Source organism: Balaenoptera acutorostrata, chromosome 18, assembly GCF_949987535.1.
Source record: "Balaenoptera acutorostrata chromosome 18, mBalAcu1.1, whole genome shotgun sequence".
NCBI lineage: Eukaryota > Metazoa > Chordata > Mammalia > Artiodactyla > Balaenopteridae > Balaenoptera > Balaenoptera acutorostrata.
Window position 1 is genome coordinate 37,094,384 of NC_080081.1, and position 144,179 is coordinate 37,238,562.

At 33.8% G+C, this 144,179-nt stretch overlaps 1 pseudogene; it reads left to right on the plus strand.

Moving 5' to 3' along the window:
* Positions 1 to 115,101: 115,101 nt before the first annotated feature.
* Positions 115,102 to 117,794, plus strand: LOC103020255 (DNA endonuclease RBBP8-like; annotated as a pseudogene).
* Positions 117,795 to 144,179: the final 26,385 nt, after the last annotated feature.

Consider the following 144,179-nt stretch of genomic DNA (forward strand, 5'->3'; position numbering starts at 1 on the left):
GGTTTGTCAGAAAAAATGTTAGAAATAGCAAAATCAGTACTAATGCCACCTCCACTTCAGTAAACATTGCAATTCTTAAATAAATGTCCCTGATTCTCTAAACCAAAAAATCACAAGAAAACATAGAAAATGTATTAATAGATTTTAACTTTCCTGACTCTATAATACATAGGCATGCTAAGGAATGTTGAACAGAATTTAAATGAAAATCCAATACATTCATTTCCTAAGACTAGAATGGTTATTCCCCAAATATGATAAATAGACATAAATATCACTTACAGCACACTAGTTTCATAAATCTATTTATAGGACATTTGCTGACAGAGAAAGGAGTTAGTTAAATGGAGAATACAAGTTATATTATGCTCAAGTACATATCATATTTTAGACCTGATATGCAAACATCAGAATTAGTAGGGACTTTGGCAGATCAGAAACACTAAAGTGATTCAGTTGCATTGAGTTTACTTTTAATGCAATACCTATGCAGAATACAGGTTAGAAAACACATTTTGCCTGTAAACTACTAATTTGCAAACTTCTGTTAAGAGACAGAAGTACTGCCCTGAAATATGACATTCTAACTCTTAGCCCTTAATCTACCGCTCTTGGCTTGTATCATTTAGCCCCACTATGACAGTTACTTTATCTGTAAAATTAGCAGGATTGAGCAGGAAATATAATACACCGAATGTGAGAAGGTGAGTGAAAGGTGTTTTATTTCATTATACACCCAAAAAAGCAATAATGAAGAGACTGTAGTCCTGAAAGGAAAGATTTGTATGTAATAGAAGAAAAGAATATAATGCTTAGTTATTTTTAGTCATTTTGCACTTCTTAAGGCTAACTTACTTTGACATTGAAGGAAATTAGTGTCAAATTCTAAATCAGCCTTTAAAAGTTTAAATCCAACCTGACATTTGGACAGAATGCTAGTATTAGCTGAAGGGTATACCTTGTGTAGTCATTTTCATTTTGAATATTTATTTGTAATATATCACATTCAAAAAATCCTTGGGGGAAAAAGGATATTTGGTACATTAATGTTATATACAGGTGCCAACTGGAGTTTGGGGAAAACAACTTTTACAAATGAAATTGCCTAAATTCCCTCCCTTTATTGTTTTAATACATGTTGTTATGTATGTCCTATTGACCACAGATTCAAATGTTATATAAAATGATTTGACTAAGCCATCTAATAAATAATTAGGGTTTGCTAAATTTAAAAGAAAACAATGAATTTATTATTTAACTATTTTAGTTTAGATTTCCAAATGTTTATGTAATGACTTAGAATGATATTAAATATTGCTCTCCATTGTATTCATTCCAAATTTTCTACAAACGTTTTCTGTGTGCCATGGAAATTTGGTGAATTCATTGCTGAATAATTTACTTTGCCCCCATATGCTACCTTGTTTTTACTACAAACTTAACACCTGTAGAATGGAGACTTACTTTAAAAAACGACTTTAAATCTCATTGTCAATGTCTGGTGTATTTTTAGTAGACGGGAAAGTTTATGGACTTGGAACTCTCATTGGATTTGTGTCAAACCTGTATTCTGTGCTTTTCCTTCAGTGTTTACCATATTTTGAGAAAATTATTTGTGTAATCCTTTGTTAAATATTATCTCTGGTACAATGGTAGTTCCTGGAGAATACAGTACATGCTATTAATACTTTTTACTATAGAATCTACTTATGATTAAAATAATATCTCAGACATCGTCTTTTTTCAGTAAATATTTGTAGAAGGAATGCACAAATGAGTGAATAAATGATTAATTGAATAGATTAATGAATGAATGAATGAATCAGATTCCCTTTATATTTGGAACTCAATTTACAAATGTTGCTCCAAGTCTGGTAGATAACTTTCCAGGCACACAGATTCTGACGTAACAATGTGTAGGAATTCATTCGGGGGACTTCGGGAGTTTTGCTTTTGACTTTGAATTGTAAAAACAGTGAAGTTTAGGTGAGCTCATTCAATAAAGCACAGCTTGCCAGTGTGATTTATTTAGATCATTCATTGGATCCTAATTCCCAATGCTTTAGTTGGTATATATTGACTATTACAAATCTTCTCCCTCTTTATTCTGTTTAGAATAACATCCAGGGTCACAAAAGGAACCATTATGGGGTGAACTTTTGTGAAATCCTATGACCAACTGGTAATTTCTCTCAGGTGCTCAACTTGGATTTGGTTTGTTGATTAGATAACCATTGATCATGGTTATATATTTCAGTGCTGCTGAATGTAGGTTCCAACGTAATGCTATAGTTGACTACATCAATGAATAAAGAGAAATGGGGTCTTTAAGTGTAGGAGTAATCTTTCTGCATTGGAGGAGAGGAAAAAAAAATGATGGAAGTGTGGCAAACAGTGGCTAAACAGAGAGAGTAAACAGTCAGTTCTGGAAATACCCTGACTCTAGGAATCATGTTTGTTCAGACTCAAGGAAAACAACAATGAGAAGTAAAAGTGCCTCACAGGGTATGTTTGCAACAGACAGAGTTTGGGACTTTCGAAAGGAAATATCAGAAATTTGAGGAAGAATGCAATCATCCTAAAGACTCTTTCGTCTCTTAGAAAAGTCCATTTTTTTCTTAAAGGAAGAAATATTTAAATACAGCAAGTAGTACTGGTCCTTAATATCTTAGAGAGGAAATAAGTGAATATGTCAAAATGTTACATTGGACAGATGTAAAAAGCACAATAGGAAATAAAATGCAATATGACAGGGATTCCAGTCAAGTTATCCTACTGCACGGAAAGAGAGGTGAACCTTTGATCACAATAGAAGAGGTAAAAGCTATTCACAGCTTGAAAAAGTAAAAGTCTGAGAACGAAAGAGATTTGAGAAAGAACAAACATTGGAGAAGAGAGGCTAAAGAAACATCAAAAAAAAACCCATCAATTTTAGTTCAACAATCTCTTTGAGGACATATTCTAATTCCAAGAAATAAAGAAACATGTGGGATCCATTCCTGGAATGCAGGAGAGTGATGGAGTCTCTCTTCTAACACTGAGAATTCTCATTCAGTTCACCATTGAAGTACCAGAAGCACAGGAGTCACAAAATAAATTAAAAGGTAGAAAGGTCCAGACAATTTCTCATGAATAAAAGTCTTTCAGATGATACAGTCTAAAGGGGAATGACATCTTCCACAGGCAATGTGAAGACAGTACCCCAATTAATCACTTGATGGAAGAGTTCTATCAATCGAAATTTTTACTCACAAATTTTGGATTCTAAATTGTGCCACAAAGAAGCAACTTTTTAGTAATTAGGAATCCCAAAATGCTTTTATTATTTTTGTCTGTGTATATTTCTCTATTCCCTTCCCCCGAACAATTCAATTTCTCCTGTGATCTGTGATGGACAAATGTAAGCAATCACTTCTCATATGGAGATACAAATCTAAGAATTACTGTGGAGGTTTGAAAAAGCACAAACTATCTACTTCAAGTATTAACCATCAACCAGACATATGTGTCTTAGTCTATTAGGGCTGCTGTAACAAAATATGGTGAACTGGGTGGCTTGTAAACAACAAAAATTAGTTTGCATGGTTTTGGAGGCTGCAAGTCTGGTACCAAGGTGCCAGCATGGTTGCATTATGGTGAGGGCTCTCTTCCGTGTTGCAGACTACAGTATTCTCGTTTCTCGAGAGAGCTCTCGGGTCCTTTTAATAAACGCACTAATCCCATTTATGAAGATTCCACCCTCATGACCTGATTACCTCCCAAAGGCCTTACTTACTAATACCATCACATTGGGGGTTAGGATCTTAACATATGAATTTGGGGGGAACACAAACATTCAATTCATCACATTCCTCCCATATGGAATAAACTATGTTGGGATAAGGTGTGTGTATGTGTGTATTTAAATAGCTACAGAAGTAATTTCTATGTAAACTTCTGACTTTTTACCTTCAAACTGTATTTTCATATATATTGTTTTTACACTTTTCAACTTTGCATCAGAAATACGATTTTCTAAGAAAATTAGTGTCTGGATCATAAAAGGATATAGCTGTTTGCATTTGTCTCTAAAGAATTGATTGTACTTTCTAAATATCCTGGAAGTTGAACTAGTGTTAAAATGCTCTCATGTGTCTTACTGACCAGCTGGAACATCAGAAAGGTGGGGACAAAGGACTAACTGAAGTTAGACTAATCAAATTTGCAGATGCTAAATGAAGAAATGAACCTGATTATGGTAGTGGATGAGTCAAGCAACTACAGCTGGGGGAAAGAATCTAAGTTCTCCTTAGGCACATGACTGTGGCATTATAGGTAGGACTAAGTTGAATAAAGAAATGACAGTGGAAAATATATTTTTGGAAATAAATGTGTTTAAAAGGGAGAAGACATTTTATTTAGGAGACATCAATTCCTCTGTAGGAATATAAGATATACTTAGAAGTGAGTGTTGGTGTTTACTGCTGAACATTATTTAATTGCTGACAAGACATCATAGTAGAAGCTTTCAAAATTTACTTCCATATAATAGATATGACAGATGAACTTACATTTTATATTCTTTTTAATAGTTATGACAATTGGGCTATTGTGTATGTGTGTGTGTGTGTGTGTATTTTGCACTTACTAAGAATGAGTTGCATTAGTCCTGTGGCTATTTATGCTAATTTTGGCATGTGTTAATTTATTTATGGGATTTAATCAAATAATATGCAATATGATGACTCATGAATGCAGGGAAAATAGATTTATTTTGTTCTAGATGCACTAAGTTGAATACTTTAGAGAAACTCCCTAAAGGCAAACAATTAAAAAGAAATCACTGTCAAATTGGTTTTGACAAAGAACTTAAAAGATTCAGGGGTAGAGTGAGAGTAAAATATATACATGGATTTTCATATTCAGACTGATATTTCTATTATTTTTAATATCTCTCCCTTTTTAAAATGAATAGGGAACTGAAAAGATACATATTATAAAAGAGGTGTATAAGACAATTTTTTAATTAGACCATTACCATTCATGAATTTTCTTTTGTCTAAGTGAAAATATTCAAAATAATGTGTATTATCTTGATTTCTCTCTAAGTCAACAAATTTGCTCAATTAATTCATCAAATTACACCAATCAAATCAGAGATGATGGATTCTATTCTCTCCTGAATTTGCTGACTTTCAGGTCTCAATGTCAAGGCTGTCTGATCACCTATGCTGGACAATATAGGCAGCTATGATTCCATATGAAAAATAGCATACAGAATACATTATTGATGAGATAAATAAGTGTTATCCTCAAGATAATTAATTTCACACTCTAAATAACTGGTTTTCTGGAGGCAATGTTAAAGAGGCATTCAGATCAATATGATGCACTGCTTCTCTCATTGGTTGCAAATGATCAATAGAAACCATTGCAAAGAGCAGCAAAGTGGCCTCACCACAGTACTTGCAGAAATTCTCTGATCCTCTGTTAATCTCTCACTCAAGATACAAAGTAATGTCCCTAATTCACAACAGGTTTGGAAACACCATAAGAAACCGGAGGAAGGGCTGAAATGACAGCCTCTAGGATATGATATCTATGTATGGCCTCCTACTCTTTCTCCAAAGAGAAGTGTGCATCTGGCAGCTCATGTCTTAAGACATTGATAACATGCATTTTATAATAAAGCTTAAATTTCAGCATGCATTAGGATGTCTCCTTCTTTTCTCTCCTTCAAATTCATGGAGTGGATGTGTACTAAAAAACACTTGTATATTGGAGGGTTTGGTAAATTAAAATTTCTACATTCTAATCACAGTAGCACTAAGATCACTTAAGAATTGTCCCTTGTTGTAGTTCAGGCTTACTTCTTCCTCTCCTCAAAGGCAGTCAGTTTGGGGTTAAATTTTATCATTTTATCTGAAAAACTTTCTAATATATGATGACTATGAAGAATTTGAAAAGGTCATCATTAAAAAGTTTTGATCAGGAAATATGTATAGCCCTTTAATTATAGAATTTGGTATAAAGTTATACTTATGGAAGCAAGCCTGTTTCTTATCAAAAGTTTTGATAAAGCTTTTGCATCAACAGTTAATATCTTCCCTAATACTTTGCTTTAATTTTTAAAACTTCATAATATGAAGTATCAAAATATAATTGCTTAAAAAAATCAAGCTTCACATAAATGCCTTCAAATCCTTTCCAGAGTACCTCCCTTTTCTATATCACACTATAACATTTTGTGTATAATGTTGTTAAATTGGTTAGGGGGCCCTGCCCTTAGGGGAATGTATATCCAAGTTCCTCATCCTGTGGAGAGGTTCTGATATAGAAGAAGAATTCATAAAGATTCCAGAATGGAAGGTTGGAGCTTTTCTTTGGAGTAGTAGAAGGTATTCATTCCCTCTGACTCTCTATTATTATTGTTTTCTAGCTTTTCAGTCATTTTCTCCCCTTGCTCTTGGTATGGTTAATAGGGGCATATAAATATCCCTCAGCTAGGAAATATACCAACTCATATATTTGTAAAGCCAAATGAGCCCCAGAACGTTTATAACATGTATTTACCACTCAAGTTATTTTTTTTTCTTCATTTGAAAAAAGCAGTGATATTGTTACTGCAATTAGTGCTCCACTAAAAGCCATTAAAAATGCACAAAAACAGGTGATTCATTTCATTTCTTGTATCAAGGCATTAAAAATTCAGACTCAAATTTGGTTAATTTAATTTCTACATGGTAAAAGAATGCAGAGATTTTTAAGGAAAATCCTTACTTTTGGTCATTTTGTTATTGTTGTTATTTTATTTTGTTTAATTTTTTTTGCTTTGCCTAGAATACTCCCACAGTATCCATCAAGGAGCCAAGTGGTGATTTGATACTCATGGAGCTGCCTGGAAATTTGGAGTCAGGGTGCTGACCTCACTTTCTTAGGAGACCAGGTATAAATTTGTGAATACCCATGTTTTTGGTTAGTCCAAGCTCATATGCTCACCAGATAACAGGCCAATAAACAGACAAGTTGTTGGGGCAAGGAATAACAACTTTATTTGGAAAGGAGTAGACTTAGAAGATGATGGACTAGTGTCCCAAAGAACCATATTACCTGAGTTAGAAATCCAGCTTCTTTTATACTCAAAGAGGAGTGGGTGTGGCTGGTTGTTGCAAACTTCTTGGTGTCAGGCCACAATGTTCCTGTAAAACTCTAACAAGACAAATGTTATTCTCTGTTCTGCAACTTTTTATCTCTTTATGAATGGAAAAGTGTTATACCTTTAAAGGTTAGAGCTTTGAGAATGGGTTATCCTACATATTTCAGGCTATAGGCAACATTCTTAACTTGTAGCAAGAGCAATAGAATACAAAGGTTAAAGTAAAAGAAACAGATCCAAGATGGAGTCAGATTTGTTCTTCCCTATTACAATTTCAATTGTGGTTTTAGCTCTGACCTTAGGCCTTTTAAGGAAAATTTTCTTTTTTTTCTCCAGTGACAATAAGCACAACATGAAGAGATCATTAATTAACAGTCTTGCCCTACTAACTAACTTGCTCTACTAACTTTAAAAATGGCATTATGTTCTGGAGATTTGATTATTTTTAAAGGATAGCATAATCTTTACAAATTGCCTCATGGTTTTATTTTTCCTGATATTTTCCTAGTTATTCAAGACTCCAAATAAAGATATCTAAAACTATATTTCCTTGTCTCACCACCAGCCACAGCATTTTGGATACTGCAGTGAATTTAAATTTCCCAAAGTTTCATTCACATGTGCTGATGATCAGTCACTTGGACTACTGGTCAGCATCTGTCATTGCCTCCTCTTCTGCTACTGTCAGGCATTATTTTATGGAACCACTGAGTCGTGGTTGCTATGGAGACTTCCTCCACCATTCCAAAGACATATAGTATGCCATGTATTTCAACCAATAAAAAGCCATCACACTTAACTGGTACAAATATGTTTCTTCCAATTGTGGAGCAAATTTACCAAGCTGCCCAGTTTTGGGTTTTCAGTTGTTTGTCAAAACTTCTGTGATTATTTTCATTTATATAAACAGGTATTCTTCCAAGATAGCATCTTGTTCTTGAAATCCTGGCAGGAATCTGAAAGATCTAGCGTATGAGTGATGTCTAATATATGTAAGGCTACAATTACAAGTGCCCTTTCTCTCCCATTGTTGACATCCTTGCACCAAGTATATGTTCAACCTTCTCTTCCATTAGGAAGAAATACTTATCAAGAGATTTGTAAGTCCCTCACACACTCAGGTCTTTAGTGGATTCACTACAAGAATTGTCTGGGTGAGTCTGGATATATTTGATTTACAAGATATACCAATTTGAATCTCTGTCTCTGGAAATCCCACTGCACTCTCAATTCTGTTATAAGAGTGCTAATTTTGTGTGCTAATTTATTATTTAATATTTTAGGTTAATTATTATTTAAACAGTAAATTCATTTTGAAATATATGTAGTTGTAAAAGAAATTTCAGTTAAAATAAATTTCATTGAAAACTGCAGAAAGTAACCTTGTAAGAGATTTAAAGGAATTTGTTGTCCTTTTGGTGGTGTGTTTAACTCCTATTCATTTTCCAGTTGGTTATGTGTACACATAAAGAGAGGTTACCACACATTTTTGAAGTTGTTTGTTATTAGGTTCAAGAATTTCTAAGCTTCTATATAGAAAGTAAAGTACTATTCTCTGCAAAGCTGCAAATCTCTTATGTATGAATTGTACTCATTTTATATTTGGAACAGATGCTGATGTCATTGGGAGCTACCTGACAGAAATTAGTGCAGGAGCCTCAAAATATGCCCTTGTTGATATATTAATAGGATGGGAGAGCTGTCTTCAACAATGCTCTGATTCTTTGAATTATATGTAGAGCTCTAAGTCATAAGCATTTAAAATCCTCTTCTATTATAATGAATTGTTTCATTATTCACTTTCATTTTGTTTCAGTACAATTCATATTCCCATTAGTTGAATATACTTGAGAAGTTATCATCTGGGGATACAAGAATGAATGAGTAATCTTTGAAGGGTAAGAAATCTGGACAAGGATACTATCCCATGTTTAAAATAATGTATTGTCACAATTTTACACATACAATGGAGAAGTGTCATAATTCTTGAACTCCCAATCCTCCTCCAAAGAAGAAAGAATTAGAAGTTCTTTAAGAGACTTTTAGGAAATAGGTTACATAAAATTAGCATTCATGTTAGAGTGGCTAAGAACATTTACATTATATTATCAAATATTGTCTACCACAAAAATTGTTTATCTCTTCTGACGTATTTAAGATTTTTATGCATACTTGATATATTTATATGCAGGATTGGTATTATCCATGTGCAAAATATAAAGTGTCAAAAAGGGTATAATTTTTATAGGCCCAGGAAAATCTCTACCGAAAAAAGCACACACCAATAAAAAACATAGGCAAAAGAAAGAAAAAAGGAAATGTGGGCAAAAGGAAGATAAGGCAATACTACCATTGGCCAGGGTCCCTCTGAAAGCCTTGACATTTCTTTAATAGAAAAAGACATCAACAAATTGTATGATGTAACTAAAATTAACAATTACAATTTATCACTCTTCTAAGTGAGTTAGTACACTGTTGGAAATGACTGAGGATTAAATGGAGAGCAAGTTCTGATTATAGTATGAGAAGTCTTGGGTAAGGAAGGACACCATAATTCAGCTTCCTGATGGATCAGAGAGTCTGGTACCCAAGGAGAAATGAAATATACTCTATAGTTGTAAACCAAAGATATGTTTGCTCAACTTACATAATGTCTGATCATTCTTGATCATGTAATATTAATAAGTTTATTTTGAGTTTTCTTATTAGTTTTACTACTTTTGTAGGAAACCAAGGTGTATATAAATTCAGAATATCAGACCAGTGAAATCTGTTTAAAAAATGTGTTTGCCATTATATTTTATACAAGATATTGGGCATTTGTGTTTATTGCTGACATCTGTTTTTATAGTTAGGAAATGAATAAATGTATGAACTTTCAAATGTATCAATATATTTTGATTGTATTGTTTTCTTTTAGTTCGGCCTTGTTACTGTCACTAATATACAAATTGTTACATCTGGAGTAAGTTTTGAAATCTATATTATCTAGAAATCTGTTTATACACAAAATTAATTCCAGTCATATTAAAAGAATAGGGATATTAAAAACAATATTTAAATATAAATAATAAAATGCAGGGAAAACTAAGAAGAAGTATCATCATTCATAAATACTTTTTGGAACCTACAGACGTTAGAAAAACTATCACTAAGTGTACTAAATCCAGAAGGTGGCACTCTTGTACCGTATTATGCAAACTTCTTGGTATTTCTCTTTCTCTGCATACATACACACATTTAAATGTATGTATTTGTATTTACAAGTATAAACACTTATAAACGCATAAAACTGTATGCATTTATATAGTGAGTACTTGTTCACATGGCAACATTATAATAAGATTTTTACATTTGTCAATTTAATATTTTGCGGGCTATATGAAGTTAAAAATATATTTCAGTAATTAATTTGGAACATTTTCTTAGATATCAAGTATTGGTTTTGTTATATAGTTAGCATATGAATGCACTATTGTATAATTATTTTTATACTAATTATACAATACAGTATTAAAGCAAATAATTTTGTTATAGACAATTCATATTCAAAATTAAAAGAAAATCACATCCATGTACACCAATTGTTTCACATTTTCAGTTTGCAATGGAGTACAAACGTAACAGGTAAGTTACAGAGTTAATTGCCATGATTTAAATTCATTGTTTAATTTACTCAACTGTAAAGTTAAACATACGTAATAAAATTCAATTCTAGATCAAGGAAAAAGCAATGTGGGAATGGCAACTACACAGGACTTTAATAACCAGATAACTGATTCCTATTTAACTCACTAAGAAATGATACTTCCAGCAAATGTATAACATTACACACAAATAAAGCCTGAGGGAGAAAAACATAAAATAGCTACAGACAAATGTGTGGTGTGAAAAATAAAGACTGAAGGAAAAAACACAAACTAAAATTCAAAAGGAAGTGTAAGAATGTAAATGAAATATTAAAAGTCATCCTAAAGATGTGAAAACATTTTATTTGTGACAAAGCAAAATCTATTTTTTTCTAAGTTGTACAGCCTCGTTCATTCATTTATCAATTTTCTTTGTCATTTTCTTTTTATTTATATGAGAACATGATACAATGGATAGAGAATGGGGCTTTAACGCAAAACCTGGCTTGATGCAAGCTCTCTCCTGCTTCCAGCTAGTGAGGTGACCTTGAGCAAGTGACTTAACCTGTCTGAGAAACCTGCAGCCCTGCAGAGAAATAAGGGCAGTGTTACTTAGTGTTCAAAGCTGTTGTGACTGATTGATACTTAATAAAAGTTACCTTCTTTTATGTTTTCAAGTTTTGTTCTTGAGGGATGGTTTACAGTGCTAGGTAGGAAATTCAGAAACAAGTTCACATTGTTGCTTTTTTGATGCCTTTTCACACCTGATTACAACAAAGGAATCTTTCCCAAGTGCCTCATGTTTAATTTTTCTGAAGAAAACATGTAAATTCATGTGCTTAGTGTAAAATTCCATTTTTGAAATACTTGATTTTCATGAAAAGTAGGAGCATTTTTCTTTGTATGCAAAAATGATTAAATCATGTTATTTTTCTTCTTGCTAGGTTGCTAAAGAAATCTGACATAATTTACATTTGTATTCCCATGAAAAGTATTTCAAATTGGGTTGACAATATGTTTTATGGCTTGATTACCTTCCTAGAAGTTTTATGGTTGCATTTGTGGTTTATTTTTTGTAAGATAAAAATGTATGCTCAAACTGCTATAAATGAGTGTAAGTGATACCTTTCAAAAGCTGAATTAGATGTAAATCCCCCCAAACTACAAAGTGGTAGGTATCATTGTTCTAGATAGGTTTCCAGTATAGTTGATTAGCCTAATAAATAGCAACATTTAATTGCTCAGAACAAAAACCTGATGAAAGAAATAATGGTAATGGTGAAAAGAACTGTGAGTCAGAGGGACTGACAATATGAGACAACGCTAAACTTCCAGTTCCTAAAACTTCCCTGAGAAGGGAAGGAAAAATTTAAACATAATACCTTGTTCTGTTAATGTAGCATAGATATTTTAAAGTATTTTCAAATAAATTAAGTTGTATTCATCTGAAGTTTAATGGTAACTCTAAATTTAGCAATTATTTCAAGCAGAATTGCATGAGAATTATATACATCTGAGCTGGCAATTTTTTGCTATTTTATATATATATATATATATATATATATATATATATATATATATATATATATATACACATATATATAACATGCTATTATGAAGCAATTCAAAATCAAGATTTGGAATAATACTTGATGGTACAGAATCAATATTATTTTTGATAATATTTCAGCCACCATTTCACAACTACTTATTAAGCATCCTCACAGACTGGGCCCCCTACTGAGCTCTGGGTTTGGTGTCTTGCATGTAGGTGACACTCAGGATGTGAAGGACAAGATCATCCCCCTTAGGATGACCCTCCTTTCTGCATTCAGAATAAAGAGGCATATAATTCCATCCATAGAATCAACATATTGGTGGAGTGAATTTAGATGATTTTAATATTTTTATTTGTAAATATTCCAATGTCTCAACAATAGGCATATATTATTTGATAAATAGAGGAAAATAAACATAAGTACACACACATACACACTACACACAAATACACACAGAGAAAAGAGCATGGCTATTTTACCTGCAGCTATAGGTTCATCAGAAGTCAGATAACAAGTGAGGAAAGGAAATAATCCTCCTACATCAACTATAGGCTATATCATCAAAAACCACAAAAACATCAAAGAAGTAGATACAACCCCAAATACAAAATGGTTCTAATGATATTAGTCTGATGTTAGCAAAAAAATTAAATCCAGTGACCCTGGTACTCATGCAGTGTTATTGCTTTTGATTTGACTCCTCCCTCTTCTTGATAACTTTCTCTCCTCTCTGAATCAGCACCGATAAACTCTTTAATCTACTCACTTCCTTCTCCATTAAAACTCCTGCTATATCAGGATTTAAAAAAAAATATTTTGATTTCTATTTTGAATAAATATATAGTCAATGTCACACTTTCCAATAAATAATGTCATATATGCAACATTTATTTAGCAAAGGATTTTAGTATAAGAACAATAGCGCACAAATGAGCACAAAGCAGTACATATTTTACTTTATGTTGTTATGTTATATTCTTTAAAATTAATTTACAAATGTTATTATACCTATTTAGTGTGATGGCTATTTGTTAGGTTTATTCCTTTTTTCCCCTTAGACATCTTATTTTTTTAATTTTTTTTTTCTATTTTAGATTGTGTCTACCATATTACTTACAAAATGTCACAAGTAACTTAGAAATATTTTCACACAATTTCTAATGCAATTTTCATACTTAAGTTTTAAAACAATTACTTAGAAGCAATTTTTGATGTGCTCTAAGTGTTAGAATGTCATACGCAGGCCCATCTGATTCAGAGATTAAAACAAAATCAGTGAATCACAGATCCAGAACTTTAGATCTGTATTTGGAAATTGCTTGGTATTTTTAAACATTTTATTGAGGTATGATTTACTTGTTAAAAACTTTATATATTTAAAGTATTCAACTCAGTGGGTTTGGAGATAAGTACACTCTCGTGAAACCATCACTACCATCAAGGCCATAGACATATCCATTACCTCCCAAAGTTTCCTCCCACTGCCTTTATTATTTGTGTGTATGTGGTAAGAACACATAGGATCTAGCCTCTTAGAAAATTTTAAATACACAATACAATTTTCTTAGCTACAGGCACTATGCTGTATATTAGATCTTCGGAACTTAATTATCTCGCATAAGTCAAATTTTATACCCTTTGACCATCACCTACTCCTTACTTCATTCTCCCAGCCCCTGGAAATCACCATTCTACGCTGTGCTTTTACTCTTTTGACTATTTTAGATTCCACATGTTAGTGTCATCATGTAATATTTTTCTTTCCATGTTTGGCTTATTTCATTGAGCATAATGTCCTCTAGGTCCAGCCATGTTATCACAAATGGCAGGATTTCCTTTATTTTGTAAGACTGAATAATAATTCTATTGTATGTATATACCACATATTCTTTTTTAAAGATTACAGTGATTTTATTTAATTCTTTGTAGTACTTCTTTGTTTTTTCTAAATTTTCCATAGTGAGCATGTATTACTTTTTTATTGAATTATAGTTGGTTTACTATCTTGCGTTAGTTTCAGGTGTACAGCAAAGTAATTCAGTTACACATATATATTTTTTTCTGATTCTTTTCCACTATAGGTTAGTACAAGATACTGAATATAGTTCCCTGTGCTCTACAGTAAGTACTTGTTGTTTATCTAATTTATAAATAGTGGTGTGTATCTGTTAATTGCAAACTCCTAATGTATCCCCTCCCAACTTTCCCCTATAGTAACCATAAATTTGTTTTCTATGTTTGTCAGTATGCTTCTATTTTGTAAATAAGTTCATTTGCATTACTTTTTAGATTCCATGTATAAGTGATATCATATATTTGTCTTTGGCTTACTTCACTCAGTATGATAATCTCTAAGTCCATTCATGTTGTTGCAAATGGCAATATTTCATTCTTTTCTATGGCCGAGTAATAGTCCATTTTATATATACTACATCTTCTTTATCCATTCATCTGTTCATGGACACTTAGGTTGCTTCCGTGTCTTGGCCATTACAAATAGTGCTGCTATGAGCATTAGGGTGCATGTATCTTTTCAAATTACAGTTTTTGTCTTTCCAGATGTAGAGCATGTATCAATTTAATTACTAAAGAAAATAATTATTTAAAGTACATTCTATAGCATGGCACTCAAGGTCTTGGAAATAATTCCGTTCCAGCTACTCTCTTATATCCCTCACTGTTTCCTAAACACATCAAGCATGTCCACACTTCCCTGCTTTTTATCTTAATGTTTCTACTGCTTGGAAGCCCTCACAAGAACTTGTAATATATCACAATTTCTTTATCCATTCATCCTTCAGAGGATATTAAGGCTGTTTCCATATCTTGGCTATTCTAAACAGTAATGTAAGGAAATTGTATAGTATTTCCATTCAGACATGATTTCAATTGCCTTTCTGATCTGAATGATGGTTAATAATAGTAAACTGTTGAAATACTACTCATGTGATGTCCTAAAAACCACATCTTCTCACTTAGAAAGGAAATGGTTCATAATAATTCTTCAATCAGATGTCGCTGCCAATTGTACTGGCACATTACATAATCAATAAATGCTTTTTACCATTACTATTATCTATTATTATTGTTATTATTATTATTACTCACATATTGAGTATAGACTCTGGATGAGGATCTGCTGGTACTGGTAGATGAACGTTCATGATCCTAAGGGAAATTAGTAGCTCATATTGACCAAACACTTTGTATGTGTAAAGTGCTTTTACTAATTATAACAATAAATCCTCAGAGCTTCTCTATGAAATAGGTGCTATTTGTATCTCCATTTCAGAGAATGTAAAGTTTAGACCCAGTAATCTGTCCAAGGTCAAGAGAACACCTGGATGAGCCAGGGTTAAACTACTTGACCTTTACCATAAAGCTAAATTCTTAATTGTCACATACTCCAGGCAACAGAGAATGATAGGAAACTGAGTCGCTGAGCTGAAGGACATTATAGATTATCTGGTTCTATTCATTTTACATACAGAGAAAATAGAGCACAATGAATTTGTGCCTTCTCTGTAGTCACAAATTCAAAGGCAAAATCTAGTCTCTTTATTCAGAGTTTTATATTTGGTATGACTTCTAAAATAGCCTTGTGCCAATTTGGAAACGGGATCCCATCCCTTCTCTTCCTGTCAGTACTTATCCACAACTTATCTACTTAGTGTATCATGAAAGACTATTTTTTTTTTGGAAAAAACATTTAACCACAATTCAAGAGTTTTTTCCCCAAAATCTCTAAGTCTGATATTTGTGGGGCCTTGAATACATTTCTCTCTGTGACAATGAGTTCTTCATTTGTGTAAAATAAAAGAGTTGAATATGATGAACTACATATTTAATAATGAACTACATTATTTAAAAACCTCTTAAAAACCATGGCATATACTGCTATTTTTCATTCTCCTAATTGTACTATTGGGTATTGTTGAGCCGTCAGTTACCATTGAAAATAATATTTTACACCTGTATAACTGAAGAACTCTTTCAAATTAACACATTTCTTCCTTATAAGTAATCTGCAAATGTGTTATTTTAAAAATTCCCTGTACAGTGAGAAAGCAGAAATTCAAGAGGTTAATTTCAACACTACCCATTTACTAAGTAGTAAAATGGAAATTCAACCACAGTTCTTTGGATTCAACTTTCATTAGTCTGCTAAGTTTACTGGTCTTCAGAATAAAGCACAGTTTTACAACCTATGATGTGACTAAATGAAAAGTCAGAGGCATGAAACATGAACATAATTGAAAAGAGAAGAATCTGCAATAAGTATGGGAAGGAAATTAAAAGTAAAATAACTACTGATGGAAGGACTTGAAATTGCTTGGAAAACAGGGAAGTTAGCATTTCCTCATTGATCTTGGGATATTTGGACACAGATTAAAAGGACAAATGACGGACTTCAGAATTTGGAAAGTTATCGGTGAAGTGTAGTCATTAGAGTGTTTTAGCATTATTCTCTTCAAGGTTATTAATTCACCTTTTAACATAACTTTAATGCTTTCTCTTCATTTGTCAGTTATTAGCTTTTGCCCTACGTTGGATTTTAATTACATTCACTTTCTTTGTCATTAGATGTGATGTGCTGGGTCATTCTGCCACTTCAAAAATCAGTTGATGAGACAGCTGATGTATCAACTTCAATAAAATTCAGTGATGATTTTGCGTGAAATTATCCTTGTGTTGTTACTTCAGTACAAAACGTTTTATAGTTTCTCTCATCATGCCTTAATATTTAGGATATAAAATTCAATATGTGTATGTGAAAGGGAGAATGTATAGAGTATATTTTCACAGTCATAATGTCACTCTGCTAAGACAGTTTATTATGATGAGTATTACTGAAGAAAAATATATATATATCTTTGCATTGTTACTAAAAGCTATTGAGAAACCCTCTTAATCCTAAAGAGTTAGTGATAGAAAATGTAAAACAAAGACAATCTGTACTCTCATAATTTTTAGTGAAGGTTTTGAATATTTATTTAGTTATGAGTTAGGTCGTTTCATATGTATATCTAATAATAGCACTTAGGGATTTATTCTTTATGATTCTAATGCATTTTATGAATAGAAGGCTGAATGGATGGATATTTTCAGTATAGCACTAACATACATGCAAGTGTTGTAAAATGTAGGATAATGTAACATAAGAGTTGAAGTGTATTCTCCCATGTCACTCACCACATATAGGAAAAAGATGGCACAGTGGTCCTAGAAGACAGTAGTGAGGGTCTTGAACCAGAATATCTGAATTCAGTTTCAAACTCTTGTACAATGTTTGAATCAGAGTGAATTGGTTGAATTCCTTCTCTGTGTCTTAGTTTCCTAATCCGCAGAATAGGGATTTTTTTTTTGCAGATTAGGGGATATTTTATGGACCAAATACATACATTAATTTTCACACGTAGGTAAATTGCTTACAATAATTTCTGGCAAAAGGTAATCTCCCCCTGTATGTTATCTTTGTTGTGATTATTATTACATAGCAACCCTTTTATTTTTTAACCTATTTTTCCTGACTGGATTGCATGCATAAATAATGAGCCAAGCTTGATTCTGTTTCTTGAAACACTTATCCTGATTTTATCTCTTCCTCCTACCTCTACCCTACCTGGGGATGTTCTTGGAATGCATGTGGAGCAACCCTTTTGAGATCAATGACAGTTTCTGTCTCTCATAATCTGTAAGAGGCACCAAAGGACCACTAAGATCCAACAATATGCCTTTTATAGCGCTTTAAGTAGCAAAGTCTTGCGAGGAGCATGGTATGTGAATATTTTAATTCAGTTTCTGCTGGTATGTATTCACAGACACCAAAGTAGACATAAAAAAATGGTTTTAAATTTACAACCTCCATTTTCTTTTTGGGTGGTTCTTTCTCAGGATTAGTAAGGTCTGTTGGTTCTCTTAGAATGGGGGATGGGTTCTCAGCAGGAGTCAGTCCTCTGTCTTGTACCTGGATATTGATACTTGGAAAGTCATTGATGAGCATTTTAAGAGTATTTAATTCCTTTTTGGCTCTGGGTCAGCTCTTCAAATGACCATGAATTTACACTGAGCCAGAAGTGCTGAAGAAAGCTTCATTACTCTGGATAAAGTGCAAGCGCCATCATTCATTTTTTAATTTAGGCTGTGCTTCAAGTGTTGGAGGTTGTAATCAATTACATTAACACATGATGCAATTTGACTCATTTGAGCAATTTCAATCAGGGTTTCATCCTCATCATAGTGCTGAGACTGCTGTATTGAAAGTAAATAATGACCTTTTGATTGCAACAACGGATGTTGTCTTTCATGATTTTGTTGGACCTTTTGGCAGCATTTGATGCAGTTAATCATGACATTTTATTGGTTGTTTGTATATTTTAGTAAGATTTTCTTAAATAAAAGTAAAACCAATTCAAAGTGTTATCTCAGTGATCTATTTAAATGTCTGTTTAGTAAGGTCATTTGATCTCTACTGTAGGATCCTACAAGACTGAGAGTGACTTTTTTTCTGCTTTTCTATTTATATATTATACAAATTCACTTTTTTATAGACAAATTTCTGGAAGTTTTTTGACATTATAAGGTGACTTGGACAGTTTTTAACATCTCAGTTTGAAAAATTAGGAAGTGTGTTTGTTCCCTACATACGTAGTGACGTTGCCCAATTGTTATACTCCATTACCGGTGTAATCATTTATAAAACTCTAGCTTCTAATTCTGTTATCTATAGCAGACGTAAGCTTACACAGCATATACACACACTTACATAGGTCCAAACAAAATGTTAATAGGCTAAGAAATGTAAAACAAGTAGCTTTCTCTAAATCAAACCATTTTCAGAGTAGTCCAAAGGTGAAAGTGACCCAGCTAACAGTAAGGTAGTTCTTGACGTTATCTAAGACTTTACCTGAAGAGCCTAATTGTATTGATGCTAGCGTTGCAAATATGCAGAAGGCAACTGGAAACTGCTTGATATCATTGTTTAGCTAAAAGGCACAGCTAAAATACTGTTCTCTTTGTACTTTGTAATTCCCATGATGAGAAGCTGGAAATTTAAATGAATATTGGAAGCTCAAAAACTGTCAAATATAGAAGTACCGTTCTGGGAAAAAAAAAAAAAAAAAAGGTCAGCACTAGGCTTACAGATGATTTTCTCACTTTACTGGAGAAATGTCTGCAGGGAAAAAAAAACAAAAAAAAAAAACAAAAAACCCAAGGAACATAGCCTGGTCAAATCTCCTGGTAAACAGTCTGTGAGAAACATTTTGCAAGTGTATTAAGGTATTTACTAGTAGAAGAGCCCTTATCTATGGAGGGGTCTTAGCAGGATGCACCTATTTGAATTGCTTAATATAAACACACTTAGAATGTACAGATTTATGAACATGGCTCCCTGGTAGAAATCCTGTATGCTATACAAATATCAGAGTATAAAATGGAGATTTCTCATGACTGAAACAGTTTTTTTTTTTTTTTTTTTTTTTTTTTTTTTGGTGTAATTGATGTAGCTTCAAACATTATTTAGAGACTTCATATGTTACTCTGGACCAGAATATACTCTTATGTAGCAAAAAAAAGATGTAACAGCTGCAGTGGCAATCCTAGACTTCTCTCTGCTTATACACCGTGATTACTTCTATCCTTGAAATTTTTCTGAAAGCTCAATCTCTGATTGTGCGTCTGATTTGACAATGCAGCTCTTTGTGTTATTGCAGAATTGTTTAAGTAATTATGTTTTTACTTATTTTGTACACCTTTTCTAAAAATAAATGGTGTGTATATTTCATAAGAACATGAAATTAGATATTGAACGTGATTCATGGGGAATTATTTTAAATTGGATTTTAAATGAGTTTGGAATTTTAGGCTAACAGGGATCCTTATATTAGTTGGTTCTTTTAATTAGAGTAGCAGTAATATAAAATACTACAGACACTAACATATTACATACTACACCAAGCATTAGTTTATCTTTTGATAAGTAATTCTGGATATTTACTAGGAATAATAATTTTTAGAACATATTTTCCCTTACATTTATTCTAAACAAATCTCTTTCTGACAGTAATTTCTTTTCATTTATTATTTACAATATCCTTTTGCCCAAACATCAAACATTTTACTCCCTGGTTTTCTGCCACTTCAATTCCCTAAACCTGAACATTGTTTAAGTCAACCTTCTGCCTTTCCCAATCTTAATTCTGAATAGAATTAAACAAATCACATGACCATTATCTCTAAACTCTTAAGGATTCTCAATTTTATACAGCAGCCCTTCTAAACTCTCTCCATTCTTAATACTCTCCATGATACTCAAATCTCTCACTTCATAGACTCCTTCTCATATAACACAGTCTTGCCTCCTAATTAACAAATTAACAAATTTAATGAGATGCATACTTTGCCGGTATTTTAAGCTTTTGATCTAAAAAATTGTCTGAATTGTAATACCACCTTCCTCTTAACCTTCCATTTCAGATGATTATTTTTGTTTGTTTTCCTGGAGGAGGGTAACTTCCCCATTTTTTATGTCAACTTACATCTTGCTGCCTATTTGGGCCTTATTCCGTTAGTTGTTCTTTCTTCAGTTTTATTGTCATTTATTATTTTTTTAATCCCTCTTATTCTTCTTTCTGTCTTGGCCATGCCTCTCCATTTTAACTGAAATTTTAAAAGAAGAAATGCACATAAGTAAAGAATCTAATCATAAAAACTGCCATACTATCATAATCTATCTTGTGTAGTTAGTGAAGTATTTCCCTTCTCTAAAGAGTACAAGCTCTTAAAAGAGTAATCTACAGTTTATCTCCAATTTCATATATATTCTTTTGGCATTTTGCCTACCATTTCACTTACAGGGTTCTCCCCAAGGTTACCAAAGACACCTTAGTTTCCAATTTCAATAGTTGTTGTTGTTGCTTTTTACTATCTGATTACTGTGGAGTAAATGAAAATTGTTGATCAGTCATCTTTCATCTTGCAAATGGGATGAAACTATTGGTCTTTCCTCTAACTTCTCTAATGCTTATTGTCAGTGTTCTTTTTGGCTCTTCATCTTAGGCTGGCTCCTTAAAATTTAGTGCTTCCTGGATTCCTTCACTGACCTGCTCTCATTCTATTCATTTATATTTACATAAATTTATTTTATGTAAATTTGATTTATTTAAAATAAATTTATATTTATTTATTTTAAGCATTCTCATGGCTTTTGCCAGTGCCTAAATGTCCATAATCCTTAAATCCCTCTTTCCTGCTACTGCTTTGTCCTGAAATACAGACCAAAATTTCTAAATACATGTTGACTGTCTGCACTTTGATTAATTTAACTTGTCCAAACCCTTGCTCTTCAGTTTTTTTTTTTTTGCCCTCAAAACATACCCTAGAAGGTATCATTCACTCAGGTATACAAGCAGAGACCCAGAAATAACCTGGAGCAGAGATTCTCACTGTGGTGTGCCTGATATTGTTCATCTCTGCCCATGTTGTCATATGATTTCCTCTGCTAAGTTATTTATCCCAATGTGCTATAAAATAGAATTACTTTTTGTGCTTCATGATGTAAGAAAAGCATAGACTCCTTACATATTCTAATTTCTGATAACTTAAGAAATCATTAAATTTGGTCAAATCAGTATCTGAAATGCCTCTCAAAACTACTTATTTCCTATAACCCCTCCCCCCATTCTTTTGTTTAGAAAATTTTCTTTTTTTTTTTTTTTAACATCTTTATTGGAATATAATTGCTTCACAATGGTGTGTTAGTTTCTGCTTTATAACAAAGTGAATCAGCTATACATATACATATATCCCCATATCTCCTCCCTCTTGTGTCTCCCTCCCGCCCTCCCTATCCCACCCCTCTGGTGGTCATGAAGCACAGAGTTGATCTCCCTGTGCTATGCAGCTGCTTCCCACTAGCTATCTATTTTACATTTGGTAGTATATATAAGTTCATGCCACTCTCTCACTTCGTCCCAGCTTACCCTTTCCCCTCCCCGTGTCCTCAAGTCCATTCTCTATGTCTGTGTCTTTATTTCTGTCATGCCCCTAGGTTCTTTATAACCTTTTTTTTTTTTTAGATTCCATATATATGTGTTAGCATGCTCTATTTACTTTTCTCTTTCTGACTTACTTCACTCTGTATGACAGACTCTAGGTCCATCCACCTCACAACAAAAAACTCAATTTCATTTCTTTTTATGGCTGAGTAATATTCCATTGTATATATGTGCCACATCTTCTTTATCCATTCATCTGCTGATGGACACTTAGGTTGTTTCCATGTCCTGGCTATTGTAAAAAAGATCTGCAATAAACATTGTGCTGCATGACTTTTTTGAATTATGGTTTTCTCAGGGCATATGCCCAGGAGTGAGATTGCTGAGTTCTATTTTTAGTTTTTTAAGGAACCTCCATACTGCTCTGCATAGTGGCTGTATCAATTTACATTCTCACCAACAGCACAAGAGGGTTCCCTTTTCTCCACGCCCTCTCCAGCGTTTATTGTTTGTAGTTTTTTGATGATGGTCATTCTGACTGGTGTGAGGTGATACATCACTGTACTTTTGATTTGCATTTCTCTAATGATTAGTGATGTTCAACATTCTTTCATGAGTTTGTTGGCAATCTGTATATCTTCTTTGAAGAAATATCTATTTAGGTCTTCTGCCCATTTTTGGATTGGGTTGTTTGTTTTTTTGATATTGCTCTGCATGAGCTGCTTGTAAATTTTGGAGATTAATCCTTTGTCAGTTGCTTCATCTGCAAATATTTTCTCCCATTCTAAGGGTTGTCTTTTCATCTTGTTTAAGGTTTCCTTTGCTGTGCAAAACGTTTTGGTTTTAAGTTTTATTAGGTCCCATTTGCTTATTTTAGTCTTTATTTCCATTTCTCTAAGAAGTGAGTCAAAAAGGATCTTGCTGTGATTTATGTCATAGAGTGTTCTGCCTATGTTTTCCTCTAAGAGTTTTATAGTGTCTGGCTTTACATTTATGTCTTTAATCCATTTTTAGTTTATTTTTGTGTATGGTGTTAGGGAGTGTTCTAATTTCATTCTTTTACATGTAGCTGTCCAGTTTTCTAAGCACCACTTATTGAAAAGGCTCTCTTTTCTCCACTGTATATTCTTGCTTCTTTTGTCAAAAATAAGGTGACCATGTGTTCATGGGTTTAACTCTGGGCTTTCTATCCTGTTCCATTGATCTATATTTCTCTTTTTGTGCCTGTACCATACTGCCTTGGTTACGGTAGCTTTGTAGTATAGTTTGAAGTCAGGGAGTCTGATTCCTCCAGCTCTGCTTTTCATTCTCAAGATTGCTTTGGATATTCAGGGTCTTTTGTGTTTCCACACAAATTGTGAAAATTTTTGTTCTAGTTCTGGGAAAAATGCCATTGGTCGTTTGATAGGGATTGCATTGAACCTGTAGATTGCTTTGGATAGTATAGTCATTTTCACGATGTTGATTCTTCCAGTCCAAGAACATGGTATATCTCTCCATCTTTTTGTATCATCTTTAATTATTTTCATTAGTGTCTTATAGTTTTTTGCATACAGGTCTTTTGCCTGCTTAGGTAGGTTTATTCCTAGGTATTTTATTCTTTTGGTTGCAATGGTAAATGCGAGTGTTTCCTTAATTTCTCTTTCAGATTTTTCATCATTAGTTTATAGGAATGCAAGAGATTACAGTGCATTAATGTTGTATCCTACTACTTTACCAAATTCATTAATTAGCTCTAGTAGTTTTCTGGTACAGTCTTTAGGATTCTCTATGTATAGTATCATGTCATCTGCAAACATGGACAGCTTTACTTCTTCTTTTCTGATTTGGATTCCTTTTATTTCTTTTTCTTCTCTGATTGCTGTGGCTAAAACTTCCAAAACTACTTTGAATAATAGTGATGAGAGTGGGCAACCTTGTCTTGTTCCTGATCTTAGTGGAAATGGTTTCAGTTTTTCACCATTAAGGACGATGTTGGCTCTGTGTTTGTCATGTACAGCCTTTATTATATTGAGTTAAGTTCCCTGTATGCCTACTTTCTGGAGCGTTTTTGCCATAAATGGGTGCTGAATTTTGTCATAAGCTTTTTCTGCATCTATTGAAATGATCCTATCATTTTTCTCCTTCAATTTGTTAGTATGGTGTATCACACTGATTGATTTGCAGAGATTGAGGAATCCTTGCATTCCTGGGATAAACTCCACTTGATCATGGTGTATGATCCTTTTAATGAGCTGTTGGATTCTGTTTGCTAGTATTTTGTTGAGGATTTTTGCATCTATGTTCATCAGTGATATTGGCCAGTAGTTTTCTTTCTTTGTGACATCTTTGTCTAGTTTTGGTATCAGGGTGATGGTGGCCTCATAGAATGAGTTTGGGAGTGTTCCTCCCTCTGTTATTTTTTGGAAGAGTTTGAGCAGGATAGTTGTTAGCTCTTCTCTAAATGTTTGATAGAATTCGCCTGTGAAGCCACCTGGTCCTGGGCTTTTGTTTGTTGGAAGATTTTTAATGACAGTCTCAATTTCAATGCCTGTGATTGGTCTGTTTATATTTTCTATTTCTTCCTGGTTCAGTCTCAGGTTAGGCTTTTCTAAGAATTTGTCCATTTTTTCCAGGTTTTCCATTTTAATGGCATATTGTTGCTTGTAGTAATCTGTCATGATCCTTTGTATTTCTGCAGTGTCAGTTGTTACTTCTCCTTTTTCATTTCTAGTTCTATTGATTTGAGTCTTCTCCCTTTTCTTCTTGATGAGTCTGGCTAATGGTTTATCAATTTTGTTTATCTTCTCAAAGAGCCAGCTTTTAGTTTTATAGAACTTTGCTACTGTTTCCTTCATTACTTTTTTTTTTTTTTTTATTTCTGATCTGATCTTTATGATTTCTTTCCTTCTGCTAACTTTGGGGGTTTTTTGTTCTTCTTTCTCTAATTGCTTTAGGTGTAAGGTTAGGTTGTTTATTTAAGATGTTTCTTCTTTCTTGAGGTAGAATTGTGTTGCTGTAAACTTCCATATATAGAACTGTTTTTGCTGCATCCCATAGGTTTTGGGTCATCTTGTTTTCTTTGTCATTTGTTTCTAGGTATGTTTTGATTTCCTCTTTGATTTCTTCGGTGATCTCTTGGTTATTTAGTAGTGTATTGTTTAGCCTCCATGTGTTTGTACTTTTTACAGATTATTTCCTGTAATTGATATCTAGTCTCATAGCATTGTGGTCAGAAAAGATACGTGATACGATTTGAATTTTCTTAAATTTACCAAGGCTTGATTTGTGACCCAAGATATGATCTCTCCTGGATAATGTTCCATGAGCACTTGAGAAGAATGTGTATTCTGTTGTTTTTGCATGGAATGTCCTATAAATATCAATTAAGTCCATCTTGCCTAATGTATCATTTAAAGCTTGTGTTTCCTTATTTATTTTCATTTTTGGAATATCTGTCCATTGGTGAAAGTGGGGTGTTAAAGTACCCTACTATGATTGTGTTGCTGTCGATTTCCCCTTTTATGGCTGCTAGTATTTGCCTTATGTATTGAGGTGCTCCTATGTTGGTTGCATATATATTTATAATTGTTATATCTTCTTCTTGGATTGATCCCTTGATCATTATGTAGTGTCCTTTTTTGTCTTTTGTAATAGTCTTTATTTTTAAGTCTATTTTGTCTGATATGGGAATTGCTACTCCAGCTTTCTTTTGATTTCCAGTTGCATGGAATATCTTCTTCCATCCCCTAACTCTCAGTCTGTGTCCCTAGGGCTGAAGTGTGTCTCTTGTAGACAGCATACATACAGTTCATTTTTTTGTATCCTTTCAGCCAGTCTATGTCTTTTGGTTGGAGCATTTAATCCATTTACATTTAAGGAATTATCAATATGTATGCTCCTATTATCATTTTCTTAATTATTTTGGGTTTGTTATTGTAGGTCTTTTCCTTCTCCTGTGTTTCCTGCCTAGAAAAGTTCCTTTAGCATTTGTTGTAAAGCTGATTTGTTGGTGCTGAATTCTCTTAGATTTGCTTGTCTATAAATGTTTTAACTTCTCCATCAAATCTGAATGAGATCCTTGCTGGGTAGAGTAATCTTAGTTGTAGGTTTTTCCCTTTCCTCACTTTAAATATGTCATGCCACTCCCTTCTGGCTTGCAGAGTTTCTGCTGAAAGATCAGCTGTTAACCTTATGGGGATTCCTTTGTATGTTATTTGTTGTTTTTCCCTTGCTGCTTTTTTTTTTTTTAATAATTAATTAGTTAATTAATTTATTTTTGGCTGTGTTGGGTCTTCATTTCTGTGCGAGGGCTTTCTCTAGTTGCAGCAAGCAAGGGCCACTCTTCATCGCAGTGCGCAGGCCTCTCACTATCGCGGCCTCTCTTGTTGCAGAGCACAGGCTCCAGATGCGCAGGCTCAGTAGTTGTGGCTCACGGGCTTAGTTGCTCCGCGGCATGTGGGATCTTCCCAGACCAGGGCTCGAACCCGTGTCCCCTGCATTGGCAGGCGGATTCTCAACCACTGCGCCACCCGGGAAGCCCCCCCCTTGCTGCTTTTAATATCTTTTCTGTACATTTAATTTTTGATAGTTTGATTAATATGTGTCTTGGCATGTTTCTCCTTGGATTTATCCTGTACCAGACTCTCTGTGCATCCTGAACTTGACTGAGTATTTCCTACTCATATTAGGGAAGTTTTCAACTGTAATCTCTTCAAATATTTTCTCAGTCCCTTTTTTTTCCTCTTCTTCTTCTGCGCCCCTTTTAATTTGAATGTTGGGGTGTTTAATGTTGTCCCAGAAGTCTCTGAGACTATCTTCAATTCTTTTCATTCTTTTTTCTTTATTCTGCTCTGCAGTAGTTATTTCCACTATTTTGTCTTCCATATCACTTATCCGTTCTTCTGCCTCAGTTATACTGCTATTGATTTCTCTTAGCGAATATTTAATTTCATTTATTTTGTTGTTAATCATTGTTTGTTTGCTCTTTAGTTCTTCTAGGTCCTTGTTAAACGTTTCTTGTATTTTCTGCATTCTATTTCCAAGATTTTGGATCATCTTTACTATCATTACTCTGAATTCTTTTTCAGGTAGACTGCCTATTTCCTCTTCACTTGTTTGGCCTGGTGGGTTTTTACCTTGCTCCTTCACCTGTGTGTGTTTCTCTCTCTTCTCATTTTGCTTAACTTACTGCGTTTGGGTCTCCTTTTCACAGGCTGCAAGTTCGTAGTTCCTGTTGTTTTTGGTGTCTGCCTCCAGTGGGTATGGTTTTCTCAGTGGGTTGTGTAGGGTACCTGGTGGAGGGGACTGGTGCTTATGTTCTAGTGAATGCAGCTGGATTTTGTCTTTCTGGTGGGCAGGTCCACATCCGGTGGTATGTTTCAGGGTGTATGTGACCTTATTATGATTTTAGGCAGCCTCTCAGCTATGGGTGGGGTTGTGTTCCTGTCTTCCTAGTTGTTTGGCATAGTGTGTCCAGCACTGTAGCATGCTGTCATTGAATGGAGCTGGGTCTTAGCATTGAGATGGAGATCTCTGTGAGAGCTTTTGCCATTTGATATTATATGCAGCCAGGAGGTCTCTGGTGGACCAATGTCCTGAACTCGGCTCTCACACCTCAGAGGCATAAGCCTGACACCTGGCCGGAGCACCAAGACACTGTCAGCCACATGGCTCAGAAGGAAAGAGAGAAAAAAAGAAAGAAAGAAGGAATAAAATAAAATAAAATAAAGTTATTAAAATTAAAAATAAAAAATAATTATTAAAAATAAAAAAAGAAAGAAAGAAAAGAGCAACCAAACCAAAAAACAAATCCACCAATGATAACAAACACTGAAAACTATACAGCCAAAAAAAATAAAAAATAAACAGAACAGACAGACAGAACCCTAGGACAAATGGTAAAAGCAAAGCTATACAGACAAAATCACACAAAAAAGCGTACACATACACACTCACAAACGGAGAAAAAGGAAAAAATATATATATATATTGCTGCTCCCAAAGTCCACCGCCTCAATTTTGGGATGATTTGTTGTCTATTCAGGATTTCCACAGATGCAGGATACATCCACTGCTTCTGAGGCTGCTGGGATTGATTTCCCTTTCTTTTCTTTGTTTGCACAGCTCCTGGGGTTCAGCTTTGGATTTGGCCCCACCTCTGTGTGTAGGTTGCTGAGGGCATCTGTTCTTCACTCAGACAGGACAGGGTTAAAGTAGCAGCTGATTAGGGGGCTCTGTCTCACTCAGCTGGGGAGGGTGATGGAGGGGTATGGAATGTGGGGCGAGCCTGCAGTGGCAGAGGCCAGCGTGACATTGCAACAACCTGAGCCACGTTGTGTGATCTCCCGGGGAAGGTGTCCCTGGATCACGGGACCCTGGCAGTGGCGGGCTGCACATCCTCCCAGGAGGGGATGTGTGGATAGTGACCTGTGCTTGCACACAGGCTTCTTGGTAGCTGCAGCAGTTGCTTTAGCATTTCATGCCTGTCTCTGTTGTCCATGCTCATATCCACAGCTCACGCCCATACCTGGAACTTGTTTACATGGTGCTCTGTATCCTCTCTCTTTGGGCACCCCGAAACAATGGTCTCTTGTCTCTTAGGCAGGTCCAGACTTTTTCTCAGACTCCTTCCCCACTAGCTGTGGTGCGCTAGCCCCCTTCAGGCTGTGTTTACACAACCAACCCCAGTCCTCTCCCTGGGATCTGATCTCTGAAGCCCGAGCCTTAGCTCCCAGCCCCCACCCGTCCCTGCTGGCCAGTGAGCAGACAAGCCTCTTGGGCTGGTGAGTGCTGGTTGGCACTGATCCTCTGTGTGGGAATCTCTCTGCTTTGTCCTCTGCACCCCTGTTGCTGTGCTCTCCTCCGTGTCTCCGAAGATCCCCCCCTAGCCACCCCCTGTCTCTGCCAGTGAAGGGACTTCCTAGTGTGTGGAAATTTTCCCTCCTTCACAGCTCCCTCCCCGAGGTGCAGATTCCATCCCTATTCTTCTGTTTCTGCTTTTTTTTTCTTTTTCCTTTTGCCCTACCCAGGTACATGGGGAGTTTCTTGTCTTTTGGGAAGTCTGAGGTCTTCTGCCAGCGTTCAGCAGGTGTTCTATAGGAGTTGTTCTACATGTAGATGTATTTCTGATGTATCTGTGGGGAGGAAGGTGATCTCCATGTCCTACTCTTCTGCTATCTTGAAGGTTTCCCAGTTAAGAACCTTTTCATTTCTACCCTGGGTTACAGCCAGAGCCATTTAATTAGGCTTCATGAATCTAGTGTATTTCCAAACCCAATTGAATCTTCATAGTCCTTCCAGAGAGCCCTTGAAACCTAGCATTCCATTTCTTTATTTAAAAGTATCCCAAAGGGGGCTTCCCTGGTGGCACAGTGGTTGGGAGTCTGCCTGCTAATGCAGGGGACACGGGCCCGAGCCCTGGTCTGGGAGGATCCCACATGCCGCGGAGCAACTGGGCCCGTGAGCCACAACTACTGAGCCTGCACGTCTGGAGCCTGTGCTCTGCAACGGGAGAGGCCATGATGGTGAGAGGCCCGCGCACCACGATGAAGAGTGACCCCCACTTGCCACAGCTAGAGAAAGCCCTCGCACAGAAACAAAGACCCAACACAGCCGTAAAATAATAAATAAAATAAATAAAGGGAAAAAGATGGTTCAATTTAAAAAAATAAAAAGTATCCCAGGGGCTTCCCTGGTGGCGCAGTGGTTGAGAATCTGCCTGCTAATGCAGGGGACACGGGTTCGAGCCCTGGTCTGGGAAGATCCCACATGCCACGGAGCAGCTGGGCCCGTGAGCCACAACTACTGAGCCTGCGCGTCTAGAGCCTGTGCCCCGCAATGGGAGAGGCCGCGATAAAAGGCCCGCACACCGCGATGAAGAGCGGTCCCCGCACCGCGATGAAGAGTGGCCCCCACTTGCCGCAACTAGAGAAAGCCCTCGCACGAACCGAAGACCCAACACAGCCAAAAATAAATAAATAAATAAATAAAGTAGCTATAAAATGAAAAAAAAAAAAAAAAACCAGAAAACTTAAAAAAGAAAAAAAAAAAAAAAAGTATCCCAAAGATTGTCATCAAATTTTAAATACCAAACCATTTGGCCAGATATGAAAAACCTTCATTTTATTGACACCTGGCTGTAACTACAGCCTGACCTTAATATCCAAATATTCTGTCAATCCTTCGTCCAATAACTCTTCTCTTCAAGGACTCTTTCACTTATTTCCCCAAACTGGGAGGTGGACCATAACATTGTTGTATGACGCCTATTATAATAATACACTGTAATATCCCTTTATATTTGCCTATGATCCAAACAGAAAGTGGTCCTCCCCAAAACTGTGAACCTGTATGAATAAGTACAAGAGCATAGAGATGATCTTTTATTTGTAAATTATGTAAATGTTTAAATATTTAGACCATTTGTTTTAGAGTGCCAGTTTCTTTTTTTTTTTTTTTTTAGATGGCCAGTTTCTTTTCTGCCACTTGGCTATGTCATCAGCTATGGCAATTCATTCTCCTACCAACCATGCCAGTTTGTGTTCATTTCCCCTAATATCTGTCAACTTGCATTTTCTATTTTGTTTGTTTTTGCTTTACAAATTGCTCTAGAAATTACCAGATTCCTAACCAAACATAAACATAACTGGGAAAGTAAGATTTAAGTTTAGACTTTGAGATGCTTTTCTCAAAAATAATCAAAATCAGTAGAGCTTATATTAGAGAATTCATCTAGGAAGAGGAAGAACATGGATATGGCATGGAAAAATGAGTTGTCTTTGGGGAAAAAAGTAAAGAAGAAAGGTATTTCAGTTAGAAAGAACAGAATATAGAAACATATACAGAACAAGAGTTAAAATGAGATTCATTTAAAAAGTATTTAAAATGACAAGTCAAAATATACCACAGCTTGTCACTTTATTTTTTCTAATCTCATTTTAATTCTTGTTTTGTGTGTTTCTATATTCTGTTTCTCTTATCTGAAATGCTTTTTTTCTTTATTTCTGCCCAAAGACTACTAATTTCCTGTAGTATATTTGATTGCTTATCAAATAGAAATAGAAAGTTCATTTATTTTCATATACCAATTTCTATCACAAATTGTCTAGTTTTATTTTCTTTATATGCAGAATTAATACACTCACTATTCCAAGACCCATTGTTAAAATCCTTTTTCTTCCAGTTCCAATATATCTTAGACTTAAATCCTTCATATCATTTAATTTTAGTCCCATAAAATAAAATTATTTGTTAATTTCTCACATGATAGTGAACTTAAATCCAAGTTCAGCTAATTTTTTCTTGCTATTAAAAATAGCAAATATTCATTATAGGAAATCAGAAAAATGTAAACAATAATAATCACATATAATTTCTTCACCTTAACATATTTCTTGCTAGAGATTAAAGGATTTCTTTTCAGCTTTTCTAAATAATTTTTGAAATCAATAGATTAGATCAATAGATTAAATATTTTAGAGAAAATTAGAGCAAAACCATATTTGTTTAATTTTATAAACAGTCAATCTTAAGGTATAAAATCAGGTGGAAAATGGAGGTAACTCCATTTGTATTTGTGTGATAAATAAGTGATGTAACTCACCTTCTGGAAATTTTCAATAAGAGAAAGCAAAATAACTTTCTCAAGTCTGTTAAAGATTTGCCATTTTAAAGATCTTAGCAATTAAAATTATCTTTATAAAACTTTACTAATATTTTACTGTGTTCTAATTATATTTTAAAACATTGAAGGAGTTAGACCATATAAAATATAAATAACTTTAAATAAAATGTGAACCAGTACTTATATAATGTCACTTCATTTTATTTTGAAATAAAAATGTATTAATCCTAAAAGAATTCCTAAATTTATATCTATTGAAAGTATCATATTCAAATTATGATTAAATTAGTATTTGTAACAGAAACAGTTGTTCAGGCTTAAAGATAAGAATTTACCAGTGACCTTTTGACATTTTAACTACTTAATTCTCTAAATATTTTGTATGTGAACTGAATCATTCTCTACACATGCATAGCATCAGAATTTATTTGGTTCACTGTTTTCAATTTTGAGTGTTTTGAAAAACTCTGGGTTTGTGTTTGCTTTTATCATCTCATGCCATCTTGGGCAAGTATTTCAACTTTTTGAGATCTAGTATACTCGTCTATAAAATGGAAACATTGTTCCATTAATGTAATAATCAAATCAGTTAAAGAGTATAAAGCTCTCTCACCAGAGTAACACATATTAAGAATAGAAGTGTATTAAATGTAAATCTCTTCTTTCTAAACCATTCATTACAATCATACTATATCAAACCCTAAAAGAAATAACTAGGAAGTGTTAAGGCTTTATTAGAGGTGGAGTCTCTAGGAGCAAATATTGAATGGGCTGGAGATAGCTAAACACCAGTGACGGGTCTAGGTTCATAATGTTATAATAATAATGTTCATATTGATGGTAGTGAGTCGGAAAGACCACCAAATCTGAAAGGACTTTTGGCATAGATCATATTCTGGGAAGACATTAAAGCTAAAGAGATAACAGCACATTTTGCATAATTGATTATCTCACCACAAAGAGCAAGTAGTGTCTGTGGCTCCCTTATACTGATGGACTAACATCACGTGAAGGTATTAGATAATCCAAGTTAAAGGATCCTGGGAGGCTGCAAAAAACCCTACTGAAGCTCTGCTATTAAGCGTATTATTACTACCTTTTCAACACTGTAATTATGTTTTCTTCTTCTTTTGTGACCTTTTTTTTTTTTTTTTTTCTGTCTTCTTCACTGGAGTTCTTTCCTCAACTTGATTCAAAAGTGAAGAAGATTTTTTTTTTCCTACCTTTAATAAGTCTCCTGTATTTATGTTGCTGCAAAATTATATAAATCTACACTGTCTTCAAATGAACACTGTTATACCATTTTTGTTGTTTAGAATTGAACACTGAAGTGATTTGTTTTTTATATCACCATATTCAATAATTTAAAAAATTTTAAAAAGCATTGAACACTGAAGTGATTTATTTTTTATTTCACCATATTCAATAATTTAAAAAAAATTTAAAAAGCACTTTACAGAAAAAGCTGTAATTCTTTCAAGAAGATATTGTTTTTAGTACTTTCATAAAAATAGCTAGTTTGTGTAGAATATATTTATAGTAAGATCAAAATTAAACATTTTTATTTAAATATGCCCAGTTAGTTTTACTGTATTTTATGTCGCAAAATGTAACATTTTGTGCCTTGTTTCACAAGCAGAGAATTTAAAATATGTGTTTGCTAATAGCGAGTCAATGCCATATGACCAAATGCATTAACTGGTCTTCAAATTATATCTTCAAATAAATAAGGCATAAACAAATATGTATTGATAATAAAATGTCCTTAGTGAATTATATTCTACAGAAAGTGTATCCATTTTACTTGTTGTGTTTCATGCATGACAAATTCAGAAGTACTAAAGAAATTCATTTTAATACTTAAATACTTTTTAAAAACAAAAACAATAAGCACACACAGAGTCAGAGTAGTACTGCTAAAATTATTTGGAAGACTTAGTTTTAAGGTTAACTTATGACATAGGAATTCTACATTTCTTTTGAAAAATTATGCTAATGATGGGATCCCAAAGTGCCATTTGTCCACAGACTGTTTCTCACTCAACATAGGTCAATAAAATTTCATGTTAATCTTACCTAAGGAAAATTATATATTATTTATAACTCAGAAATATGTTAAATAATGTTTTAAAGTAAGCTATTTTCTACATATTAGAAAACAAGTATGTATCTTTATTATTCACATCTGTGGGGTTTTCTGCCATCACAAAATTCCCTAGAAGATGTCAATGCAAGCCTGTAAGAAATTACATTCTAAATGGAAAAACTAAGCTAAATCATGAAAGTCTTTTAGGACATAGAGGGTACAGTTGTAATCTCAATAGCAAATGACGATTCCAATGAATGTCTGCAGAGAAACTTTGTGAAGTCAAGACAAAATTTTAAAAGTTAATTTTTAAAAGTTAGTCACACATTAAAAGATAGATTGGCAAAAATTATAACTGAAAAATACACTGTACATAAAGATTGTTAAAATAAATCCTAAATAATTCTCCTTCTAAGTATACCAGTGACTTTAAAATGGTTAAAATAAGAGAATTGCTAGGAAAACTATTTGAAAAATAGATGATTGAAGATAAATTCTATTTCTGAAAGTAAATAAAACAATTTTAATTTTCTTCTGAGTGCGTGTATATATATATATATTTATTTATTTATTTATTTTTCAAGAAACTGAAGCTTTTTTTTACAACAGAGAGAGACCTGGTGGCCCGATCTGGCAACTTATACAGCCATGTACTGACCTCATAGGGCCATTTCTATATGCTCTGGTCTAAGGGGGGTTTTATATATGTTCAGTACTTGTTCTCCCTGCTCTTCAAAAATCTTTTCTAGATCACATTAGCTTATTTATCAAATCATGAGTTATTTACGGCAGAAGGAATGCAACTGTAGAGTATTTTTTCCTATGAAGAAAACCATACTCTAAACTTAATAGCTGATGACAAAGTTAGAACTAGAAGATAGCCTGAAATATAAGCAGGAGAAAGAAATATTAGAAAAATATATATTTGTCTTAGCTATGCAATTTAGAAAAAGTTCCAAATAGGCTTGTAAATATCTGAATAAAACAAGAATATGTATATATGTATATATATATATCTATATATATATATACACATATATAGGTATATATATACACACATATATGTATATATATATATCTGGAAGGCAGCCAGTTGTAACACATTTTCTCAAATAGAACTACAGTATATACTATGTTTGAGAAATGGGGGCATGCAATGTGTTATTTACTGTCTTTTGTAAATGGTTTAGTTTACATATTGTATGTGTATGTATGTATAACAAACATTTTAATAAAACAAAATTTTTACTCAATAATTCATATTTAAAATCATATGTAAAATTCCTGGTTAAGTGTGAGATTGATTTACATTTCTGAGTCACAGATATCATAGGACTATCAAGATGTACTCACATAGTGTAAAGCAGTTGATGAACATTCGAAAATCCTTCTCATAGCAGTTTGTAGTAAATGTGATTAAATATTGCTGAAACAAAAATCATCAACATAGGAGGACATTTGGTCAGTGCAGAATGTGTAAATATTTTGATTATTGATTAATACTGTTAGAAAATTTATAAAATCACAAAGCATGAAGAATCACACTTGAAAATATAGTTGAGTTTATGTCAGTAAAATTCATCTGAAAATACACATTTTCCAATCTCCCATTTATTTCATTGTTAAAGAGGATCTTAGTTAATGGTTTAAATCTCTGAGTCTACTATGTTTGCTCTATCCTCAGAAATTCAGAGCTACTATCACATACGGAACAACACCCACATTTACTGAATGTAGTAACAAATGATTCTGTCCTCATCTATCATTAGATTCATTTGAAGACTTTATTATTAGATGCTTCTCACCTATTTTTTTATTTAAAATAAAAAATCTGAGAGCATAATTTATTGATTTCAATGACATATTTAAAATATATCAATTTTTTATTTTAGCATATTTTATTCACTAATTTTAACATTTTTATACTTGAATTTGAGAACAATTACTTTATTTGATAGAAATTTGGTGTTTCTTACAATGTCTGTTGATTTGAAGTAAGGCTGAACACGTAGAAGCTGAATTTTAGAGTCAAGTATTCTTTCACCTATGTCCATCTCCTAAATTCTGAGACAATATGATCTTCCAAACTCTCATTTGAGAAACACCTTTTTGGTATTAGATACATGAAACGAAAAACACACTGAATTAAGGTTTTTGAACATTGGTCTGCAAGACCAGATAATGTATGATCAATAGACACATTCCAATAAAACCTGGTTTAATTGAGCATAATTCTCAGTGAACAATATGTTCATAAAAAGCAATAAATATGTTCATAAATAATAACATAACTACATATTCTCAAAGCAGTTCACAGTATTCCTTGATATTATTTCAAACACACTACAATTTGTTACCATCACATCCTTATCTTTAGGAATCCATCCAAATAAATAATTTAAAAAGAATCAAAATTGGGAAGTACCACATTTAATGAAAAAATACAAAACTAATTAAATAGTGATGCCTCTATAATAGTTTACTTATGGGGCACTGTTGTGAGGTCATTTCCCTCTTTTCCTTTTCCTTCATCTTGTTCTTGAGCAGATTTTGGTATCAATTATACATTTATTAATTTATTAATATACCTGCTCCCATAAAATAATTTCAGACAATTTATATTAAAAAGGATATAACACAACCAAATATATTTTTAAAAAGGACAGTTGATACTTACTGAGCTTTTATTTTTCTTCAGGTGATGTATACGTATTATTTTATTTAATTACCAAAACAGTATTAAAAAAGAAATGTTCATATTCCTCCATTTTAGAGAAAAGGAAAGGAGTCATACTTGGTACGAAACTTGTCAGTCATGAAGTTTCAAAGGCCATTCACATTCAAATTCATAATTCTATAAGGTGAATCCCATGCTCTTATCATTGCATCATAGCTCATCCAAAAGAATAAAGGTAAAAATCAAATAATAAAGAGCTAAGGAGAGGAGCCCATTAATTATAAAGTGCAACATTTAGGTCTCAACATCTGAGAATCTTAAACTAGTATCTACCAGAATTGGTTACATAGCTATAGCTTTAGATTATTTTGTAGTTCTAATTATTATACATCTTCCTTTTGAATATTTACATTCTCAGCTAAGCTTTTAATAGGAGCAGCTTTTACACAATTAAGTTGAAATCTTTGGCAAAAATCTACCCAAGAAGTATTTTGTTGATATTGGCTAAAAAAGATTTATGTCTTCTGAATAACAAGTACATGGACAATATAAGTGTGGTTTTATTGAAAGGGGAGTGCACTTGAACTATATTTCTGGTCTTAAAGGAGAGTGCCAGAGATCCATATGCTTAGGAATAGCAGCAATGTGAATCTGACCTTTTCATTTTAAGCAGAGGACAAATAAGCTTCAATAGGTTAACATAGTGTGTCATGAGACCTTATCATGGAAACCCCCAAGGGTTGTATGGTGATGATGCTTTAGTATGTTTCCTTCTCTATTTGATGTTAAAGAGATAAGAAATAGAGTTTCAAAGAGCTACATGAAAGTGATGTAAGATGTTCAATCCCAAGGTTATGAAAAATGATCTTATAAAGAAAATCAAAGGTGCTCTATTTGTAACAGAGACTATTTCAGAACCTCTAAAATGTTTCTTTAGAATCAGAAGAAGATATATGTATAATGAAATATATATGGAATATCAGTTACACGTAAAATCTAATTACATAAAACATCATTGCAATGAAGGCTTGTAAAAGATTTAAAACTTTTTAAGTATACAGTGTTTCACAGTTTTCAAAGAAAATTTCCTATACAGCAGTCATTTCAAAATAAAATCACTTGTAAGTACTTTAAAAACAATAAAATCAGTCAAAGGGGGGGGAAAAGTTTGAGTACTTTTTAGGTTGGTTGATATTTATGTTTTTAATACCTCCTTACTGATACTATGTTTGAGATTCAGAAAGTATAACTTGCTTAAAATCATAAGGATATAAGTTGTCACTCATTGAATCCTGAGTCTCCAGTTCAACCTCTCCAAAGTCTACTATGGTTAATCATGAAAAGAACCAACATTTGTAAGTTTAAATCCTGTTTTTTTAATATATATATTCACTGATTTAATGTTAATAATAGACTACTTTTGACAGATATTATTATTATCCCTACTTTACAAAAAAGGAAACCAAAAACTCGAAGAAGTTGAACACCATGCTAAAAACTATTTAACAGAATTATTTTTGAAATCCAGATCTTTTAACTTGAGATCATATATATTTACTTCTACTTTGCCAGATTCCTGGACTCTATTCAATAACCAAATTGCTCTGTTAATTCCAGCACAATAAAGCAAGTTGTTGGTTCCTTTAAATTTCTTGTATTAAATTTGATATGAACAGCACCATGGGAATTAAGAATTTTAAAATTACACCAAACTCTTTGAGTAATTAAATATATTTTTTAAATGATAGGAAACAAAACAACTTTCTCCACTCACTGACAAGATTAAGTGCTCAGCCCTTCCTTCATTGTTCTCACCTCCACACATTTCACAGATGAGTGTGATCTGCTTTTCCCTCTACTAATCCAATAAAAGTGTTCTTGTTTAGGTCACTAACAGTCTCTTAATTGCCCATTACAATGATCTACTCTCACTTTTTACCTATATGACTTCTCTAGAGCATTCTCAATGTTGTTCACAATCTACTTTTTTAAATTCTCTTTTTTTCTTTGTTTTTGACTCAGCCCCTCCTTTCTTCTAATTTTAGAATAGATCTTTTTCAAACTTGTTATATGGTTACTCTTACTCTGCATCTCTAATCAATCAGCTTTTTGAGCTGCCATGTCAAACCTTCATTCACTCAATGGATGTTTCTCCTGGATGTTGTGCAAGAAACTCAGATCTGTACAGAATCCAACTCAAAATCTGCCCGTAAAGATCTACTTCTGATACTGCAACTCAATTAAAAATAATACTGACCTCATAGAAACACCTTTTATACATCTCTCTGTACTGAGTCATCTTTCACTCCTTCTACTCATTCACTCTACTCCATCCAAATAATAGCCTATGCCTGGAATGTTCTTTCCAGAGAGCTGCATGACTTCCTCCCTCAAATTCAGGTCCCACTAAGGCCTTCCATGTAAAATTCTTACTACTTTTTTGCCCCATCTCCTTTCTTGCCTAATTTCCTTCATAGTTCTTATCAATTTTCATACTACATTTATTTTCCATATTTGCTGCATGCTATCTCCCCAAAGAAATTAAGCAACATATGATCAAGGATTTTTCAGTTTTGTCTGTTGCTCTAGACATAGAATATAGCACTTTGATTGGTACAAGAAACTCAGTGTTGTATAAATTAGTGAAATATTATATGACTCTTTTTCACATATTTTCCACATAAAGAACTAGATATTGTTTATTATATAATTTGCCAACAATACCCTATTCCAGGCTTATGGCAATCATTGTTTATTCTCAGGCAATGACCTTGTCTAAGTTCTGTGATTGACTCTTCACTATTTTTCCTTATACTCAGCATCAGAGTTACACCAGTACCATCTTTCTAAAATGTATACCTGGTCCTTTTAATTTCACATAATAAAAGCATTTACCAAAGGGTAAAGTTTAAATCTGTTATCATTTTACATCAAGTTCTTCACAGTCTTAGTCTAATACACACCTACATCTCTTCACACTCTCCTGAATTCTTTCCAGTGTAACCATACAAAATGAATTATTGTTACTTGATCATACTCTTCTTTTTCATATGTCTCTGTCATTGCTCAGAGTTTTTCCGTACAGCAAAGTTAACTACTACTCTTATCCAACAAGCAAATTTCCTTTCTAGCCCTCAAAGGCCATCTCTTTTATGAAATCTTCTCTGACCCCTTCAGGCATAATTATTATATATTCTTCTCTGCTTAAATTGCACTTCATACTGTCATTATTAGAATCATCATAATGTGCTTGTGTAATTTCCTGGCTGTGCTATAATATTAATGGGGGATACTCAGTTGCTTATAGAAAGAGCAGGAAAGTTGTAAGGTGCAGAAATCTAAAATTACATACATTACTGAGGTAGGACACACCAGGAAAGACTAAAACAAGGTAAAGTATAGGAAACACGTGTCTGACAAGCTAGTATGCTGTCTAAATGCAATAGTTATGCAACTGAGGTCTGGACAAACATCCCAGTTAATGGACAAAATAAAGTGATAAAATTTCCCAGTAGGTTCAGGAGATATCAGGAAAGAGATACTTGCAAAGTTTAATTAATGTATTAACTAAACAATTTTAAAAATATAGAGCATGTACTTTTTGCTAGGACCTCTGCTAAATTCTGGAGCGACAAAGAATAGTAAGAAACACAGCCTTTCTACAAAGACTAGAACTGGACTGCTAGGTTCTAATCTGACAAGTAGCAAGAGTGATATCACAAAAACAACAGAATACGAGTCCTTAGCTGTTTAATTATCTTCTAATTCACCCCTGGATTACTTCTAAGAACAAACACACTGTGGGGAGTTATCAAGGACTCCTGTAATGAAGAAAAGGATGGAAATGTCAGGAAGACGTCCAAACCTGTCTCATTCCCCTCTAGGCTGTTTTAGAAACAATGTCTTACGTATCTTTGTATTCTCAGGATTTAGAGCAAGTGTTAGTACATATTAAGTGCACACTAAATACTTACTTGGTGAAATGATTAAGCAGAATTAGACCCACAATTACTGTGTTTGGTCGAATTTTACTACAGGGACACAATGGTGGGCTATCAATCACTATAATAAATGGTGTAAACAGAAAGTATCCTAAAGTATTTATAAAATGGAAAACTCAGAAAATAAAATACCTAAACCTAATAAAATACCTAATATTCATTTTTCTTGGCCTTCTGGGATGAATCCTAAAACTTAATTTTGACTCTATTATTTCCTAATGAGAAAAATCCCAGCCAAGGAAGAAAAAAATAGGATGTGCAAATATAAATCTGAGAATAATATATGTAAGGTAATTAATTAATTATACTTTAATCACAAGATTTATTTTGAAATCTATGTTTTAATTTCACATAATAAAAGCATTTACCAGGGGTAAAGTTTAAATCTGTTATCATTTTACATCAAGTTCTTCACAGTCTTCATCTAATACACACCTCCATCTCTCCCTTTTTTCGGGGAAAAAAGGTGATAGTATTTACACAATTAAAAGGTGGTATACACTTAATAATAGGAGTGGGTGGTATTAAACAATGTATTTTAATGTACTGTGATTATGATGGGAAACTAAAAATAATTTTCAGCAAAATTTGGACTTTGAAGAGAGATTCCATTATTTATGAAAAAAATTTTGGTCTTTAATATTGACAACAATATTGTACTACAATTATGTAATGTGATAAATATTGCTATAATGGCAATTATATTGCAATATATAAATGTACCAAGGTAACATTGTACACCTTAAAATTACACAATGTTCAATGCAATTGTTTAATTCTCAATATTAAGGTATGAGTTTTCAAAGTTCAGCTTTTAAATATTAGTTTATCAATTGTATTTAAATATAGTCACTCTCTTACAGAGCTAAATTTGCCCCTTTATTTCCTATTTTATAGGAGTAGATTTTCTCTGTACTTGTGTGTCCTTACATTCTCTCCCTCCATCTGATTTCTCTTTCTATGACTTATGGATTGTGTATTATATATTATATTCTAGGTTATATGCTCTACTTCTGTGAGTAACTTTAAGCTTTAATCATATGGTTAGACATATCTTGCTTTGGCTGCTTAGTGTCAATACGTAAAAATTTTATGCCATAACAGTGATGTAAGTCACATTATATTCTAACTCTAAGAAAAATACTAGTATATCTGGATAGCTTACATGATAAAACATGGCAATGGGATTGCAGGAGATGGAGGAGGTGAAATAAGTGAGATCAAGGAGAGAGGAAGGAGCGGGGGGGAAAGGAGTTAATGGAAATGAGAGGGGGTGGGAAGAAGGGACTAGGCAAAGGAAGAGGAGGGGGAAAGCTAGGTAAAGAAACAGTGGTGAAAATAAAGACCCTTTCCACTACTGGTCCGTGGAAGTTTTAGATCAGCGTGGAGAGGGCGGTGAATATATATTTGTGGAGACTTTAGAATGTACTGGAAAATCTATGGAATGTACCAGAGTTATTGGCAGGATGGCAGGAGGGGAGTGGCAAAAGTCTTATAAAGTTTTCTTTAAGGCAGTGGAGACAAAGAGTAAATAAAGCCTATTATATATATATATGCATTATACTTCCCCAGCCTAGTTTAGCACATTCCACAAACATTACATGTCACCAAAGAGGACTTTACAATATGAATAAGAAATAGAAATTTGATCAGAAGAAATACATGCTGTATGTCATGATTTTGAAAGACCAGCTGTCACAGGACAATGTGTGGTAATACATTTTTTTCACGGAGGATTAGGAGTATGTTTAGTTAATACATTCTGGGCAGTTCTCTCTTTAAAAATAGCAAGCGTGTATTAATTTTTAAAAAGCAGTGCAATATTAAGCCCCTAAAATTATAAACAGGAATAATGCCATGGTCTATAAGCAGGAAATGCATTTTTGTAAATTTGTACTCACCAGGCCAAAGATGAGAATATAATTGGCAGGAATAAGATGGACAGAAGCAACAAAAATACACAAATAAAAGTGTTTTTCCTTTTTAAATCAAATATTATTGACTCTATATCCTTGTTTTTAATCTGAGATTCAAGTGACCAAAACATTTTAAAGATGAATTTGCCACGGCCCCAGAAGAAAGAAGAGTGTAAGAAGAGGCATGTGCCAATTGGAGATCTGGGTACGGATACCTTAATCAGCTTCCAGAAACAAGGTTAACCCTTAGGCTATGGTAAGTGCCCTTATCTCTCTGGTCCTTAATATTTATACATAAGGTATAACATGCAAATTAAAACTTCAGAAATATAAAATTGTACAGACTCATTATAAACACTTGGGAACATTTAAACAAGAAAAAAACATTCAATTCTATAACCAGCGGATACTCATTTCAAAAACGGTGGTGTGATATAAATAAGTGATAGAAAAAATAAATAAATGGTGGAGAATACACAAACCTCCCATACATAAGAATTCGAAAATAATTTATGTAAAAATTCTGCTCTCAAGGAAAAGGAGCATAAGTACCCCCGCCAAAGTGTGAGCAAGGCAGAATGTCTTCCTTCCAAAGTTCACAGTATGGAAAGGGAGAAAAAAGAGAATGACTTTACAGTAGAGAAACCTGACAACTACTCTCTCAGCCAGGTGATCAAGGTCACCATCAACAGAGATGTCATGACGACAGTATGTATCCTTGACATGGGATGCGAATTGGCACTTTACCTCTGTAGTCTACTTCTCAAAAAAAACCACATAAACTCAACTTAATCACAACATAAGCATCAGACAAATTCCAATTAAGGCATAGTCTACAAAAACCCTGAGTAATACCCCTCAAAACTGTTAAGGTTATGAAAAACAAGTAAAGTCTAAGAAACAGTCACAGCTTAGAGAAGGCAGAAGAGCCGTGATAACTAAATGCCATTTGGTATCTCAGACGGAATCCCGCAGCAGCTATTTTTTTTTAAAGTAAAAAGAAAGGGAATCTGAATGAAATATGGACTTTATGTAATAACAAGGTGTTGATATTGTTGACAAGTATATCATACTAATGTAAGAAGTTAATTATTAGGAAAACTGGGTATGGAGTATATAGGAACTATCTGTACTATCTTCACAACTTTTCTGTAAAGCTAAATCTATTTTAAAATTTAAAAATTTATTTTAAAATTTCTTACAGTTCTCTTTCACTCGTCTAACATTTTTCAATTTTTACTTAACATCATATTCGCATAATGTTCAAATATCATTAAACCACAACATTTTTCAGATCTGCATTTATTTTCATGTTATGGATGCATCATATGTTATCTGTTTACTGATTTATATTGTTGGTCATTCTGATTGCTCCTATAATTTTCCTTTTTTTAAATAAATAATCCTTTGGTGAATATTGTATACATGAATTGTTCTGACTTCTGGTTTTTCTTTGTGTGTTTGGGTTTTGATTTTAATTTCTGTAGTTTTTTAAATCAATAGATCTGAATTAGGTTTTTGATTTATATGTTATAGTTGGTTTTTAAAATTTTACATTTCAGGGTACTGAATTACAATTTTTAAGACTGATACAGCTGAAGCTTAAGATAGCTTAAACTAAAAATAGCCCCGTTTAGATTTTTTTACCTCAACCCACATTCACATAAATTAATCATTCTTTAACATGAGAAACTTGATAAAGAGAAGAGTCAATTTATTGACAGGGCAGTAAAACCAGCTACTTACCCTTCTTTTCTCCCACCCTTCTCCCATCCTTCAGGATTGGATCTTCTCTCAGTCTAGAATTTTCCACCATGTGTTTGTTACTAGGCACTGGTTGGTGACACTGACTCCTCTGGAATGTTCACACATGGGAAATGGGTTGAGTCTCAGGATATCATCACCTATTTATGATATTTGTTTCATTCTTTGAGCAGGGCCTATACTTCCCTAATGCTCCATCAGAAGCAGACTATGGTTTATTTATTCATTATCCTTGAGAGTGAGACAACATTTGTCTTATTTTCTGCTAAAACTCCCTTTATAAAAATGTAGGAGAAATATTTATATATGCTTCATCTTCCTTCTTCTATTTTTATTTTTTTCTATTTGCATGCACAGCAATGAGGATTAGTATCTGAGATGAAAAGGAAAGCATATTTCTGTCAAACAGAGAAGAAGAATGTTTAGTAATATTCCAGGTTAAAAAAATATATCTATACTAGATGTAAAATTTATGGTCAAGCTATTCTGACCAGCAAAATCATTTTGATGTCACTCTATGTTACACATTAACCATCTAAACTTCAACACATTTACCACAAATTTAAATTAATTTACTATATAAGCAAATAATGACAAAAAGTTTTTATAGGATATATCTATTCAAAGATTGAAATCTGTTCTTATTTCCTCCTCTCTCCAGTTAGATAATAATCAGCAGACCATTAAGAAAAAAGTTATATTGTTCTAGTAAGTCAGGGATCTTGATGCAGCTAACAATAACATCCTTAAAGAATAATCCTATAAATGAATATTATTAGAAAAAATAATCTAAATTATTTGTCAGGTATTTATTGCATGCTAAATATTTTAATGGAATAACAAATGTATGTGTCCGAACTCCAACAATGAAGCCAACTTAGAATTTTCTAAAAGAAAATATGCTTTTTTTTTTTTGGCTGGATTTTAAAAAAAATTGTGTTCTTTTAACATTTCTGAATGTTTCTTAAAAAAAAAAAAAAAAAGGAAGAAATAAAGAATGGTCTCCAGAATGTGTTGGTCATTTTTATTGTATCACTTGTCAGAGAACAGAATAAAATCACTTCAAACTATTCATTTCCATCAGAGAAAATGAAATGCCTCCAATAAACAGCATCTTCAGAATGTTGTCAGGTTTGAGAGCAAACAATAGGCAAAGTGAAATCAAAAAGCAGTGTAGAGTGAACACAGTAATTTATTCAAGTAATTAGAAAGAAAATTGTGTTCAACTGAGTACCATAATTGTTTTGAGGTCAGTAACTAAAATTTATAATTAAACACATTATTTAGTACATGAATAATCATGCCTTCACTTTTCTGTCTTTGGGTATCAGAGAAATGTTAAGTGAAGTTAAAGCAAATTATGAAACAAAAAATTTTTTAAGCTTGGATATCAAACTTACTTAAAATTCCTTAAAATTAGTGGGAGTTTGACATTCAGATTTTATAACCTAACAGTATTTATTCACCAAATACGTTGCATTGACATATTTAAACTATTTGCTGAAGGCAATTTGTCTTACATACACATTCTTTTTTGCTAATTTGGTATCCCTCTTATGTTTTCTATTTCTCATGCTATTTCTACAATAAAATGATATAAATCCTGGCTTTGCCTGTGCTCTCTCAGTCTGAACTCTATACAATTTTTTTTTAAACTGAAAAATATGTGAAATAGAGTTAGTAGATTATATTCCATTCACTATATTTAAAGTAGGCACCACTAACCTATTGATGTTATAGCAAACTGTCTTACCAATATAAACCAATTAATATAGATAATTCATTATAGAATCACAGTAAACTTGTAGCCTAATGTTTTTCACACTCTTAGCTTCCATATGAAAGGGTCATCTTTAACCTACACCCTTTTATGCTTAGCTAATTCTAAAGCTCCTTTTGTGGATTTAAAGGATATCAGTCTTAGAAGACCAAATGGAATTGAGGTTACCTCTGATACATGGATACAAGGTATCTGAAAGTTTCTCTAATTCTCTAATTCTATAGGATTGGTAACAGATCTCTCCTCTTATAATAAAAGGAAGATACTAAGGAAATTCAAAGTGTGACTTATAAAAAGCAGTACTCTTTATAAGTTGATGTACAACTTAAAAAATTATCTCACTTCTTCTTTCTTTCAATAGATATCTATTAAGTGGCAATAAGTATAGCATTGATAAGCTTTGTCCTGCTTTCAAAGAGTATAAAGTCTTATGCAAAAGACTGATAAGAAAACTAGCAATGAGTCTGAATTAAACATTGCTGGGATCCCAGCTTCTGAACAAGGCTTGGCACTTTATAAGCATTCAATACATGTTGAATTAATTCAATATATATTTTTTCACTTACTTGTTCATCTATTATATTACCTTCCTCTTCAGTCATGAAGTTGATTCAAATATCAACAATATGCAATCGCTTTTTTCAAGGCACTTAGAGCTCATCAATATCCAGTGATCAGCAAAACAATATGATAAACACCAGGTTGGAAAGTTTGCAGAGATTTAATGAGGTTCCATTTTTATCATATTGTTTTGAGCAATAGCTCTGTGACATGGAGGTAGGTTATATGCTGAAAACAACTTGATACATGAATTTGAAACTCACCATTCAGTGGTATAGCTTTAGGCATCTCTTGCATAGAATAGTTGCAGTCCCAAGATGGGAAGAGATTTCTCTGAAGAGCATTCAAGTGTGGGAAATACTTATAGCTCAGGCAGAACACAGAGGAAAATATGAGAAGAAACTACAAACACAGAAGTGCCAGCAGAGTATTTTGTTTGAGGCAACAGAAATTCACAAAAGCAAGAGATTGAGCCACAGTCTCAAAAGCTGTAATAATATACTCACTGTGATGAACAAAACATAAACAGAATTAAGTCACTGGTGAACTCTTTCCTAAAGTCGTTTCAGTGTAAAGTGGGTGCGCGTATTAAATCAGACTGGGGGAAAGGAAAAACACAGTGAGAAAATAAATATGAGCTTGGGAAAATGTTCAACAAGCACATTTGAATGGAAATAGAGGAGAGTGTAACTAAATGGTATCTTGGGTCAAAAGTTATTTTTTAAGGTGCTTATGTGTAGATAAGAACCAGAAGAGGAGGGAAAGATTAATGTGATTCCATGGGCAGCAGATAATCAATGAAGTCCTTGAGGAGAGTGAGAGTGTGAGATGTAGAACAGGTGTTAATCTTAGCCAAGGAGAGGGACAAGTGTTTCCTAGGAATTAGCTAAAAAGGTGAGTGCTTTACTTCCTGAATGACTTTATTTTTGTTTGCTTGTCTTTGGCATAGTGGGCAAGGATAACTGTTGGGATGGAGGGGGAAGAGCCAGATGTATTAGAAGGCTATAGGAATGAGATAAAGCTTAGAAATAAGTGAAGGTCAAACTGCCATATAGTGAGAGACACTTGCATATGAAATGGTGAAAAAAATATTTTTATTAGAATAAATATGCATATATTTTATTCGTGATCTATAAAGTACTCATTTCAATATTGTGAATTGTTATCTCTTGCTGTGCCTGTTCTGTGTCTTGGCTCCCAGTGTTCTCCAACTTCCTTAGCACCTAGAGAATTCCCTGGGAATCTGGGTGTGGGCTGGGGATGGGATGCAGGAGGAGGAATCTCATTGCTGTGCCTCAGGAGCACAGGCTCCTCTTGCCAAATCCTGGCAGCAGCCAGGATGTGATTTCAGGCAGAAAGAAGCTGCAGCAGGAGGAGTTGGCATCCCTTCTTATCCAGTGCTTGTAGCAGCCTCCTAGGTGCTGATAAATTTCTTCCATTTTGTTCTTGGCTCCCATCTAACAACGTTGCAACTGATTCTCTCACTAAATTCCTCTCTATATGAAAGCTCTAGAGTGTTTTCCATTCCAGAATGACCCTGATTGATACAATTGCCAAGAAATAAATTAGAATTTTAGAAAACTTGTTGTCTGAATGCAGTGCAAACCAAAGGCAATTGTATATACGTATATTCAAATTCCAAATTCTAAGTCAGTTTAACTGAACCAAATGTAAATAGCAGACACCTCACCTTATGAACTAAGCCATCAGATTGCATCAGAATTGCAGAAAGGCATTATAAAAAGATTTGTATAATGTTTAATGAGTCAGGCAAAATAATATACTATCCATATTTAATAAAAGGTCAACTGCATTTTTGAATGTAGTATTTTCTCTTAAATTGTGATTGCTGGTTAATCTGTTTATCACCTTGTATTAGCATTTTTATAATGATCTTACTTCTTTCCTAAAATGTAATATTTCTAAGTTTAGCTCACTTCAAATTTTATTTTCTTGGGATTCAGATTAATGAGCATATTTTTCTTTCCTTTTTTTAAAAATTAACACATCATCTCACATATTTACCTTTTTTGTGTGTGAGAGAACATTTAAGTTCTACTCTCTAAGCAAATTTCAATTATATAATATAGTGTTAGCAATCATAGTCTCCATGTGATACATTAGATCATAGAACTTACTCATCTAATAATTGAAAGTTTGTACCCTTTTACCAACCTCTCCCTGTTTCCACTACCCTACAGCCCCAGGGAATCACTTTCGTATTCTCTGTTGCTAAGAGTTTGATTTTTTTGTCGATTCCACATATGTAACACAATGCAGTATTTGTCTTCCTTTCACTTACCATAATGCCTTCAAGGTCCATTCATGTTGTCACAAATGACAGGATTTCCTTCTTCTCAAAGACTGAATAATATTCCACCGTATATGTATATATATATATAAACATACATATATTTGTATATGTATCACATTTTCTTTATCCATTTATCAGTTAATAGACACTTTGTTTCTACACCTTGGTTATCATGAATAATGCTGCTATGTGAGTAATACATGTGAGTCATGAGTACAGATATCACTTAGAGATAATTATCAAGTGTCCTGTGAATATATACCCAGAAGTGGAATTGCTGGATCATATGGTAGTTCTATTTTTAATTTTTTTGAGGAAACTCCATACTGTTTTCCATAGTGATTGTACCAGTTTACATTCCCACCAAGAGTGTACAAGGGTTCCCTTCTCTCCACAAGCTTGCCAACGCTTGTTATCTCGTCATTTTGATCATAGCCATTCTAACAGGTATGAAGTGATAACTCATTGTGGTTTTAACATATATTTCCTTGATGATTTGTGATTTTAAGTACCATTTCATGTAACTGTTGTCCATTTGGATGTTTTCTTTAGAAAAGTGACTGTTCAGATCCTTTGCCAGTTTTTAAATTAGGTTATTTGTGTTTTGTTTTTGAGTTATATGAGTTTCTTATATATTTTGGATATTAATCCCTTATAGGATATGTAAGTTACAAATATTTTCTCCCATTTTATAGGTTGCTTTTTCATTTTGTTGATAGTTTCCCTTGTTGTGCAGAAGCTTTTTAATTTGATGTAGTACCACTTGGTTTTTTTGTTGTTGTTTGTTTGTTTGTTTTTGTTGCCATTGCTTTGAGTGTCAAATCAAAAATATTATTGCCAAGACCAATGTTAGGAGCTTGCTGCCCATGTTTTTTCTTCTAGAAGTTTTACAGTTTCGGGTCTTAAATTTAAGTCTTTATTCCATTTTGAGTTAATTTTTGTTTATAGTGTAAGATAAAAGTCCAGTTACATTTTTTTGGCACGTGGCTGTCCAGTTTTCCAACACTATTTCTTGAAGAGATTGTCTTTTCCTCATTATATATGCTTGGCTCCTCTGCTGTAAATTAATTGGCCATATATGTGGGTTTATTTCTGAACTCTGTATTCTGTGCCATTGATTTTATGTCTGTTTTTATACCAATACCATACATTCTGATTACTATAGCTTTGTAGTATGATTTTAAATAAGGAAGTGTAATGCTTCCAGCTTTGTTCTTCTTTTCAAGATTGCTTTGACTATTCAGAGGGCCTTTGTGGGTCCATACAGTTTTGAATATTTTCCTTTAAAGACATTACTATGCCTACTAATAGATTAGCCATAAAATATGTTTGACTATTTAAAACATTGTTTCTGAGAATCTGATCACAGGTATAATTTTCCATATGGGCCTGGTAAATTCCTCTAGAGAAAACTCTATTCTGTTGTTTCAAACTGAACTTGTCACCCAGCTATCTTGTAAAAACAATGCTATTAGCCATCTATTGCTAGATAATAAACTACCCCAAACAAATATTTACTATATCACATAGTTTCTAAAGTTCAGGAATCTAGGATTGGCTTACCTAGGTGGTCCTGGCTCAGGGTCTCTCATGAAGTATCCATTAAGTTGTGGGTACAGGTTCTTGCTCTGAATTTGTTCAGGCTGGAGATTCCTCTTCCAACCTCACTCACTTGGCTATTGATGAGAGGTTTCAATTCCATGCCTGTCTATGAGCCTCTCCATACAGCTTCTTATGACATGGCTTCAATTTTTCTGAGAGATGCAAGACAGAGAGAGAGAGTATGTGTTGAAGAAGCCATGCTTTTTTACAGTTACAGATTCTCCAAAGCGAAAAAGTGTAGTTTTTTTTTTTTTTTTTTTTTTAAATAACTGTTGAAGAAAAAGCTGAAGAGCTGAAGAGTAGTTAAAGAAGTACAAGCAGATTTTATTCAGGATTACTACAACAGGGAAAAAGAGACTTCAGTATAGACTGGGTTCAATTTAATACACAGCATGGGCAAGTAGGAATTTATAGCCAAGAGACAGAATGGGGTCATTGAATGAAAAATTGCTGAAAAAACATCAGGGGTACAGGGGTTCTGGTCAAACCGACGTAACAGGATTCTGGGTGAAGACAGGCCAGGGTGATCAGACATCACCTGGGAGATGGTGGAAGATGAAGATCAGATATCCAAGATGATCAGGTATGGAGGGTAGGGTTCTTTATAAACTGACATAGCAGGGTTCTTGCTAAAACTGAATTTTACAAGGAAGTACACAGATTGGCCTAAGAGAAGTTTCAGGAGCCTCACTAAAGTTTGGTCAAGCAAAGAACCTTTGTCATACCTAATCTTGAACTCACATTCCATCACTTCTGCCATATGTTATTGGTCCACACAGACCAACCCTCATATAATGTGGGAAATGGTTGCAAAAGATGGTAAATACCAGGACGTGGGGATCATTGTGAGGCATCTTAGAGGCTGCCTAGCACATGCTCCTTACTTATCAACAGCCCAATGAGCATACAGTGATTTGGGAGAATGAGAATTAGTTAAATATGTACTTTTGGAAACAAATTTTAAAATTCAATATAAGTTGCCTACCACCATAACATCACTTTTGCTTATGAAAAGCAGAGTATGTATGCATTAAAAATTCTTCTAAACAGTGATAAATACTTTTAAAAGTAGAGAGGAATATTTCAAATTTTGTAACAAGAAAGATCATAAAATGAAGGACTTCAGGATTATGACAGATTTTAGACAAAAATCACTAGTAGCATGTGTTTAAGTTCAAAATTTTCTTTTGATAGCTGTAACATTGTATATTTAGAAGTTCATTTAATTTAATAAAATCCAAAATATATTTTCAAATAAATGACATCTAGTATATAATATTATAAACATTTTTATTCAATGTATAAAACCAATGAACACAAAAGATGAATCATCTTTATATGGGGGGGATTTTTCTGTTCGTTTTGGGTTTCTTAGAAATGGGATTCAAATAAAAGTTGAACAGAGATGTCATTTGTAATTAATCTTCCTGTAAGAAACACAGGCTTTCTTTATTTCTCCAATGGTTATGTAAAGCATTCATATTTATTTTTCTACATTTTTTTTCCTATACAGAAAACTAAAAATTTAACTCATTTTCTTTCAACCTTTCTTTTTTTTTAAAATAAATGTCTTTCAGGCTCTAAGTTTATGTCAAATCCTACTTTACCATCAAAACACAAGTTTTTTTGTTGTTGCTGTTCAATGAATTCTGTTGAGAATACATCTTTTCACAGAGGAGATAGTTAAGATAAATTTATGTGTTTTTTTATGGTTTATTTCAAAGTTAATTTGAAATAAGTTAATATCTGATTTGAAGGAGAGGGAGGGAAGAGCATTTGCATGCGAAGTGAAAAGTGTGAAGGGGCATTAAACAAACAGAACCCAAGAGGGAAACTGGAGCTTCTATTGTTCTCTGACCCTCTATGGACCTGCAAAATAACAGTGTGTTGGGGAAGCCAGTACGTTTTTTTTCCTAGCCCAGGAGTTGGAGAAGGGGACTATGGACCAACAGCTACCCCGCAGTTGGAAAATGCTTGCCCAGGATTCAGAAACCTGAAGCTTGAGTTGCTGAGACCTGGTGAGACAGTAGTAGATCGGTGACAGCATAAATGCTCTGTAATAGTAGCTGGTGCTTTGTGCCCAGTTTCTAAGCATAAAAAGGATATGGCTACTGCTTCTTAGTTGCTTGACTACTGCCCTGCAAATTGTGTGCAAAATATTTCCTGTGGCTGAAACTAACTTAGAACTATATGCCCTTTTGGGAAATTTAGTTGTACTTTAGCTAAATTGATATACTACAATCCACTAAGGTTTATCTACCATCAATCTGGCATCCATATACACCATTTAACCATGCTTAAATTCAAATTAAGGCAATAGCATGATGCAATCTTTCTTGCACAATTGAAAACATATCAGAGTATACCCTCAAAAAATAATGTACCATTTCTTTATCTTTATAGAAGTTTATTCTTGCTGATTCACATTCCCCTTTTAATAACCTCAAAGTATTTACTGAAATACACAATTCACTACTGTTAAGATACATTGTTAGATGGTGTGGGATTGAGAGATGGGAGAAAAAAGTTGCAAAATATATTTACAAATAAACTCATATGAAAATAAGGAATAAATTACTAATTACCATTTTGAGTCCTTGATTCTGGAACTAGTGTGGCCATAGCTGGTATTTATGACTACTTTCTTTTACTACCCATTTCATAATTTCTTTGGCAAAAAGAAAAAAAAAAAAAGCTTTTCAGATGCTCATGCTTCTTTGCCTGGTAGAGTGACTCAGACTTTGAATCTGTGGATATTTCAAGTGCAAGTAACTTAAAGACTACACTTTGAGAGTACCTGATTGATGAATTTCTTCCATGGTACCCAGTAAGTCAGGCTTGTAAACCCAGGGAGTGCACTACCTTCTGAGAGAACCCAGTTCTTTCTTGTAAAAGAACAAGAATATACCATATTTTTTTCAATTCAAATGGCATTTTCACATAAATAACTAAACTATTGCCTAATTCAGATAAAGTATATTGTTCATTTGTATATTCCATGACATGTAGAAAGTATAGCACAACCTTGGCATTTCTTTTATATTCCTACCGATTTGGGAGATAAATCCCCATGCAAATTGTCATCTACACTTAGAGTATAAGTAAGGGCAAGGGAAGATCTGTTATCCCACATTGCCAAGTAGATGTTACTTGATATCTTAAAATTTCACTTCTAATTACCAGTCTCCTTTCAAGAGTCAAATTTATGCCTCACAAAATTATAAACTCAATGTCATGGTTGTTTTCAAATAGTTGAAACTGAATTTGGCATAATGTACTCACTAAGTAAACAAATTGTCAACCAAAAAAAAATGCACGAGTTTGCAAATAAGAAAAGAATTTACTTGGGGCCTTAAGCATTGCAATTCCATAGACACAGATTCTGGTAAAGTCAAAAGAGTGTTGCAGGGAAAAGAAAGAGTCAGGGGCTTATAAAGACAAAGAGTCAAGAGGTTGTTAAAAAGTTGGCTGGCAAGAATTTTGGTTGACTTTGACACAGTCAGAAAATATTTGTCCTTAAGGAATCAGGAGCTATTTTAGGGTAGGGGTCTGATAAGTAGAGAAGGTGTCATGAGTTTCTGGCAGATGTTCTGGATGACTTCATCAGCTCACAAGGTTGGGTTCCATCCAGGCCAAGAGAGGTGTACGTTACACTTCCTCAATGGCCTCTCAGCTCCATCTTACAGAGCTCTCTTAGCAATACTGAATCCATTCTGATTTTCCTTTCACAAAATCTATGTCTTAAGTGCTAAAGAAGTTAAAGGAGGAAGGAAGTCACAGAGGCTGAGGGATTCAGGATAGGCATTTTTCTCCAACAAATAGATGAAACAACTCTATTATTTCTGACAAGTGCTGCTAGTATTAAGAAGACTGCTCTCTATCAAAAATTTGCCTTTGTTGGTAATCTGCATTTCTCTTCTGGTACTCTCTAAGATTTTCTCTTTATCCTTGAAGTTTCATAGTTATTATGGGATGTTTGGCATAAACATATTTTTAAATGTATTGTTCTTGGTATTCAGCCTGTGCTTTTTTGTCCTGAGGAGTCTCTGGGAAATCTAAGTAATGACTTACTTAACTCTACCATCGTTTCTTATAGTTTTCAAAATTATTAACATATGTTTGGATCTGTCAATATAGTTTAAAAATCTGTAAACAAAAGCGCATTTTTTTCTGTCCTCTTTTGCCCCGGGAAATAGTCTGTTGAAGTGCAATATTTTTTGTGCCTTTTAACTTGTAAGAACCAAACACTGACCATCATCATCAGCCTCAAAATCCAAAGCAGAGCAGCCTGGTCACCTTGCTCTAAGTGTTATTTTGAGCTTCTTTTTAATTTTCTAGTCAAAAGAGATAATTACCTTGTTTTTCAGATATTCTACAACTTTTCTTTCTACTCTTATGTTTTCTTTATTATTGCTACATTTTGGGAACAGAGAGAATGCACCAGAGAGTGATCTTATTCTGCCATCTGAGCCAGAAGTCCATTAAATCATCTTCAAATCCTGCATTTATTCGTTTCTTCCCTTTAAAATAGATGTTTCTTATTTTTTGCATTTCTCATTTTTCTTTTTCTTTTCCATTTTTCTTTCCTTTAAATGTCTCTCATTAAAATATAAACCTTCACTGACATATTTTAAGCTTACATTTATGCATATTTCCCATTCTGGTGCATTTCCTATATATTTATGTGGTATAACCCTATACATGTTATTGTTGTGATTAGTATGTATTATGTTTTATGATATCTCTGATGATGCATAGTTCTATTTGCTTAGAGTAGAAATGAGAGTTGAGAGTGTTTGAGAAAAAATATACAAGTTTTAAATGTTTAAGGTAACAAACATGCTGTATGAAATGTAGCACAAAGAACAGTGCAAATCATAAATATTAAAAAGAGCACAGCATCCCATGTCAAATCCTAACCATATCCTCTCTGAGGAGTCAAACCCAGAGTAAAAAAAAAAATTAAAAATCAAAGAAAATTCTGTTTGAACAATTTACTAGCTAATGACAGAATTGTATAAACATAAATTTGAAAAGAGTCAAAAATAGAGTGAAGAAGTGGAGCAAACAGAGAAACCTGTGAAAAATTAATTCCCAGAACTAGAATGTTCAAACACGATAATAGTATTAGGCAAGCAAAGAGAAATGTGTGTCATCCTGGACAAGAAAAGAAATATGCAAATGTAATCTTCACTCAGGAGTCTGCATATTAACAAGCTCAGCCTAGCAACTAATCAGTCTCTAATATCCCAATGCCTTGTCTCCTGCTATGGTAGTAATGACCTACATCAAGATGTTTTACTGAGATATACATATGTAAATAGAAACATTTTGGGCAATTGTTTTAGGACACAAAGTTTTTTTAAAAGACATAAAAGCACTAAATAATGGCTAGGAAGGGGTCTGGTTTCTAATCTTTTCTGCTTTCCCTTGAGAAATTAACAATTTCTCTCTCTAACCTTCTGCCTTTCTTTCTCCCACATAAATAAGAGAAAAAACAAGACTGTGATGTCTTCTCTAGGAGATTTACCTGTCCGCAGGGAGAAGTGTAAAAGTTAATAAACAAAAACCTCAGCTAAAATAGCCTGAAGGCAAGAGGGGGGAAATCTCTTGCCCTACAATGAAAGCAGATCCCAACGGAAGAAGGAAGACCTCCTCTCTTTGCCTGGCAAGAGCTCAGCCAATGAGAGACTGTCACAACTCAGCCAATGAAAAGCCACTATACTTCAAACTCTCAATTCCTCCAAGGGACTTTTTGTTTACTATAGCCCTCCCAACTTCCTTTCCCTTCTTCTTCTCTTACTGTGAAAGGACTTGTTGTGGCACGCTGTGGTAGCAGACCTCAAATTGCAATTATTTGCTGATCTCGGGTAAAGCCATTTGTTGCTGGAGAAATAACCAGCATTCTACTTGTTTAAGGTCAACGAAGTAAAAGCAAAAAAACAAGAATATGTTAGTCACAAATCATGCCAACCCAGATGGAAGGTAAAAAATACCACTTTTTCTATATAAACTAGTAAAACATGTACTCTAAATTTCCATGGAAAAAATAAATGATGTGAAGACTAAATTACTTAAGTTGACAAGGTTGTATTGAGTACCTAATTTGTGCCAAATACTTAGGATAAATTAATGTGCAAAACAAACACAGATGACTGTCTTTGGAGAGTTTACATTTTGGTAGAAGACAATTTAACAGTAAGCAAAATGACTATGTGTTAAGTACATGGTATATTAGAAGATGGTAAGGGCTATGAAAAAATAAACAAGTAGAACAGGGAAGGCCTATTGGCAATGCTTTACTGAGAAGATGGCATTTGACCAACTATTTGAAAAGAAGAGGGAGTTGGATACAAGGATGCCTGAGTGGTAAGGGTTCCAGGCAGACAAAAACTGTTTTAAAGACCTGAATTCAATCTTAAGTGTTCTTGCTACAAAAAAAAAAAAAAAAAAAAGAGATAGTAATTATACAATGTGATGAAGGTGTTAGTTAATCTTAAAGTGGCAATTATTTTGCAATTTATAGATGTATCAAACCAAACCAATATGTACGTTTTAAACTTACACAACATTGTATTTCAATTATACCTCAGTAAAGCTGGGAAAATTACATTTAACAATATGATGAAATAAAAATGTTAGTGGGAAATGAAATCTGAAATATAATGTGGTTGATATCATTTGGGTAGTGTTTCTCCATCTCTACAATATTGGACTGGATAACTCCTTGTTGCAGGGAGTCTGTCCTGTGCATTGTAAGATATTTAGCATGTTCCTGGACTCTACCCACTAGTGCCAGCAGAACCCCTTACCAATGGAATGATAATCAAGTTTGTCTCCAGACGTTGGTAAATGTCACTTGGGGGTAAAATAACCCGCACTTGAGAATCCACTGAGACAGAGCCTTGTAGACCATTGTAAAAATACCGTAAAGACTCTTTCTTTTATTCATAGTAAAATGGAGAACTACTGGAGGATTTTGAGCTCAAGGCTAATGTGTTAAAAGATCATCCTGGCTACTGCCTTGAAAATAGGTTATAGGGCAGCAAGAGAAATGTGGGGATACAGTTAGGAGGCTAGTGCAATGGTCCAGGCAAGGGATCAGGGCAATGCCCACCAAGTTCTCAGCAGTGGAGTGGTGAGCATGGGAGGAGCCAACGTGATTTCCTAATAGTTGGATTTGGGTTATAGAGAAATTGAGAAGTCAAGACTGACACCAATGCTTTTGACCTGAGCAATTGGAAGGGTAGAAATAACATCAAATATGATAGGCAAATAATAAAATTAAAAAGTACTATTGGGACATTTTAATATTTCAACTATTTTTTTTTCATAAACTTGAGTCAGCACTACATAAGTCTAAGGCTAGGATTTTAAGATATTGCAAACATGCTGTCATTTGGAACCACAATAAATATCCCTCTTTACTCTTTTATTTACTTGAAACCCACATCTTCATTGTTCTGCATAATGAAAATAATATATGCCAATATCCTTAACAAAATGAAAGTACCGCCTTTTACATAATTTTCTTCATATTAATTTCTTTATTTCAACTCTTCATAATAAACAGTTTTCACTAATAAAAATAGCATTTCTTTTAAAACTAAAAGTAAAGTTTGAGTAAATTGGACATATGTAGAAAATCAGCCAAGCAAACCTCTTAGTGGAATCAGAAAAACTTCTATAAAAACCACTATAAATACCATTTAACCAAGCTTTGCCATTTATGAGGCTTAGAGAAAAATACTCCTTGTGGAGTCCACATTACATACTTCCTCTTTCTAGTAAAAATTTCTCTCAAATAATACCTTTCTATTCTTGTCTGCTTTTCACTGTACAGATGAACATATTTGCAGGCAGGAATAGAGACACAGACGTAGAGAATGGACGGGTAGACATAGAGGGGGAAGGGAAGGGTGGGATGAATTGGGAAATTAGGATTGACATATGTACACTACCATGTGTAAAACAGATAGCTAGTGGGAAACTGTTGTATAGCACAGGGACCTCAGCTCCGTGGTGACCTAGATGGGTGGGATGGGGAGGTGGGAGGGAGATCCAAGAGAGAGGGTATATATGTATACATATAGCTGATTCACTTGGTTGTACAGCAGAAACTAACACAACATTGTAAAGCAATTATACTCCAATTAAAAAAAAAAAAGAGCATTATGCTTAGAATCTTGTTTTCTCACTTGTTATTTACTAACTCAGCAGTTTGTGAAAGATTATTAGGTTATATGTAAACGAGAAAAGGAGCCTGTTAGATAAATTTTGAAGCACTATATTTAAAGTCAGATTTCATAAGACTTCTGTATCTCAGAGCTTCTTAAAGCCTTATATGTGTTGATGCATATCAGGAACCACCTGGTAAGTTATGTGTATTATAACTTTTCTCAAACCAGTTTGAATACTGATGTATATTTTTTCTTTTTAATGTATGTACAACATTTTATGGGTTTTTCTAAAGAATATACTTTGAAAAAACTACTTTAATACACCAAAATGTACTGTAAATTCCAACTTAGGAAATTGAAATCTTCATGTTTTCATACTATTGATATTTGTCCTTTTGAGAAAAATAATCATTTTGCTTCTTAAAATCCTTACTCTTTGCTCCTGGGTACTCTACTTCCACTCTTCCTCATTTAACCATATTTTCTTAAGTCAATCTTCTGCATACTTAATCCTTAAATATAGGAATTTTTGTAAAATTCAATTTCCAGCACCTTTTTAAAATTCTCTACATAATATATTTTTTCATTCTCACCAGTACACTTATTTTCTCTATATGCCTGGTTTCTAAGTCTACAGTTTTATTCTGACTTCTTGATCTTTTGACTTTAATAAATTTTGGCCTGTTTGTCTGATATCGCCATCTCTATAAGCAAAATGCAACATCCCAAATTGTGTTTTTTTCTAATCCTTTTCCAAATCTTACCTTCTACTGTCTCTATTATCAGTCATCAAAATACTTTGTCTCCCAAACTAAAAATAACAGATATGGTTTTATTTTCTCTTTTTGTTCACATATAATATTCAACTGGACTCCAAATTTTGCTGGTTTTTAGTGTTCCTTGAAATGTTTATTTTTAGTGCAATCATATTGCTGTCCTACTTCCCGTAAACATCCTTTACATGACTGTTAACAGGCTTTCAACTAGATTTTCTGCTTCAGGCTTTTTCTGAATAAATCCTTCTAGTGATGTCATGTCACGTGCATTACCCAATGTTATGTGCTGAATTCTGCACATGCTTTTCTCTAAATCTCTCCTTGTTGAAAGTGATCCAGTAATTTTATAATCACCACTTCCTTTCATGAATTCTTTTTTTATCTTTCCATTCAAAATAAATCATTTTCTTCTTGAGCCATCCAAAATTCTTTGTATTTCTACTGAGAAGAAATTTCTACTGCTGTGCTCCTCACTCTACCCCTTGTAGGAAAACTAGCTTTTCACATTTCTGTCTGTCCTTTTAGACTGTAAGCAATATGGTGCTATGTAAAATACTTGGATTTGGGGATAATACATGCACTCTCTGTGTGACTTTGGGAATATAAAACTTTTTGAGCCTTTGTTTCTTCATTTTTAAAAGGATAATTTTCCCCTTAATTTAAATGACATAACATAGAACAGAATTTATAACAGAGTGCTACAGTCCACTATATTTAAATTTCATGAACATTCCCAGTCTCCTTTACACATACTCCTCAGAATCTTTACAGACACCAGCCACATACTAGGTCCTTAATAAGTATTGTTGAACAAAAGAATGCAGCTACATTTTACTTCCATGAAAATGGAGATCAATATTTATTCCATATGACTGGTGTTGTTCTTTTCAGCACAGTGTCCTATGAAGAACAGACAGTAATTGTCTGTTAAGTCAGAAATAAAATTTTTGACAACAAAAGTATCACATTCAGTTGACTTTTCTAATCACTTCTTTCAATATAACTTTCCTTTTTTATATAAAATCATTTTTAAGAAGTCTCTTCATAACTCTAAGGCCAGATAAAAATCATTAGCATTTATTGACCTTTTGCAGTAGTAATTTAATCTTTGGGGGAACAAAGTTGATTAATCACAGCTTGACATATTGAAATTTGGCATAATTCTTTCCCAAAAGTGCTTATAGGGCAGGAAGTTATAGGGCATTCAGTGTAATAACTAAGGCATATATTACAAATAAAATGTGCTCAGAAAATCTTCCAGAAATGTAAGGTTACCCATTTTGGTAAATTCTTTCAATCTGGAATAGTCCTGCAAGTGTATGAGGAATTGAGCACATGCTTTAATCTTATACCTTCATCCAGACAATCCAGGAAAATTATGGTTAATAATTTAAAAGAAAGAAGAAGGGTGAATATATAATAATGATGAAAATTCAAAAGACATTATCTTTAAGTGAGATATTTTTAAAATATGGCCAACACTGAGGATATTCTCATTGAACAAACATTCAGTATCATCTCCTAACAAGCAGACTATGGAACACTAAAAACTGTACATTTCTGATTCCATTAGATAATCCTGTAAGTTTCCATCAATAAGATGTACTCATGGTAAACTTAAATTTTGAACTGAGACAAATGGGGAGATAGAGACAGTATTGGAGGTTGCAGATTTTTCCAGAAGTTGTAAATTTCTTGGAGCTTCCCAAATCACAGAAAAGTTTCTTATTTTAGCAGAAAGGCCACAGGTCTGGAACTGGTATTTGTAGCAGGAATCTCCTAATTTGGTAGGATGATTCTTAATTCTACACTTTCTGAATATGACAGGGAGGAGTTTCTAAAGAAAGTCATTTCAGTACGGTGGCTTTAGAAGTCAAAAGTTCAGTCTGGACTAAGTTTCTTCAAAAACTCAAATGATTCATTAAATTATTTAACACTATGTGATAAATCTCCCTTTCTTATGCTAGCTGAAGAGGATTTTGTTCTCAGCTGTATTCTGACCAATAGAAAATTGTGTCAGGGATTTCTTTAACAACACTCAGACTATGGAAATCTGGGTTTCATAATTTAAACAGCTAGGTTGGAAGAGATTCAAGCATGTGTTCACTGTGGATATAGGATAATGGCTATTCCTATTATACAGTGACAAAACAATTAAGTCATTATCTTTAGCAGTGAAAATGAAATTCCTATTGAAGGCCAGGGATTTGGCAGATATGGCAGCTGCTGTGATAAAACCTTATGGTGAAAATAAAGCTTATCTCAGAGGTTGTTAAATTATATTCCTTTCCGAGTTTCACCTGGTCACTCATTTGAAAGTTAGCTGGTAAACAGTGGGACCCTTTGATGTGCAACAGTACATTTGCTTAGAATCAAATAACACTAAATATCACAATCCTCTCAAAGCCTTTGGGCCTGCCTTGTCAGTGTAAGATGCCTCTCTGCCTTTGTGTTTGAAGGTTGTCCTTGACTATCTCATAATAACCTTATTTAAGGTCAAAGCTTCCCAGAATCTCCAAGGGATATTAGTTTTCCTTATCTCCCAATTCCATCATTTCTTATTGCCTCCAAACTTCAAACTGCAACTTGGTGAGCAAGAAAATATTTGATGAGAAAAATTTAACATAGTAAATAACGCAAGATTTTAAATGCATGGTAATTTGAGAGAAATGAACAGATTATGAATTATATATACTAGTTTATGTATCTGAGAATGGTTTCATCTCTTTACTTGATTAGTAGATTGAAGCAAGAATCAAATGCAGTCTATGATTGCTGGTATTGTGATGCTTGCAATTCCTTATCATGATAAAATAAAAGGAAACTCCAAAACTTAAGAAGATACAAATGTTACAAAAATTAATGATGTGTGACTTAAGTTACTATTCCATAATTATTTACCCAGTGGGCTAAGGAACTGTTTAATTCTCAAAAGACTCTGAGGAATATATCATATACATATATGATCAGTATCATTTTAAACACTGCAATAGTTGTTCTCTAGGACAGGAATAAATATGGAAGATGTTTGAAATTAGTAACTTGATTTCCATGGAGATGATGGAATCCTCAAATGTCAGAGGTGAAGCAACCTGACCTAACATCTATAGGAAAGGCAGACACGCTTACCATAATAGGTAAGATTAAAACTGGGATCGTTGTCATGTTACCAAGCAGGAGCCTATGAGGACTTCCCCCAACTCCATATCCTCCACCTGCCTCTTGTCTATAGAAAAACTTTAGCCTCCTAGACCTTCCCCAAGTTCCAAAGAATATATTTAATCAGAGAAGTGAGAAAATGCAGAAAGAAAGAAAAACAGTCAAGCAAGACAAAATAATAATGGTTTAGCTATTAAACAAAGTCAAGGATTTTGTTCCTCCTTAAGGGTTATAGATAATATTCTGAGCCATGTCCTTTGAGCTGTTTTGCAGATGCTAAACCCCCACCAGGTTGGAAAAGTTAACTGTTTGCTACCCACAAGCACGTAGACCTCAGACCGGTTGGAACCATAAGGTTGATGGTATTGACTCCCTATTACCCCACCACCAACCTATTAGAAGAACGTCCATGAGCTGAGCACACACCCCACAACCCGCACACCTCACTTTGTCTTTAAAAACCTTTCCCTGAAAGCCTTTGGGGAGTTTGGACCTTTTAAGCACCAGCTGCCTGGTCTCCTTGCTTGGTGCCCTGCAATAAATGCTGCACTTTCCTTTACCACAACATGGTATTAGTAGATTGGCTTTACTGCACAGGAGTGAGAGGACCCAAGTTTGCTTCAGTAACAGTCTCACTGGAATATTGGTGGTGACCAATTCTCTAATTGCTAATGACCATTCTCTAATTGCTGTTCAAAGGAAAGAAATAAATGACCAGCCATCTAAAACAATACTTTTTTGCGTAATCAAAATATGAATCTAAGTCTAATTAAATGTAGAACAGACATGCATCATTGCAATGGAGAGTTATAAATTTTCATCCAATTCCCAGAACCAGTTAAGTTCAGAAAGGCAGTGTCACTTGCTTGAAGGAAAGACAAGCAGGCAGGGATTTAAACTTAAATGTAAGATCTTATGTTAATATTTTAATTATGTACCGTAAGTCTTTCTCTTAGCCTTCTATCCAAAAAAAGACTTGGCCGTTTACCTATGTAAATGTTCATTCAGGAGATAAACATTTCCAGTTATTTTACTGATTACTAGAGACTGTTTCTGAACTACTAGTAAACCTTTGTGGTCCAGAAGTGATCTGGTCAAAATGGATTTTGGAACTGAATCAACCTCACCGTGGGTTTTCTATATTCATCAACCTAGCCAATAAGTACTTTCCCAGATCCTGAATATATAAAAATAGATATACTCAGCAGTTAGCAGAAATATGGCCTTGGCTCCTTGACCTTCAAAGTAAGAGTAATTATTGTAGGATGGGAGAAGTATAACCTCTAGAGCCAAATTTCCTCAGCAAAATAGCAAAGCGATAGCAATACTACTTTACTGAGTGAAGTGCATAAATAAGTGTTACTATTAAACTCTTAAAAGGTATAGATAACATATTCACATTTAACATCTGATTGGTCTGTACAGGAGACAGATGTGTCTTGCAAAACCATAGTGGAGAAAATTAATGTATCCCCTGGAAAGAAACCATCCATCTGCTAAAGGCTTTTTCTCATTCTTTAAGAGAAAACACCAGATGCAATTTGATTCAATCTTTCAGGAAACAGCAGTATACGCTCATTTTCCTACCATCTCTATTACATCGACTCTCCTGTTAAAGGTTCTAATTAACCCACAGGGACCCTGATCATTTCACTACCCCATAACGCAGCATATTGGTCTATGACATTTATAACACCGAGATCTGGTAGGAAGAATGAAGCAGGAGCCCTGAATGACTTGATGATATACATGCCTCCTGGAGGCTTAGAGATAAGCCTCATGAAAATTCAGGAGTCTCCCTCCTGAGTGAAGTTTCCAGGAGTCACGCCATGTGTGGAGGAGTGATGTCAGGCTAGTCCTTCCAAAGTGAAATACAGGCTGTAGCTCCATTCGTCCACTCCTACTAAAAGAGAAACACAATATTGTTGGGATTTTTTTTTCTTTTTTTGTACTTTGGAAACAAGATATACCATAGATAGTGTACTGTTCTGACCCATTTTACTGAGTAAATTGAAGGACTATTGGCTTTTATAAGAACCCAAAGCAAGAAGATGCACCCCGCCTTGTCAAAGATTCACTTCAACAGTCACAGTCACTAGTCATCAGGACATTATGAACAAAGTTAGAAGGCAAGCTGTAAACATCACAAGTATTTTTGAGACTGCAAGGCAAACACACACGCAAAACACTCAGAATACAACTTAAATACTCTGTGTTTGTTTTGGAAAATAAATTGAAAATTTATTGTTGCAAATTTAGAAATGTATATATAGTGAAAATAAAATAGAGAAGTGATACCTAATGTTTATCAGTGTAAACTTCATAGATTTGAAGTGATAAATATTGGTAACAATTGAGAAATAAAAAGATTAAATAAAGAGAGGACTATAGTAGCTCAAAAATACTGTAGAGACTACCCACAAAACTTTAAAATACTTGTTTAGAGATTGGTACGCAATACTTACTTCTACATGTGGATTGATTTGGAATGCTTATTGGTACTTGTATATATCAACAACATTTTTAAAGTTTCACTCTCCTCTCACTTTACCTCTGTGCTTAACTCAGCCCAGCTACGTGTGCAAAATGCACTCATCACCACCGGGAAGGACAAGATTTTTCTTTGGTTTCTCTATTGTCTTTGAGAGACAATTCAGAGGTGGATTTTTATACGCAGATAGTGGTGAACCATAAATTATGTCACGTACGAGTCAATCATCATTATTTTCATATGAAGACAGGGAAATTTACTAATACAAGCTTTGGGCAGAGGTGATAACTTTTTTTTTTTTTTTTTTTTAACTCAGGCAGAGAGTAAGCATCTAGCTATCCGGATTATGAGTCACCACAATACTGACTTTTGAAATGGGCTCTCTCTGCCAGATTGCTCAACTTATCTTTCAGAAAAGACTTTCTCTTAGATCATTCTTTCATCTTTGGGTTTCACTATATTCCATATATTCTTGTCACACTTATTCTTATCCTGCCATACGAATCTTTTTCACTTTATTTATTCACAATAATCTGTGATGGCAAGTGTAGCCCCAAAAGAGTGGATTGCTCAGTTTCACTGAAGTCATATCATTAAGGAAAGATAATTCTGCCTTACAGAAAGGTAGGGGCGTTTCATTCTTCCTAGGAAAATGGTCCAGGCAGCAATTCCTGGATACAAAGTTAGGGAGATACTTCCTTCTATGCAGGGAATTCAGTTCTTTCTATGAGATACACCCAGAGTATTACTTCTAATCTACCAAGGCAAAGAAAACAATTTTTTTTCTTCACAATTAGATATTTTGGTGTTGTTTTAGAAAATCTGGACAGAATTTTCCTAACCTTAAGGAAAACATTTCTTTAGAAATTAAAGTGATATAGATTTTTCTGACATAATCTGGTAGTAATTTGAGAAGCAGTTTTTGAAGATTGAAATGTCTGTTTTTATAAATAAGACATTATTTACATGAACTGAAATCTTTTTTTTTTTTAATTTGGATTGAGAACATAAATCAGTGGTATAAGAATTGTGTTGGATCTTGTATCAGATAAATGGCAAGTGAGGGAGGACAAGAGACTTTCTCCAGATAGTTCTTGTGGCAACCACAAAGTGCTTTTGTCCAGAGATGAAGGCCAACTGGTTACAGTTATCTATGAGTGCAGTGGAAAATAATTTGAAACAACAATGGTACAGAACATGCTGCATATTGTTGAAATAGACTGTTTCTTAAAAAATATTTGTTAAAGCTACTCAAAATTGTGGGAAATAAAGGAACATGTTAATGACGTAAAACATTTTGTAAAATAGAGACATGTGAATTATATATTTTATAAAACAGAAGCACAATATTGAAATACATTGTCTTTCTCTTTTTGATATAAAACAAAACTAAACCAAAACCAAAAACATGAAGGAATCATGATGCTTTAATTCAGACATCTCAGGTTATCAAATATATCTATGTGTATGCATATGTGTCTGTAGCCTTATATGTATGCACATATACATGTATGTGTTTATAAACAGACACATACCTATATACAGATACACACACACATGCAAGTGCTTGATCATTTTGTTTCGATATACTGACTAATGTGGCTGCTTAGACATTAGAATTTTGCTAAATCAATTGATTACATATTTTTCTTGTCATGGTTTCTAGGTACTGATATTTTGAGACAGGTTTTTCTTCCATCATGAGAGGATTCATTGTATCTTGGTTTTAAATAGTTAATGTTTTAAAAAAAATAGTTAATGTTAACTTGTATAATTTTATTTCAGACAATGCATTAATCAAATCCTTTTGGAGAGAGGTGCTAATTAGTCTTTAACTTTGAGCAGAGCATGTATGAAATGCCCATGAAGGGATGATTAACAGGTCTTTGAGACATATAACTTTTGGTACTAATAGCTTTGGCTGGCCCAATGGAAAGATCCTTTTAGAGTTTCTCCATTTGGGCTGGAGAGAACCATTGGCTACCAAGAGAAAGGCTTGATCCCGAGTTAAGCAATTCAGTGACTCATTTGGGAAATGGATGCTTCACGTTACTGGAACTCTTGGTTTTATAAATTTGAAGGTTCTATATTCCAGAGAAGAAACACTTCTATCATGAGACATCTAGCAAGAGTCTCATTTAATCAGAGGTACTACTATTTCCTAGGCCTTTCAAAAACTTCGTGTCAGTGGTCCAGCAGGCAGAAAGGGAACTCGTCATCTTGTCCAGGAAAAATGAAGCTGATTATCAAGAGTAGGTAGAGGGTTAGGTTGGAATGCATTTGACGTCCAGGCAGGCCATTTTGATGCTTTTTGGCAATTCTTGACTAATTTTGATGTTTAATGGATAAATCCAGTAGTACTGACCTAAGATCATGTGATTCATATTTCAGCTTTCTTAGAGAGGAGGGTAGGTCATGCCATCAGGTATACCACCAAGACCATCAGAAGTTCTGGCTGAGCATAAAGGGAATCTAAAATAAATAGTGAAGGTGTTGTCAACCCCAGGTTCATGTGCCCAACACACAATGAGGCCAAAAAAACTAAAACAAGAAATGGGGGATGTGGAAAGGCTTTTGTACTTGGGAGGGGCCCTCAGGGTCTTGCTTGGTTTCAATCATCCCTTTTCTTTGATAGTCCTCAATCTTGAGGAAAACAGGCATTGGACAAGAAAAGGAATAATGTTTTGGGTAGAGAAGTTAATCATAAAGTTGGCAGAGGAACTTGGTTTTAGGGGAACTCGGTTTCATAGGGGAATTTTGAGTATCAATTGTTGTCCCAAGATCAGCTGCAATGTCAGGGTCTCTAGTTTAGCATCTAACCTGTCTCTTTTACATTTTGCTCAAAAAATGGGCCATCAGAATGCTGAACGAACTGTCCTAGGAACCTAAGTTAAGAATAGATCTGAATAGTATAAGACGTGGAAAGTGGAGGATGCTATGACATCCTTATTACTCCTGCTACTGAGAGTAAAGCCAGAACATTGCTCTCAGCTATCAAGTCTCTTTTGGACGTTTTCCGTAATGAAAACTACATCATACCTCTTTTCTTGAGCAGCTTGAATTCAATTAATCAGCACAGGGTGTAAAGAGCCAGCCCCCTCACCCAAATTGGAATAAGTCTGAAGGAAACTCCCCATTGGGCCAGCCACATTAATATTGACTATGCACTACAGCTCTGCCCAATCCTGCTTCTTTACTGTCTCTTTCACAGATGTATACATCTAATAAATCTCTGGGGGGCTAATTTCCATCTCATTGTCTGCTTCCTTAGCAACCCAACTTAAAGCACTTATAAGAAATTCATTATGTGCCCAACAAAATTCTAAATATTTTACATATGTAAATTGATTTAATAGAAATACATATATAAGCATGCTATTTAATAGATATCATCTAGATAAGAATATAGACATGTATAAACCAGATGATCAGGTCATTAACATGAGTAAAATTTTTTGAAACTATCAGAAAGGAAACTATCCTATAAAATATGACTGTAGGCAATCTATTTCCAAAGTTACTATGGATATTCATTATCATACACTTTAGTCATGTGGTATAATGAAACTTCTTTTTGATTCTTTTGCCAGGAATTCAGTTTGATTAAAAAAAAAAAAAAATGAAAAACAGAGTACCAAGTAATATATTCTAAAGACTCACTAGCCCTTTCCATTATTTGCTCTTAATTATAGTTGCTAATGCTTACTCCTCAATTTCCATCAAGGGAAATATTGTTTTAAATAAATGAATACTTTTTAATGAAGTGTTAATTTATACTAATATGAAAGTGAAAATAAACTATGACAGAAACTCATTAAGGATTCTTCTAGGGGGATAAAGAAACTGTAGAAGCTAACAGTTTTATTTTAAAATCAAATCCACTCAATTTAGAAGGAGTTTAGAAAAATTACTTTGTTTCAGTAGCAAGTTTCCCAGAATAGAGTGTCCCAATTTACAATTTTCTTTTGTTATGCCAGCAAGTAGAGAAAACTGCCATGGTTAATAAAATGCATGAGCCTTAGATAAAGATCACTACTTTGCTACTTAACCTTTTCTTCCGTCTTCAAGGTGATGTAGAATGGTTAGTTTTACTTAGGAAATTGTAGGCAAAAATAGCTTTTGTGCATGGAAAATATATCTGACTATTATGATTTTTATTCCTTTGGCTTTACAATAATTTATGTCTTATTCTATATATTTTTTCTTCCAAAATAAATGAACCATTCTTTTAAAAATTTCTCCCTAAAAAAGAAGTAATAGTGTAGAGCTAGGTAGATGATTTAACAGAGACTTAAGTGAACAACATAATTTGTTAGTCAGAAAGCAACATCAGGAAGTTCTCTTATCAATTTGCTTGAATTTTTACTATATAAAAGTATTCTGGGGCTTCCCTGGTGGCGCAGTGGTTGAGAATCTGCCTGCCAATGCAGGGGACACGGGCTCGATCCCTGGTCTGGGAAGATCCCACATGCCGCGGAGCGACTAAGCCCGTGAGCCACAACTGCTGAGCCTGCGCGTCTGGAGCCTATTCTCCGCAACAGGAGAGGCCTCGATAGTGAGAGGCCCGCGCACCGCGATGAAGAGTGGCCCCCGCTTGCCGCAACTAGAGAAAGCCCTCGCACAGAAAAACGAAGACCCAACACAGCCAAAAATAAATGAATAAACTCCAATCTCTTTAAAAAAAAAAAAAGAAATTTAAAAGTATTCTGAAAGCTCTCTTCTTTATAGTATGAAGAACCAAAAAGAAAAAAAGCATGTGAAGCCTGCTATTATATAGTTGAAGCACATGCAATTATATATAAGCATGTATGAACATTTCCTATTGATGACTGACCTACAAATGAATAGAATTTTCTTGACTTTAAGTAAATGTTATCCCCCCAGGAAGGAAATTTCTTTGGACAAGAGACAGTAATAATCCTGTCACCAAAAATCAACTTAAAAGTGGAAACCCAGAAGAAGCTGTAGGGAACAGTAGAGTTTATTGTTCCATTGTTTACTCAACAGACTCTTAGCCCAATATTTTACACAGTAAGCAATTTGAAAATAGCAAATATTTACACCTTTAAAATGATTATTTTCTACATTGTATTATTTATTTATATCTTATTTACTCCTCAGTGAATGGAATTTAAAAATACACTTTTTACACTATTGAAACTTAATAAGCATTTCTGCTTAATCCAATAAAATAATTCCTTAATTTGAAAAAGCTATTATCACATATTAGCATACCCATAAATTTATTTAAGCACAGTTTGTAAAACCTTATTATCTTTTTACAAATGTATAGAATATTTAAATTCTACAAGCATATACAAATAACCAATGTTGAGCATTGACAGGCAAAAATGACCTCAGATAATAGTTTCATAAATTGATAAACATTCAGGGGTTGTAGGTATTGCTCCAATTAAATAATGATAATATTCATATAAAATTACAACTAGAAAAGCAATCAATTTGTTATCAGATATTCTTTAGTTCAGATATATACAATGTACCCATAGGAGAACTGAGAAATTGAATTGGATATTATTATAAATAAGTATTTGATCAATTTTAAGATCATATTTCCGAGTCTGAAGATTACATATATTCAACACTTTCTAAATTATGCTTGGTCCTAAGAGATATTAGGTCAGAGACTGAAAGCATCAAGTAATACTACAATCCATACCAAAAAGTTTAAAACAACAACAAACTTTTAGTATTGTTCCTTAAATGATTATATGATTACTTATGGAAATTTTGGGTATGTAAAAGTGATCAAAACAAAATATTATAAAAGAAATATTATGTGAAAAATTATTTATTACATATTTGTTTCATCATAGGATGTAGAAAGCACTATACCATTATTCTAAAAACTAAGAAGCTGGAGAAAAAATGGAATAAAATACAATTTCTTGTTGCAAACATACACGAGAAAATGCAAGTCATCTATTACTGAATAATATAAAATAAAAATGTGAGATCTTAGGCATGTATCTTACTAACAGTAAATGACCAGTACGTATTTGATTAATTTGAATGGTAATAATACAAGTATTCTGAGACTTCAGGAGACTGCTTGTTTTTAAATGGGCTATTTTGGCTATGTAGAACACAAGGCCTGAGTGTTTACTATTTGATGGCAGTTGTTTATTGTCTTGATGATAATTTGTTTTTTATCTCATAGAGCAGCATATTCAATGGTTATATTTATTGTCTCATAGAGCAACACGTTGAATGGATAGATAGTATACAAAGGATGGCAGACCAAGAAATGGACACTGAAAGGAGACAGTATCAACAGATAACATATGCTGACATAAACCAGCATGAAATGGAATACCAGATCTGAGGAATATAATTAGAAAGATTTGCTAAGGCTAATTGTAGAGGACTCTGGATATTAGAAGAGATATATTTGTAATAGCAGCTGTTTTATTAAGTAGTTACTATGTGTTTTAACATTTATTTCTACAAAAACTGTATAGAGTAAGCCCTAGAATTTCCTTTATATTATAAACAATAAAATTAAGATTAAATTAAAAGAATTAACTTGATCCAGGTCACACAGCTACCAAGTGCTGTAAATAAAATCTATGCCCAAGAAATCTGATAACAAACCTTCTATTCTTAATCATACAGTACATGCCAAGTGCAATGAATTAACTTATCTTGAATCTTTGTTTTGTTATTAATTTTAGACAGAATATCTCCAACTATTCTACAGGCAAATTATCTTGGGAATTGGTTTTAAATACATATTATCTACAATTTACAAAAATCCATCTATTTTTAGTTCATAATATCTATAAGTTACAACAATCCATCTGTTGTTATTGTTCACAATAAATTTGAAATTTTAAAACTACTTAGAGTCTATTAATAAAATACTTGCATTTTTCTATTAGTGATTAATGGTCTAATTATAATTTCCCTATTAGACAAGTTACATTAATTATATCATAAAAGGATATATACATATATATTTATAATTTGTTTCATTAAAGTACTATTTATTATATGATATTTATTATTTAAAGAATCAAATTAACTGACCAATTATATTTTACAGAATTCAGTTTTCTATATAGAAGTTAGTCAAATTAAGTGTATTTAATTCCTTATATTCCCATTTTTCACAGATTTCTGGATTACAGATGTATATTAGTTGTAAAAATGCCATTTATTGTATATATCCTAGAGTGAAAGCAGAAAGTTCATTTTCAACATAATCCAGTCTTAAACCCTTTCCCTTCCCAGACATAATTCTGCAACCAATTTGGTATGTGTCATTCTAGAAATATTTGTGTGCATCTACAAGTATTCATGCATGCATTTATATATATACAAGAAGAGTTTTTTTATGTAAATGGGGGCATATTAGATAGATTTTTCAATTTTAATTTCTTTCAACAAATTTACTGTAATTAGATAAACAGAAATTTTTAAAGAATATTTCCATATTATACATTAAAATGTTATTTAACTATTTATTACTGATAATTTAGCTTGCAACCATATGCATAAAATATTTGCATATGTGACATTAAAAATATAAACATTTTTGGCAAATGTGTATACAATTTAACTTCTAGTAGCTATTGTAATCAAAATTTCCCTCAAGGTAAATGAATTACACTGTCATCAATCACCATGGCACACCTGTGTGTCATCAAATATTAAAATTGTACCAATATGATCTCTCATTATTTAAAAAATAAACAAATAAAAAAGGCAAGTAATGATTTTAGAAAATATTATAACATATACAACTGACTACAAAATAATATCAAGAATATATAAAGATCTTGAATCAGCTAAGAACACTCAAATAACCCAGTTGTAAAAGAGGTTGATTATATGAAAATGCAATTCTGAAAAGAATAAATACAAACACCAATTAATACATGAAAAGGCACTCATATTGCAAGAAACTGGAAAACTGGAAATGTGTAAAAGTTGTATGTGTGTGTTTGTGTGTATGTGTGTGTGTATGTCTTACCTTGCTTAGTGTGCTTTTCCCGTTTACCAAACAAAGGGTTTGTTGTCTCTGTTATGGTGTGTTCTCCCATCGTTTAATGACTTGTTAACCACTTTTAACAAAAACGGCATAAAATATTGATTAAAACATGCAAGAAATAGTCTAGAAATTCTGCAAAAATTCGAGGGGGGATATAAAAGTGGGCTGTTACACATATATTTTAGGGTATCTTGAGTGTCCTTCCAATAAATGAGTGAGGAGATAGGAAATTGGCATGTGCACTTGTATCTTCAGAAATTTGTCCATCAATTATATAAACAAAATCAAGAATAAATTGTGACTATAATCTTATCAATCAGAAAAATTAAAGATTCAAAAGTAACAATAATTGAAATAAACTTTTAGAAAAGTTATGAAAATTCTTAATTTATTTTATTGGTATTTTCACAGTTACGTTCTTGTTGGTAATAAAAATGTTTCTTCTATTGCATGATCTACTTGGTAAGTGGGTGTATATAGAAAATAAACTGATTTTTCTATATTAACTTTGAAAAATTCAATATGCTATCTAATAGTTTACCAACTGATTTTCATAATACAAGATAATAATGATTATTAATCTTCCTTGCAGATTTAACCTTTAACCTCTCTTTTTACGTTACTTTGTAATATTGTTGAGTCACTGCAAAAACAGGTTTAGAATAGTTATATTCATCTGGTATTGCGTTTTTAAGCTTGTTTCTGATCTTTAATTTGACATGTACCTATAATATATACCTATAATTTAAATACATATCCATTTATCTATTTTATCAAATGATATTCTGCTGTCTATGAAGATTATATTTTCCTATTGATATTGATATTTTGAAATCTATAGATTTTCTATGATTGAACCATGAAATAAAGCCTTATTTGCTCTGCTGCTTAGTTCTTTGAAAGTTCTCCTGTCTTCTACTTTATAATACTTTATTTAAGATATTTGCTTCAGTATTCATAAGTGAGATTGTTCTGTACTTTTAGGTTTTGGCATCAATATCATACTGACTCTGTTCAAGGAATTTCAAAGCTCCTGTTTTTTTTGCTGGGCTCTGGAATAGTTTAAATAACATTGGGCATTATCTATTCCTTGAAGTTTTCAAAGAATTGGCTTTGGAGCTTGATGCTTTTTGGGAAAAGTCATTCTCTGACAACATTTTCAATTGCCTACAGAGTAATTGGTCTGTCTGGATTGTTCATCTCTTTACTACTTACCAATATATTAATTAGAAAAAATAAAACAATTCAGTAAATTGGGCTTATTCTATAATACCTTACTATTTATTTAGAAAAGAGTAATAAAAAAATCCTACTCACAAACATAAAAATGGATAACATCTAAGAATAAACTTAAGAAAGTGTAGTACGTATATAAAAAAACTTATAAAAATTAATAAGAAAGAAATATGTACTTAAATGAGAAGGTATACAGTTTATTTTCTGGATGGAAATACTCAAAGATGTTAATTATTCCAAAAATAACCCAATTCAACCTTAAAAGAATTTACAATATTACAAGATTACTTTAAAGTATATTAGAAAGAGAATATGTGCAGGAATAACCAATGCTGTGTTAGGAAAGAGCAATGGGAAGAACTTGCCCGATACAATATCAAAATGAAACCGAGTTCCCCTAAAACAGAGTTCCTCTGCCGAGTTTATGATTAACCTCTCTGTCCAAAGTATTATTCCCTTTCTTCTCCAACATGTGTTCCCCTCAAGATTGATGAATATCAAAAAAAAGGGAGGATTGAAACTGCATACAAGCTCCTGTGTCTCTGTCCTTTGCAGTCTCCTAGGCCTCCCCTGAGTCTCAAAAGGCTGGCCCTAGAGTTAATGATTAGGAAATATGAAGATATAGAAACAAAATGTGAAGATGTAGAAAAAAGAATAGCTGTTGGGCAGGGAAACTGCTAACAATTTAGACTATACACTGGCTAAACAGCAGAATCACCAAACTCCCAGTTCCCTGAAAGATATAGATAAAGGTCTGACACACATTCCTAAGTTGTTTTCATAGGAAGTAGACACCCACCAGATGAAAACTGATGACCGCTAGCACATAGACCCCAGATCGGTTGAAAGGATGCTCAAAACTTCACCTTGATGCCTACCAATATGAGAATTGTGTAGGAGCTGCTCAGGCACCCTGCAGCCCCCTCCATCACACTGCCTTTAAAAGCTCTTTGCCTGCACCAAGATGTTAAGATAGTTTTTAAGAACTAGTCCACCATCTTCTAGGTTAGCTGGCTTTCTCAAATAAAGTTACCACGTTGTCACTTGACTTATTGGCCTGTCATGCAGTGAGTAGCCAAAACTGAGTTTGTTAATAAAAATATACTCTATGGCAATATTAACTAAAATAATGTTAGATTAAAAGAGGAATCATCTCATAGCACAGTGACACAGAATGTTATTTAGAAACAGGCATATTTTATGATTAAGATAATATTTTTAACCAGTGGATACTGGACATTCTGCTCATTAAAGAATACTTACTTAAAATATGAATATATTAGAAAAATAGATGTATAACATATCTTTCAGAGATGAATAACAATATTATATTAAAAGGGGGTTAAATAACTACAGAAATATACTATTTATTTTTATAATAAATTAATTAATAACTACTGTAGAATAGGCACCAGCCAACAAAGCTTTGACACTTACCAATCAGATGGAAGGAACAGAGAATTAGGCACAGCCATAGCCACTAGAGAAGATACATAATAGGGAAGAACAAATCTGACTCTATATTGGGTCTATTTCTTGTATCTTAACTTTTATATTCTATTGCTTTTGTTACAAGATAATCACCAAAGGGACGTTGCCTATAACTTAAAGTATACATAATGGCTCATCTCCTGGAACCCTTCCTCTCATGATTGAGCACCAAGCTAAAATACCTTTGTTTAGCTCACAGGAAACATCCTGACCAGCCCACCTGTTAATGGCAGGAGGAAAGAAGAATTTACCACATCCCTCTGAGTCTGGCCAGAACCAGGGGATATTTGCAACAACTTATCTTCTTTTACACTTTATTTTCTCACTTCCTCCTCTTTGTTCTATAAAAGAAACCAGCATCCAAACCTGGGCAAGATGGTTCTTTGGGACACTAGTCCATCATCTTCTCCATCTGCTGGTTTTCTGAATAAAGTCACTATTCCTTTTCCTGACAACTCGTCTCTCAATTTATTGGCCTATCATGGGGCAAGCAGTACAAGCTTGAACTTGGTAGCAGATATACAGTCAGTTAATAACAATTCTGGTTCCTGTATTGTTCACTGGCTAAATACTAGCCCTGAATTTTATCACACATAAGTTTGTGTTGTGTTATATTTTCTGGACTATCTGTGTTCAATTTTGTATCAGACTTATTTCTGCATAATAATGAATTTATATTTTTAAATTAAGTTCTGGATTCTGGAAAAATTTAAGTAAAAACATTCTATCACATGGTTTAATAAAATTCCACATTTCTTAAATCTTGGTGGGTGTATTATTTAGCTCATTTCCCAGTAAATATCTATTTTATTAGTTTTTCAATAAGTGGTTATGGACTTCTTCAGGTTAGGGTGTTGAAATTTGCAGATTTTCATTTCCATCCTAATGCTACATAAATATTAATTAAGCTGCAAAATAACAGCTTCTTAGAAACAGAAATAAAGTAACATCCAGAGGAATAAACCTTTCTTAGGAGAAAATAGATTATGTATGCTTGCATTGCTGACTTACAGTGGGAAGAGTCAAAAACCCAATGGTGACAGAGGACATTTGTTGGAGTAAGAGCAAGATTTCTCAATTTAAAAGAGCAGTATCAGCTAGTGTGAGAGATTAGAATCCCAACAAGTCCCTGATCTGGAGTGAACCCAAAATTCTTTGACAATTCTTTTCCATACGAACTTTACCAAGCACATAGAGCTGAAGAATGGAGAAGTGTAGGAGTGTGGACAGACAGTTAAGGTTATCTGAATAATAGAAGTGTTGATGAGGGATATTTTATACATTATCAAGAAAACAAGCAGGATGAACTTTAAAATTGTTTTATTCTCCATCCTTAACATTAGCAGTTATAATATTTTCATACTGTAGTTACAATTTCCATTAATTTTTGATATTATCTAAATCAATGTTTTAATATTATACATAATTAGTTATCAGCATCTTGTTAGGTAACAAAAGTAGCATCTTTATATATAATGGTTAAAAAAAGTTAAATATAAATTATTAGCTTAAAGTACAAATTACTATATAATGTTAAATTGCAAATTAAAAAAATATAATCTGGAAAATATATAATCTGGAATATATCCTAATGAAAAGCATAATTATACATTACAGATACTAGAATTATTATTTCTTACATCAAAAGTTATTTATAAAATATTTAAAGAAAATTTGTGAAAACCATATTAATATACTCATATTAACTTTATTGCTTTTCATGTACTTGTTCTGTAATAAGAGATTATGTTTTTTTAACTGTATTTTAAGATTTGTTGAGCAAAAAGAATACATGTGTCATGAAAGATAGTAACAATTTACACTATTGTTTTATGGACTGAATTTAATTAATACAATTACAGTTAGTTATGCTTGGATTATAAATGTTAAAATATGTATACTACTGTGCTGGTGACTGAAATTATTAGATTGTATCCATCTACACATTATTTCATATTTATACACTTTTTCAGTGATTTTTGATGAGGCATGTCTTCCATATTGACAAAGGTTTTTTGTGAATTATCTTCAGACTACACCAAAATGCTGGTGAAAGTGAAGGATAAGAACTGCAAATTTCTTTCTTAACAGCTCGATTATTCTGTTTTATTACTTTATTCATTATTATTTATTTTTATACATATTCTTATAAGATTATTTATATATTTAAAATTTTATATATTTAAAATTATAATCCAATTATTATACTTAGTAAATATTTTGACTAAGTTTTGACATATTAATTTTAAGACAAGTTTATGATAATACATAGATATCATGAACTATTTGGGGGAATGCATTTTAAAAATGTAAATTTTATTTACACAACAATATATTATTTACTCTTATAATCCCTGGAAATCATGACTCTGCTTTTTATCTCTGTATTTTGTTACATCAAATTATTGTACAAATGGGGTCATGTAGTATGCAATGTTTCAAGACTTTTTTTTTCACTCTGCATAGTTCCCTTCATATCCATCTAAGTTGTTGCATAAAATACTATAATTTAGAAAGTGTGTATTGACACAGGATAGATAAATTGATCGATAGAATAGAAATATATGGTTTCAGATACAAACTTGCACCTGTATAATCACTTGATACTTGACAATGGAATCAATGAAATTCAGTGAAAAGGAAAATATTCTTAATCAATCTTGGTAGGGAAACTGAATATCTACCTGGCTAAACGTTAACCTTACTTTCTACTTCACACTATACATAAATTTAATTTGAAATGAATTATCAATATAAATATAAGGTTTAAAACTGTAAAGCTTTTAGAGTAAAGCCATAGAAAAAGGTTTCATGATTCAGGTTTGGGTGGAGATTTCTTGGGCATATTTCAAAACTCATAAAAGTTAGACATTATAAAATTTAAAAAGTATAGTTGACCCTTCATATTCATGTGTTCCACATCTGTGGATTCAACCAATTGTGGATCAAAAATACTAAAAAATAAAATTTTCAGAAAGTGTCAAAAGGCAGAATTTGAATTTGCCAAGCATCACCAACTATTTACATAGCATTTACATTGTATTTACAAGTATTTACATACCATTTACATTGTATTAAGTATCAAAAGTAATCTAGAGATGATTCAAAGTATACAGGAGGATGTATTTAGGTTACATACAAATACTATGCCATTTTATATCAGGCTCTTGAGCATCTATTATGAAACCAAACTTGAGTCTTCTCACCAGCATGCAGCGAAGTCAATCTACTGACACTGGGTTGTGGTGAATGAAAGTGCAGTGTGTATTGCAGACACCAAGCAAGGAGTATGGGCAGCTAATGCTCAAAAGCCCCAGACTCCCTGATGGATTTCAGAGAAGTGTTTTTAAAGGCAAGGTGAAGGAGAGCATTGCAGGGTGTGTAATCAGCTCCTTCACAATTCTCTGGTTGATAGAGAGGAAAAAAGTTACTGTATCAATCCTCAGGCTCCAATGAGCCTGGGGGCTATGTGTTCATGGTCATCATGCAGTTAACTTCTTCTATCTGGTGGTGGTTTTAATATCTGTAAAACAACTCAGGAATGTGCATCAGACACTTTTATCTACATCTTTCAGAAAGGAGCTAAAGATTCTGCTATAGGGCTAATTGATTGTTCAAATTATTAGCAGTTCTCCTGGCTCAACTGTTATTTTTTTGTTGCTACATGTTCACATTCTTTCAATCTTTAATTCTTGAGCAAGTCTTCTGTGATTTAGGGGAGGCCTGAGAGACTAAAAATTTTCTATGAACAAGAGGCAGGTGGAGGGCATGGGGTGGGGGTGGGAGTTCTTTCCCAGGAAAGCCCAATAGAATCCTTCTTGGTAACACATCTGTGGATTTTGTTATCTTTGTGGGGGTCTTGAAACAAATCCCCCACAGATACTGAGGGGCAACTGTACTGTTCATGAAAGATATCATTAAGAAAACTAAAAGGCAAATCAAATAGTGGAAGAAAATAAATAATATATTTATCTGTCAAAAGCCTCATAATTTAGAATATTTAAAGAACTCCTATGAATTGACAAGAAAAATTCAGATAATCTAGTTTAAAAATGGTGAAAGCCTTCAATATGCATTTCCCTAAAGTAGCTCAACATTATTAATTAACAGCAATATTAAAGTATAAATTTAAGTCACATTGCATTAATATTGCACCCTGTCAGAATAACTAGAATGCAAAAGACTGATAAAACTAAAACCGAATGAGTAAATATGGAGTAACTGAATTGCTCATACATTTTTAGTGGGAGCATAAGCTACAAAGAATGCAATGAAAATTTTTTGTCAGTCTTCAATAAATTTGAGCATATGACTAATCTGAGCCAGCAGTTCCACTCCTAAGATATGCATGCAAGATATGAGAACATATGCTTAACACAGGCACACAAAATCTTCAGGATTATTCATAGCAGTTTTATTTATAATACCTCCAAACTGGAAACAGTCCCAATGTTCACCATTGGGAGAACAGATAAACAAATTGTAAATTAATTCTATTGAACGCTATGCAGAAATAAAGTGATGCATGAAACTACATGGATTTAAGTTAATGGCAATAACTTGAGTCAAAGAAACTACACACAGGAGATTAATGCTTATATTACATGCTTACATTTATATGAAGTTGTAGAAGAAGCAAAACAAATTTATTTTAATATAATTCAGAGGAGTGGTTACGAAGGCGAGTGGAAGAAATGAATGTCAAGGAATACAATGGAACTCCCTGAGTGGATGGAAATATCTCTCTGTTTTGATCTGGGTGGAGTTTACCCAGGTATTGGCATACATTTAATATTCACCAAGCTGCACACTTAAGAATATGCATTTTACCTTGTGTAAATTGCATTTAACATACAAAAAAAAAAAAACCCAGCCTCCTGTCTGAGAGGTCTCATAGAGATGAGAGGTGGAAAAGAAAAGAAGGAAATCAGCAATAAGATCACACTTCAAGACACATGGGATTTGGTATTATCTACCTTGAGCTACAAAAATAAAGAGGATGTATGCTTCTAGAACAGAGAACGTGACTGATTTTATAAGAGAAATTTAAGGCTGCTTAAGCTTATTCTATCACCCCCATTTCTTCCCAACATACCCTCAACAAATAGCTTTCTGCTCCCAAAGGAGTATAATAACTGTGGAGGAGTTAACATAAACTTTGTTATACTGTGCTGTGCTCTATTATGTAAAGATGCTATCAATGAGCAAAGTGTCACAAGAAAGGGATATGTACGAATATCAGAAAAATACATCCAGGAAACTGGAAAACTACCAAGAAATTATTCTATAGATACTTAAAGAAATTAATGACAAGATGGTTTGTTTAAAAAAAATCATGAAAATGGAGGCACCAAGCAAATAGAAACAAGGGAAAAAATATATATTAATGCAGTTTTATGGAGTTATAGCCATTTTGAAGTCTCCATAAGAAGCAAACATACAGCTGAAAGCCTTGCTAGGGAAATTGAAGTCAAACTTGAAGGAAATACAAAAGTAAATGAAAATAAAATGAAATAAAATCAAATAAACTATCAAAGAATACAGATATGAAATAAATGCAAAGGAGGATCACCACATGCATAACACTAGTTCATTCTTCCATTCAACATGTTTTGTGTAGTACTTCTGTAATTTGCCGCTTGTATGTGTTTATCCAGGGTCCCTGAAAAGTACCAAGACAGGATTGAGTGCAAGGATTTTATTAGAGGGCATGCCCACTGAAGAGAAAGTGAGAAAGGAGGCAAGAAGGAGGGAAGAGCAGTCAGACTGCAGTGTAAGTCTGATCCCAGAAAGGAAGAAGAGCACATTTGGATGGATGTGTAGTCTAAGAAAGGTTTGGCAAGGAAGTCAGAGTCTTCCAGTAAAAGTCAGCTGAGAGAGGAGTCCTGTGTCTCCCAGAAGCAGACCTGCCTTAATCATGCCTCCCCACCTCCGTAATTAGCTGGAAGCAGCGAGTGGGAAGCATAGTCTTTGCATGAACAATGGACAGATTGTGCAGAGCTTCTGCTGGGGACATTGATCATGGTACTTCCTATAAGTGGAATACTGAAAGGTGAATTCTCACAGCTGTCATCCTGGGGTTCATCTATAAAGGATACATGTTTATTATGGAGCACTAATTCACCAACCCCCTTCTTTCCTTTGGAGAACTTGGCCCCTAATCATACCACATTTATCTTCTCATTGTTTCAACCATTCCTCTGATAGCTGAGTCATCACCAAATGTGATTAGTTTAAGAAAAAGCATATGATGCAAGCCTATTAATGTGCTCCTTATGTTAAATGATACATCTTAAAACTATTTTCATGTTAGTGCTTACATATGTAACCATCAATTTTAATAGTTGTGTAGTATTCTATTGGATACATTTTCCAAAATGCATTTAATTTTGAATTAATAAGCATTGTTTGCTTCTAGCTATTTACTACTAACACACTCAGTCGAACACACACACACACACAGACACTGCTGTGAATTTAAAGGAAAAATCTAAGAATTGCTGAATACAAGTGGCCATACAACTTTATTTTTAATATCTCCAAATTTAAAACAAGGATAGTGAAAAGATATTTTCTCATGTATAACAAGTCTAATTTATTTAAATAAACTAGTAATACTTTAAATTACCTTTGATATTTAGCTAATAATTACCAAAAGGTAATTATCTTTTTATATTTTTATACCCTAAAATAATTTATTGAGTTTGAATATATATACATTTCAGCTTTTTTTCTCATAAAGTTGACATGTAATTGACACCAGGCATTTAATACACATTAAAACACTTTTTGAAATGATTATGCTTAATATGTCCATAGAATATTTGTCATAGAAAAGTTGCACAAAATCAATTAAACCAGTAAAATTCTTGTTGAAATACATACATGTCATTTATTATATTTAAGTAGTAGATTGATTTATCAGCATATATAAGTTAAGAGGAATACAGAAACATCTCAGCTTACTATGAGAATGGAGTTAAGTTTGTATTTGCACTTTCAAGTTTGACATGGTGAAATAGATTTGGATACATTTTCCACTGGGCGTTGAGTCCTATTTAGCTTCAGTCCTCACAAAGCTTTTACAAATTATTTGATAAGTTTTTTAAGACTCACAAAAAATACATCTGTTTTTTCTAACTCTAGGTTATAATAAACTCAGATATAAATCTACCATTTAGAGTATAAATTATAAATTAGTTTCTCCATGTCTACTTAAAGGGCATTTTAAATGTGTTTAACAAAACATGGATAAAAATATTTTGATGTACATTTCATAAATTTTCCTAATTTTCAAAAATATCAAAACCAAGACTTAGGACAAATTCAAAGGATATCTCATATCAAAATGTCATTGAAATGTTGCCATATATAGCAGATTATATTGCAAAACATTCATGAACTGGTACATAAATTATGTAAAATTAGAATCCATAACTGTAAGGTGTACACTTATTTATTATTTTCAAGATGTGTTTAAAATTTATAGTCACAAAAATGCAGTATAAAAGAACTATGTATATGCTGAATTTTTTTGAGAATCTAAAACTAGAAAAAATAACATTTTAGAATTTAAATTTAAATATTCTGTGTGAGGTATTAAGTACTGCTCTTTATTAAGATAAAGATATCAATCAAATTCAAGGGAAATGTTTTCTGATGAAGATTTCTTTAAATGCTATGGGATGCATGATAAAAGACTCAAGATTATTTGAAATCCATTTAAAATTGCTTGATTACTGCATTTTGGGTGGTTTTGGCTCACTGTATTCAAGATTCGGTAATGGTTTTTGAAGGCAAAGGTAAAGCTAGGAAACGTTTTATTCTATGACAAAAGAAAAAGCATAGGGAGACAATACTGAAAGCATTTTTTATATTTTGAAAGGATCTTTCCTTGTTTATGTGTGTATTTATTTTTTAATGGATATCCTTTTTAGGTACTCAGAATCTGAAAATTCTTCTAATCATTAGCCCCTATGTCATTGAACATTTTCATCACTGTCCTCTTCCTGGTTTATTTCTATATCAGTTCATTTTAAACTTGATTTTCCACTTCCATTTATTTTCTTCACATGGACAATTATTTTAATGTGTTCATGAGGACACTTGCTATTGTGTTCTTTTAAAATATATTTTTTGATTTATATGAAAATGTGTTTATGTTTATGTCTTTTCCATGGCTTCTAACCAGTAATATGGAATTACATGATATTGTCAAAGAGGAAGAAATTTTCTCTACACTTCTAGGTTCTTCTGACTAGTCTAAGAATTAAATTGGAATGAGACAAATTAACAGGAGAAAATGTTTATTTACATGTATTACATGGAAGAGACCCAGGAAAACTAAATAACTTGAAAAAATGGCCAAAATACTTACCTTAAATACTATCTTCAGCTAAAAACAAAAGAGTTGGGGCTAGTGGTTTAGGACTTCAAGGGGAAGAAGGCAATTCACATGGAAATGGAAAAGCAAATGTTTGATAAGTAAATGTTAGCTGGGCCATGAAGAGACAATGAGACACAGAGTGGGCTCTGATCTCTAGGCCTCCACCACACCTAGCCCATATTCTTTGCAAATATCTCTGGTGATAGCCTTATTCTTGGAATATGTCCTCTATCTAAAACCTTTTAGGCAGTTAAAGGGAAGATGAAAGTTTTTTTCCTGAGTTTTTGGGCCTTGATAGTTTGCAGCTTGAAAAAATCTGCATGCCAAAGACACATTTTGGGGTGACAAATTTGTTTCCCTACATTATATATCTATATATGTTCTTCCCACTGATGGTTACTCAGTTTTGTTGGTATCATATATAGTTGGGGTTTAATAGACATATTTATGTGGATGATAATTATTGCTGGAGGCAGACATGTTATTGTCGTGTGAGGAGGTCCTAGATATTTCTAAGTATCATTCAGATCTCGCTGGTCATTCTCCTGTAGAAATCTTCCCACTGTCCAGTCTCATCTGGCATCATGACACAAATGAGTGGGAGGTATTGAAAGATGACTGTGACCTATGTCACTCAGCCCCACATGATCTGAAAACTACAGAGCCAGAAAATTGTACACAGATTTTTTTTTTTTCTCCAGTCATTAGATATATAAAATCCTAGGAAGAATATATGGTTTTTATTGATTCCTATTCAAAGTGAAAGTTCTCCTTTGTCAGAAACATATTTGGTAGTACAGTGTATATTCACCAAATTTTCTTTTATAATATGAATCATGGTAAATAGACTATATCATTATTTGGAGAGGGCAGGAATATAAACAAATAGTATGTCTGTATGTGAAATCTCATGTATATGCATCTCAATGTATCAAATAAAATTTAGCATAGCTGGCACAATTTGTTCTGACAAAGTCACCAGTTCCAAATTAAGTGTCATGTGAGATTGCTACTGACACAGAAAAACTGCCTGAAGATAAAAATGTTTGGTGATGAAACATCTATCCATATTCATTAATAAATAAATGCATGCTATGAAAGAGTAGTTTGATTATGCAGATATGTGGAAATATGTAGGCAAATGCAGTATAGGGAGATTTTAAAACACATTTGATATATATGTATTTTTTAAAGACTATTTGTGAATTTTTAAATAAATTAAAGGTCATGCTAAAATACAAATATGATGGTAAATGTCTTAGGGAAGTAAAAATGTAAACTGAAAGAAAATGTGGTATTTTTCAGCACTCTAAAATTTGTGATTATTTTGATTTCTGTGCTCATTCAAAATAATTTCTTTTCTCATATGTATTTTTTTTCTTAAAAAGAAACCCATAAGTTGCAAATGCCTCAAGCCTCATAAAATCTGGATCTCCACCTCAAAATATATTTCTTTAAAAATTGCACTGTTGAATTACTCTAATATGTCATTTAGAAATTTATCATCTTGCTCTTATATACTAAATAGGCAACTAATAGGTTGTTTTTCCATTTGGGATAGGCTTAACTGAGTAAATAGAGATTAATCTTGCCTCTAAAAACAGAAAGAGCCACTTGTTTTGTTGTATATATTCAGGAACAACTAAAATAAGAAAGGAATAATATATTGCTCAAAAGTTTGATACTATTCCCTGGTTAAACAATTTCAGTTTATTGTTATTAAAAGACTATTTCCTACCATTTAATTTTAATAGTTATTTTCAATTTCTCTATTTCTTCTTATTCTGATTTTGTATGTTTCTAAGAATTTAACCATTTAATCTAGATTTTCAAAAATATTAGTGAAAGTGGTTCAAAACATTTTAACACATATAGTTTAACATTTTATCATATAAAATTATGTCTTTTTATTTCTGTACTTTTACATAGGTAATATCCATATAATACATAAAATGTATAATTGATAATATCATTAGTGTTGTCAGAGTGCTGTTTTATTTCCAAATAACTCAAATTTATTATTTTTTATTTGTTTTTATTTTTCTCAAGATTATTGATTTTGTCTTTTATATTTAATGTTAATATTTCCATTTCTCCTGTGGATTACTCTATTGCTTTATTCCTTTTTCAGTTAAATTCTGAACATTTAAAAAAAAAACGTTTTTCTTAGTAAAAAAAGTAAAGCTAATCAGTATTTTTTTGCCTTAGCTGGGTTACACCAGTCTTGCTTTGTAGGTTAGTATTAATCAACTCTAAGCTTTTCTTAATTTACTTTATAACTTTGTAAAAGGAAAATGAAAATGGAGTTGGTATTGCTAAGATAGCTCTCCATAATATATCTGGGAGGCCGTTGAGGAAGTGACTTTGTTACCAAGGTTGTTGTCCCAGAATCTTACCCCTTTCTTGAATGGAAAGCAATTACTCTTATCTAAGTTTCAGGAGGAAGCCGAAAAGAGAAAAAACAAGAACTGGTTAAAATAAACTAGGCTCAAGATGATGGAAGATTTAACTTCCAGTAGAACTTTAGCCTCATTATACACTCATTGTAATACATTAGCATGCTAAATGACATACCCACCAGTACCATGATAGTTAAAAATTGCCATGATTTATGGGCCCAAATGACACCCTTATTCTGGGATAAGTCATGAATATTCTTCCCACTTTTTCCAATTACCTCACTTTTACCTTCCTCCTATATATTGTGTGTCTCCATCCCAATTGGGCTGAGAAGTTGATTTGCAAACTAGTTTCCTCCTTCTCCATTCTTGGCTATTGAATAAAACTTGTGCTGTTCCAGTCTTAGCATTTGTTTTGTTATTGACTGCATGAATCTGATCAGAAAAAGAACCTCCCTAGCTAGGACCCCAGTTGACCAATTCTGTAAAGCTTATGCATGTTTCAGCTCAGATGGAATCTGAACTTTGACCACTTCTTGTCCTAATGTAAGCATCCAGAACAACTGCCTAATAGTCTAGAAACTCAAGATACTTACCAAACCCTTACCCTAAAATAATTTGTGATGGCCTATCCCTTTAGGACAAATATTTCCTTTCTTGGAGCAGGATTCATCATAATTCTTGAGCAACATTGTGCCTTTTGCCTTTATTAGTCACTGGCTCTCTTCCATGGAACACTTTCAGTTTTACAGAATCTGTGTCTCCCAAATTTCAATACATAAGACACCCCCCCAATAAAGTTCTTTGTTCTTTGCAGCCTCGTTACTGATTATTGTTCAACAATTTTACCATTTCCTCTTTTTTTAGCCCCAATATTACTTAAAACTGTACACTTTAATTTTCAAAATATGGAACATTTTCAAGTATACCTTTGTTGTTAACCTATTATTACAATTCATTATTCTGAGATAACATAGTTTAAGCAAATGATAGAGATTACTTGAAAATTTTTGAGGTCCCTTTCATACCCTAATATATCCTCAATATGTTCTGTTTGTATAAAAGTATTCTTTATGCTGTAAGGGCAAAAGAAAATTAAAAATAGAAGTTTAATTCTTCCTGTAGAAAATAAGGAAAGAAATTCCTCTTCCCTCCTTTTTTGTTAGAGCTCATTTAGAAAATGTATAATTCTAAGTACTTTCTCCTCTCTTTGAAATGTATATAAATCCTTTTGAAAACTATACAGGCCTTTTGTCAGCTTTAAGACCCAGGAATGCCTTCCTCAGGAACCATCTTATTGAAATGTAAACTTCAAGGAATATAGCACCCAGATCTTTCCCTGTCTGTTGGTGGGTAGGAGCCTTTCTTGGGAACATAATTCTAAGTTGCAAAACTACTTCCTGCCATAAACAAATGAGAAGTTTATTTCTTCTCTGGATAAAGCTAATTAACTAATACAAGTGGTCACCCAAGTTACCAGGTGAATTTTGGATGAACTATGTGTGAGAAATGGTGCTGTCAAGTTCTGTTACTTGAGAACTAGTTATTGTTTATCTGGAAACATGTCTGTGATGGGTTGTACATGCCTGGTTATATGAAAGGGTGAGATTTCTTTCTGACTTTGCAAACTCTGAGAGGATTTCCTGTGATATGCATCGCATTGTGGTTTAATGGTTATTTAATAATGAGTGTTTTCTTTCTCTCCTACCTTTGTGAAGAGGATTTCTGGTTTGGGAAGAGAATTTGCTTTTAGTTATATTTCTCCAAAATGCTTTAGAAGAAAATATTCTCTCCTGGACGTTTATTTTTAATTTATGATATTATCTATCTAGCTTTAAAATTTATATTTATGTTGTTTAGGTTTTTAATATCAAAGCTTATTTTTCATCAGTGGACCTATTACTTTCTGAGTTGGATAAATCAAAATATTCTGCTACAAATACTAATGTATGTATTGTAGGGAAGGAAACATTTTCTTTTACCTTCTAGGTTCTTTTGTCTGGTCTATTAATTAACTTGACATAAGACAGATTAACAGGAGAAAAAAAAAAAAACAAATTTAATTACACACATACAGGAGTCCCATATGAATATGAGACCCAAGGGCAATTTGGGCAGTTGAAGCTTATATGCCACCCTGAGCTGAAGAATGGGATAGGGGCCTGGGGCTTCAAAGGGTAGAAGGGTAATTCAGAGGAAAATAAGAAGAGCAGATGTTTCATAATTAGATGTCTGCCCGGTCATGCAGATAGGTCATTCAGATGAAAGTTATCTTTGGTAATAATTCTCTCTCTTAGTCAGGCCTCTTATCTAAATTCTTTTAGGCAATTGAGGGGGAGGTAAAAAGCTCTTCCTGAGTCTTTTGGACCTCCATTATGTTCAGATCAAAATAATCCACATATCGAAATGACACATCTTGGGGATACTCATTCTGAACCCCTTCATTATTTAAATTTGTCATTTGTTGCATTTATGTTTCAATGCTATTTTTTTATATATACTTATGTATAATGGTTAGATATTCTTTCTCTATTCTTTTTTATCATATATGACTATTTTCTATCTTTTTCTTCCTTAAATTATATATTCATGTATATATATAATTATATATACATATATGATGTTAATATTTATTCCTAAGAAACTTTTTAGTTCACAAATATCTCATATTTTCAATAAAGTTATTTTGACTATTAAGGTTTATTCCTGATTTGTTCATTGTTTTAAACTTACTGTTTACAAAGAACATATTCTGCATGTTGTATAATGCCATTTGAGGTTATGACTTGTGAACTCAATGCATTTATATTAATTTAACATCTATTTTATTAGGAGTTATAGTTTTAATTTTATTATTTTTATTTTAATTCTACTATACTATCTTTTTTCTTTGATATTTCTATTTTCATCTTTCTTGCTTTCTGCCATATTGAGTTATCTTCTGCATGTTTAAAATATATGCATAAAATATTTGTTATAAAATACAATTCTTAAATTAAGACCCATGTCATAATTTCCAACTGATCTCCATGTCACCGAACTCAGGTTCGACTGCTCACCTCTCTAAAGCCAACACTAGAGAGGCCAGTGTTGGTAGAAAAGAAACATTGCTTTATTCAGGGTGCCAGCAACCTGGGAGAAGGTGGGCTTGTGTCCCAAACCAAATCAGAAGATTCTGCTTGCCCATGACAGTTTTCAAAGGGAAAAAGGGGAAAGAATCTCAGTGAGTCGTCAAGGCAGGAAGTCAAGCTCTACAGCATTTTCCACTGTGTGCAGGCTGGCTGACTCCTCAGGATCTTTCTTCACATGTTTTCTCATCCACATGATCTGCCTCCCGGATTGCTGAGGGGACTGCTGGGGGTGCAGAGCTGATCATTCTTTACTTACTTCTTCATTTCTACTTCTTTTAATCTAGGGAAAGAATCAAAACTTTAGACAGGACATTCTGTACATTCAGTAGAGTGTAGGTCAGGAGTTACGTTAAATGTTACCTAGTGATCTCATTATTATAATTAAGGTTTAAGAGGAACAGAAATAGACACACAGGAAAGGGGCAAAAGAGCTGCTTACATTCATATCTCATTTGTAATCATATATATCTTCTCCAGAAGAAAGAATATTCTATCAAACTCCTATCTCTTGTCCTCTTCTTTACTTTCTAGCAAACTTATGTTAACATAGATTATACTTTATATCGTTTTATATGATGTAGTATTTTTAGAGATATGCATTCTCATTTTTATGGTTTCAATGTGGAACTTTGTATAGCACAACAATGTTAATATAGCTTTGAAAATATTTATATAAGTGAAAAAATATGGCAGGAGATGTAATTCTAATTTCTAATTATTTTCTTTTAAAGACAAATTATTATAGCTTTTTAAAAATAATTTTCTTTTTCAATTTAAAAAGCTGAATCTAATCAGACCTTTTCCTTTTTTGCATGACCATTTATTTTCCCCTGGAAAATCCAGAAGTTTATTTTTTTTTATTATAATGCATGGTTTAAATTTCTATTTTAACATTCCTGGAGCAGGTTTTTATTTATCTTTCATTTGGAACTTTATACATATGGAAATTATGGAACATTATACATATGTACATGTTGCTATTTTCTTAAATATATTTAACAACTTTATTTTTAGTATATTTGCTCAAACAGTTTCAATTTGGAGAGCATATACTGTTGATTATTTGCATGTTTTTTATTTCAAGGTATTTTATTATTTTGGCCTTGAAGTGCATATTCTAGTGGAGGTATTAACTGCTCTTTTTTTTTTTTTAACATATTTATTGGAGTATAATTGCTTTACAGTGGTGTGTTAGTTTCTGCTTTATAACAAAGTGAATCAGTTATACATATACATATGTCCCCATATCTCTTCTTTCTTGCATCTCCTCCCTCCCACCCTCCCTACCCTACCCCTCTAGGTGGTCACAAAGCACAAAGCTGATCTCTCTGTGCTATGCGGCTGCTTCCCACTAGCTATATATTTTACGTTTGGTAGTGTATATATGTCCATGCCACTCTCTTTGTCCCAGCTTAACCTTCCCCCTCCCCGTATCCTCAAGTTCATTCTCTAGTAGGTCTGTGTCTTTATTCCCATCTTGCCCTTAGGCTCTTCATGAACATTTTTTTTTTTTCTGGTTTTTTTTCTTTTTCTTTTTTTTTTTTTTTTTAGATTCCATGTATATGTGTTAGCATACGGTATTCGTTTTTCTCTTTCAGACTTACTTCACTCTGTATGACAGACTCTGCGTCCATCCACCTCACTACAAATAACCCAATTTCGTTTCTTTTTATGGCTGAGTAGTATTCCATTGTATATATGTGCCACATCTTCTTTATCCATTCATCTGTTGGTGGACACTTAGGTTGATTCCATGTCCTGGCTATTGTAAATAGAGCTGCAATGAATATTTTGGTACATGACTATTTTTGAGTTATGGTTTTCTCAGGGTATATGTCCAATAGTAGGATTGCTGGGTCGTATGGTAGTTCTATTTTTAGTTTTTAAGGAACCTCCATACTGTTCTCCATAGTGGCTGTATCAATTTACATTCCCACTGACACTGCAAGAGGGTTCCCTCTTCTCCACACCCTCTCCAGCATTTATTGTTTGTAGATTTTTTGGTGATGGCCATTCTGACTGGTGTGAGATGATACCTCATTGTAGTTTTGATTAGCATTTCTCTAATGATTAATGATGTTGAGCATTCTTTCATATGTTTGTTGGAAATCTGTATATCTTCTTTGGAGAAATGTCTATTTAGGTCTCCTGCCCATTTTTGGATTGGATTGTTTGTTTTTTTGATAGTGAGCTGCATGAGCTGCTTGTAAATTTTGGAGATTAATCCTTTGTCAGTTGCTTCATTTGCAAATATTTTCTCCCATTCTGAGGGTTGTCTTTTCGTCTTGTTTAAGGTTTCCTTTGCTGTGCAAAAGCTTTTAAGTTTCATTAGGTACCATTTGATTATTTCTGTTTTCATTTCCATTTCTCTAGGAGGTGGGTCAAAAAGGATCTTGCTGTGATTTATGTCATAGGGTGTTCTGCCTATGTTTTCCTCTAAGAGTTTAATAGTGTCTGGCCTTACATTTAGGTCTTTAATCCATTTTGAGTTTATTTTGGTGTATGGTGTTAGGGAGTGTTCTAATTTCATTCTTTTACATGTAGCTGTCCAGTTGTCCCAGCACCACTATTGAAGAGGCTGTCTTTTCTCCACTGTATATTCTTGCCTCCTTTATCAAAGATAAGGTGACCATATGTGTGTGGGTTTATCTCTGTGCTTTCTATCCTGTTCCATTGACCTATATCTCTGTTTTGGTGCCAATACCATACTGTCTTGATTACTGTACTTTGTAGTATAGTTTGAAGTCAGGGAGCGCGACTCCTCCAGCTCCATTTTTCTTTCTCAAGATTGTTTTGGCTATTCGGGGTCTTTGGTGTTTCCATACAAATTGTGAAATCTCTTGTTCTACTTCTGTGAAAAATGCCAGTGGTAGTTTGATAGGGATTGCATTGAATCTGTATAATGCTTTGGGTAGTATAGTCATTTTAACAATATTGATTCTTCCAATTCAAGAACATGGTATATCTCTCCATGTATTTGTAACATCTTTAATTTTTTCATCAGTGTCTTATAATTTTCTTCATACAGGTCTTTTGTCACCTTAGGTAGGTTTATTTCTAGATATTTTATTATTTTTGTTGCAATGGTAAATGGGAGAGTTTTCTTAATTTCACTTTCCGATTTTTCATCATTAGTGTATAGGAATGCAAGAAATTTCTGTGCATTAATGTTGTATCCTGCTACTTTCCCAAGTTCATTGATTAGCTCTAGGAGTTTTCTGGTATCATCTTTAGGATTCCCTATGTATAGTATCATGTCATCTGCAAACAGTGACAGCTTTACTTCTTTTCTGATTTGGATTCCTTTTATTTATTTTCCTTCTCTGATTGCTGCTGCTAAAACTTCCAAAGCTATGTTGTATAATAGTGGTGAGAGTGGCAACCTTGTCTTGTTCCTGATCTTAGTGGAAATGGTTTCAGTTTTTCACCATTGAGGATGATGTTGGCTGTGGGTTTGTCATATATGGCCTTTATTATGTTGAGGAAAGTTCCCTCTATGCTTACTTTCTGCAAGGCTTTTATCATAAATGGGTGTTGAATTTTGTCAAAAGCTTTCTCTGCATCTATTGAGATTATCATATTGTTTTTCTCCTTCAGTTTGTTAATATGGTGGATCACATTGATTGATTTGTGTATATTGAAGAATCCTTGCATTCCTGGGGTATACCCCACTTGATCATGGTGTATGATCCTTTTAATTAGCTGTTGGATTCTGTTTCCTAGTATTTCGTTGAGGATTTTTGCATCTATGTTCGTCAGTGATATTGGCCTGTAGTTTTCTTTCTTTGTGACATCTTTGTCTGGTTTTGGTATCAGGGTGATGGTGGCCTCGTAGAATGAATTTGGGAGTGTTCCTCCCTCTGCTATACTTTGAAAGATTTTGAGAAGGATACATGCTATCTCTTCTCTAAATGTTTGATAGAATTCACCTGTGAAGCCATCTGGTCCTGGGTTTTTGTTTGTTGGAAGATCTTTAATAACAGTTTCAATTTCATTGCTTGTGATTGTTCTGTTCATATTTTCTATTTCTTCCTGGTTCAGTCTCAGAACGTTGTGCATTTCTAAGAATTTGTCCATTTCTTACAGGTTGTCCATTTTATTGGCATAGAGTTGCTTGTAGTAATCTCTTATGATCCTTTGTATTACTGCAGTGTCAGTTGTTACTTCTCCATTTTTATTTCTAATTCTATTGATTTGAGTCTTCTCCATTTTTTTTCTTCATGAGTCTGGCTAATGGTTTATCAATTTTTTTTATCTTCTCAAAGAACCAGAGTTTAGTTTTATTGATCTTTGCTATCATTTCCTTCATTTCTTTTTCATTTATTTCTTATCTGATCCTTATGATTTCTTTCCTTCTGCTAACTTTGTGGTTTTCCTGTTCTTCTTTCTCTAATTGCTTTAGGTGTAAGGTTAGGTTGTTTATTTGAGATGTTTCTTCTTTCTTGAGGTAGGATTGTATTGCTTTAAACTTCCATATTAGAACTGCTTTTGCTGCATCCCATAGGTTTTGGGTCATCGTGTTTTCATTGGCATTTGTTTGTAGGTATTTTTTGATTTCCTCTTTGATTTCTTCAGTGATCTCTTGGTTATTAACTAGTGTATTGCTGACCCTCCATGTGTTTGTATTTTTTACAGATTTTTTCCTGTAATTGATATCTAGTCTCATAACGTTGGGGTTGGAAAAGAAACTTGATATGATTTAAATTTTCTTAAATTTACCAAGGCTTGATTTGTGACCCAAGGTATGATCTCTACTGGAGAATGTTCCACGAGCACTTGAGAAGAATGTGTATTCTGTTGTTTTTGCATGGAATGTCCTATAAATATCAATTAAGTCCATCTTGTTTAATGTATTATTTAAAGCTTGTGTTTCCTTATTTATTTTCATTTTGGATGATCTGTCCATTGGTGAAAGTGGGGTGTTAAAATCCCCTACTTTGATTGTGTTACTGTCGATTTCCCCTTTTATGGCTGTTACCATTTGCCTTATGTATTGAGGTGTTCCTATATTGGGTGCGTAAATATTTACAATTGTTATATCTTCTTCTTGGATCCATCCCTTGATCATTATGTAGTGTCCTTCTTTGTCTCTTGTAATAGTCTTTGTTTTAAAGTCTATTTTATCTGATATGCGAATTGCTACTCCAGCTTTCTTTTGATTTCCATTTGCATGGAATATCTTTTTCCATCCCCTCCCTTTCAGTCTATATGTGTCCCTAGGTCTGAAGTGGGTCTCTTGTAGTCAGCATATATACAGGTCCTGTTTTTGTATCCATTCAGACAGTCTATGTCTTTTGGTTGGAGCAGTTAATCCATTTACATTTAAGGCAATTATCGATATGTATGTTCCTCTTACCATTTGCTTAATTGTTTTGGGTTTGTTATTGTAGGTGTTTTCCTTCTGCTGTGTTTCCAGCCTAGAGAAGTTCCTTTAGCATTTGTTGTAAAGCTGGTTTGGTGGTGCTGAACTCTCTCAGCTTTTGCTTGTCTGTAAAGGTTTTAATTTCTCCATCAAATCTGAATGAGATCCTTGCTGGGTAGAGTAACCTTGGTTGTAGGTTTTTCTCCTTCATCACTTTAAATATGTCTTGCAACTCCCTTCTGGCTTGCAGAGTTTCTGCTGAAAGATCAGCTGTTAACCTTATGGGCATTCCCTTGTGTGTTATTTGTTGTTTTTCCCTTGCTGCTTTTAATATGTTTTCTTTGTATTTAATTTTGATAATTTGATTAATATGTGTCTTGGCATGTTTCTCCTTGGATTTATCGTGTATGGTACTCTCTGTGGTACCTGGACTTGATTAACTATCTCTTTTCCCATATTAGGGAAGTTTTGAACTATAATCTCTTCAAATATTTTCTCAGTCCCTTTCTTTTTCTCTTCTTCTTCTGGGACCCCTATGATTCGAATGTTGGTGTGTTTACTGTTGTCCAAGTGGTCTCTGGGACTGTCCTCAATTCTTTTCATTCTTTTTTTTTTTATTCTTCTCTGCAGTAGTTATTTCCACTATTTTAACTTTCAGTTCACTTATCCATTCTTCTGTCTCAGTTATTCTGATATTGATACCTTCTAGAGAATTTTTAATTTCATTGATTGTGTTGTACCTCTCTGTTTTTTTTTTTTTTTTTTTCTCTTTAGTTCTTCTAGGTCCTTGTTAAAAGTTTCTTCTATTTTATCCATTCTATTTCCAAGATTTTGGATCATCTTTACTATCATTATTCTGCATTCTTTTTCAGGTAGACTGCCTATTTCCTCTTCACTTGTTAGGTCTGGTGGGTTTTTGCCTTGCTCCTTCATCTGCTGTGTGTTTTTCTGTCTTCTCATTTTCTTAACTTACTGTATTTGGGATCTCCTTTTTGCAGGCTGCAGGTTCATAGTTCCCCTTATTTTTGGTGTCTGTCCCCAGTGTCTAAACGTGGTTCAGTGGGTTGTGTAGGCTTCCAGGTGGAGGGGACTAGTGCCTGTGTTCTAGTGCATGAGGTTGGATCTTATCTGTCTGGTGAGTAGGTCCACGTCTCGTGGTGTGTTTTGGGGCCTCTTTGGCTTTATTATGATTTTAGGCAGCCTCTCTGCTAATGAATGGGCTTGTGTTCCTGTCTTGCTAGTTGTTTGGCATAGGGTGTCCAGCACTGTAGCTTGCTGGTCATTGAGTGGAGCTGGGTCTTGGCGTTGAGATGGAGATCTCTGGGAGATTTTTGCCGTTTGATATTACGTGCAGCTGGGTGGTCTCTTGTGGACCTGTGTCCCAAACTTGGCTCTCCCACCTCATAGGCACAGCCCTGATGCCTGGCTGGAGCACCAAGAGCCTGTCATCCTCATGGCTCAGAATAAAAGGGAGAAAAAAGAGAAAGAATGAAAGAATAAGATAAAATAAAATTTAAAAGTTATTAAAATAAAAATAATTATTAAGCAATTTTTTTAATTAATAAAAAATAAAAGAAAGAAAGAAGAGAGCAACCAAACCAAAAAACAAATCCACCAATGATAACAAGCACTAAAAACTATACTAAAAAATAAATAAATAAATAAATAATGGACAGACCGAATCCTAGGATAAATGGTAAAAACAAAACTATACAGACAAAATCATACACAGAAGCATACACATACACACTCACAAAAGAGAAAAAGTGAAAAATATGTATATATCGTTGCTCCCAAAGTCCACCTCCTCAATTGGGGATGATTCATTTTCTATTCAGGTATTCCACAGATGCAGGGTACATCAAGTTGATTGTGGAGATTTAATTCGCTGCTCCTGAGGCTGCTGAGAGAGATTGCCCTTTCTTGTCTTTGTTCGCACAGCTCCCGGGGTTCAGCTTTGGATTTGGACCCGCCTCTGCATGTAGGTTGCCTGAGGGCGTCTGTTCTTCGCTCAGACAAGGACGGGTTTAAAGGAGCAGCTGATTCGGGGGTTCTGCCTCACTCAGGCCTGGGGGAGGGAGGGTTATGGAGTGCAGGGCGAGACTGCAGCACCAGAGGCCACCATGACATTGCACCAGCATGAGATGCGTTGTGTGTTCTCCCAGGGAAGTTGTCCCTGGATTATGGGTCCCTGGCAGTGGTGGGCTGCACAGGCTCCTGGGAGGGGAGGTGCGGATAGTGACCTTTGCTTGCACACAGGCTTCTTGGTGGCTGCAGCAGCAGCCTTAGCATCTCATGCCCATCTCTGGGGTCCGCTCTGATACCCGTCGCTCACACCCATCTCTGGAGTTCCTTAAAGCAGTGCTCTTAATCCTCTCTCCTCGTGCACCAGGAAATAAAGAGGCAAGAAAAATTCTCTTGTCTCTTAGGCAACTCCAGACTTTTTCCCAGACTATCTCCTGGCTAGCTGTGGTGCACTAGTCCCTTTCAGGCTGTGTTCATGCAGCCAACCCCTGTCCTCTCCCTGGGATTTGACAGAAGCCCGAGACTCAGCTCCCAGCACCCACCCATCCCGGCGGGTGAGCAGAGAAGCCTCTCAGGCTGGTGAGTGCTGGTCGGCACCGATCCTCTGTGCAGGAATCTCTCCGCTTTGCCCTCCACACTCCTGTTGCTGCACTCTCCTCCATGGCCCCAAAGCTCCCCCACTCCGCCACCCACATTCTCCACCCATGAAGGGGCTTCCTAATGTGTGGAAACTTTTCCTCCTTCACAGCTCCTTCCCACTGGTGTAGGTCCCATCCCTACTCTTTTGTCTCTGTTTTTTTCTTTTTTCTTTTGCCCTACCCAGGTATGTGGGGAGTTTCTTGCCTTTTGGGAGGTCTGAGGTCTTCTGCCTACGTTCAGTAGGTGTTCTGTAGGAGTTGTTCCACACGTAGATGTATTTTTGATGTATTTGTGGGGAGGAAGGTGATCTCTGCATCTTACTCTTCCACCATCTTGAAGCTCCTCCTTAACTTTTCTTTTGATGAAGGATATTGGAGAAAGAATAAAGGCAGGCCCTAGTCTGATTCACGTAAAGTGATTTTCAGAAAAGCAAAGAGATGATGCCCAGCAGAGAGCCCAGGTACCACAAAACCAAAGAATCTTGTTTCTGCTGCATTGAAGCTAACAATTTAGCCCAAAGTTTAACTTTTATTTCTTTAAGAAAAGCTGCATTTGAAAAAGATATTGTTCCTGGTATTCATCCATCTGCACAGGATATGTTGAGAACTAGATATCAAAGGAGTGAAACCTGAAGATAAACTCATTGACTGGTATTTATTTTTATTGGTCCTCAGTGTTAGGCTGAACTTCTGTGACTATAATGTCACTATGAAGTCTGGCATGTTGTGTGCCAACATGTGGGCAAGGAAAGAAATGGAGTGTTTTACACCAGAAATCCTTTCATTGTTTTCTCTGGAAGGCATCTGCTTAAAACCCTCAAGCCCACTCACCATCACCCAGGTTTATTACACTACAGAGATCAGAACAGGATTCAAATTCCCCTTGCAATTTCTAACATATGTTGTTGTGGTTTTATTGTCATTGTTGTTATTGATGTTTTTAGTTACACACAAACTCACCTCAATTTTAACTCAAACCCATGTGGTTTATTTTCTTGACTTTTAAAAAAAATATATTATTTTACATTCATATTGTAAACTGCCCCAAACTTGTCTGTGAAACTTTTTTTTTCTATTTTAATATGTGGGCCTAGAAATGAAAGCCAGAAGGAAAATGACTTAATGCTGGAGATAATAGGTCAAATAACAGTAGAACAACCTAATTTCCAAATTTAGCTTTCCACCATCCTCTGACAATCGCTTAATAATTTAAGATACTTATAACTTTATCTTTTCATTTGTAATTGGACTCATGTGTTGTATTTTATGAAATTGAGCCTCAGTGGTACATAATTTATAACTCATGGAATTTACACTTGTTAATTAAATGGAAAATAAATTAACTTCAACCTGAATTTCTAAGTGTATTTTGTAGCTCCTAGTGTAAAAAACCATAGGTCTTAAAACTGTAAAGTAATCAAGTCAAATTTAAATTGGTCATGCTGAGAAGAAAAGAGAAAAATTATCATAGTGCTTAAATAATTACACTCACAATGGTACATGAAAAGTAAATATAATGGATATATTTATGAAATATAACAGATATACTTAGGCAATATAAATAAATATATTGTATGATATGAAAAACTTTTTTAATAGTTAAAATTTAAATAATGATTAAAACTATGAGATAAGAAAGTTATTCTTATGTGAGTATTATGTATACAAAAAGGAATATATGTTATAGAACATGTTGGAAATTTAGTAAACTAAGGATTTAATTCAGGTTTAGAATCTACACTTCTATTTCACAGGAAGGATATTTGAGGATACATATAACAAAAAATAAATAAATGCACTAAGCATAATAATCAAATCAATTTGTCTTGTTAGGTTAACTGGAAATATAATTACAATTAGATGTTATGGTAGGAAGAATAATGCCACTCCCCCACCAAAATGCCTGCGCATTCATCCCTAGAACCTATGAAGTTGTTATCTAATTTGGGGAAATAAGACATTTCAGATGAGGAGATAGTCTGGATTTTCTGTGAGCCAAACTAATTATAAGTTCTTACAAGCAGAGGACAATTCTCAACTGTGGTCAGTGGAAGAGTGATTATGAAAGATTGGTCACAGATGCAATGCTGCTGGTTGTGAAGGTGGAGGAAGGGGGCCGCAAACCAAGGAATAGGGGGCAGATCTAGAAGTTGGAAATAGTAAGGAAATGACTTTTCACCCAGAGTCTCCAGAAAAGAATGTAGTCCAGTCTCCACTTTGACTTTAACTCAATGAGACCTTTGTTGTACTTCTATCCTACAGAACTGTAAGACAGTACATTTGTTTTGATTTGAACCAGTAAGTTTGTAGTCATTTGTTAAAGCAGAAGTAGAAAACATACAAAGTTGTGCATTTTCTCATTTTTTGATTATTAAGAAGACCTGATATAAAAGATAGGCAAGCAAAGGAGCAAAAATCTCTTTAACCTAGAATTCCTAAAATTTGATTTCATAAAGAACTAGTTTTCTTAAGATTCATTTAAAAATATGTCCATATCAAATAGTGTACTAAATTGAGTATACAAATTCCACTGTTTTGGAGATTCAAAATACATTTTAGCATTATATAGAAACAGTTTACCTGTTATTATAGATGTTATTATATGAAAATATCTGGGGACTTCCATGGTGGCGCAGTGGTTAAGAATCTGCCTGCCAATGCAGGGGACACAGGTTCGAGCCCTGGTCCAGGAAGATCCCACATGTCGCAGAGCAACTAATCCCATGAGCCACAACTACGGAGCCTGCACTCTGGATCCCGTGAGCCACAACTACTGAGCCCTTGTGCCACAACTACTGAAGCCCGCACACCTAGAGCCTGTGCTCCGCACCAAGAGAAGCCACCACAATGAGAAGCCCGCACACAGCAATGAAGAGTAACCCCTGATCGACACAACTAGAGAAAGCCCATGTGCAGCAACAAAGACCCAACTCAGCCAAAAAAATAAGTTAATTAATTAAAAAAAAAAAGAAAATATCTGGTGTTGCTGTATTGAACATACTAGTTTGATCATTGCAAACCTGAAAAGATAAATTACAAACTAAAAAAAAAAAAACAAAAAACAAATAATTCACTAATCTTACAAGTGGCAGAGTATTAATATCTGGACATATAAAGAACAGTCAGAAGAAAAACATAACATAATTGAAAAATCTTTGAAATTTATAAAACTACTAGTTCTCAGGTGAATCAATGCAAATGACTATGAATAGGAAAAAAAATGGTCACTATCACTCAAGAGAATGCATGTTCACAATTTCACTAAGATACAATTTCACATGTATCAAAATCTTAAAAGTTTGGTAATGTACCCTCTGGATATGCTGACTTTCAAAACATTAAGATGTCTTCACAAGAATATTTAGCAATATACAGTGAAATTATATGTGTATTTCCCTTTGATCTAGCTTAGTTTTGGAACCTTATTAAAAAAAAAAAAACACTACAATTTATTGAGTTATATATGCCTAAATTTATTCTTGGTAGTACTACTGAACTAAACAATGACTAAAAACAGCTCACAAAACCCTCAGAAAAAAATGCATTGAACAACAAATGGTATAGCCACAAAGCAGAGTGATGTACAAGTGTAAAAAAAGGATGAGAAAATATCTAAATACCAATAAGGAGTGATCCCTAACTATATTACTAGAAAAAAATACAGGATGTTAAACGGTATTTACAGTTTGTTAGTTTTATGAGAATAGGGAGATGAATAAATATACATTGGTGCTTATATGTATCAATATATAAACACTGTCAATACAATTCAAAAATAAATAAAAGGTATTTCACTATATAAGGAGGAAATGAACATAGTAGAAGAGTTGGACCTTTAAATGACTTCTGTAAATGAATTTATATATCTTTGATTTTTGAATTATTTCAATATTTTTGCATAATCAAAAGGAACAGGGTAAAATTAATACACACACATACACAGCAACCCCTAAATAATAAAACTAATTAACCTAGTTTATATCAAGTTGATGGCAAAATCACACAGGGAAAATAATCACTTAATGTGTTCAAAAACAGTATTTTGAATGTACATCTTTAGTAATTTATATTTCTAAGAAAAGGACTACAAAAAACCTTCAATTGGTTTCAATAATCTTATTATCAATAGTACATACAGTGAATATTATATGTTATTTTGAAACTATAGAGGTTTATTGTAGAATAAATTCAACATATAGTTATATTTATGTCAATAGGGTTTACATTGTTCAGTATTAGATGAAAGAGATACATGTAACAACAAAATATAAATGCAATAGAGTAAATTTACAGCTGAAAGGGGAACATAGATATTTATATTCTCTAATGAGACTTATGTGTGTGTGTATGTGTGTATTCATATACAGACATACATATATATGCACTTTTTTTTCTAGGAAAGGCCTAAAAGCCATAACAATTCAATAGCAATAAACACCTGAAGCATCAAGATTTTGATATTTAAAATCTATTTCTTACTAAAAGGAAAAAGACAGTTATAAAAATAGATTATTCTAAGTCAAGAGCAAAGCAAACAAACAAAATATACAAGGAAATCCCAGGCATCTTATTTTGCCCAAGAGCAGGGACATTATTGAACATTCCTGGGAATATATCAAAAGGACATAAGAACTATCTTGAGACATCAGCCTCTGCCCAAAGGTGAGAGTATTTAATCATCAAGAAGAATAACTGGAATTTTAATTGTTCTTATACACCCACAAACATATACAATATCTAGCTAACTAGCTGTCATCTATCTAACTACTTATTTCTCTATTACCTACTTAATTGCACAACATTGGAAGCTGTTATGGAACCAATGCATTACTATTGTATACTGAAAAATAAAAGTAAAGGATAAATAATTTGAATGATATTGCAAACTGCATTTCAAGATAACTAAAGAATCCCCAATCCTCCACCTTCCCTGACTTTTGGGTCACCACTGGGCTAGGAGCTCCTTTGCCCCTCTCTAGAACTCTCTTCCATAAGGGTCCTTTGTCTTTCTCTGCCCCCAGCACTTTTCCCACTGTGCTTTGAAGACTGGTCTGGTGAGAAGAGGTCTAGGTGGGAGGTGGTTAGCAGGTACTTCCAAGTACCTTTATCCCTCACTGCCAAACATACACAGCTTCTGAATAAATGATTGTGAGAAGAAAGAGATGAAGCCTCCGCAGTTTTTATTCCTGCAATATAAGCTCCATCTCCTGCAGAAGTGGGCGGGGGTAAGGGTTAGCCTTGCCTGGCCTTTAGGAACTTTGGTGGGGAAAAGAGCTTTGAAGAGAGGAGAGGGACTTTAGAGAAGGAGGACAATGTGCCCTGAGAGCGTGGAAAGGAGGAGGAAGGGTGGCTGCATATTTCCTATCTCACCCAAAGTGGAGGGTGGAGCAGTAACAAAGGAGGTGGTCCATTGCTGTTCCACCTCAGAATAAAGGCACAGTTCACTGTCTCAGTTACCTCCTGCATATAGGCATCTTGTGTTGGGAATCTACCCACCCCCCAGGGACCAAGGACCTCTCCTACAAAGAGAGTAATATTTGGGTGATACTCCCTTAAGCCAAGGAGGAGCTCCCCAATCTGTCCAAGGACCCAGAAAGGGTGGCAGAGAACACAATGGGCCAGACATGGGGGGAGTCCCCAGTTTGGGGGCTCAGATTTTTGGAGGACATTTACCCTCGCCCCTGAAGACCTGGATATGGACTGAACTTGAGTGGGTCAGGTAAGGGGCTTAGTCAGGGGACTACCTTGTCTTTGGGACCAGAGCAAACTAATGTAAGGGAGGCTGGGGAGACAAGGGCACATCCTTCTCCCCAGGAGGGGCTGGGGAGAATGGCAGTTTGCATGGTGGACCCCCCACTTCCCCTTCGCTCCCCTTCACTTTCTTGCTGCCCCATTCCCAGTCACTTCACATCCTCTCCTGGTCTGTCCCAGTTCCTTCTTCTGTATCAGGTTTATTGGTTGTACATATAAATTATACTTCAAGAAAACAATCAAATGATGAAAGTTATTTATATAAAATTCTATCTGTATTAGTCTCCTAGGGCTACTGTTACAAATTATCACAAACTAGATGACTTCAAACACCAGAACTTTATTTTCTCATAGCTCTAGAGGATAGAGGTCTAAAATCAAGGTATCAGTAAGGCCATGCTCTCTCTGAAGGCTGCAGAGGACGATCCTTCCTTTCCTCTTCCTAGCTTCTAGTGGTTGCTGGCAAATCTTGGGATTCCTTTTTTAATAACCCTAATCTTCTCTTTCGTCATGACATGTCTTTCTTTCCCCTGTGTCTATCTCTGTGTCTCTTTTTTCTTTTCTTATAAGAACAACACTTATAGGGCCCACTCTAATCTAATGCAACCTCATCTTAATTTCATTACATTTTCAAAGAACCTATTTCCAAAAAGGTATCATGAAGATACGTGTGTGCCATATGAATGCTCATTAAAGGGTGACCTCAGCAAAGGGAGATTTTAATAATCAAGTTAGTAGAATGACTCATTCTGAGAGGTCAGCTTCTTTCTTCAGTCATTCCTGTCATGGCCCAGAGAACTCATGAATAAAATGGCCCTGGTGGCAAGGATGGAGGTCATGCATGGGGTCAGCAACATGGACTTCCACTCACCAAGGCTGACTTGGCTATAGCCACTGCTGAGTGCTTAGTCTATCAGCAGCCAAAACCAACATTGATTCCCAAATATGGAAACATACCTTGGGATGATCAGTCAGCTACCTGGTGGTGGGTTGATTCCATTGCACCACTTCCATAATGAAAGGGTGAGTGCTTTGTTCTTACTTCAGTAGATGCCTACTCTGGATATAGATTTACCTTCCTTTCAGCCAAATCTGCTGTCTCTGGTTTTACATGATTCCTTATCAAACATCATGGTATTCCACACAGCATTGCTTCTGATTGAAAAACTAACCTGGAATTAACTGACCTTATCATATTCCCCACATACTGAAATTGTTGGCTTGAGAGAATGGTGGAATGTCCTTTTGAAGACTCAGTTACAGTTGCCACTAGATGGCAATACCGTGTAGTGCTGGACAATGTTCTCTAGGAGGTTGTTTGTGCTATAAATCAGCTTCTAATGTAAGGTGCTATTTCTCCCAATACGAAGATTTACCAGTACAGGAATCAACGAGGGAAATGGTAGCAGCATTATTCACTCTTATCCCTAGTCATCTATCAGCAAAATTTTGCATCCTGTCCCTGGAACCTATTCTCTGCTGATCTAAAGGCCTTTCTTCCAAAGGGAGGAATGCTTCCACCAGAAAATACAACAAAGATTCTGTTGAACTGAATTAAGACTGCCATCTGCCTTCTTTGGGCTAGTGGTCCTTCTAAATTTACAGGAAAACAAGGGAATTAGTGTACTGGCTGGGTTGAATGATCTTGATTACCAAGGGAAATTAAGCTACCACTACATAATAGAGGTAAAGGAGATTAAGTCTGGGATATAGGAGGTGCCTTAGGGTGTCTCTTTATACTACCATGACCTGTAATTAAAGTCATTGGAAAACTATAACCTGATTTAGCAGGATGATTAACAGCTCAGACCTTTCAGGATTAAGGTTTGAATGACCCTACCAGACAAAGAACCATAACATCTGAGGTTTACAGAGGGTGATGGGAATATGGAGTGAGTAGTGGAGGAAGGTAGTTATAAACACCAACTACAACCATGTGACCAGTTTCAGAAATAAATAACTTAATCATTATAAGTATTTTACTCCTTTTTGTTTTGAATGAATTTGCATGTATGTGTATATATGAATGTATGTATGGATTAGAACAAATGTTTTTTTTTTTGTTTTCTTCCTTCTCTTATCCCTTTTTCATCTAATATAAGATGTATTAATCAGAGTTAACTTTATGTTACAATATTAAGTCACAGGGTATCAAGGAGAAGAGTGAACAGTAACTGAGGATTTTGCATCTGAGCCCAAGCAGGACCGTTCAGGGCCCTCCAGGTACAAAAGCCTTTCTTGTTTGGAGGAAAAATGTCTCCTAGACCTTCCTTGAGTTCCAAAGAGCAGATTCAGTTACTAATTTGGGAAGTGAGGGAATGCAGAAACAAAGGAGGATCAGTCAAGAAACTATAGTGCAGTGATAATGCAGATTCCTAGTTTCTCCTCAAGGGATGTACATAACAATCTGACATATATCTCTGGGTTCTTCTATAGGAACTAAGGCCCCCACCCAGGTGGAGGATGGTAACTTCAGGCTGAGCACAAGATTCCTAGATTATCACCTTGTTACCTCACCACCAACCAATCAGAAGAAAGTCACACACCTTGCAGGCATCAGCCCAATGTTTACCTTTAAAAACCATTCCCTGAAAACCTTCAGGGAGTTCAAGTCTTTTGAGCATGAGCTGCCTGTACTCCTTGCTTGGCACCTGCAAAATCCACTGTACTTTCCTTCACCACAACCTGGTGTCAATAAATTGTCTTTGCCAGAAAGAGACTCAAGTTATGTTCGATAACATCCTTTTCTAGGTAAAGGATTAGTGTGCTGTTTGTAAACAGGATTGTTGTATCATTTTATGCACAAGTATGACTGTCATAGTTTTCATTTGGAGATTAAGTACAGTTTTAAGAAATGTGTATAAATGCCAGGTTGAAAAAGCAAATGTAAACTGTGACACTTTGTTTCAGTTGTCAATGTAACTAAACTGTAGTTCCCAGTAATTCAATTAAACAGTAAGTCTTACTGTGAAGGTATATTGTAATTATGGTTAATATCTACAATCAGTGAACTTTAAGTGAGTAATATTATCCTTGATATTGTGGATGACCCTCAGTCCAATCCGTTGAAAGGCCTTAAGAACAAAACTGAGGAAATGTCTCTCTCTCTCTCCAACTGGTTCTCCTTCTCTCATAGAACCCTGATTGATACAGAAAGTGTAAGAAATAGAACAATAAATTTTAAAATACCATGAAGAATCAGTCAGACAAATCCAGAATATGCAATATTCTACAGAAAAATCTAATGTCTCTAAACAATTGTTTTACTAATCACTTTTTTTTTTTTTTTTTTTTTACTAATCACTTTTATAGTTTCTTTTTTTTTTTAATTTCAGTAATTTCTGCTTTTAAAAAAAATTTCTTTTCTTCTTGAGTCCTTGGTCTTATTCGAATTTTTTCCAACTCTGTGATTTCAATGCTTAACTCATTAAATCTCTTTATTTTTTTAAATATAAGTATCTAGCATATAAATTTTCCTCTAAGAATACACAAGATTTTGTGTCTATATGGTGTTCTCATTTTCTTTCAATTTTAATATAATATTATATGCTCTTAAATATTACTTAACTTATATTATTTTCTGTAATTTGATGTACAAATATATATGTGTGGTTTTTTAAAATTTATTTATTTTTATTTTTGTCTGTGTTGGGTCTTCTTTGCTGCATGTGGGCTTTCTCCAGTTCCTGCAAGCAGGAGCTACTCTTCCTTGTGGTGCACGGGCTTCTCATTGCAGTGGCTTCTCTTGTTGTGGAGCATGGGCTCTAGGCACGTGGGCTTCAGTAGTTGTGGCATGCGGGCTCAGTAGTTGTGGCGCATGGGCTTAGTTGCTCTGTGGCATGTGGGATCTTCCTGGACCAGGACGCGAACCTGTGTCCCTTGCATTGGCAGGCAGATTCTTAACCACTGAACCACCAGGGAAACCCTATATGTGTTTTTTTGTTTGTTGGATTTTCTTTTGCTCCAGATCATGGATTTTTATAACTATTTTCATATTACTTCATTTTCATCAGAGAAAGTGAAGTTTTTCCACGTTTGGTGTGCATTCAAGTTTTTCTATAGAGACTTGAGCTGATGTTTTTCTAAGCACAAAATATTTATTTTAAAATATTATATATTGGAATTCGGAATATGCCTTTCATAATTTTCCCTTGAGTTGCTAAAAAAGGTACCTTTATTTTAATGAGTAAAAACAGTGGCTTTAGAATTCAACTATTCCATATAATATATTTATTTGCTGTTTTATTCTATACAAATTACTAAATCTCTCTTTTCAATAGTTATATCATCTTTAAAATGAGAATATATTTCCCTATCCAAAGGATCATTCAGAGGATTCAATTAAATAAGGAATGGCAAGTGATATTGTAGTCATACACAGTAAGAATTCAAAATATGTTAGTTATTATTATTATTAATTATTTGTTTATTAAAAAGTCTTGATAAATATTTTCAAATCCAATTGTGAAATTATTAAGCTAATTTTGCCTGGTGCATAATATTTCATGGTTTTTATCTATTTGTTGGAGTATCACTTAAACTTTATATTTGCCAATATTATTGCAACACCAACTTGATTTTTGTTGTTTTCTTTTCCATTTAAGTTTTTTTTCTATTCCTTGGTTTTCAAACTCCATTATAATCATATTTCAGAAATATTTTGAAAAGTGCATAATGTTAAATTTTTTTTACCCATTTTTGTGAGTTTAATCCACTTTTTGTTTTGAATTGTATTTACTGAATATTTACATTTATTTTTTCTATATTATTTAATATTTTCTCTTTAGCATGCATTCCAAATACTCCAATATGTTTCTTCTTCTCTGTTTTGTGTCTTTTCTTCACTCTTTTTATCTCTCTGTTAATTTGTGAATTAATTATAATGTATTAATATTCCTGAACTACTTATATTTCTTCCTATATATATCTCACATAATGTTTTCTTATCATAGTCTACATTTATTTGTTACCTCTGAATTTAACTAGAAATTTAGAATATTTTAACTTTCCTTTGGACCTTCCTCTCTTCTTGTTCACAAACTTGAGATCTAGTCTTTTAGTTAAATCTTATTTTCTACCCATTCAAGTTTTTATATTAATCACAATTTTATCTACATAAATTTGCCAATTACTATGTTCCTCCTCACATCTTGTATCCTATTTCTTTTTGCTAGTTTAATTTTGACTATTATTTTTTTTAATTAATTTTTCCCTATTATAGTAGTTTTTCAGTAAGCGTCTTCAATACAGTCAGCTAGGAAAATATTCTAGATTTACACATACTTATTTTTATGCTTTGACACTGTCATTTATTGCTACTGATTGGAAATCTCTTTTCAGTCTATTTCCTATTATTTCATAGGAAAATCTGCTTTATGTAATTTCCCTATGGTTAGATATGTTTTCAGTTTTTCCTTTTTAATATGCAGCATTTTAAATATCCCTTTTTGGTCATGTTTGCTGTTTTTTATCAATCTGAATGTCTCTTCAATTCTATAATATTCTTCACAATTATCTTTTAAAATTATTTTTCTCATCTTTCTCATTTCTTTCCTTCACAGGACCTTCAGTTGCCTTAACTGATGTTTTTATTTTCTATGTCCAATATCTAACTGAGAGTATTCTTCCAAGATTATTTTACTTGCTACTGGTTTATGGTTGTCTAAGAGCCTTCACCATTGGTAATTTCTGGTAGTTTGTAGGTCCTGAAGCAGTTGCCTTTGCTAGCTAATGAGTGCAATATTTGTCCTTCCCTCATTGATGAGAAAGCATTAATGAGGTTGTAAGTACAAGCCAAGATAATAGCTTTTTCATTGTTATGGCTTTAACTTTCTTTTGCAATTCAGTTGCTAGGAGGCTTACTTCTTTCTTTTCACCTTTGATATGGAATATATATATATATATATATATATATATATATATATATATATATTCATTAGTAAATTCTGCCTTGTTCAACACTGAATTTATTCTAAAGCCATTCGGAATTTGTATATTCTTTTATAAGGTAAACATCATTAGCATTTCAGCTCAAAACAAGTATTACCTTAATTGTTTTAATATGACTCTTGTGGCAAATTTTGGAGAATAAAGTTAAGATAGCTATATAACTTGCAGGGAAATTTTGTAGTCAAAAAGCTGGTTATAGATCTAAGGAAATAAATGCTAAGAAGTCAAATATATGTGTCTTTTATTTAAATCTAAGTTGATTGGGATATTATAGAGTCTGAATTCAATATTTTCAGATTAGAATATTTTTCAATGACAAAAAAGAAATGTCAAATGTCTTATTCTCCTAATCAACAAGTACTTGATTTATTTAATAATATACCAGACAGAAAATCTAATGAACTGGTTTGAGTGTACCTGGAATGAATCATCAATGTATCATCAAAATAAATATCTATAGGAACATTTATAGCCATCTGACTACTCATGACCTTCCTTATTCTGTTGTATTAACTCCCTAAATAATTTTCCACTGAAAAAAGATTAATAAGACAACAACACAGAGTGTTGCTAAGTACCCCTGTGTTAGGGACATTCTGGAAAGCAGGAGAGAAGTGAGAGGAGTAAGGTTAAAGTAATAATGAAGAAATTATTTGATCTGTTACCCAAGTTTTAGAATTATCTGTGGAAATATTGGAAATTTTATGGGTGTGCTTACCATTAAATTTATTTACATTTCTCACTTTTTTAGAGGATCCAAAAGTAACTTTTTAAAAGAATGACTGCAGTTATGGACACATCATGTAAGCAATAAAGAATTTTTTTTTCTAGTAATCACAGCTGCTAGAGAGAAAGGTGGCAGGCAGAAGCAGCAGGACAGGCAGCAGGAAAGCCATCTGCTTCACAGACAGCAATATGTAATTCTTTGAGATTGTTGATTAAACAAGTCAATTCAACTTTTTTTTTTTTTTTGAGAAAAAACTTCTGAGATCATAAATTCAGTAAGTAGGTCATTTGTTATCAAGAAAAGGAGATCTTAGTTTTAGTTTTACATTTCTTCCTATGTTAAGCTGCTCCTGGTTGACGGTCCCCTCTAACATTATTGGATTTACAGACAGTGCTATCTTATTTTCATATGAACTATGTAATCAATTATGGACAGTCCATGTCATAATTTCACTCATCTCACCTAGAAAATTATGTTAGATATAATTTGTTAGATGTTATTAAAACATACAAAATAGCCATATGAACACCTGGAGTTAATTATTGATAATGTGCATTACTTATGTTGGTTTTCTTTCTGATTACATCATCATTTCATCAAGAAGAGAAGTGGAAAAATAATTAAGTCCACAATGATCAACTTGGGTAGAAAATAGATTAGAGCCCTAACTAAAACCTTTGTGAAGATTTTCCTGAAAGTTTTTGTCTTATAACCAATAAAAATGACAATTTGGCCCCTTACCAACCACCCTTTAAAAATGATTTTAACTTGAGCACTGATAAAAATTGAGTAAAGAATGGTATGAAAAATTGAAACATTTTCAAAACTGAGTCTAGCCCAAGGATTCATTTTCTTCTCCCAAATATATTTTACAAGAGTAACAAGCAAGTAACTTTACTGGAATTTGATTAATTCTTCTTCCACTCACTTCAGTTCTCTTTATTTTGCCCAAAGCAGAGGTAATTATTTAATATAAAAATAATATGAGATCAGAAGCAATTAAATTGGTATAAATTTTCCTTAATTAAGTCTCTCAACTTGGCAGTTTATCATTTTGGTACTTTTTTTCAGATAGAGGTGCACAAATTGTCAGACATCTTAGGAAAAATGGTATATTTAACAGATTTGTATATATACTGTAGAAATCTACCTTTGTTAATACAGAATCACTTCATTTCCTTTAAAAATTGTTACTAAGTTAACTAATTATAAAGGAATACAAGCAAAAATAGAAACTTATTTTCCGAAAAGAAAACAAATGTGAATTCAGTTTTGCCTGGAGTGTTGAAGCCCCCAATGTTTGCAATTATTTGCATCCTCATCCAAACAGATGGCATGCTTAATTTCTCCAAATGTTATCACCTCTTTGCCTTTCCCAGTTCTCTGTCAAAGCAAACAGTAACTCTTGATAGGAAAAAAAAGCATAATGAAAAGTACATAGTAAATGATAAACTTATCATGTTTGTGTCAAAGCCATTCAGTAGCAAATTAAAGCATAAAATGTTAATTTAGCTATTTCACCAAATTAACAAATTTAGCTATAAACTATATAAGCTAGTAATATAAAAATAGCAGGATAACTGAACTTTGTCCAAAGATTTGATCTTTTTTTTTTTTTTGCCTCTCATTTCATTTTGGAAAATACTGGTTAGAAATATTTTATTATGATATCAGTTCTTAAACTGAGTTGAGTCTTGGATCTCATTGAGAATTGTATGCAAGCAGGTATAGAGACAATGAACAAGGTTTGTTTTATTAATTGCTACACCAAAAGCACTGCTAACAATGCCAAACTCAAGGAAGTATTCAATAAATACTTGTTGGAAAAAAATGAAAAGTGAATGAATACTATTTCTCTAAAAATATCAAAGAAAGTTATTAATCATGTGGATTAAATCATTCCATTCATGAGTAGCTCTTTTCTTAAATATATGATTTCTTTAATAAATGAATCTGTCCTTTCTATCTTATTCATATGTGTATATGAGCATAGCCTCCTCTTAACTGAGTCAGATAAATGTTTAAAAACAACATTAAAAATATAATTTCAACATTCCAGTTTACTGTATTTATTGTAATGGAGTAATGACCCCATTAAAAGTCATTGTCCATTGATGGATAGGAAACAATTATTACAATGAAACTAAAATATTTGAATGTTGTAAATGAAAAATAAAATTAAATATGCAACCTCTGTCTGAATAGGAATTACTTTATGCTCTCTTAGAACTTTGCATCTATTTTTCTTTTTTTTCATTAATTATATGGAGCTAGAATAACCATTTTTACTTGCTTTTACAACAATGAGGACAGGGCATGTCTTTGCCGCCCACTTTTTTCATGTAATACAAATGTGGGAATTAGTAATACCTCAAGAACAGTATGTAAGGGAGAAAATATGTATTATTATTCCACACTATAAGTTCTTAGGCTCAGAATAGAGCAGAACGTCAAATAAAGCTCATAAAGTTAATTAATGAAGATGGAAATGACGATAGTAGAAATATTTTCAGTTTTACAATCATATATAGGAAACTATGTTTCCTTATTTATATCTCAAAACATTCCACACAAAAGTTACTCTTAGTAAACTTTAGTCCTCAGAGTATTTTCTCATTTGCTATTAATATGTGGCAGATAACTTGTTTGCTTAAAATGCACAGATCATGCATTTTTTTGATAATAGATTTCAATATGCATTAAACTATTGAAAAAATACTATGGTATAATTTATAGGACTTAACTGATTTAATCTTTTGGGAAAAAAATCACAAAAATATTTCTATGTGACACATATTTTGCCTCCACAGTCAGCATCTTGAATGTTAAGTCAAGAGATTTTAAACAAAGTTTTAAATATTGCTTATGAACTGCAATGCTTTTTGCCATCAAAAAGAAATACATAGCAAAATTAACTTGAATTGAAAACAAGGTAATTGATTTTCTCTAAATGAGTCTGTTTAAAATTTTCAGAGTTAGCTTAGTCCTTGAAGTTACAATGTGGCACATTTGGAGATCAAAATGTTACAGTTGTTTCCTGGATGCCATTTGCGGCAAGCATAAAATGTCACTATATACTAATATGCTTTTTTGAGCTAACAAATAGGAATCAATTCACTGAAATCGATTTTCATGAATGTTAATACTATATTTTTGCTTCGATTTTTTAAAACAGTGTGGGCAGCTGATTCTAAATATGATAATTTTGCAATTTATCTAAGAAGGATTTTGGGCAGATACTCCTATGACCAAGCAAAAATTGAAAAATAACCAAAATAACAATTGTTATTTCCACTCTACTACTGCTGCCACCACTACTATTATTAGTAATTACAATGTCAATAACAAACTATACTTATTGAACAGTTTCTATGTGCCAGGAATTGCTCTGTCTCATTCAACCCTCACTGTAAACCTATCAGGTAGCTTGTATTCCTTTTTTATATGATAAAGAAACCTAGTTCAGATGAATGAAGTAACGAAGTAATGAAGTCAAGGTCATAAATTAAGAAGCTAGAAATCCAGTCCAGGAATTCTGGTATAATAAACCCCTATAAGTCTCTAAAAATACAAAATTTTATTAACATGAATACATTAATATATTTCTCAGAATATGTTTTTTTAAATTATATTTTTGCTTTTATTGTTATATTTTTTGTTTAAAAGTTTTAGGAACTTATAGGTTGCATTTTAGGGAAGAAGCTTTCCAGGATCCCTTTACACCCAAGCATGAAGAGTCTGCAGACTCAGCTGCTCCAGGATTAAGCAAACGTTTGCCTATGTAAACTGCATATCAATTAAAAGGAGACACGCTGCAGTAAGCTACTGTCTCTTATTTTGGGGGGGATATGTCTTATATATTTTTGTATATTATATATACTTCTGTATATTTTATATACTTTTGGTATTTATCTGGACATAGGAAGGGATACAAGCTTAAAATTGTAGTAAAATACACCTTTCTGGATTTATGGGTTTTATGGTCATAAATCACCACAGAAAGACACAGAATCTTCATTAAAAATTGGCTGCAAATTTGTACTCACAAGCTTATTTACTCTGCTTTTCCTCATTACGTTTCTTCCACTCTTCCAATCTTACCTGTCATATACTGTAGATGATTCTGTTATGCTGAAAGGGAAGGGAAAGTGCAAAGTATTATATATAATATATATATATATATATATATTATATAATATATATATATATATTATATAATATATATATATTATATAATATATATATATAATATATATATATATATAATATATATATATATATATTATTTTGGAGGAAAGAGCTTTTCATTAATGATATGTCATTAAAATGAGGAGATAAAACCAAAACCAAAATAGGCTTTAGTATTGCCAATATCCTCTAAGGCATATTTATTGTATGAGAATAAAATCTCAGATTGACTGTGGTGTTCTTTTTAAGTTAATGTTTATCAACAATCAGTTTAGGGCCCTCCCCCAGCCCTGAAAAGCTCGGGCTGTCCCGAGGGGGAGCCTTGGCCACTGGCAGTTTGGTCGATTAGTGAGGGAACTAGGAGAAAAGCAAATGGCAAACAAGGAGAAAAGCAAACGGCCTTCTCTGCTCAGCCCCAGAGTGTGCCTGCTTCCCTGCTGGGGCTTTTAAGAATCTTGAGGCAACCTTGCAAGCTGCATTTAAACTGGCCAAAGACAACTTCAGACCTATATAACGTAACAGAAAAGGTCAGAAAACATTAAGCAGTAGAAGTGTGGAGCATATTAAGCCAGATGACTGTCTCTGGAAGCAGTTGTGGAAACCCAGATGTATCTAATGACTAAGGATCTTTGGAGAAAACTAAAGGAGTATCATGAAAAAGAAGTACAAGGTTTACAAGTAAAAGTAACCAAACTGAAAAAGGAATGAATTTTAGATGCACAAAGACTAGAAGAATTCTTCACCAAAAATCAACAGCTGAGAGAGCAACAGAAAGTCCTTCATGAAACCATTAAGGTTTTAGAAGATCAGGATTATGTTATTGCTGTGCAGTAACTGAAGAACATAAGCAGAAGAAACAACAAGAGTTTGAAAATATTCGACAGCAGAATCTTAAAGTTATCACAGAGCTTATTGATGAAAAGAATACCTACAGGAAGAAAATAAAATGTTTTCTGAATAGCTGCAGCAGAAAATTGAGAATGATCAACCACATCAAGCAACTGATCTTGAATCTGAGGAAGATATTATTCCAGATTCACCAATAACAATGTTTTCATTTTCTGGTGCTAACCGGCTACAAAGAAAGGAGAACCTCCACATCCAACACGTAGAACAAACACATACTAAACTGGAGCATTCTGCGTGTGCACATGAATTGAAAAAAGTACCAAAGTCTTCAACTCATCCACAACATAAACCTAATGAAAGTGAAATTCTAGTGACCAACACTTGTGATCAGAGTCAAGCTCCAATGGCTAAAACTTATGGAAAAAGCAGTTATTCTCCTGATTATTTAGCTACAGTTGTTGCTGAAATACTTGGACTTAGTGTTCAAGGTGAATCTGAATCTTGAGGCCCTAGGAACCCTCTTGGTGATGAGCTCTACCACTGCCTGGAATGAGATCACCAAAAAAAAAAAAAGACCTTTTGAGGAATCTAGAAGAAATGGTGAAGATAGTTTAACATTTTCAGATTCTAATTCAAAGACTCCTCCTCAAGAAGAATTGACCACTCAGGTATCATCTCCTGTACTTGGAGTTACCTCTAATGTGAAAAGTAGTTTAAGTTTGAATACAAGTTTTTTTCCCTTCTCTTTTAGAGACTGGGGGAAAAAAAACAAAAACAAAACCAAAAACAAAACAAGACAAAAATCTGAAAAGAGTGCCTTTCAGCAACACTTCTAATTATAGATTAGAGAAACCTAGATCAAAATCTGAAGATGGTGCTCTTTTCACACATCATAATCTTGGAGCTGAAGTGAACAAGATCACTAACCAGTCGTCTTCTAATAAGCAGATGCTTATAAATAGAAAGACAAGTGAACCCCTAAGTGAACAGGATAGTATTGATCACACTAAAGATACTGTTACTGATAAAGATAAACATGTAGTACCCCTGAAATCATTGGGAGGCAGAACCAAAAGGAAGAAAATTGAGGAAGAAAGTGAAGGTGAAATAAGCTGCCCCAAAACTTCCTTTGATAAAGAAAATGCTTTTTCTTTTGCAGTGGATAGTTGTTCTTCCATGAATGGAGACTATGTGATGGATAAACCTCTGGATCTGTCTGATTGATTTTCAGCTATTCAGTGTCAAGAGAAAAGCCAAGGAAGTGAGAACTCTAAACTCAGATTTAAGCAAGTGACTATGAAGTTTTGAAGCCTGTTCCAAAGGGCTCTTCCTCAAGCCATAAGGCCTTGAGTGGGAGCTGTGGGTTAAACCAAAAGAGTCCTGTTTACAGGAGTCTCTTTTCCAGTCCTTGAGTAAATCTCCAGATAATAAAACACTGTTACAAATAAAGGAAGAAAATCCTATCTTTAGAATCCCTCTGCATCCACGTGAAAGTTTAGAGACAGAGAATCTTTTTGATGACATGAAGGGTGCTGGTTCTCATGAGCCTATAAAAATAAAAACCAGGTCAATCCATGGAGCATGTGAATTTGAACCAGTACTTCTGTTAAATCCATTAACAGAATTGCTAAAATAAAGTCTCCACAAAACAATCAAGATGTATCCTTTGAAAATATCCAGTGGAGTATAGATCCAAGAGCAGACCTTTCTCAGTATAAAATGGATATTACTGTAGTAGATATAAAGTATGGCAGTCAGTCAAGATTAGCAGGAGGAGAGACAGTGGACATGGACTGTACCTTGGTTAGTGAAACTATGCTTTTAAAAATGAAGAAGCAAGAGCAGAAGGGAGAAAAAAGTGCAAACGGAGAAAGAAAAATGTATGATAGCTTGGAAGATATGTTTGATCGGACTACACATGAAAAATATGAATCCTGTTTGGTGGATATCTTCCCCCAAGTAGCAGATGAAGAGAAGGTGTTGTCAGCTACTACAAAAAAATAAAAAACACTCATAGTGATAAACAAGATAAAGTCAAACAGAAAGCATTTGTGGAGCCATATTTTAAAGATGATGAAAGAGAAACTAGCTTACAAAATTTTCCTCATATTGAGGTGGTTCAGAAAAAAGAAGAGAGAAGAAAATTGCTTGGACACACATGTAAGAAATGTGAAATTTTATTATGCAGATTTTCCAGCAGAAGAAAGAGGAAAGAAGTTGGCTTCCTGCTGGACACCAATTTTGCTACATTCCACCCAACACACCAGAGAATTTCTGGGAAGTTGGTTTTCCTTCCGCTCAGACTTGCATGGAAAGAGGTTACATTAAAGAAGATCTTGATTCTTTTCCTCATCCCAAAAGATGGCAGCCTTACAGTGCAATATTTTCTCCCAAAGGCAAAGAGCAGAAGACATAAATGTTGAAGCAAAAAGAGAAAAGAGGACAATTTTCTTTTTAGTTATTTATAGTTAAAGTTGGTATTAAACACTGATTTTTTTGGTTTTCTGTAAACTGATTTACAAATTATTTTTCTACTGAAAATGTTTTTAAATGGTATTTACCCATCACACAGATGACTACTTAAAAATGTGAATAAGTTTATGTTGTATTTTCTTGCTTTTACACCTTTAAAATAATAAGGTGCTTTCATTTTGCACTCTGAGTTAAGAGTTGTTTATTACTTTATTTGGTAATACCTAATTACCATTTTGAAAATATGAAAAAAAAACAAACAATCAATTTAAAGGAAGACAGGATGTCAGCAATATGGCAAAGTGAAGAAAAACCTTTCTCTATCCCCTTCAAAATACAACTAGTAAAATATCCACAACTCAACAAAGATGTTTCTTCTCAATACAGCAGGAAGCTGGAGAATTCCACACATCTGTACATATAAAAGTGGGTGGACTGGAACACATAGAAGAGGCAGAGCTTGGGAAATAGCAGAATTGGTGCCTGCAACCCTGGCCCTCTGACTGCAGTAGCTGAGTCCACAGCTTCAGAGAAACCAGTAGCAACAGGGAAGGTGGCACACATGACCCCAGCCTCCTTACAGCAGTAGTGCCCGTGGCCAAAGTTAACTGAGTAGCCATGGCAGCGTGGACTAGTACACTGTCTCTCCAGTCACTGTGGTGCCCACAACCCCAGCCCCCATCTTACTCATCTGCAGTGCAGAACCAGCAAACCTTATGATACCAGACAGGATAGAATCACCTGCGTGACCCCAGCTCCCCTCCTACTGTCCCCCTTTCTCCATGGTGGCAGATCCTGTGACTCAGGGGATGTTGGATGCAAGAGAAGAGCCCACCATCCCACTGATGACAGCAACACTGGCAGAAACAAGGCAACAACAACCCCAGAGGCACAAAAAGCTATAAGGAAAGCAGGGATCCCCATCTGTTACAGAGGTGGTGGAGGCTGGAAAGCACCAACTCTCAAATATAACCAGAGGCAGCTCAGGTAAGAGAAAGCAAAAACTTGTGTTTTAGTGCCACCTACCAGAAAACAAGACTCTAACTTCTAACCTGTCATTTAATTTCAAATGCACCAGCAAGGGAATTCATCAGGGACTATGAAGAGCCACAGTAACACTATACCACAGAAAGAAAATGACAATTCTCCAAAAGCCAAACTTAAAGTCATGGAATATTGCAATCTAACTGATAGAGAATTCAAAATAGGTGTTCTGAAGAAACTCAATGAGCTATAAGAAAACTCAGAAAGTCAGTTTAATGAGATCAGAAATAAAATTAATGAACAGAAGTAATGCTTTACTAAAGATATTGGAACTCTAAAAACGAACCAAAGAGAAATTTTGGAGCTAAAAAACTCAATAAATGAAGTGAAGAATGCATAAGAAAGCATTGGAGATAGGGCAGACCATATGGAAGAGAAAATTAGCAAACTCAAAGATAAAAATCTGGTAATGATACAAATAGAAGATGAAAGGGAAGTAAGATATAAAAAAATAAAGAAATTTTACAAGAGTTATCCAACTCTTTTTGGAAGGGTATATTAGGGTAATGAGTATCTCAGAAAGAGAAAAGCAGTAAAAGGGTGAGAGAAGTTATCTAAAGAAATAATAGCTGAGAACGTCCCAAACCTGGAGAAGGAACTAGATATACGAGTCCATGAAACTAAGAGAACATCTAAATACCTCAATACAAAAAACCTTCTCCAAAACAAATATACATTAAAATTGTCACACTTAAACGACAAAGAAAGAATTTTAAAGGCAGCCAAGGAAAAGAGAATGGTAATCTACAAAGGAACTCTCATTAGGCAATCAGCAGATTTCTCAGCAGAAACCCTACAGTCCAGATGTAGAATGGCATTCTCAAAATATTGAAAGATAAAAACAGTTTACCAAGAATACTCTATCTAGAAAAGTTATCATTCTGATATGAAGTATAAATAGTTTCCCAGACAAACAAAAGCTGAGGGAGGTCATCAACACTAGACCTGCCTTGCAAGAGATGTTGAAAGGAACTCTTCCATCAGATTTCACTCATATGTGAAATATAAAAAACTAAAAAAGGAACAAATAAAGATAAATTAATTAACAAACCAAACCAAACCAAAGCAAAACAAACACATAGATACAGAGAACAGAATAGTGGTTACCAGAGGGGGAGGGGGGAAGGGGAGGGCAAAATGAGTAAAGGAGATCAACTGTATGGTGACAGATGGAAACTAAATTTTTGGTAATGAGCAAGTTGTAGTGTATACAGGAGAAAAAATATAATGTACACATTAAACTTATATAATGTTATAAATCAACCTTGCCTCAATAAAATACATTTTAAAAATACTAATGATATAAGGTAACAAAATATTATCAAATTTTGTATTGGTTCAATTGATTGTCTTAAATTAGAATTCTTATCCAGGTGAATTCACAAGAAAGAGAATCATGAAATGCTATTTTTCAGTTCCCTGTTATCTAACACTATCTGAAAACAGTGCATTAATTAAGGTTGTGGTATCTGCTATAATAAATTAATACCTACGTTTCTGTGGCTTAATACAATTGAATTTTTTTCTAAATCTGGGAATAGACCAATATTGGCTTTCTTGCTCAAGGACTGAGAGAGTTTGATTTAGGAAGTTATGAATGCACCAAAGCTGCCCAGGAAAGAGATATGCAACCATCAGAAGGAAAGAAAACAGAAGAGGGATTTGAGTGGTATTCATAGGGCAAGATGGAAGTGGCCCACTGCATCTCTTCTCAAATGTCATGGGCTAGGATGCAGTCACAGGACCAAAACTAAATACAAACTTGGAGGAAAAACAAGTCCAGGAGGAAGAAAACCGCACATTTTGTTAAGCAGCTGGCATTCTCTCCCCAAATCTCTAATTACACATATTTTATTTATTTTTATTTGTACCTATATAGCAAATTGAAAAGTAGATTTTATGATTCAAACTTTTTTCTGTTAAAAATGAGAATAATCAACAAAAGATAGCCTTTTTTAGGGTTTAAGAGTATTAGAAAAATATACATTTAAAATATTGCTGACATATTGTCACAAACTTACATTTTTCCAAAAAATTGCTATATTTCTTAAAGATGACTACATTTACTTATATTGATTATTTTATTTTGTTTCAGTTTATTTTGTGAGATGCGATTTGAGATTACTTGCTTCCGAATCAATCATTTTAATTATATGTATTTTAACTAAATATGGGTGTAATTGTGAATGCAATTGTTTCTAAAAGCCTATTTTGTGTTAAAAGTAATAAAGAGAAAAATAGAACCAAGAGCATTTGAATAAAAGGTGACAAAGTCTAAAATGAATAAAATTTAAAAGAAGATTTGATATTCAAGGACTCCAGAGAAAGATTTGATTAACAGAATAATGAGGAACAGAGCTTCCCACCACTCTAATAAACAGGTGGAACACTCTCTTGAAGCTGCAGCAGGCATAAGGGTTTGAATAATCCTCATACATGGGTCAGAGCAGGAAAATAAAGAATCAAAGAGAAGAAACACTTTTTCTAAGCACCTAAATGAATTTCTTAAGAGTTTTCAATTTTTCTTTGGAGCAGAGTTAGAAGAGAAAAGAAAAGATTTTGCAGTTTGTTGTATATAAAGTGGTGCAAGTTAAAATTTGCCGAGAAATTATGGCAACACATAGCTACAGGGAGCTAAGGAATCTGAAAAAAAAATAGTTATTTCCTAATAAGGACATATGTGAAATCATTGTAAGATCAAGAAAAATTCTTCCCCAAGGGGGATATAAATGAGCTGATTATCAGAATAATGTCATTCCCCACTTTAAAAAAGTGTTATGAACTGTGTCAAGCTATTATATACCTGACTTTACTCTTGGGAAGTATTCTAAGCTATTTGCATCCATGTACTATTTAATTGGTTTTAGCATATATGTTGGCTATCAGTTTTAAGTAAAACAAAAGCTAAACAAAAGATAAATTCTCATGTTTAATACTTTTAAAAAGCTAACTTAAAATAAGCAATATTAGTACATTTTTGAGCAAATGACATCCTCCTAGGAGGAGTCCCACTTCGTGGAGGATGGCAAAGAGCATGATAACGCCTGTCACCAGGGGCAGCAGACCCCACAATGTCAACTGCCGCCTGGTTTTCAGGTGTTAGAATGCCCAAGAAAAACACAACAACACAACTTTACCCACACACTGGATGGAATAAGTCTTTCCTCATTGAGAAGAGATGGAGTAAGATCAGCTTCAATAGCGAGGGACAGTCCCCAAGGCCAAGTGGTCTCCCTCCTCACCACCCCATGCAGCTGAAACAGGGAGAGATGGTGGTGTGCATCACCCCATGCTGCAGGTGTAGGACCCCATTTGTTCTCTTCCAAGAAGAGATAGAGCAGTGGTCTTGGCCAGGTGCTATATGATGTACACTCTTAAGCAGAACAAAGTACACATCAAATCCAGAATGGGGGAGGATATTACCAAATAAGGTGATATGATCAGCATAGGCTCCCAGGTCTCCTTATCTCCATGAAGAAAATGTTGCAGGTCCAAGGGTCAACAGGCTGCATGTGATTGCCCTTCTCAACATCCACCCCTCCAGTCCTTGCTCTGCCACTTAAAATAGCAGATAAAGCACATCAAATCTGTCAAGGATGATACTGTTTGTAACAATATTAATCGACATACTGGGTAGCTTAAATTGAAAGTCCTATTTTATATTCAGCCAGTTGATTTGTTTTCTTGCACTTTATTTCTATTAAATTAAGAAATACTAATTTAGGTTGTTAAGTCTGGCAATTCATAGCTTGCTCAAATAATGCTCTATAATTTTAACAAAGTATGGAGTGATTTCTCACTGAATAACCCTTTCATCTCTCTGTCAGTCAATATATAGTACACAAAAGCTGTAATATGGAGAGATAGAAGAAAATGGATTCGAAATCTATACTTTGATGCATTTAGCATGCTAAAGTATTTCTTAAAGTTCATTGAATTATTTGTATATGATCTAAAAATATAAATATTAATAAATGATGATTCTCATATTCAATAATTGAAGAAAAAATATTGCTATTGGCTGAAAGTGTTTCCCCAAAATTCATATGTTGAAAACTTAATGCTGAAGTTGATGGTATTAGGAAATGGGGCCTTTCAGAGGTGATTAAGTCATGAATGGGATTCATACCCTAATAAAAGAGACCCCAGAGAGATTCCTCATCCCGTCTACCATGTGAGGACACAGCAAGAAGTTGTCAGTCTGCAACCTAGAAGAGGGCCCTCACCAGCAGTGTGGGCACCCAGATCTCAGACTTCCAGTCTCCAGAACTGTGAGAAATAAATTTCTATTGTTTATAAACCATACAATCTGTGATATTTTTTTAGAGCAGCCCAAGCAAACTAAGACAAACCCCAGTTGGTGGGAATCTGTGATTAAGCAGATTTCACCAGAATTACTTCAGTATTCTTACACAATCTTTCTGATAATGCATTATAAACAGAAAAGAATTATTAGCAAACCTGGCCCCTTCAGGTCTGAAACTAACAAACAAACAAAAAAGGGGGGGAAATCTAAAAAATATAATGTCCTTTTAATTTAAATATTTGCTATCTTTGCACACAAAAATACATGAGTCTACTGTTCAATGGGGTAATACAATCTTAGAAATGCCTCTCTCCCTGGTGGATGGAGGCTAACTTCAGAGATCTTCCATAGTTTACAAACAAGAGTCTTAAGAAACAACTCAGTCTTTTTTATAGAAAAGAGAGGAATTATTTCCATCTATTTTATTACTTTCTCCAAGGATGAACGTGTGGTTCTTTGTTGAAACACAATTCCAACTTTCTCTTGCTCTGTTAGAGACTTACTGTGACAAAGTTTCTCCCTAAATTATGAAGATGAAACATAGGTATCAAAACTAGCAAGTAAAAAGAACTCACAAACCACAGAGCTTAAGCAGTGGAGTTACAAATGATGTACATCTGCTCTCAGTGCTTCAAATCAAGGTGAGGATGTGATGAACTGACACATTATTGTGTTACTGAATGCAGGCTTAGCTGCTCCCTACTCGAAAGCCAATACTCAAGAGACAAGTGTTGGTTGGAAAAGGAAAGGTTGTTTTATTAGAGAGGCTGGCAACCCTGGGGAGAAGGCAGACTCATGTCCAATAACCAACTCCCAAGATTCTGCTCAGCCATGATAGTTTTTTTTTTTTTCTTTTTTTAATTAATTAATTAATTTATTTTTGGCTGTGTTGGGTCTTCGTTCCTGTGCGAGGGCTTTCTCTAGTTGTGGCGAGCTGGGGCCACTCTTCATCGCGGTGCGCGGGCCTTTCACTGTCGCAGCCTCTCTTGTTGTGGGGCACAGGCTCCAGACGCGCAGGCTCAGTAGTCGTGGCTCATGGGCCCAGTTGCTCCGCGGTATGTGGGATCCTCCCAGACCAGGGATCGAACCCATGTCCCCTGCATTGGCAGGCAGATTCTCAACCACTGCGCCACCAGGGAAGCCCGCCATGATAGTTTTTGAAGGGAAAAAGCGGGAAGAATCTCAGTGAATCATCTAGGCAGGAGGTGAGGTTGTGTCATTTTCCATTGTGTGCAGACTGGCTGACTCCTCCTGATTTTTCTTTAAATGTTATCTTTCCCACTGGTCTAGCCTGCAGAAATGTTAAGGGGGAAGCTGGGAGTAGAGAGCTAGTCATTCTTCAACTACTTATTCTTTATTCTTACTTCTTTTGATCGAGGGAAAGAAGCAAAAGGTTAGGCAAGGCATTGTGTGCATCCAGTGGAGCATAAGTCAGGAGTTAGGTTAAATATTGCCTAGTGAGCAAAAGAGCTGCTTACAGTTGTTCACAGAAAAAAAGAATGATTGCAATGTGGACTCTCTTTGAAAAACTACATTATTTCAGTGGGTGGCAAATACTGGAATTGTAACAGGTACACCCTAAATATGAAGTGGCCAATCTCAGCTCCTAATTATGGGAAAATTCTCAGCATCATCTCATTTATCTAGCTATGCCATTTGAACAAGCTACTTTAAATTATACAAATTGTCTTCACTGACTTTATTTGACTTGAAAATTTTAAAAAATTCATTCCACATTTCATTCATATGTCTATTTCTCCTTCATATCCAATATATTATGGAGAAAGTATCTTATAACTGTTGTCCAATTTTCCCACTGAAAATGGCAAAGACTGTAGTTGATAATATGCACTATAGAACTATTTTTATTACTTAATTTTTCACTGATTGAAATCAACAGATGGGAGAAGCCTAAGAAAGCTAGAGGAGCAACTTCAACTCTTATTGACCCCCAACTCATACCTTAAATACCCACAGGAAACCACCTTCAGATACCCACCAGAGCATCCCTGCTCCAAGAAGGCATTCACACTGATGTGCAATTCTGGCAAGACCAAACACCCCACAGAAGCCATCACAAAACCGCATGCTCAAGCTACCACATCCACTAAACTAATGACAAGGAGAAGCCAGGAAACTGAACACCACCAGCCATCACTTCCAACAGAGTTAAAGAGGGTAGGGATATTAATGGAGATGGTGTACCTGGCGAACTGGTTTTCAATTCACCAGCAATATCAACACTCAGGAATCTGGGGTTTCCTCTGATTATTTGCAGCATGGTAGGCAAATAGCCATGTAGGCATACTTCCCCCAAAAGACAGGAAGGTCAAGGAAGGTATATCAAAACACAGTGAAACTGCAAAACAAAGCTTTTAAAGGAGTTGAAAGGTTTTTCACCCCTGTCAGGTGGTGATAAGTAGTGGGTCCCTGTTTTGGAGACTTGTGGGCCAGGTTCTCTAGACATAAGAATTACAATATATCTAATGTTTAGAAGGGCTTTCTTCACAACTAATTTCTTGTATCATTTACTCAAATTAAAGAAACATATAATCCTTACATGTATAAATCTGTGCCTGAAAGCAAAGTCTGTAAAAAGAACTTGGGAATAGCTAGATTACTTGGAGGTGGTCTGAGGAGGCAGAAATAGAAGTAAGGGTTATCTGGCGGCGCAGTGGTTGAGAATCTGCCTGCCAATGCAGGGGACACGGGTTCGAGCCCTGGTCTAGGAAGATCCCACATGCCGCGGAGCAACTAGGCCCGTGAGCCACAGCTACTGAGTCTGCGCGTCTGGAGCTTGTGCTCCGCAACAAGAGAGGCCGCGATAGTGAGAGGCCCACCCGCGCACCGCGATGAAGAGTGACCCCCGCTTGCCGCAACTAGAGAAAGCCCTCGCACAGAAACGAAGACCCAACACAGCCAAAAATAAATAAATTAATTAATTAATAATAAAAATAAAGGAATTCCTTAAAAAAAAAAAAAAAGACTAGCTGGGTAAACTAGCAGTTAAATATCAGCTTCAGAGAATCTTCACAAGTTGAAAAGTTCAATATAGTAAAAATCTCAAAAAAAAAAAAAATAGAAGTAAGGGTTATGAGACAGTGAAAATGGAACAGCCATAGAAAGATGTTTTGCTCGTGAAGTTACTGCCGTAGGCTTGGGCTCAACTCACCTGAGCCCTCTGAGCCTAGAGCCTACTGTCTGAAGGATCAGAGGCTTTGTCATTCATTTCGCCATCACTTATGCACCACTTCTCATCTCCTACTGGTTGAAAGTTGTTGCTGGAGGTGTTAATGGCCCCACACATCAGACACATCAGAGAAAGCCCTAAGGAAGAAAAGCAGAAAGATTAATGAAAGATATCTGAGGTTAGATTCTGTTTCCATACACAAGACCGTCCATCATAGTTATTGTTGGTGTCAGAGGTGAGCTGAGGAAAGATGGCATAGGGAGCAAAAATTGACTGCTCCACTCACTACCTTTCCATTAATCGCTGTCATCCTTTTGCAACTGTGCACATACCAGGTATACTGAAAATTATGGATGTGTGTGTTTATTAGTTATTTATACTGTTTTTACTTTCAAGAAGACTAATTTTGTTTCAGTTATTTCCAATAAATTATACCACAAGCTCTCTCACTTCATATTTAATGTCTTCCCAAGTCCAGAACACTATTTCCCAATGACAAATCAATTTAGTATCTAGCAATTGTCCTCTTTTCTATCTCTACTTCTGTCATTATTATTACTCTTGTAATAGTTTTATCTCTGCTATGGTATACACTTTGTGAATAATAAAAAAATTGTACCAAGTCCAACATGTTAATTTCAGAAATCCTTCACTCAGGTGGCATGATTTACATCACCAGCTCATGTCCTGTAATTAATCCATTTCAGTAATTATTTAAGATATTGATTCATCCAATCCATTAACCCCATCGTTATTTCTTGGTCCATCACCCTGTTTATATACTCAAATTTTTTATGGTCTATTCTAATTGTTCACTTGATTTCACTTTTAAATATCCCCATTTGCCACACTTACACTTAGTTCTTTCCTTTTTATACTCACCTAGTGATAATAAATCTAAATTAAGCCCCCAAACACCCACATCCTGTCTTCCTGAACCTAAGGAATTAAATCTTGATTTGGGGGAATAACATAGTAGTCCTGATATTTCTCCTTTTATAATCAGGATGCTGAACCTTAGCTTATGTTTTTCATTTTAATTTAGCTCGCCCATTTTCCTGATTAAATATTTTATCTTTTTCTTTTCTCTGAAAACCTCTAACAAACTCTCCTCTTCCCTGTAATCTCAGCTGATGTCCTTACGTTTTATGTTAGAGAAAACATAGAATAAATTAAGTGAACACTCACTCAGCTTCTGAGGACCAATGTATAAACCACCCTATGTCTGTATTCTTATTTCCTAGTTTCCTTCATATGACTGGGAGACATATCCCTGTCCCTTTCAAATAAAAAAATCAATACATTAGTGTCTGGATTCCAACTGCTCTTCCCTTATTTTTCTTGCATTATTAATTTCTCTCTCGCACATAAATCATTTTCAGCAATATTCAAGGTGTTCTAAAATGTCCCTTCTTGGAGGAAAGAAAAAAAATTAAATCCAATAGTTTCCCTTGATACTATGCCTGCTTCTATTCCTTGTTTTCTTTCTCTTTTATCATTGACAGAAATATCATTCAAAAAGTATTCTTTAATTATTGATTTCTTTATTTAACTTTTACTGATTTTAACATTCAATATGTAGGTTCTTGTCCTCCTATGAAACACTTCTCTCAAGGTCAACAAAAGCTTGAATGTTGTAGGTCCATTGGTTAAAAGATACATTACTAATTATAGTCAAATAAGTATAAAATAGAATTTAAAGTTAATCAACATTTTAAATGCCAAGCTTTAACTGCAACATTGCTAGGATAAATTATTATTTTGAGGAACAAAAATTATATAAATATTAAAATTCAAAATTTATATAAATGTATATATTTTTTTAAAACATTAAATCCAAATACATTTTGGTAAAAAAGCATATTGCATTATTCCACTGACTCATCATGAAGTCATAGGAAATTTATATTATTAAAATTCTGATTTGACATCATAATGCAAATTATCAAAAATACAATAATTTAAACTATTATCTTAAAATTAAAATGATAGTCATTTTCTTGTCTGTTTGTTTTGTTTTGTTTCTAAATTTTTTTAGTAGCTATATACTCCCCAAATACTGAATACACTTCTCAGTTATTTTGGAAATGTATTATAAATTTATCAAAAAATTTATCAAATCAAAAGAACATATTTTCCTATACCTTCTAAGGTGAGATATTAATAGTATCTTTATGTTATCACCTAAGATTTTAATTTTTTTCTTCAATAACTGGAAGAGCAATCAAGTTTTTCTTGTTCAGATAAATTGATGTGAGATGACATATTACAAGTTTTTTTTTTTTTTCAGAATTGTACTATATAGAAATACAGAGAATTTTCTTGAAATATGATACAGTACCCTTTTCAAATAATATCATATAAGAAACTTAGTAACACATGATATTAACACTTCAGTGTCATATATAATAAATTTTCTTTAATAAGAGATTTATATGTTGTTAACCTTTTAAAAAGATCTATGATTAGAGATTTCACAGAAATAAAGTATTACTACATGGATTTTCTGCATGTTCTTAAAAAATTATTGGACAGGTACAATATACTAAGTTGACTAATGTGTACCTGTCTTTGAAGCATCAAATATAAATTTACTTAATTAATACATCATGTTTAAATGGAATAGAAATCATAAAGACATAAAGAAGGTTACACACCTTTATAACCTGAGCAGGAACTGTTTGATACTGCATTTTAGAAAACTGAGTGTGAGATGATGAAGGGACATTTTTTGAGCAGTTTGTAAAATCCTATATTTTAAAATTATTTTCACAGAATGCACTCATATATTTTGAATTTCATATATTAATAATACTGACATATACAACATTTTCATTCCTTTAGTTTATAGTGTGAGAATAACGTGAATTTCAAATAGTCTTTGACATAAGGATAAGATGTTAAATGATCTAGCTGTCATCAGAATGAGAACAGAAGCAAACATGCAAACATGCTGATAGTGACTGTCCAGTGTCTGATCCTTTATGGATGAGCCAGTTCTTTTCCAGACTGATTACTCTGTCATTCACTGGAGCCTATCTTGTCTGGGCTGTCATTCTTGGTCTTTGACATTAACAATAAGATTAGGGCCAGCACTGGCTGTCACAACACCAGTCAGAGTCTAATATATAGTAGGGACCTCGTTCTGATACAATTACATTTAAAGGAAAACTAGTAAATCTGTACTTCCAATCACTGTCGAGCTATACACAGGGAAAGAAGATTGCTGAATTTTTACACGTTTTAAGTTCACAGTGTAGAAGACATAAACAACGTAGCCTGATAATTATTAGATTATTTATGGTTACATTTAAGGCAGCTTTGTTCTGGTGATGAACATTTCTGTAGAATAATTTACATAATCTAAAGAAGTAAAGAATTAGAATGAAATTAAATATTCCTTTTGTGTACTGGCAATACACAATTTCTGAGCATGAAGGGGGCAACTTTTTACTACTCTTCCTCATTCTCTCATACATTTGACTAGTGTCTACATCAGAAAAGGAATATTTTCAGAAAATCAACAATATCAAAAGCCTTCTGCTTTTAAGTAAATGTATTTAAACTCATTTTTATCTGAAAATATATATAAAACATAGGGTAATTTTTATACTTTATATCCATATTTTATATTTTTCTAAAATAATTTTTTTTCCTAGTGCATATGTTAACTTGAAAGAATGCTATTTCTTAAGTTGAGATTTTCTGTTAAAAAAATAATGAATTACAGGAGATATGGCCTGAAGGTAATGAGAGACTCATGATCATATAAGAAAAGCTGAGATCTTTGAAAAAATAGTACTTAAAAATAGTATTATAAAAAAATAATAATATTAGTTTCTTCTTCTCTGTAGCAAATGACCACACCCCTATAGGCTTAAACCAACACATATTTATTGTCTCTCAGTATCTTTGGGTCAGGAGTCCAGGCACAGCTGAACTGGGTCCTCTGCTCAGGGACTCAGAAGTCTTCAGTCAAGATGGTGACTGGGCTGTGTTCTCATCTGGATGTTGACTGGCAAGAATATATTTCCAATATCATTCAAGTAATTGGGAGAATTCATCCTCTTGCAGTTATGGGGGATTTTCTTGCTGGTTATAGGCTTCCTAGAGGTGCCTCCATGGCTCCTTGTCACATCATTCTCTCACAGCCTCTTTCACAATATGGCAGCAAGGGACTTTCTCACTCCCGTCTGCAAATACTGATTCTTAAATAATGTAACCTGATCAAGGGAGTAATATCCATATTCTACTCATTAGAAGCAATTCACAGATTCTACCCTAACTCAGGGTGTGACCCACTGAGAATAACAATAGGACGTATACTGCACAATAATTATGAGAGGCTTTGTTGCAAGTGACTATGGTTTTAAAATAGTGAGAAAGATAAACTAACAGATAGATATGACAGTTCAGAGGTACACAGGATAGGAATGAGTTTTTAGAACAGAAGAGTGTTTAGTTCAAGGAATCTCAGACAGTAAAATTCATCCATACTTCATAGTTGGAAGTTTGTATGTATAAGAAAAGAGTATTTTAAACATAAAACATGAAATCTTTAAAGGCAGAAACTGGGCTTCAGTCTATTTGCTCTTCCAAATTGACTCTTTACCCTTATCCACCATGTTCTATACCTCAGGAAGCTAAACTTTATGAACTGTATCAATGGACACTTGCTGTCTGGCTTCCACTTAGATTTGGTCAAAGGGAGGCACATGAAAAAGACTACTGTAAAGAAAAAGAAAAAAAAAAAAAGTAGAAATAGTAATGTACTCTTTTAAATCCCCAAACTCCTAATTTTTAGTCACTACTCTTCCAGTTCTGTGATGACCACCTTCTCTGTCTGCCTCTATAGGCCAAGGGTTAGTTTCTTGTGGTTGTTAATGGTGTCCTAAAGCCCTATTAAGTTCTCACATCTTTAGAAATAGTCCTGACAGGAAACATGAAATCTCCTATAATACAGCTTATCAGTCTTTGAGCACCTTAGATTCAGTTCCCCATTGTCCAGTTCGTGGGAAGACATAAGATCCAAATGTTCGTATGTTCTTGCAGTGGGGTTGCATCACAAGAGAGGGATCCTGAAATTATGAGACTCAGAGATTATATATGGTGGTTGGTGCATTGGTCCAATCTCCCTTCATGAGAGAAATCTGTATTCTGGAATAAAAACAAATAATTTGGGAGGAGAGGTGAAATTCTCCCTAAAATGTAAGCAAATGGCTTTGAGGGAGATAACTATATTAATATATATAGTACAATAATTTCCAAGGCATGTTTGCCATTTAATCATGCTTTAACAACATTTTATAAAAGAATGTTCATGGAGATTTCTCCTAACCCCCTTTATTCAATTTTTGACGTTTACCCCATTTCTATTTCCTGCTGGGACCTTGTCTGATACAGCTAAAAACTAGCGGAACTGAGACTTTCACCCATACAACCTGGCTCCAAAGACTGAGTTATTGATCACTATGGTATGTGTCCTGAATCCATGAGCATTATTCCGTCACCTGCAACAAAGGAACAATTCACTTAAAAATCTACTACACTAGCAGGATTCTGTAATTGAATTAACATTTTCAACATCTTCTCAACAAAATAGTCCAGAAAATATCAGCATAAAATAAAAAATAGAAATTAATTAGAAACAATAGTTTAGTTTCTCACTTAAAATGATATTCAGTGATTTCAGCATTCCTTTATGATTCCAAAAAATTGCATGTGAATCAGGCACAAAGACATTTGTTATTCTCTAATCTTCTGTGTTTGTTCTAGGTGATTGTCTTTGGTGCACTATCCTATGCCTCCACTTAGACTATGATAAGAACATAGAAGTTTTTTTCCAAATAAAAATACTTTGACATTTATCTGTTTACAAGTATTAGATATGAAAGTGTAAATAAATGGAATAAAAATAACATCATCCATTTCTTTGTCTTTTGGAAAATTTTGGCTAGATTACTTATCCCATTTCCTCTTTTTTTTTTTTTTTCCCTAAATATAAACAAGCAGTTACAGCAATTCAGTGAACTATATGTTCCAATTATCAGAGAAAGAAGTAGATGTGGGAATTTTACTAGATATGCAAAACAGCATCAAAATGAACATATTGAATGTTTATTGATGGAGATAAAGCATGTTGACTGGATTAATGAGCAAGGATTATACATAAACCAGTGAAAATAGAGTCAAAGAAAATTTAAAAGGTTTTATAGGAAAACTATTCTATGCCAAGATGCTTTATTAGACTATAGAGGGATTTTCTAAAAAAAAAAAAAAAATGCAGCCTCATTATTTAAATCCTTTGAAGATAGATAAGAAAAAAAACTCTTCTAAATAGTTCTCTAAATACAGCCCTACACAACTGCTATTGACAACTATTATTCTGAGTAACGCTCTGACAGAAGACTCTGAATATCCGTTTTCCCTTCCTTTAGTGATATCATTGGCATTTTACCCATTTTGTAGACATGATTAATTATCCCTCCAAAATAAGTGAGGTTAGTTTGCTTTTGTTTTAATGATTACTTTTAATCTCTTTCCCAATGATTGTGGGAAATTTGGAGAAAAGTTCTTAAGAAAATAAAATATCAACCATTGAATTAACTAATACACTTGATAAAATATCTTTGACATTTATATGCAATTTTAAGTTATATATCTGTTAAAAGATTGTGAAGCTCACTCTATCACTGTAGACTTGAAATATTTTTAAATATTATTTCCTACTATTTTTTGATGAGGTAAATTATATCTGAGCAGATATCAGAGTGAGAGCCCATTTCAAGTAGATATCTGGGGTTAAAGCATTCCACAAGAAGTAACAGGGATTTGAGGTCGCAAAGTAACTAGATGCCTCCTTGATCTTTCTCAGGAAGTGAAAAAAAAAAAGAAAAAAGAAAAAAGAAAGAAAGGCAGAGTGGTCTGAACAAAGTGAATGAGTGGGTGAGTCAGAAGATAAATAAGATCAGCTCAGGTATCCATTTCTGAATCATGGTAAGGATACTGGATTTTATTCTGAGATGGAAACATTAGGAAGATTTGAGAAGATATACACTTAAAAGATTAAAAGACTACTCTGGTTTCTGTTTGAAAAAGAGAGTCTATAGAAAGGCAAGAATGGATACAAGGAGGGCAGATAAAATGACATCGCCCAGCGGACAGATGATGGTTCTTGGGACTAACGTGGTTGTGGTGAAGATGGGATGAGAAATGGTCAGATTCTGGACATATCCTCAGAAGAAGAGGCAATACAGTTCCTAATGGACTAAACATGAATGTGAAAGAAAGAAAGAAAATAAAAATTATATGCTTTGGGGACTGAGATTTGAATGAATGGCATTGAAAATAACTGATATGGAGAAATTGGAGTAAAGGTATGTGGGGCAGAGCAGATACAGAAGTAAATAAGTTCTCTTTAGATATGTTAATTTTGTCAGACATATGAGTGGAAATGTTTACTAGGCAGTTGGATATATGTACCTGGAATTTAGGAAAATGGTCAAAGCTGGAGATATGAATCATCACGATATAGTTGTTATTTAAAGACTGGAGTATAGATGATATCAACTGGAAAATAGGTATAGATAGAGCAGAGAAGTCTGAGGACTAAATCCTCACTTTGAAATGGAAAGGATTATCCAGTAGTTTAGGAGTAACTGTTAGAAGATATACACTTTCTTCTAATTTCTTCTATTTCAGGAGTAAATTGAGAAGCAAGCAGCTGAAAGTGTGTTTAAAGGAAGGGTACTAAACATTTAGTAGAGTACAAAATGTATGAAATACTGGAGTCTAGGAGAGTAAAATCATAACTAAGAAATTGTAAAATAATTGACAATCAGGATGGAGATTCCACTGGACGTTTGTGAAATGAATTTAAAATCTGCAAGGTTGTGTGTTTCACCAACTTTGTCCAGCTACTTGTAAACAGGTAAAGAAGATGTGAGAATTTGAATTTTAATCCTTGTTGGTGCTTTGTCCAAAATGTTTTACAGAGAACAAGGGATAAGATAGTTGCTCATATATTTAAATTGGTAACTAGAATAGTGGTTATTGAAGGAAGTAAGAAAATGAGAGGAGATGGGGACTGCCAGGGTGGAGTGTCAAGTGTGGCAGGGGAAGGGGAAAGGGCAGAGATGGTAAGAACAATTGATTTGAAGTCTTAGTAGAATTCAACATTGTTAAGTTAGGATTCAATAGAGAGTGAGTTGGAGAGTTAAGATGTAGTATTTGAATTTCAGATGCTTGAGACTGAAATTTTGAAGAACTTGCAGATATCAAGTTCTTCTAGTGTTTGATCATGGGAGTGGATCACTGAATGGATTGTAAGAACAAGACATTTAAGGAAGAAGAAAAATTAGGATATTGAATGGGAACATCGATAGAGTGGATATTTCAATAATAATGGCAGGATAAATGGTAGGGCAGGAAATGTGATTCAGGTCTTAAAATCTCCAGTAAAAGCAGTGGTATATGGTTGAAATAATCGGAGCAAGATGTGACAAAGTGAGAGAGTGGCATGGACATATATACACTACCAAACGTAAAATAGATAGCTAGTGGGAAGCAACCACATAGCACAGGGAGATCAGCTCTGTGCTTTGTGACCACCTAGAGGGGTGGGATAGGGAAGGTGGGAGGGAGGGAGATGCAAGAGGGAAGAGATATGGGAACATATGTATATGTATAACTGATTCATTTTGTTATAAAGCAGAAACTAACACACTATTGTAAAGCAATTATACTCCAATAAAGATGTTAAAAAAAAAAAAATTGGAACTAATGGATAGAATAGTTTGGTGCCAAGTAGATGAGAAGTTTAGAAATCAGGATAAACAAACATTGAAATGTCAATAAGGAATAAGGAGGACTCTTATCCCATCTTCAGGCTCTATCATATGTGAAAGATGGGAGACAAGGAAAAACAACTGCAACAGAGGCCACATACGAAGATTGCACAGGACACACTAATGTTAAATGACCAGCTTTTGGGCAGAGAAATAAAATGACAGGAGCATAGGAAAACATATTGAAAATGTGGGAAATTGTGCTGCTGACTGTTCAGAGGGATAACGGAAGGTTTGGTGTTAATTTTGTAGGATGTGACCTTGGGCCAAATTAAGAAGTATACAAAACTGTATAGAGATGAGAATGGTTCAAGTCTTGAGTTTTTTTATGGGAGCTGAGATAAACAGAGATATAAGGCATGATGGAGTAAATCTTGATGGTCTTTAGGAGGGACATGAATAATCAGCTAATATTAAGTCTTCTTTCTTGGCATTAATCTCTTAAGCATGTTTAGTAATGAGATGGGGGAGTTATGGGAAAGGGGAAAGGGTATTGCTAAGAGAATTTGAGCACTGGGGGCCCACTCTTCAATCCTGAGGAGCATGACAGTAAGTTTGAGGTTGCTGTTCAAAATCAAAAGGGGAAAAAAAAGGAATTAGATTTTGAAAAATAGGAAAATAATTAGAGGTAACTATTAAATCATTAGAAGGTAAGAGTAATTATATATCCAAAGTTAATGTAAAATTGATTTACCTCATTTTGCTTTATTTTTAGTTTTATAGTATTTCTCTTTTCTCTCTCTCTCTACATCCTTTTTTAATCTTATTTCCTTTCATTAGCTTTTAAGCTCCTATTATGTGCCAGGTCCATTACAAGGTCAACAAGTGGTATAAGAGAACAAGTTTTCATATTTTTAAAGACATTATTCTCCTGGAGAGGAGATAGTTATGTGAACCAAAAGTGTAGTACTAGATGGCATATAATACCTGGTAAATCAAAGTGCTGTGTTACTTACAGAAGAGGAATTGGGGGCTTCTGTATTAATTTGGTCTGAGAGAACCAACTAAAATTTTATCTGGCTGGGCAATACAAGATAGGGTGTATCTAAATAGATTTATATTGGATGTTTAGAAGTGGTAAAGGTAAATAAATTGAAGCAAATGAAAATGAGAAAAGTAATTTGTCCAAATTTGCTGCAAGCAACACTTCTCTTTTGTAAAGGAAACTTTGCAGAGCTTTGTCTTTGGGAAACAGATTTGTCAAAAATATCATATGGTATTTTTCCCTTGATGATTCTGCTTTCTGAAAAAGTTAGTATGAAAATTGTAAAAGCTAACATTTATTGGGGGTTTACTAAGTTCCAATCACTAGGCTCAACATAATAGTTACCATTTAGATGTTCCATGTGTCTTCTAATGATGCTACATTAACAAAAAAAAAAAAAAAATTCATCCATGTATGTATGATTTAATACAGTAGAAATTTAATAAATAACTTGCATTTAGAAAGAATTTTAAAATATCAGAATATTAAGAAGGAACAAGTCAAGAATTCCTTTCTCTTTTAATTTAATATAATAATCTATAGGAGCAATTCATTTTAAAACTTTGACATAGAATTTTGCAGGAGAGTTTGAAAAGTCAACCAGAAAGCCATCAAAATTATACCTTAAATACACTTTACTCTATAATTCTGTTGATCATTATTAATATGAGGGTAAGGGATACTGTATAATTTCTGTAAGATTCCATTTTCCACAATTCCAAATTAATTTGGAGAAGAAAAGCAGAAAATCTAAACCAAGTTTCCAGTGTTATAAAGCCTCCTGAAAATTTACTTTTACCTTCCAAAAAGTGAAACCAAATTGGATTCGTTAACCTATCTTTGCTAAATTCCTTCAATTCCAGTTACATCTAATTTGCATATGTTATTTTTATCTTTTCTAAACAGTAGCCAAGTGACACTGCTGGAATTAGTGCAAGTGCCCTTTATTATATTTCAGTTTAACTTCTAATTTGCTCTCTTTGCTAAATCATATTTCTGCACAAAATATTAATCCTCACCTATTTTCTCATCTAACTCAAAGTTCTAAAGTCAGTTAATCTGAGAAAAGGAGAACAGGGAGTCTTTGCCTCTAACAGAGTTATAGTATTTTTGTTACTGAGTCCAAGCTCATACTGCTTGCTGCATGACAAACCAATAAATCGAGAAATGAGTTGTTGGGACAAGGAATAGCAACTTTATTCAGAAAGCCAGAAGACTGAGAAGATGGTGGACTAGTGTACCAAAGAACCATCTTACTGGAGTTAGAATTCAACCCTAAAAGGGTTGGGAGTGTGGTCGGTTGTTGCAAACTTTTTGCTGTTGGAATCCTTTGTTCTTGCAGCTGTCTATGTAGATCAGGTCACAATGTTCCTGTAAACCTCCAACAAGACAAATGTTATTCTCTGTTCTGCAACTTCTTATCTCTATATGAATGGAAAAGTGTTATACCTTTAAAGTTCAGAGCCTTGAGAATGGGTTATCCTGTATATTTCAGGCTACAGGCAACATTCTTAATTTGTAGCAAAAACAATAGAATAAAAAGGTTAAAGTAAAAGAAATAGACCCAATATGGAGTCAGATTTGTTCTTCCCTATTACATTTTCTTCATAAAGAGCTAATAAACACTAAGAATCAAGTTGAAGATAGCTGGCAGAACATTGAGACAGATCAAGTGTTGCTGAAAACTTCATATCTATAGCATAAATTTAAAAAAAAATCTATAACCATAGAAATTCCTCTCAATACTGCATAAGCAATGACAAGGGAATTAAATAATTTTAATAAAGAATTTGGAGATAAATAAGGAAATGGCACAGAACAAGTGTAACTAAAGATGTAGATGTGAAGGGAAAACAGCCTGAAGATAATTTGGCCACTAGTGGAAGATTTTGCATTTCATTTTAATTTAATATCTTTAATTGTTTTGGGATCATTTAGAGTTTTAGTTTGCTCTTGCTCCAATTTTACCACTTTATAACTTTTCCAGAAATGTATCATTTCATATTGTTTTCCAAAGATTTTTTGGCATATGATTGTTTTGTCTAATTTAACACCTAATGTCTAATTTAATCAGATTTTATTTTATTTTAAAAATACCTACCATATTCCTAGCTTTCTTTCCCTCTTATTGATAGATTTTCTTACTTTTTAAATATTTTGGTTCACATTTTAGTAGTTGTTCATTTATTATTCCTTTTTCAAGAATCAGATTTTTCTTTTATTAAACTACACCACATTTTCCTCTTCCCCTCTACAAGGATTTCTGATCTTATTTTTATCATTTCCTCCTTTCATCTTACTTATTGACTTTACTCTCTTGTTCAGTCTTCTGAAGTTTAATACTTAGCCTATTTTTAAAAATTTGCTTTTAATTTCTGATAAACATAACTAAAGTTTTAAAGAGGTGAGATTGTGTCACACAGAATGTGTTTTAATTTCCCTTACATTTTAATTATTTTGTAGTTTCCTTATGTTTTCTTATTTAGCATACAGGATTTTCTCATTATACTTTTAGTGTTAGGATATGTATTTTAAATAATTGTTGATTTATAATTTAATCAGATTTACTATGAGATGCTATAACCTATGGATTTTTTTGAGGCTTCTCTCAAGAACTAATACATTTTAGACTTTTTAAAATACTTCATTTGCAATCCAAACCTTGTGGATTTTATTTTTTAATATATATTTCATTGTGTGTTTGATTGGAGTGACATACTAAGGCACAGATACATCTTATAAAACACTGGGGTGAATCATTTATGAAATACAATAGTTTAGAAAAATACTTTGTATAAATATAAACACATATAACACTCCATAATAAATATTATATATATGTATATATACTATATACAAATATATCTGGGAATTTATACCACAAATGTGTCCATAATTAGGACATGATTCCTACATGCATGTGTTTCCATTGACTCAGAACCACAGAACCATTAATAGAGAGGGCTGCTCTCCACCATCTATCTTTCTATCTCTATCCCAGTCTCTGCTTCTGCCTCTACCTCTCCCCCTCCCTCTCCCTCTTTCCTCCTCTCTTCCTTTTTCCCACTCCTCTCTCTCCAGACAAACACACACACAAGTAAGTCTATGTTATAGATATAAAGGAATTAGATTAACAAACAGAGATAAAAATACAATAAAAGCAACTATAAGAACAGGACATTGAATGGGCTGTCACAATCTGTGAAGGGCTTCACTTATATTATTTGTGAATAAGGGATGGAAAATTCGGAGATGTAAAACCATATTCAAGGTTACATAGACAATAGGTATTTAAAGGAGCATTCCAATGTCTATACATCTTATTCCATATAGTATTTCAGATTTACTAATATTTTAACAACACTCTATTCTATATTCTGGTTATACATAGATATGGTTGGTCCCATATACACTTGCACGTGTATCTGTGTAAATCACTGCTCAGAATATTTTATGTAGTTATTCCATAGTGGGGATTCATTCACCTTACTACTGACAACTTGTTTTAGCATTATACACTATTAAGGGAAAGAACACACTAGATATTGTGAGCATAGACCAGAGGGAACAAATTGACAACTGTAGTCAAGATTTATTTTACCAAAATGTATAATGACCTAGACTCTTAAGCTCCTGAGACTAATGCCAAAAGAAGATGAAAGAATTTCAGTATCAGGACCTTAGAACACTGAGACTTTGCAACATTTTAGATTTTTATTAGTAATTATTTCCATTGAAAATAATATAACTAGTTATTGCTTGCATAAATTTATTGATAACAAGATTTTATGAACTGGATGGTATTTCATAGTTTACCCACACAGCTCCACATTAACCAGAAGAAGAATCTGAGGACTGGTAAAGTTAACTGAACTCCCTAATATTTCAAAACTACTTAGTGACTTGGAAATTATAAAAAAAAAATATTTCTATGGCAACCAGGCCTATGTCCGTAGACTATTTATGGTAATACTAAGCCATACAAATAATAACACCTTTGCAAGTATTAGGACTTTGTCTCACACAAAGCTCAGTTACCAAAGCTTAATATATAACGTCCAATGGCCCTGTGAATTTATGCCCCAAAGTTTCCAATATATACTGGCCATCCACATTTGTATTTGGAGTCAGAAAAATTTCTCAATAAATTGGTATTCCATTTATCCTTCCCTTTTATTTGTGACTTTTGGAAAGTGAAATTTAAAAGAAAAACTCAAAAATGTAATAATAGTTTCTGCACAAATTCTAGACCTTAAAAACTTTTGAAAAAATATTTGCTGCAATTTAACCACTTTGTTCACTAAAGATATTATACTTAATTTTAATCAGAACAATTTTATGTACAAAATAGGTACCATATCAATGTGGTATAAGTTACTAGTTGAAAAATAATTATGGAAAAGTTTGACAACACAATTACTCCAAAATATATTAGTTAAAATATAAGATTATATACATTAATATAGATAGCCAGTATTGACATTTCTCCTTTAAAAATATTTATGTCACCAAATATTTAGACTCATAAATTAGGAAGCATATGTTTATATTCCAATATTGCTTATAGTAGAAATATTCAAACTTTCTTGAAATGTTTTTGAGCATTATAAATTTTGCTATGGTATCAAGAGAGATTGTTCAGAAAAATCATAATTAGCATCTTGCATGAACTCTTGTCGACATGTACTTTATTCCAATGAATTTTAAGTGCACTGTTACTGGAAATTGAAGTAGGAAAGATAAAGTTATTTCATAAACCTCATTTGGGATTCCTTTACATACATAAACTACAATTTCACCAGCTATTTAGAACTCAAACTCTTTAATTTATAATTTAATATTTTTAAATGCTGAAGGATTAATTTATGCTGATTTTAATACTTTATACAGAGAGTAGATCTTCTGTTATATGGCTTAATCTTAAAAATAATCTCATTGGAACTCTTAATATTGCCGACCCTTGTAAATGCAAACACTCTGAAGTTATGTATTCTGTTAAAGAGTATAGACAATTTTCTGCCAAGAGAAATATTACTACCCACATCTGATGAATAAAATATCATTCAATGTATAGGAAGAGTGGTCACAAAGTGTCAATTCCAGTTGTGGAAAACATAAATGATAACAGAATTTATTTGCATGTATATATGGCTAACAATCTCTAAATAATCAATACTTCTTTCTTTCTATACATGTATTGTGTTGAATATGATGAGGTGTATATGCATATTTGTCAAAATATCTAAAAGGAAATATAAGAGGTGCTAACATTTCAAGGCAATCTCACCATATGTTACCTTCCAAGTGCTTGCTTTAATCACATGGGCAAGGAAACTTTCTTCTTTCTTTCTACTGGGTTCCTTTTTTTTCACCTGAGCTGACAAATATTTCTCTTGCTTATTTTCAAATAACCAATAAATGTGTTAAAATTATCAACCTGTCATGAACCCGAATTTAATAGGATTTTTTGGGAGGGAAACTTTTTTTTTTCCTAAGTAGCTACAAGCTTTGAAACATTGGACGGAAAGTGGCTAGAAAGTGGATGAAGACCACACTGATTGTAGGGTCAGAAATGTTATGAAGGGGTCATGATTATAAATGGTGAGATCTGGAGATTTAAGTTAAAATGCATTAGCTCATTTCTTCCATCTAAGTGATATTGCAAGGGTTTATTTATTTGGGATGGGGGACCCTCATAATATCTCCATCATTACTCTTCCATTCTCTGATATGAACAATTGAATTTTTCCTACCTTAAGTAAATGAATGCAAAAGCAGCTTTTAGGTAATTCCCATAGTCATCCCTTTTTCCATTTGCACTTCTGAAATATTTGCCAATTTTAAACTTCCCTTCTGCATAAATCCTCATCTGAAAGAAAGGCTTTAGGTTTCCAGGACGTCAGTTTGAAGTCATAAATCTGCTACCTGACCTTTCTGTCAAGCACAACAATGTTTATTCTAATTAAGTACATTTTATTATTATCATGTTATATCATGCCTTCTGCTCAAATACTTTCACTAAGTTACCCTACATACTACTGAACTAATCTGCTATTTCCTAGAAGAGCATAATCTGGAGCAGACAACTCAACAGGGGACAGACTAACACATCTACCACACTGTATTGGTAAAAGCAGTCCCAGTGCCAGTCCAGATTCGGGGAGAGAAAAGAATTTATAATCATCTTTGATCCACCAAAAGTGAGCAATAAGCTGAGTAACATGTTTGAAATAACATATTCTTTATATTGTATATTTTGATTGAATATGTCTTCTTTTTAATCAGAAGAATCAAAGCATATGGATGTATATAGAATTAATTATCAAATTATACACATTTCTTACTTATACTAAAAGACCTCATTATGTAGAAGAGAGACAGCTTTTTTGTTTGTCATTGTAAGTTGGAATAATATCATTGTTGCATCATTTTAAAAAAGCATAGACTATATTTTACATTATTAATCTTATATGTTATTTCATTTTTAAAAGTATCAAGTTATTTAAAATAGATTCTCATACGTATATGCATAATCATACAATTTTTCACTCCAATAACAATATTTAACCTTGCATTATTTTGAAAACCTTCCTAAGATCTTTAGCCCATTCATTGTAATAGCTTCAAAAATACAGCTTTATCCTTCTTCCTCTAATTTTGTAAAGGAAGGAAATTATTTGGTTATCAACCAAAAGCAATGGAAGCTTCTATAAATTACTTCAATTTATAAGCATCTTTTGACATTACAAAGCAAAAATATCTGCTGACAGCAGACCAGAACTGCATTATTCTGAGTGGTAAAATTAACATGCAGACTAGTAAGTGGAATTTTTCGTTACAATTCATTAATAATGTTGTTAAGCATTTTTTTTTTTTTTTTAGTACTATCCACGTACAAGAGAGTCAGCATCCGCTCCTGACAGCTGTCCCCTATATGCTTTCTGTAAACAGAAAATGAAGCAACATCCCAGTTATTCTCTCTGGAAAGACAGCTTTCAGTGCTTTATGCAAATAACATGACCCTCTAGCTGTGGCACATTCTTCAAAAAGACACCTACCTTCAAAAGTGACAGCAAGTAATAATAAGACAAATGAGCATGCAGTCTGCACATGTGCCACATATTTCACCTAAGAATCCTTGGATGTGATAAAATTAACGTGACCTCTATCGCCAAGGACATTATACTCAATGGAACAGAGCCATAGGAGAAGCAGAAATGGTGGGGACTATGTCCGCATTTAGTAGGCTTTTACTTAAAACTTTTAAAAATCTATTTTTCTTTTTATTTTACATTTTGGCCTGAGAAACACTCAGTTATAGAATTTCTATTGTCTTCATTACAAGAAGGAACCGTATTCGCCGATCATCAGGAAGAAAAAGAAAGGTTACATATGATATACTGGAGTAATTAGACTGTGGGTAGGCAATATAAAACTTTAATGAATATTGATATGGGATTAAAGAGCTTGGCTTATTGTTAGTATAGCCTGCTATACATTTTGCTTTGTTGTAAGGTTGATTTTTTTTCCCCTTTTCAAGAGAGAAGATGCACCTTTTCCTTTTTTATTACTGAGATAATTATTCAAAATAGAATAAAATATTTCCAACGGACTTTGCAAAATAGGTAATGCACAAATGAACTGTGTTCAATGTACCCTCACACATGAGTGCAACAAGCACACCATGAAAGCTTTATTGTATCTTCATGAAAGCTTTATTGTATCTTAATTGTAGCAATCAAATTTAACAAAAAAAACAATAGGACACTTTTTCAATCTGCCTTGACAGACTTTTGGCAAAAATTTTAAAATCCTAAACAAACAATCTTGTGGCACCAAGCTGAGATCTAAGGCACCAACTGCTATGGACCTCAAAAATGCAACCAAAGTAGATTTAGATATTTGCTTATAATTATTTTAAAGCTACTGAACAGAATCATACCTTCACATAGTTTATA